The 142319-nt window shown below is 42.1% G+C and overlaps 7 protein-coding genes, 1 long non-coding RNA gene and 1 pseudogene across 21 annotated transcripts in view; 4 read left to right on the top strand and 5 right to left on the bottom strand.

The window, feature by feature from the left end:
- The window catches only part of LOC137590782 (uncharacterized), a 12029-nt gene extending 10738 nt beyond the window's left edge, over positions 1–1291 (bottom strand). Inside the window, exon 1 of the long non-coding RNA XR_011034486.1 lies at positions 1233–1291. This is a non-coding gene — a long non-coding RNA (uncharacterized lncRNA). The remainder of the gene's footprint in view (positions 1–1232) is intronic.
- A 39683-nt stretch (positions 1292–40974) lies between these two features.
- Positions 40975–62005, top strand: kdm6ba (lysine (K)-specific demethylase 6B, a). Of its 5 annotated transcripts, XM_068308566.1 has the most exons (23): positions 40977–41473; positions 48748–48834; positions 50629–50753; positions 51149–51272; positions 51498–51593; positions 51693–51981; positions 52060–52137; positions 52333–52503; positions 52592–52750; positions 52996–53568; positions 53812–57401; positions 57522–57648; positions 57888–57993; positions 58103–58308; positions 58397–58497; positions 58585–58653; positions 58767–58915; positions 59023–59137; positions 59218–59405; positions 59498–59639; positions 59820–59946; positions 60104–60274; positions 60386–62005. In XM_068308566.1, the coding sequence occupies exons 4-23, from the start codon at positions 51154–51156 to the stop codon at positions 60398–60400; spliced, it is 6591 nt and encodes a 2196-aa protein (XP_068164667.1). In that variant the 5' UTR covers positions 40977–41473; positions 48748–48834; positions 50629–50753; positions 51149–51153; the 3' UTR covers positions 60401–62005. The 5 variants fall into 5 exon arrangements, with proteins under 5 accessions (XP_068164666.1, XP_068164664.1, XP_068164665.1 ...); XM_068308565.1 differs by having other exon boundaries at positions 40975–41473; positions 52336–52503; positions 60104–62005; XM_068308563.1 differs by having other exon boundaries at positions 40976–41473; positions 60104–62005.
- Positions 62006–64525: 2520 nt separating this feature from the next.
- On the top strand, positions 64526–69775 carry tmem88b (transmembrane protein 88 b). The gene is made up of 3 exons (XM_068308218.1): positions 64526–65083; positions 66971–67378; positions 69023–69775. Exons 2-3 carry the CDS (start codon positions 66983–66985, stop codon positions 69305–69307), a joined length of 681 nt encoding a protein of 226 aa, XP_068164319.1. The 5' UTR covers positions 64526–65083; positions 66971–66982; the 3' UTR covers positions 69308–69775.
- A 6145-nt stretch (positions 69776–75920) lies between these two features.
- LOC137590699 (calcium-binding protein 2-like) lies at positions 75921–78495 on the top strand. Its single transcript, XM_068308420.1, has 8 exons — positions 75921–76031; positions 76270–76314; positions 76491–76629; positions 77312–77342; positions 77522–77665; positions 77842–77951; positions 78033–78180; positions 78279–78495. Exons 2-8 carry the CDS (start codon positions 76271–76273, stop codon positions 78305–78307), a joined length of 645 nt encoding a protein of 214 aa, XP_068164521.1. The 5' UTR covers positions 75921–76031; position 76270; the 3' UTR covers positions 78308–78495.
- A 158-nt stretch (positions 78496–78653) lies between these two features.
- On the bottom strand, positions 78654–96616 carry tdrd7b (tudor domain containing 7 b). 3 transcript variants are annotated; one of them, XM_068307716.1, is made up of 20 exons: positions 96418–96616; positions 92436–92642; positions 92147–92291; positions 89167–89374; positions 88154–88236; positions 87768–87976; positions 86941–87315; positions 86540–86847; positions 86266–86458; positions 85130–85241; positions 84788–84990; positions 84573–84707; positions 82628–82711; positions 82411–82545; positions 82162–82272; positions 81641–81789; positions 81303–81529; positions 81012–81195; positions 80558–80718; positions 78654–80208 (listed from the first exon to the last, which is right to left on the bottom strand). In XM_068307716.1, exons 2-20 carry the CDS (start codon positions 92640–92642, stop codon positions 79988–79990), a joined length of 3450 nt encoding a protein of 1149 aa, XP_068163817.1. In that variant the 5' UTR covers positions 96418–96616; the 3' UTR covers positions 78654–79987. The 3 variants fall into 3 exon arrangements, with proteins under 3 accessions (XP_068163817.1, XP_068163815.1, XP_068163816.1); XM_068307714.1 differs by lacking the exon at positions 96418–96616 and adding an exon at positions 93914–94313; XM_068307715.1 differs by lacking the exon at positions 96418–96616 and adding an exon at positions 93561–93633.
- Positions 95411–107035, top strand: LOC137590237 (dynactin subunit 1-like). 8 transcript variants are annotated; one of them, XM_068307709.1, is made up of 32 exons: positions 95411–95563; positions 97188–97253; positions 97349–97543; positions 97761–97842; positions 97937–97968; positions 98402–98422; positions 98997–99020; positions 99801–99887; positions 100254–100406; positions 100610–100633; positions 101048–101245; positions 101405–101609; positions 101697–101775; positions 101887–102046; positions 102183–102287; positions 102472–102663; positions 102751–102867; positions 102949–103101; positions 103249–103409; positions 103539–103707; positions 103856–103924; positions 104121–104333; positions 104421–104582; positions 104736–104867; positions 104962–105087; positions 105195–105337; positions 105408–105574; positions 105769–105887; positions 105973–106168; positions 106249–106322; positions 106411–106500; positions 106571–107035. In XM_068307709.1, the coding sequence occupies exons 2-32, from the start codon at positions 97212–97214 to the stop codon at positions 106706–106708; spliced, it is 3828 nt and encodes a 1275-aa protein (XP_068163810.1). In that variant the 5' UTR covers positions 95411–95563; positions 97188–97211; the 3' UTR covers positions 106709–107035. The 8 variants fall into 8 exon arrangements, with proteins under 8 accessions (XP_068163810.1, XP_068163807.1, XP_068163808.1 ...); XM_068307706.1 differs by lacking the exon at positions 95411–95563 and adding an exon at positions 96172–96292; XM_068307707.1 differs by lacking the exons at positions 95411–95563; positions 98997–99020 and adding an exon at positions 96172–96292.
- A 483-nt stretch (positions 107036–107518) lies between these two features.
- fam113 (family with sequence similarity 113) lies at positions 107519–110698 on the bottom strand. The gene is made up of 9 exons (XM_068308829.1): positions 110611–110698; positions 110020–110099; positions 109466–109698; positions 109149–109299; positions 108545–108773; positions 108370–108426; positions 108048–108107; positions 107795–107842; positions 107519–107655 (listed from the first exon to the last, which is right to left on the bottom strand). Exons 1-9 carry the CDS (start codon positions 110696–110698, stop codon positions 107519–107521), a joined length of 1083 nt encoding a protein of 360 aa, XP_068164930.1.
- Positions 110699–111355: 657 nt separating this feature from the next.
- rpgrip1 (RPGR interacting protein 1) lies at positions 111356–119596 on the bottom strand. The gene is made up of 29 exons (XM_068308326.1): positions 119468–119596; positions 119236–119289; positions 119033–119150; positions 118666–118871; positions 118467–118569; positions 118066–118212; positions 117814–117919; positions 117654–117677; positions 117402–117548; positions 117236–117309; positions 116875–117095; positions 116630–116736; positions 116490–116540; positions 116223–116402; positions 115963–116080; positions 115692–115855; positions 115257–115590; positions 115023–115168; positions 114699–114931; positions 114481–114596; positions 114102–114301; positions 113679–113866; positions 113437–113515; positions 113281–113341; positions 113020–113105; positions 112626–112815; positions 112454–112538; positions 112232–112359; positions 111356–112009 (listed from the first exon to the last, which is right to left on the bottom strand). Exons 1-29 carry the CDS (start codon positions 119553–119555, stop codon positions 111774–111776), a joined length of 3990 nt encoding a protein of 1329 aa, XP_068164427.1. The 5' UTR covers positions 119556–119596; the 3' UTR covers positions 111356–111773.
- On the bottom strand, positions 119468–124687 carry LOC137590634 (E3 ubiquitin-protein ligase TRIM39-like; annotated as a pseudogene).
- Between the last annotated feature and the right edge of the window lie 17632 nt (positions 124688–142319).

Below are 142319 nucleotides of genomic sequence, written 5' to 3'. Positions count from 1 at the left end.
TGTGTATAAGAGGAGCCAGATGCCCAATAGCACATGTGTGTGCTTGTATTCCCCAAGCTGGTGTGTCTTCTTTTGTATTGGTAGGTGTTCTTTGTCCCTCTATGTGCTGTAATCCAATACATGCTTATGTACTTGTGTGTTGTGCGTTTCCTGGTTACATTGTTTATCTAAAACTCCAGTCTTTTCTCTGTTTCTGTGCTGACTCAGCTGATCCGAAGCATTTAATAGGGTGTGTGTTGCAGATCCAGCAGTGTTTAATGGGATCTGTGTGCTTTCTGGGCTCAGACTCAGCCCAGTCAGCCAACAAGTCTCTGAACTGTGTGTGTGTGTGTGTGTGTGTGTGTGTCTGTGTGTGTCTGTGTGTGTGTGTGTGTGTGTGTGCGCATGCTGTTGTACCATTTTAACAGGAATCATTACAGTATATATGTTGGCTGAGGGAGACTAGAAAAGTATTTACCGTAGCTGTGGTTGGTTTATAGGTGGTCTGAAGGCATGTGTGCGTGCATGCATGCATGTGTGCAATGATGCATTGACCTTGTCTCTGATTGCTGGTTCCCAGAAGCTTGATGAATAAATAAAGGCGTGACGCCTGCCCACCGAGTCTGTCTGTTGCTAGCAAGTGCAATGACACTGCATGCACTCACATGCAGTGTCATGTGAGTGCACAATGAAAAAATGGCCTTTCCAGTATCTGTTTTGTTTATAGCTGTTAGTATATTTTGTGTGTTCTTGTTTGTTTCCTGAAGACATCATTGTGTCCTAGCATTGATTTTAATCAGTGGATTACACATCCTACGTGACGGCCGCAGAGAAACCCACAATACGATCTGACCTGGAAAGGTCAGATGTAGTTCATTCACAGTTTTCAGTGCAAAGATATCTCAGCAGTTCAACTTTTGAATTAAAACTATTTAAATATAGAGAGACAGACTTTTTTTATATTCATACATGTTCATAAATTCAAGATTAATGAGGATGGAGACCCTGAATGGAATTTGTCATGTACCAGGATCAATGCAAACTAAAGCCATTAGTAGAAATATCAATGCAGATGACTACAAAATACGAAAAATCACATAAATTGCTTCATATTTTTAAAAGTTTCAACTTGCTTCACCTAAAACCTTACCAAACATTGTACACCTGGAGGTTAGCCGGATGCTTTGGAAGTGGAGCTTTGTATTTATTGCACTCATGGTTGATGATGGGAGGAAATGACAAAAATAAATTACCTGCACATGATGCTCAGTAAAGTGAGTAGAGTCTTGTGAAAGTGTAACATCCATCATCCCTCTCCTGCTGACAAAATCTCACATGGTCAGTGTCTCTAATAAGTTCTCTCTCTCTCTCTCTCTCTCTCTCTCTCTCTCTCTCGTTCTCTCTCTCTCTCTCTCTCGTTCTCTCTCTCTCTCTCTCTCGTTCTCTCTCTCTCTCTCTCTCTCTCTCTCTCTCTCGTTCTCTCTCTCTCGTTCTCTCTCTCTCTCTCGTTCTCTCTCTCTCTCTCTCTCTCTTTCTCTCTTTCTCTCTCTCACACACAGAGACAGAAGTGTTGTGGGAGTCATCCTCTGTGGGGTCAAAGGTCAGGCCAGTCCAGGCTCTGCACGTGCCCAGACTAGGTATCCTAGCAACCATGTAGCAGAGAAATGTAACATTTACACTCTCGATATTAAAGCATAAGCACAAAATGAAGCAGTATGGAACAAATACTGCAGTGTATTGACCTCCATTGTGGGATTTTCTGACTCTTGTCATTTAGTACTGTTGCGTCATTTGCTCATCTCCACTCACTGAATTTAAATGCATTCCGTTATAACAAATCCATCATTCATCAATAATCACCACTACATTTTTACAAGGTCACATGACATGCCATGATACTCTTAAGTAATCAATAATGGCATTTTCTCTGAAAGGTTTTAAAAGAAACAGGCCTTTCTATGTCTTAGCAGAGTTGCTGCTTTTCAGATGGACTTAGTGCCGAAAACATTTCTCTTCACCTCCACCAAGGACAAGGACTGTGATTTTCCAGTTACTTTCTTTTGTAATGTCATCAATTTTGGTGCAACATTTAACTCCGAGGATAAATTTTGGTGAGGTGGGGATAGTAGCAAGTATCACATTTTTTATTATTTATACAATCACAGCCTAAATGTCCTTTGGTATTGTTAAGTATTTATCTGTCTATGTGTGAAACAAGAGGTGACACAACAATATAGCAAAACCTACTGAACATTTTTATTGAGTTGCTGGTCTTAGGCCAGAATAAAATCCTTTTAAATTTTGATTGGGACCCAAAGATTCTTCGTCAGTCTTTCTGGCTGATTTTCTGTGCCTTATCAAAGAATAATGCATGAATCTTTATGTAATAAAAATATGTTATGTACGAGATTGTACATAATAAGGTCACAATAAGAATGTGTATCCACAAATCCAGTAACCATGAATTTTGGTTACTGGGCTGTGAGTCTGAGTTTGGATAAGGCTTGATTGGATTAAAGGGAGCCGTTTAGCCCTGGCGAGGGTATGTGCCATTCTACTTTGTAATTTGGGTGATGAAAGTCCGGTCACTGACTGGTCACGTTTTTTGGGGGTTTTTTTGTCTTCTTTCACAACATTATTTCATTGTAAGAACCAAGGCTGTGAGGAAGGACACTGCTCATAAAGAACACTATAACTCATGACTATGACCATCATGAACCCAAATGAGCTGCAGTCTGATTACTGTCAGATACACAAATCACATGGTGGCAGGGCACTCCTGTCTTGTGACACATTTACTAATACTATACATATTCCATATTTAAACAATATACACCTCAACAAGGACAATACTTATTCAACATAGAGTTTTGGCATTCATATCTTTAGCATGTCTATCACATTATTCCTCTAGACATGATGAAATTACTATTAGTCAGATTTATCTTGACATTTATACATCTCTGTGGAACTTACACATGTTTTTTATGAAGGTGTGTGTGTGAGGGGGGGGTTTGTAAGAGAGATCTGCCACATGTTGGAGGCTATGTTGTCAGTGCACAGCTTTGATGTGTGCATAGTGATCAGTATAATCTAAGTAGCCAATAAATAATTGTCAAAACTTGCCCTGACACACACACACATACTCACACATGCACAAAATCACCCAAAAATGTAGTGGAACTATTGTGTTATCGCTGTTCTAACTAGTAAATAGAAATGTGATGGAGAGAAGGGAGCAGATGGATGTGGGAGAGGAAGAGGAGAACTAATTTAAAGTAGAGTTTTAGTTGGGTGTTGATTCCATAAGGAGTAACAGTCCCAGGTGTGTGTGATGAGGGGAAACGGAAGAGATGAGGGAAGGAAATTAGATCCCCACACACCATATGTTCCCCATCTACCCCTCTTTCTTCTCACTCTTTTATTCCCTTTTATTTGAAGCTTAGCACTGGCTTACTGAGAGAAGCCCATCTTGGATTGCTTGTCTTCTTGTTAGACGTCTTCCTTGCCGTTCTGTCAGCCGCTGCAGTGTTACTGCTGGATTGGAAGACAACAGTGGGACATGGAGTGCAGTGGTTTGAAGATTGAGTGATTGCGTGGATGTTTTTTTAAAATATTTTTTTTATGTGAAAGCTTCCACAGTTTATCCTCATAAAACAAGGTGTGTTTTTTAGGGATTTCTATTTGCTGTTCCTTGAGAGTTATGCATTTCAGTGTTTGTCTTTCTTCCTTGTTCTTTGTTTACCTTACTTATAGTAAAGTGGATATCTCTGCTTTGGATAAGATTGCAGCATTGAAGACTTTGACGCTAGCTTTATTGAAGTGCCAATTAACAGATCACACTTTGTCCTACAGACTGTGCACTGCAGGTCCAAGTATACTCATGTTTCACCACAGTGTACAAACAGGCCATGAGTTTATGATGACATGTCATCTAAAAATAGCAGCTAAACTCACTCACCCCTTCCCTCAATGCAGCCCCACTCTGGCCAGATAACCACCGCCCACCTCGTCAGGGATCTCTCCACCCTGTCATGAAATGCAGACTGCTCCCATTGTGCATTCCATTGAGAGGAATGAGCCAACTCCCCTGTAAATTAGAGAGTCGGGGGGCTCGTCTTTGTTTTCTGCCAAACAAAGGCAGTTAAGCAAACAGGAATAGCGCCGCTTCCAATTGTTGGTTCGTTGGGCTTAAAGACCGGAGCCTGGAAGGAAGCTGCTGCTGTTGGGGTGTGATGTCGGAGCACCTCAAGGCTCACACCCGGGGCTTCCCTTTTGGTCTTCCCTTTTTTCCCCACTTAGTTGTTCCTGTGTGCATGTGTGTCGGCCCTCAGGCTGCTGTCGAGCAGATCAGGGGAGCTGTCGGGACTTAGCCTCGCTGTCTGTGTCCACCTACATGTTTCTGTACCACAAATGAGGAGTAGGAAGGAGGGAATGGGGGGGGAGGTTGCAATAGAGGGACAGAGCAACTACATTCCATAATGTACACAGAACATGTCCACAGTGGAAATGCAAGGCTTGCAAGATTCAGACGTCTGACTTCCCCCCCAAAAAACATAAAATCCTCTTTTTACATTTTTTACCCGACCACCTTCCCCTCCTCACCCTCCCCTTGGGCATTGATTGGCTTACGCTAAAGGATTATCTGTAGAGGAATGTCAAATATCAGGAATCCAGGATTCAGACAGAGATGAAACATAGACAATAGAATATTGTAACAGTTCTCCTGAAACGATTTCTTGAAATCCAGGCTTTGAGGATTGAATTTGTGATGGCATGTTAATGTAACTTAGATAAAGGAGGCCTTCAGCCTAAGCAGGATGTGCTGCTGCCTTCTTTTCAACACATTGACCGAATTTAGTGCTGGCCTTTGCTATTGTCCTGATGGAGTAAATGTCAAGCTAAACTAAGTATACAGCTCTCATTCTGATTCATATCCCAATATTTCTGACTGCTTTTGGTAACAGACCCTGAAAGCATTGAACAGTTAAAATGATACTGAAGATGAATCTTTAGTCAGTCTCCAAATATGACTCTAGCTTCAGAATGTCAGTGGTTCTGTGTGGTTGTAAACAAGCATCATCTGTGGAGCTTAGCCCCCCTTGTCCTATTTAGTTGGTCGATAAACATGCTTAAGCTTTAATTATGTTGTCGTCTGATATTACACCTTCTTACATCATGCTGGTATGTTGTTTGTGTGTTTTGTCTGTGTTATTTGTACATGTCCATCCCTATTTCTTTGAGCGTGGGTGCTTGTGTGTGTATATCTGTGTTGTTTTTTTGGATGTATTAGGATATAACCATGGAGAGTGTATATCTTGTCTCGCAGCTGTAATCTGTACGACTGCCACTGTGATTGGTCAGTTCATTTGGTTCTGTTTGTCTTTGTGTCTGTGTGTGTCTGTTTTCACATATTCAAGCAGAATTACATCAGATTCTGTGCTGTCGATGTGACTTCTTCGCTGTCTTTTTACCTTTGTGGTTTGTGATCAGCATCTTTATGAATGTCCACCTGTAACATATGTAAGGTCAAGGTCACTAAATTGACCTCATTTCACTCCATTTGTTTGATTTGGGTGATTAAAAAACCCAGAAAAGGTTCCTATTGAGGTTTTATTAGGATGCTATTGTTTAAGTTTTTGCATTTAAGCGAGTATCTCGACAACCTTTAAAAGGAATTCTCAGCCAGGTCTGTCAATATCCTGTTCTATGCTCTTGTCTGAAAGCAAGGACCATAAATACATTTTCTAGTTATTCTTTTGGATGAGCTGGAACATCAACCAGCCCGGACCTTGTCAGCTGTCAGTGCTTGACCCCGCTGGTTCACTTGTGAATTCTCTACACTCCTTGGAGCCATGTTCCAAAATCATCCTTCCTAGAAGAGTGGTTGGGTGTTCACAAGCAGGTTGATGTCCCTGTAGTTCCCATGTGGGCAGTGGTGGAAATTCATAGATTTTATTTTTATTTGAGATACTTCAGCAGTAAAGAGGTTTTATACTCGTAATATGAAGCATAAGATTAACTTATAAATCACACAATGGCTACATACTGGTTTCTGGCCGTTTACATTAAATATTTGAAAATACAGTAGATGTGACACTGTAATGCTGGGTGTCAGGCTATTTAATGTCTTTTTTTTACAAAAGCAGGATTCAAATCTCTGCAATGTGTTTATCACTGATGAATGTTTTGTATGTTGGTTGCTTCTTATATCTGTGGTGGGCTTCCTTTTCAGGTCCAAGCACAATCGGGCCACACTACCATCAGTTCGCACCCAGAGTGTGTTCACCATGGGGAGGTAAGAGAAACAAGTGTGTGTATGTGTGCACTCTTACCCTAATAGATTATCGATGCACTGCTGGGTTGGTTGGCGGCAGCAGACAGTGGAAATGGGTCTGGACTCCCCTGAGGAAACAAGATATCTCCAGCATACACACAAACACACTCTGCTAACACACATACAGCAGCTACAAAGTCAAGCACATTGTGACTTCATAGAAAGAAGGCGCCTGTGTGCGGGATCGTAACACACATTTTGCACAAACAGACACTCGCGCTTATGTACAATTAGTCGCACCTAACACCTGCTAGGTCTTTAGAGGAAGCTGAGCTCCGTTATGCCTCCCTCTAAAGATGAAAGGAGGAGAGGAGGAGAGCCAGGCAGGAGGGAAAGGAGGGGAGGGATTAGGAGACTAGGAAGAGGAAGTGGATGAGGAGGAGGAGGAGGAGGAGAGATGAGGATCGGAAGAGAGGGAGAGGACAAAGAAATAAAGCACACAAAGAGAGAGAGAAGAGGTGCAGAGATGAAGAGTGCAGGCTCCCACCTCCTCTGTCTTCTACTCTCCCACCCTCCTTTGTGAACAGATGGGTGGAGGTATCAGGTTGTGATGAAAGCCAAAGCGGAAAAGGACAGACACGTACAGTACTCACACACACACCAGCAGTCGCACATAGCTGCACACAATCCACCTGACACATCTAATATTCTCACGCCTTCTTGCTCTGTGTGTCCTCATCCTCCTCTACTGACACATTTACATTTGACATGTGTGCTTTGGGCACCATTTAGTTATTATAATCCAGCCAGGCAGGTTTAAATGTCTTATTCCTGATTACACATGTGCGCACTCGTGCACACACACATGCACGCAGCCATTAATCTGAATTGAAACCAGTGATGTTGATGTTCTGTTTCCCTTGGACAGAGGGGCAGAGGATCCAATCACTCAATAAATCACGTAATCTGTGGGAAGAAAAATATAGAGAGTAAGGAATGGGAAGATCAGAGGGACAGTAAGACAGGGAATCAAACTTTCAGGTCTTTAGGGTCTTTGCTCACATAGGGATGGAGGGCAAATGGAGGCATGGCTTCCAATTCAAATCTCTCGGTGTCATTGGGTTCACTGGCAATCTCTTCAGAATTTATTGCCTGAACTTGGAACTAACAAAATTTATGTCGCGTGATATTAATTTCTTTAAGCTGCAGGAAGAACTTAAGACAAAGGCAAGGTGAGTGTTTGGTAAGAGCTTCACTATGACATATAGTTACTTCATTCTGCAAAAAAACAACTATCACCCACTAACATCTGGCTTTTGTCTTCAGTGGGTACATTCCCAGGTCAAATGACTCTGCAGTAGTCATTTGACTGCAGGCAGTATTAATTGGCCCCAGCTCCAATCTGCAGTGAAACACGACACGTGTGCAAGCACATATTTTCATATTTTTTTCTGGTGCTGTGCTACAATGTGCATTGAAGTTTTAGACATCCGATCATAAATAGTTTCCTGTCCATCTGTATTCAAGCAGTCTTCAAGCATCACTCATTGAGAGTTGAATTTGAAAAAGACTCTGAAGATATAAAAAAGTAAAACTAAGCCTGTTGTCCAGAAAACTTGTGTTGACTGTGACATACCAGAAAAAAACATGCACAAGATCATTTATGCAGTTAGTTAACTTGAGATTAGAAAGGAATCTATTGGTTATTTTAAGTGGTTTTACCCACATTATAAATATTTTTTCTAATTATTCTAATTATACATCATATTCAAGTTTCCAGAAATCTTGGACAGCTGAAGACCCATTCTAGTTGCATGGGGGAATTTTTTGAAGGAAGTTATGGGGGAAGTGATGTTAACAGATGAGCTATTAGAACATTTTGGTATCAGAGGCAAGAGTATCCCAAATCAAAAGTAATAATAAGCCAATAAATGCACTATAAGCAAAAGAATAATGAAGAGGTTCATTCACAAATTCAATGAGATGACTACATATAACAAACGCATGAATTACAAACTCTGCTGACCCCCAACTTAGACACCACCCCAGAGGTCATTACTGTCTACAGTAATTTTGTTGTGTAATTATCAGTGACCAGAAGTTGGAAAACGCCATATGCCAAAGTTTTGGTGGCACAAAACATAACTGTTAAACACAGTGTTTTCATTGAAATGAGAACTTGCTTCCTGCTGCTTCACCTTATATGTGCTACGTATTGCCTCACCTCAGCATAGAGGACGATAGAGTCCAGATAACCTTCATTGGAACAACCTCTAACCACTTGAAGTAACATGGATGACACCTGGATGCAACTTAAAACCAAATGGGTAGAAGTGTTTCAAGAAATAGTATGGATGCAGTCGGGTTTGGAAAGATATGTCAAAAGATAACAAACTCATCTCTCTGGTCTGCAGTACAGACAGGGTTAGATGGAAGCCTTAACATTGAAGGTTTTGGCAGTCATCATAATGTACACCACTCGGCTTAAAATGTCCCTACAAAACCAGAAGAAAAACAAAGGAGCTCAGACATTTAAAGAACATTCAAGAACCATGTGGTTTCCCTATCTGGGATTTATCAAGTCAGCAAAGATTCCTCAAATGAACAGTTGTACATCCAAAACAGAGAGAGGACAAGCACTACATTACCATCATCCATATGTGGCTTGACCAACGAAGGGCAAGGATTTTTGCACAGTAGAACTTCAAGTCCAGTAATACCCATAGGCAAAAACTACTTCAGTCCAAGCATAAATGACTCAAACATAGGTTTAGCAACATGGGGAGGGAACTGATCTAAACACTCCACAAGAGCATGGCACAACACAGGAGTGCCATCTTTTTAGGTCAGGACTCAGCAGTCCATCTGAATCTGAACAAGGGGGACACTCCCTTTTAAAAACATCAGCAGTCATCACTGAACAGGATGTGGTGTGTACCCCACCAGCTAGCAGCCACATGCAATGGAGTCTCAGCATCCCCACACAGACTGACATTCACCCTTTCATTCAGGAGACACTAAGTATTCACGTGATGTCGTGGGTAAACAAGCCTTCTGTCCTCAACAGTCTTTTCAACTGTCTTAATGGCCTCACGGAGGGGGTTAAATACCTGACATGCCCAATCAGGCAGTAGGAACTGTGGCTGGCTTGATCTACAGTTAAAATATCTTCACATTTTAAAAAGAAGTCTGGTTGGTTTTTATTTTTTATGATTAGGAAGCTTTTACTTATTTCATTGAAAATCAGACCAAATAGGAAAAGCACTCAAGGAAATAACAAAATGCCTGCAATATCCCAATTTATTGTGATAAGTATATTTTATTCTACTTTTTTGTTCTGCTTTTGTCATTGATTTCTCTAAATAAAGTTGCCTTTAGAAGACACTTCCTATCGGACTAAAGTAAAATGAGCATTTATTCAATCGTAACGCTAGAAGTAGGATGTCTGATGAAAATTCAGTTCTGAAGAAGTCTCTTGGATGAGACAATAATAACTTCATTGGATGGACAATAAGAAAGTTCTTGAAGACATTTCGTCTTCAAGAACTTTCTTCTTGTCCAGTGGATTGACTTAAAAATCTTTGGATAGTCATGCATATATGGTACACTTGACAATAAAGCTGACTTCTCTATTGTCTAGAAAATCAGTAGTGAGATTATTTTTAACAAATGGAGGGAAAGCATATAATGGCATATAATCCCTGTGAAACCACAAATTGTAATCTGATGATGTCACCACACGGTAGCCTACTACCTCCCAAATTTGAAAGCTGAGTGGTTGGGCCCACTTCCTGTCGGGAAGCAAGTTCAACGTGGGAAAGCAAAAGCAGATTAAGTTACAGAGTAAAACTTGATATAGACGCGGATGAGGCAGGGCGACAGTTTGCACATCATTTATGAACTAAAACAAGCACGTTCCCGCCCTGTGACGCATTAATAATAATAATAATTTTAGCGCTAATGAAAAAGTGCTTCAAGACAGCAGACGAGTTTTAGCAGTAATGAATGTTATATACTGTCTCCTGTTAGCTTCTAAATTTGATCAAGCTCTCTTCCCCGTCAGCCCTCTCGACTCAGACTGAGATGTGATGAAGTGAGAAGAGGGGGCGGGAAGGCGTTTGGAGGGACCGGCGTTAATTGAACACAGCTGTACCTCGTTAAACATTAATTGCCAATTAATCAGCTGACACCTATCAGCCGCCGCCGCCGCTCCAAGTCGAGTGGAACTTGCCTTCAACTTATTCACACAAAGCACAAAGAAGAACTGTTGTACCTCAACCCGCCTCAGTCTGCTTCTTCCTCTCCGGTCGCACTCGTTCTCTCCACTGCTGGAATCAGGCCTTTAATCTGTTGTTCTGCTCTTATCTCCACTTCCTCTCACGCAACTGACGCACAAAAACTGCTAAATATGTTGTCTCCAGTTTTCAAAAAGCTCTCTCCCCCCCACCCCCGACTCCTCAAAGGTTGGATTTTGTTCAAACAAAACTTTTATTTGTCATGGCGGCTGCCCACAACTCACGTTGAAAATACTGTATTATGAGCTGTGTCTGCTCTTGAAGAGGGGGTCGTGCATGCGCGAGACGGACATGATCCCCGATCACATCTGTCTTTGAAGGCACCTGTGGCGTTACGATCAGTTGTCAGTCTGAAAACTTGACCTTTGTGAGCTCAGATTGAGAGAAAGTCTTTTCTATTCTTTTGAAGCGGCCGAAGTTGATATCCAGTTTTGACCACGGGCAGATTGTGTTGCAAACTCAGTCTCTCCTCCAGATCAGGCATGTCAGGGTGTTCCGCTCTGTCCTGCTGGCTATCGTGCAACATTGCTGATTCCAGAAATTTGTATAACCTGCAACACACTTGACACACTTTCTTTCTCACCAGCATTGCCTGTGGCTATCACTGCGTTTCGTCTTCTCTCACTTGTTTAGGCGCCCTCCAATCACAGCTATTTCCATCCATCTCAATTAGATGCTTTCTTTCCTTCTGCCTCTTTTCATTATCTGTCGCTATTTCCTCTGTCTCTGCTATTTTTATCTCTGTCACTTTGGCTGCATCCCAGACATTCCCAGCCTCTCTTTGCTTCTATGCCTTTTTTCTCTCCATTTTCACTGTCCTCTAATAATCACCATCTATCTGCACTCTCCATCGAAGTCTCTCATTCTCTCCCATGTCTCCGTCTGGGCTTCTGCTCGAACGCTACACATGCTATTGCATACTGGCCAGGGGCCAAATCAGTAAGGCGATAAATCAATACAGCGAGATAATTATGTAACACGCCACCAATGTTACCTCATTTTCTCTCCCCCTCATTATACTGACCTTTGGTTACCCTCATTTAACAAAACAAACAAAATCATATTTAGGATGAAGACATTTACTAGTGAAGACCTAGCCTCATACAACTGCTGTCAACAATATCTGACTCGTCATTTGCAGAAAGTGCAACGTCAGCTGTGTTTTGATGACAGGTGAGGTTTTCAAAAAAGGCGTCTTTTTTCTTTTTTTTAAATTTAACAAAACGTATTATGTAATCCTTCTTTGAGGGAGGGGTGATCTCATTCTACCAGGTTACTTCCATGCTCAACCTTTACAAATGTTGCTACGCACATGAATTGGGATTCATTGCACATAATGAGAATCTCCACAGATGGGGCAACGCACATAACAGGATTTCATTAAGATTCTCGTGCCCTGAGGAAACAATGAATGCATTGACTCGTGTGATCAAGAAGCAGCTGTATTGAGAAAAAAACAAATGACTGAGTTATTATACTGCAGTGAGGAAGAACTGTGTGTCTGCTGAAATAGTTCTGGAGACTCAGTCTGTGCTGCAAAGATGGAACAAATGTTGGGGCTTCCAACCATCAGGTTAGCTAATGACTATCTACAACAACACATTTGTGTTTTGTGTAATGCACAGTTCAAAGTACTTCTGCACCCTGTGGTGCAAAGACAAATGCATCCTGATTTGGAGCTGAGGTTCCTGGTGCCCTGGCTTCCTCATGAGAAATGGGAACGGGGCTCTATATGTCTATAGGAGTCAGTGAGTGCAGTACTACAGCCTATATTTCCTCCAGCCTATGCCCTGGTCAGAGAGTGCAGTGGCTCCATGCTGCATTTTCCATACCGTCACCCCCTCCACCCCCCCTCTATCCGACTATACTTTTTCTGTCCACTCTGGAATTTCATCCGTCTACACGTGGCCAGCACTTAACAGGGCACTCTGTGTGTGTGTGTGTGTGTGTGTGTGTGTGTGTGTGTGTGTGTGATTCTCACTACATGTTCCGCCGTCCCAGGCTTCAGTTTCACAAAACTTGAACCTACTGTTGTTTCTGTAGCCGCTGCACATGTTGCACATTTTGTACCTACTCAATGTAAAGAATATTTGTTTGGGGGAAAAAAACTTTCAGCTTTCCCGATTTTTCAGATTCCTACGACACACCAAGGACTATTTATTTGAAAAATGGGATCAAAAGTGATGTGATCAGGAAACAAATGAGAAATCTAACACTGATAAAAATGATCAAAAATTTATCAGAAGTAAGTGGAATTCATCCGCTTCCTTCCTTCTACTTTTAGCTGTTTTATTGATTATAGTGAAACGAGGAAGTAACACGAGGACTCAGACAATCAGATGGTTCTAAATAAAACCTTAGGTCAGCCTAATGCACTTGGAAAAAACGCTAAAAGGACAAATGCTAACAGTATTACCCTAATTGTTTTCTGGAAATGTCCAATTAGCAGATGAACTTTCTGCCTTTCCTACATTGTAGCATACTCAGAATTGTTGTACACAAGAATGTTTTTTCAGTGCAATGAAGAATTGTGAAATATAAATTGTGTGCAATCAATACCAATGAATCAGTGATCTTTCAGCAAAAAATCTATGTTCAAAACAGGGAAAGAAAGTGCAGTACACAATATCAGATGTCACTCAACACACACATCCACCAAGTCAACCGAGTTAGCTCAATATTTGTTGTAACTAATGAAAGTGGTGGTAGCTCCTTGTGGTGTTCTGGGCTCTGCCTGATGACACTTCTTGGGGGGAAAAAAGCCCTGGACATTCTTATTCTGTTTATTATCCACAATCAGAGTTCATTCAGTATCAAGTCTCACACAGAAAGTGTTTCATCTCGTCTAGAACAACGTGACCCCAACATATCTGTATTATTACAGTATGGTATGTATTTTAATATTTAATGTTAATATTTTAATATTGTCATAGGAAATGGCATTAGAAATATTGCAGAAAAACACGTGTACATCAATAGACGTCTGCGTTGGAGCCATGGGGCTCAGATGTAGCGGTACTGAGGCCACTGGCAGGGCGAGGAAGAATATCACTCAGCAGGTACTCATGTACATAAACTGTACACGCAGCACTCATCCCCTACAGCTGAGCACACCAGTGATGATTGTTGGAAGTGGTAAAAAAAAATGTTTTGCAGTCCATAGTGTTAGGGTCGAGGGTGACAGTGAAAACGTGTCTTCAATTGTTTTTGTCAACACTCGAATGGAAAGTTGCCGCAGATGTTGGAATTTTGCAGTTAATCTCGTTGGCTATAAAGTCTGTCCTGCATGAAGAAGAACTCGTTGTCTTTTAAGATACTTAAAAGTCCTCCTCTGTGCTTTGATGGCTTGTAATCTTGGAGCAATGCATGAGAATAACTTTCCGGGATCTCATCTCAACTGTAAAGTAAAACTGACTTAATGTTCCTGTCATGTCATCAGTAGGAGTTATTCTTTGTACCATGATGCTTTATGAATATGGCCTCAGCATATGTAGGCTGGAGGCCATTGTTCTCACCATGCCACATGTTAGCTGTTCTTTATGCTAAAGCGTTATCACACATCTGCTGGGGCAAAGATGTTGGTGCAATAAATCCACATCTGCACTGCAACACACTGCAGTTTTCTGACCTCGATCGAAGGTTATCTGCATCTGCATCTACATCGATTCCTTTTTTTTTTCATTAGTGTGTGTACTTAAGGTCAAAGTATATTTCCACCAGGCTTACATCACACTAATGAAGATGAGAAATAGAGGTACGGAGTGAACACACAGGCTCCTTCTGCTTTCCAATCCCATCTGTTTGACACGCAGAGGTAGGGAGAGAAAGGATGAGAGAGAGGGGGGGGGGTGAGACGAGAGGAGAGGGAGGGGATATAGACGAATGAGAACGAGGCCAGATCAGTCTGAGGCTGGGGTGTGTGTGGGGTGTGGGGGTGGGAGGGAGATGCTGTTTAGAGAAAGGCAAGAGTGAAAAAAAAAATCAGAGAGGCAGGCTGGGGGGTTGGGCTCTGAGCCCATGTGTGTGTGTGTGTGTGTGTGTGTGTGTGTGTGTGTGTGTGTGTGTGCTCGTTCTGTTCCTTTCCTTTCTTTGTTTGACTACTGAATGGGAAAAAAAATGTGAAACAGAATATAGAGAGCTTGGAAAGAGAGAGTCGAAATACAGACACAGGGAAGAGGATCTACTTTTTGTTTTAGAGAAAGAGAAATAGACACAAAGGGTTCATATTCTGGTGTGTATGTGTGTGTGTGTGTGTGTGTTTTCTTTTATTTCCTCAGTGGCAGTAAAATTTAAAAAAATATGTATCATCAACAACAAAAACAACACTTTTGACAACAGTCTCATATTTGTCTGTGTGTGTGTCTGTGTGTGTGTCTGTGTGTGTGTGTGTTTGTGTGTGTGTGTCTGTGTGCGTGCGTGCGTGCGCGTGCTGAGGAGGTGGGGGGAGGCAGTCTGTGCAGTTTAAAGGGAAAATACACGGCGCACACAAAGCTGGGAGCGCAGGCGGGCAGCAGGAAAGGCAAGGAAGGGAAAAGGGAGCAGGAATCTGCTGAGCTGGCTTGACGCTTTAACCTCCTTTTGGATTTTACTCCTCCGACCTGGCTCCGTCTCCCTCGGAGCTCAACCTGAGCCCCGGCGACGGTAAGACAAGCTTTCCCCATCCACATGCCCTCAGCTGTTTCCACCGCTCTGCAGACAAAAGCAGGAGAAAGTTGCTGTGTGTGTGTGTGTGTGTGTGCATACGGAGAGCAGCTAAGATAGAGGCTGAAGCTAAGGCTGAAAAGGCGTGTGGAATGCAGTACAAAGGGAGCTTGTGTGTTCCAGCTGCAGCCGTGTGTGTGTGTGTGTGACTTTGTTGACGGCTTGAATGTTTATGTGAGGGCGCTTTCTAAACTTTTGCATGTTAAGTACACCCCAAAAATAGAAAAGCAGTGGATCGCTGCGCTCATTTTTGGTAAAAGAGTTAGACTGTCCTGTCTGATTGTGTGGTGGAGGTGGAGGGAGTTAAAGCTCCTGTCTGGTTAGTCAGTATAGTTTCTGCTGCTGCTGGACCTGAGAGTAAATGTCCAGAAGTTTGTGTGATTGTCATTGTACTGGGAAACAGAATGTAACCCAGCTAAGGTGTTTTAAAAGTCTCAGCCTGCACAATAGTTCAGAAACCAGTAGCTCATGTCAGCAGGGTGATGTTAAATAGCCCTGAAGGCTCCCGAGCCAGCTGGCCGACCGGCATCAAACACAATAGTTCAGTTTACATCTTCACATTTCTCCTTCATCCCTATTTCATCACGTCTCTTCTTTTTTTTTCTTTTCATCATTTGCTTGTTTCAATTGTAGTTGGTACAAAAGGTGTCTCTCGTTCCCCTTGTCCTCTTTTTTTTTCTGCCAGCATCTTTCCCGTCTCTCCATTGTGGTATAGAGACAGGTGACTCTCCTGAACGCCGCCAGGTCTGGTGGATTTACTGCCCAAACACTGATCAGTCAGCGCCAATCTGCCGTCTCCCATTAGTATCTAAGACACAGCTAAACACACAGAAGTAAACACAATACAATAAAGTGCATTGTTCCATTCTGTGTGTTAAGGTTTGGGGGCTTTCAGCTAGTTCTTATCAGTATCCTGTGGTCGTCCCCTTTAAGCGAATGAGTGTGTGTATGTGTGTTACTGGTGTGTAAAGATCTAATAGGAATCAGACTAGCATGCTCATCCCTGCATGAGTGTGTGAGAAACACAACACTTGTGCTGGCGACTGCCTGGAGCTAATATTTATGTCAGCGTGTGTGTGTGTGTGTATTCATGCATCCGTCCTTGTCCTAATTCAACCCACCCCCCTTACCCCCGTTAACCCGTGCAAACGTTTGTAGAATAAAAGCTTTCCTAGATAGACGTCTCACGCGGACTACTGTAAACTGATCCTTATAGTACTCCTCCAAACACACACGTGAGCACCCGGCCCGCACATGCGCACACACACACACACACACATGCTTCCACGCACAAGGCAAAAAAATAAAAAATTACTTTTACTATTCCATTTGCCGCCCCCACCCTTCCTGCTCCCACTCCCCCCAGGGAATTTCCTCCTTTCTCTATTTTTATTAGTTCATTACCAGCGGAAGTGGAACATCATCTCTTTGCTGGCGTTCCCTTTTTCCTTCTCTTCTTTTTATATGCCTCCACCACTTCCTGTCCAGCTGCGATTATCCAATAGTGGTGTGCAAAGTGCGGTTCAGCCCGGGTCGCCTGCTGTGGGCTGGAATTCAGCATGGCTGCTCGTTCGCTACCTGACATAGCCTTACCATGATTAGGAAATGCCCTATATAAGACTCATCCAGGCTAAAGCTGCACTAATCTGTTTCCGCTGGGTTTACATGATGAACTCAGAGGATGTTGGATGACAGGAGAACACGCTGCGAATTGATAATCAGGACAGATTTCTTTTTTGATAGCTATTTGTTTGATCAAATGTTAATTTTTTTTTTTTTAATGTGTACATTTTTTCTTCCAAAGATGTTTGTTTAATGTGACTGTGGTTGGAGTTGTGTATGAAATCATTCAGTATAACTGCAAAAGCATAATGGGTGAGAGATTCCATAACAGTCCATTACAGCTGGCTTTTTACTCCACATTTTTGCATAGTCATTTTTAAGGGGTAGGGGAGCCAGCCCAGCAGTGTGTGTTTTGCAGATACAGATAAAATATGGTGATGTTGCCCACAATGACAGTTGATTCTGGACCCGTCTGTGTAGCGACAAGCCATTTCCTGCTCCGAGAGCCATTAGGACACCACCCAAGCCTCCCACCCTCGTCTGTCACCCATCATGCTCTTGTGTTCCACTGCAGATGTGCACACACACAAACACACAAAGAGAGGGGGTTGAGGGTGTGTGGGCTGTTTTTGGGATTGAATATGTGTGTGCATGTGTGCTGCTGTCGTCTTACCCCTCCTCAGCACCGGGGGCAGCCACCCCCAACAACTGAAGGGGGGAGATTGTGCATTCATTGGAATGGAGGCTGAGATGGCAGGGGGAAGGAGGAGGAGGAGGGTGATTGAGTGTGCTGCCTGGAGAAGAAAAAGGGAGACAGAAAGAAGAGAGTGAGGAGAGGGGGAGGGGTGTGCAGCCTTGTGTTTAAAAAACCAAGAGAAAGGGGGGAGGAGGAGGAGAGGAGCAGACAGGCAGCATAGAAGGTTCAGGGGTAGAGGTGAGGGAAGGCTGGCTGGCTGGCGCCATGGCTGGGCTGTATCTGTGGAGACGGGCTGGAGCTGCTGGGCTGAAATCAGCTCAGGTTCAAGTTAGACATAGATGCACTTCCACATAAGCAGATGTTCATATGTTACCAAGAGTGTGTGTTTGATAGCAGCCCTGAGCCTCCTCACAAGGTTTGTGTGTGTCTTAGTATTGTGTAGGTCCAGGTTTAATTCAGCAAAGAACTGAAAATTACAAAAATGCTCATCAACAAAGTTATCTCTTCTGCTCTTCAGGTTTAATGTCGATTGTTGTCTCTACCAGTTTATGTCTTTGAAAGGTAGCACTGCTTGTTAGCTCGCCTCGCTTTGACCACAATAGAGCTTTGGTGGTTAAGGAGCTCATATATTTCTTTAGCCGATCAAAGAACTTCAACAGGAGAGGAATAAAACGTAATGCAAATGAGTGTTCACCGGTACATTTTAAATCTTTAGATCAGTGAATTAAGATCTGGATGATTGTAGTGCAGCACTATGTGGGATTTCCGTTTGACAGTATTAGTCTGTTTGCGAGTCCATCACAACTAGGTGAACATGCAGTAAAACAAGCGTCCAGGTCTGCTCTATGATTGCACTAGTTTTATATTCAAAAGCACAGCTAAAGAACACAGAGATACGGCTTAGGTGACTAATTCTGTTATACAGGTTCAAAGGGCACTGGCAGATTAGCTTTAACCTTGAAGCTAGCATCAACAATAGGAACTAGGCTGTGTAGTTAGCTGTATATGATTAGCAGAGAGTGGGACAAAGAGAGCGACAGACACATGAAGAGACAGAGTAGGTGATCTAAAGAGGCCATGGGATCCAATAGAAGGTCAAAAATACAAACTGAACCCCGTTCACATTTTTCAAATCGCAGTCAGCGATACAGAATAGAAAGAATTACATAGTCAAGAAAGTATAAATGCACACAGGGATAAAGTAGTATGCTGAATGTGTACATGGCTTCTTTGTGTGAGGAGATGGATGTGTTCCATTGATTTAATATAATGGTTTCCAGCCGTCTCAGTAAAAAGAGAGCCTTGTTGATATGACTGCAGATAAACGAGGACTGGTCGGTGGACTCAAGCAGTCTCATGAAACTCCTGCAAACCACAGGTTTGGTTCAGGTGCGTTGGAATGTGTTACATTTGGTGTCATACAGGTGTGTGTCTGCAAATCCTTTCTGTGTGACTGCTGTTATCACTCTGTGGCAGAGGTCACTGGGTAACTGTGTGTGCTTAAAGTGTCTCTTATGTAACTGATGTCATGGGTTGCAGATTGTTAAAGTGTGCTAGCTCTGTAATGAGAAAGCTGACTTCTTTCTCGCTCCTGATGAAAGAGGAGTGGATGAGGAAGTGGAGAAGACATTCTGCAAAGGTAAAGCTTTTAAAGGGTGAGTTTTCAACTCATTCATTAGCCACAATCTTTCCTCTTCTTGCTGCAACAAGCATTTGTATTTTCCTGTTACTGATAAATGAGGATGAATGAATGTGATGTGTTGCTAATTCATTGTTAGATGCTTGTAATGTTAGCGATTTCTGCTTTCCAGCTCGTTCTATTGTAACACTGAGTAGGAGCAGCAGCTAAATGTCAGCCACATGAAATAAACGATTAAAGCGTCCAAACACATATTTCAAAAACACGAACACAGTTTCTCCTGCCCTGTGTTTTTATTGCACTCTGTAATTGTGTACGAAACAAATGTGCGGGCGCTTTGAAGGTTCCCTGCTGCCATGCTGTTCTTTCTCATTGTCTCTGTATCTGTTTAATTGTGGTGTTTCTTGTTAAGTCACATAGCCAAACCTAGCTTTTCATTTCGAGTGCGTGGGATGTTGCTCCTGTATTTAAGATTATGTATTTGCGATGACTTTCGAGATGCAAGTCCAGCTTTATACTGGAGCGTGTGTCTGGGAATCTTGAGGAAATGGATTTGTCAGGGAGATCGATTTGCTTGCAAGTACATTTGCTGACAGGGTTAAAATTCCATCTTGCATTACTAGTGTCAATAGTTTAGCTGGTTAACTTTAGCTTTACTGGTTTACTGATTATAAACTGGAACATACTATGCAATTATCTATTCCATTTTCTACTATATAGTAATCTAACCAGTATATTTTTTCTACTGAATTAAATGAAAAGTCTCAATTCTGACAAATTTTTAAATGTATACACAAACACACTCACACACGCGTTCATCCTTCTTCATCAACCAGTTACTTCCTTTTGGTTTCTGACAATTTTTGCTGTAGGGAAATCTTGCTAGCTGAGACCAGTAGTTTGCTCCTGTGTGATCTGTAAATTTGCAACCACTGTATGTGAAGATGCATGTGAAAAATTAAATTTTTTGTGCATAGTTGAAACACAGTGTCGGCTCAGAGTCATCAGCTCTGAAGCTGCATAATTTTCTTGTGAATGCAGATATGTATACAGAGCTGTAGAGGTGGGGGAGGCTTTCATGCACCCAGCAAACACACAAGTGGCTACGGAGTTATGTGTGTCATTAAAGTAACTCTACATCTAACTTAAGTACTCGGGATAATATGTCTGTGGATGTCCATTAAGGACACATGCATGACCAAAACACGACTAGACCATCTGGTCTGGCCTGTTAGTGACCCCATCGTGACCTCAATTGATCCATCTGATTGACTTACAGTAATGCATTAACCTGATTATGTTTCTAAGGAGACGGAGGGTTAATAAACAAAGAGGAGGGAGATGAAGGTGTGTGTCTGGAGGGTCTTACAGCTGTAATTATCTGATCAACTCGGAGGGGGAAGTTTTGCTTTGTTGGTTAATTGGTTAAAGGTCTCTTCTCCTGCTTCAAAAGGCTCACATGTGCTCAACATTAAGAACAAATACGGACACAGCCTGATGTCTGTATTTTATCTCTATTCCTGTTTTTTCAGCCTTCATGGATGTGGACTCAATGAAGCAGTACCAGCAAAAATCATTAGGGGCAGTCTCGCCACCAAGACACAACAAAGGAGAAAGACACGTGCGAAAAGAAAAAAAACCTCCACCCACATGTCATGACTTATTTCATGGCTTCACAAATCACTGCAGAGTGTATGGTTTCCTCTACTGTAGCCATTTTTTATTTTTTTATTTTGAGACTTTCATTATGATGGCATTCTCTACAGTCACCATTTTTGTTCTCGTTAAAACATTTCGCTCTTCACTGCAGTCTTGCGGATGTATCGCTGCCAGGTTATAGTATCCATGGGTGTATGTGGGCTTTGGCAAATATAACATCTGAAAAAGATGTCTGTGTTCATGGGACACGTCATTAATCCTCTTCTTTCCTCATGTTGCTTCCTATTTTCATTCTTTCTACTTTATCTCCTTCTCTTTTCTTCCCAGCTATTGCTCTCTCCTGTGTTTAACATGGAGTGTGTTTTGAACTCAGTTCAACCTTGAACCCTTGCCACTTTTATTTGTGTAACTTTTTGTGCGTATATTTGTTTTTCTGTGTCTGTTGCTTTCTTTTTTCATGTGTGTCAGGGGTCACGGCCGAGCCACACAGGATTTGATTCATTTTGTTAGACTCAATAGATCAAAACTTTCAAATTTGTGTCTTTACATCATTTTCAATTTTGACTTTTGCATTACTGTGCATGTGTGTAATCACAACAAGAAAATGGCAGGTGTTCACTCAGTGTGTGCATGAAAGAGTGTGAAAACTCAAAGCTGTTTCTGTCTCGGAGTGTTTACGAGGCTATCTGTGTCTCTGCGTGAGTGTGTCTGGAGGCCAACGGGTGCACTGTGACCTTTATGGATCTGAGGGTTGTGTTTGTGTATGTGTGTGCCCCCAACCCTGTAACATGATCTGTCTGGAGGAGTCAAGCCCTCCATCCCTCCTCCGTCTGTCTGCACCCGGCCTCTCCTTCCCTCTCTCCAATATAGTCCCCTATTGGTTCACAGCTTTCCTTTCAGTCTGCCCCTCTTCCTGTGTCTCATCCCTCTCTCTTCCTGTCTTTTCCTTCCGTCCTTCCTCCTCCTAACCTTAAACTTGTAAATCTGTCAACCAACACCCATAAATCCATCTGTCCAAGTCTTCAAACCTTTTTTGAATATTCTCCTCTCACCTTGTGTTTGGATTTGTTTGGACGCAACCCCTTTTGCTGTGTGGTATGGTATAGATTTTGTATGTCAGTGGGTGTGTGGGTTGGGCGGGGCAGGAAGATGGACGAGGTCACGAGACAGGCTGACTCCCTCCCACAGGATTTCTATCACCGATGTATAGAATTACAAGCTTCGCAGTCTGTGTATTCGATCTCCCCTCAGTCAAACGATCAACACTGAATACCCCATCGGCTCCTCCTCCTCTTTCATTCGACAGAATTGTAGAAAATTATTATCTAGTTATTATCTAATTATGCTTCTCCTGGTCAATGTATTCAAGTGGTTTTGGGAGTTGAAAAGGCTTTATTAAGGGCAAACTAAGACATTAAAACCTCCCACACTCATCAGCTGATGGCCATAGGCCGACATGTGTAGGTGGTTTTAATATTGGAGCAGCATTGTGGGTCTAATGAGTGTTAAAGTTTCAAGTCCCTTCTGAATGCCCACAGCTAGATATCCTAAATCTTATGTTTTGTTCTCCCTCTAAAGTTTTACACTCGGCGCAGCCATCCGAAGTCTGAAAGTTTCCAGCCTGACTGTAGCTTTAAACTCAGGATGAGCACGTGCTTTGTGCTGCTTGGGTAGTGTGTTTGCAGTTTCCAGGAGCTGTGTGTGTGCATGTGTGTGTCCTGTACTTTGCTGCCATATGGCAGCTGCATTAACCCACAGTGTAAACACAGCTGACTGCCCCCAGTGGCCATGTGGGTGAACAGCAGTTTGCCTGCAGCTACTAAAAGCCCTAATAGGAGGATCACATACACTGCTAGTACATTAATATGGCTATTAGGCTCATTGGGATTCATGGTGTGTTGTTTCTAAGGGACATTAACGTCAATGTTGCAGCCTGATATCCAGACTATTAGTGCTGTTAAGCCGATTATTAAGTCTCTTAACAGCTGCTCGTGTTACTTTGCTGCTGTGGCAAGTTATGATTTTTTTTAGACTGTGATATTGAAATATGATCATAACAATTTCAATGTATTCCCTGTAAAATTAGAACCTCGTCAACCTGTAGGTTTATTTAAAAAATATGTTCTTGCATAAACCATTATCTGTGTGTGTGTGTGTGTGTGTGTGTGTGTGTGTGTGTGTACTATCATTTATCTCTATTCAGATAAAAGGTATTTCTGTAGATCGATGCTTATGGTCAAACCAGAGTCACAAAGAGACAGATAAAGGAGAGGGTAGATACTGAACATTTCACATCATAAATAATGTCAGAAACACTGGAGCATGCTAGCCAGTGCTCAGGATGGCGTGAAATCTGCTGTCGCCCCCTCCTTTCCTATCTTCCCTCTCTATCACACTCCCTCTCTCACTCTTTGTGCTTGTGTGTCTGTGTGTGTGCAGGGTAATTGAGGTGTGTGACCTTGCTGTAGGCCTGGCAGGTGTGAAGGGAGGGGATGAGATGAATTGAAGATTCTACTATTATATGTTAGCAGACTGCATGCATATATTTATGGTAATATTTGGCATTCTGTCATGAAATAAATACAAGCAGTCGTGTGGGAGGAAGCACATTCTTCTATCTACTCTATGCAATAGAAAAAAAGTGTGTGCATGTGGGTGTATGTGTTATCAAGCAGACAGACATTTATCATTTTCTATATGCTACAATGTGGGATTGAATCAGTTTCATGTAAAGGAATAGGAGCAGCATCTTTAAATCTTATAGTCATTTGAAGTGTCTGTATGGACACTTCAAATCATGTTAATGCAGCTCGACCCTTGCACTCTGTCAGACATGCAATCCTCTATGTTAATATGTGGATACTCAAACATGTTTGTGTAAGGAATGAATCGGCAGCCAAGTCACTATTAAATAAGTCACATTTGCCATTTTTACAGAGATCATGCAAAACCATTACAGCAAAAATCCTTCCCTGAGCTGCTTTTGTTTGTCCACACCTGCACGAAACGGTAAAATATTTCATGTAGTGAGATACTTTCATCATATCTCTGAACAATAGAAATGAAAGTATTGTACATCTATTCTGAGACCACAGTAATACATTTAGTTCGTCAGATAGGAGGTCGTTCCTCTATCAAATTATTTTATGATTTTTTTTTTCCCATTGGAACAAGTTTGGTAAATCAGTTTCATTAAATCTCACCTGACACACAATGTGAAGTGTAAAGATTGTTGTTAATAATGATAATGATGATTTCAAAGCTTCTCAGAACTGTAAACAGTACAGTAATTATAAATTAAGTTGGAAAGCAGACAGTAAAGACAACGAGCTGAACTTGTTTTTAACTACAGTGAGAACCTGAACTGTGGATTCTATCTTTTATGGTGACTTACAGTGACGCTCAAAGCCCACTCATGAAAGGACTTAAAATCTAGACTACATTCTCGAAAACTGAGCTAAGACCAGGAAACAACAGGGATATCTTCTTGAATTAGCTTAAGGTCCAGCAGCTGTCTTTGTACCAAGTGTGCAGTAATTCTAATAATGTTCTTAGCTGATGAACCGATGCAACGAGTTCCTTTCACGTCCACAGTTAGCAGAATGAGCTCACACGCCCATCCCCCTCCTCTTCCTCTCCTCTATACCATCGTCTCCTCAGCTCTTCGCACAGTAGCACAGTCCATCTGTGTCATGTCACTGGGTTCTTGCGTCCCAGAGTAACCCCCACCCCCCCACTCTCTCTTTCCGTCTCTATCCCTCTGTCTGTTTTTCTGTGCCTCAGACTGTCAACCCAATCTCTTCCTCTTCTCTTCATCTACACTTAATGTGTGTCATTCTTTTATTATCTCTCCCTCCTCTCCTCCCTCACTCCATCATGCAGCTTAGAATACAGCTTAGAATACTTAGAATACACATAATTTCTCTCTCACCCTGTTACCCACTGACTCTCTCCATCCTTCCCTCTCTTTCATGAAGCGTACACAAATATAAAACTGTCTTGATGCATACATTAATGGATCCCAGCTCCTTAGCTGGCTTCTGCATGCATAATCTATGTGCTCATGCAGAATATGAACAGTGAGCCGCCTCAGTTTGTGTCTGCATGAATGAGGCCTGAGACTCCTCCCTCCAGAGAGACAGACAGGTGTGGACCAGATTGAGTTCTGCCTCATTTCCTCTGTCCTGTGCAGCTGGTCAAGGACGTGCATGGTTATGCACACATGCACTCACAACAAGAACAGAGACGTGCATGCTGCACACACTTCAAATAAATGCACAAATTTCAAGATGTAGAAGGATCAAATGCAGATTTAGCATAAAACTACAGTAGGTGTGTGTGGCGAATATGCTTAAGGCAGTCTGAACTTGAATTCCTATGGAGTTTTACAGCAGTGAATACAATTGCCAGAGTATTGCCATGGCGACGCTGACAGTTTTGTGAATGCTGGTGATCCAGCCACAGTATAAATTAGCTCCGACTGCATGATATGTCCATGCTGTATCTCTCTGTCACTCTCTCTCACACACACACACACACACACACACACACACACACACACACACACACAAGAATTCTCTGATGACAGTCATGAGTTTGACACACACAGCAGCTCTCTTGTTAATATCAAGGCACAGTTTCCAGTCTCAGGTGGAACTGGTCATTGGCCATTAACTACTGTTTTACCACAAAGTCTTTTCTCCGCTGAAATTCTTCACATGAACTCATTTCTTTCAAGCACTACAGCAAAGTGAGATTTATTCTTCTGATTAGCAGCAATCCAAACAGCCAACAGCAGAAATTACTAGCTATGTTTCCACTCATGTCCACTAGTATAGAGTGTAGCTAAAAGAATATTTTCTCTACCAGGAAGGTTATCATTTCACATCTATGATGGTTTGTTTGCACGTTTTGAAGTAGGTTTTTCTAAAACTGCAGGGATTTCCACCGAATGAGGGGAATGACAAAGCATGGGCCAGAAAAGAAACCATTACATTTTGGTAAAGATCCACATAAAGGGCTGGGAACTAGGAGACTAGAAAAATCATTTACCAATTCTTTTAACATAGGGTTTTTTGTTTTTTTTGTTACATTTTCCCTAACAATGCAAAATTACAAAACAAAATTGCAAGAAACTTTGTGGAGGTGGTGGGCATGGGTCAATCAAGGTAAACACACATCTGTAGGATTGTTTGGTCTCGGCAGGGGTATGTTCTGTACTGAGTGCTGTTCTGGTTCATTCTGCAATCATTCCGTTGTAGAACACTATAATCTAAAGCCAGGCAGTATTATCTTCACTCTCCATTTGTTCTTTAGGTTAGGCATGGTTAGATAGAGAATGTGAGATGTTTCTCATTCACACCATAAAATAGATTTCAGCAGAGCTCCTCGCTTGACTTAGTTTCTCATCTCTTTGTTGGGATATTTCGACCTTGGTATGTATCAAGCACCAAAGGAGCCCACACTTCACACAAATATACAGTATAACATACTCAATTATCTATAGGGTATTACAAAAATGTGTTATCTGTTGGGATTATAGATTGATCTGGCTTTTTTTGTTTGTTTTTTTGTTTATGGTTGTCTAACACACCTTTGTTGTTGAAATAGTCTCGCAGGTTGCAAATTGGAAATATCAGTTCTCACCTTCAATTCCAAAATAAATGGGTAGGTCTTAATTAATACCCTCAGAGGAAGTTTATTTCTTGCAGCGGCTCAGAAAGTGATAAATTGCAATGAATAAGTAAATAAGGAAAACACAATTCAAGCTGAGATAATTTGCTAATCCTTTTTTCACATAACATTTCAATTGCAAACAGTACATAAATGATATGTCAAAAGTTGTGCCTCCTTTTCTAATTGTTGTAAATACGCTTCTTCTTGATTTTATGTCAGCAACACATCCCAGAAATATTGGGACAGGGTTAGTAAGAGACTGGAGGTTGTGGAATGATCAAACTCCTGATTGGACAGTTCCACAGGTAAAGAAGTTCCTTGATGAAAGGGGTTAAGGCTCAGTCAATCAAGATGGCAGTAGGGAGAGGGTCATTACTTTGTGAAAGGCAGCATGGAGTTTAGGATTTTAAGATAGTTAACACGATTGAGAGGAATTTGAGGTTTTCATTTACAACCTATAAGATAACCAGAAGGTTCATGCAGGAAGAAAGATGCAAACAAGCACTGCATTCCTATAAACATCAATTCCTGAGATGTTGCTGGTTTAAATACTGTCATGGCTCTATATGAAGCACATTTCTGCATTGGATCAGGAAGCTTTTGGGAAAACTGTTGTCAGTGAACACAATCAAGGATGGACTGATGCAAATTGAACAAGGCAGTCAGAGACTGCAACATCCCACGGCACCCCTGAATCCAAAATTTTACTTTGGTCGCAGTATTGAATTCTATATCGTACTATCGAATATTTGACTTTTCATTTCATATTTGTAAGTTGACCACTACTAGAGGTATACTGTAGCAGACAGACCAAGGACAACCTACAATGGGCATTAAAAAGGAATAAAAGTTAAAATTTGACTTGAACTAGTTTGAACAAGGTTGTGATCTAATTTTCATCCCCTTGCCTCCCTGAATACAACAATTTTTTTGTGTCTTCTATCTTATCCGGTTCCTGAGATATGTGCAAAAAACTTTTCAAAAATTTAAATTTGACCTTTACCTAGTTTTCTCAAGGTCATCTCATTTTCATCACCTTTGCTGCTCGAGTAATGTGCTTTTTCTTTCATCATTCTATCTGCAACGTTTGTGAAGATATTTGGTGGCCAGACGGACAAACAAACACTGACAATTACAATACACCACCGCTTTGCGGGATGTAAAAAGTGTCCCCTGTAGTGGAAAGATGGTCTAGTTTGTCACCAGGGCAAACTTCAGAGGCTGAGGTCTGTGGCATATGAAGCTGTCAGTGTGTTAATTACACTGAGGTGAAAAAGTTCACTTTTTATTGTAATTTTAAATAATTTACCCAATTTTGGAGGAATTTGGGTTGTAATTAAGGATAAGAACATTATAGTCGAGAGTGCAAACACAGCATTGTGATTATTCAGGCCTGATTCAGTCTTTCTGGTATGTGACAGTTAATTTAAATGGCATTGTGCAACTGGATAGTACAGTTTAGCACCTCTATACTGGTATGTGGGCTTGGCAGGGCTTGCCTGACTGTTTTTCAAATTTGTCTCACACACGCAGCCCCGAGACGGAGAATGTGCACCATACCTGCAGTCTCAAACACATTTTCTTTCCCATTCTTGTGCATATAGCACACATTAATAAAACAAATGGAGTTCTTAATGGTGATATAATGCTGTCAAGACTCAACAGTCATAACACTTGTCACCCTCCAAAAAACAAATCTTGGTTTTGTTATGCCTTTATTTACAGTAGAGTATATGAAGATGTATTTGGGAGTAATGAGAGTACAGACATGCCGGTTTCCTGCTCTACAAGCCCCTGCTGCACAAACAAAGTGTTTTCTTAGTTTTTTTTTTCCTCGTCCTTTAAAAAAAAAAGCTTGCATTCATGAGTTTATGAGATATATCTCCTTCCACACAAAATCACAAACACAGTTGAAAGCTGAACAGAACATGTCACACCAGCAAACAGCAATATAATTTCAACTTGCACAGCTCTGAGTGCCAATCAGAAGTCTTGGTAAGACATCATTACTGGGCTGTTCTTATTTGGAAAACTGTGTTGACACTCTAGGCTTACAATGGCGCCCGGAGGACAGACAGCTAAGTGCAGTTACTGTTCAGTGTCACTCTTGAAAAAGCTAAACTCACCTAAATGTGGATTGGGAGTCATGTCAATCTGCATATGCAGACACACTCACTCTTTTCCTCTGAACCCAACAAAGAGTTTCTTCATCACCACAATCACATCCCAAATTTTTTCAGGATCAATAAAAGTGTTCCTCAAAGCACAGAGCAGTACTGAGCATATAGGTTTGCTAATTTTGGTGTGTAATAGTCGTATGACATAGCATGACATGTTTTAATGAGGCCTGCTGTTCATCTTGGGGTTGTTGTTTTTTTTATGGTTAAAAAAGAAAAATAACAGATCTACAAAACATTTAACCACACTCACCCCCGTGTTGTTCTATTTTTCATTTTATTATTTTGTTTTGGTCAGTGTTGACTCTAGGGTGAAAGTGCTCAGATGTGTTGTACCAGATGTTACAATGCTGAAGTTTTGTTGAAGCGCTTCATAGCTGTAAGAGTTACATAAAAGATGGCTTTGTTTTCAATATTCCGATCATTGTTACTATTTTGTTCCTTTTATGTCCAGACATGTTTACATTTTTGTATGTTACAACACATACATAACGTGTGTTATATTGCTGCTAACCAGTAACCGCAAGTGTAGTTGTAAAGGAAAGTGTAGGCTGCTAGTGTTGTGGATTAAACAATACTTGAATTAAACCATACCAGTCTTGTCTTACTGCCAACTGATTCTTATTGTGAACTAGTTTAACTGTGTGTAAAAACATAGACTATATTGCCACAAGTGCTTGTTTAACTATCCAAATCATTGAATTTGGTGTTGCAAGCACTTTCATGGCCACAGTTGGATAACATCAAACACATTCAACATTTATGAAAGCATGGATCACTCTCAGAATCTCAGTGAATTCCAGCATGGTTCAGGGATAGGATGCCACCTGTGCAATAAGTCCAACCGAGAAATTTCCTCACTAATAAACATTCCAAAGTTATACAAAGTGGTAGCCCATGTAAAATCACAGACCGGGCTCAGCAGATGATGAGGTGCATATTGAGTAAAGGTCATCAACTTTCTGCAGTCAATAGCTGCGGATCTTCAAACTGCATCGACTTCATATTACCTCAAAAACAGTGCTGAGAGGGCTTCACCAAGCACAATGCAAAGCAAAGATGCAGTGGTGTAACGCCCCCTGCCACTGGACTCTAAAACTGTGAGGATTTGTTCTCTGGAGTAATCAATCACACTTCTCCATCTGGCAATCTGATGGATGAGTCTGGTTTAGTGTAAAGTTGGGTGGAGGGGAAGATGATGGTGGGGGGGTTGTGTTTGGGAGTTGGGCTTGGCCACTAAGTTCCAATGACTAACTGTTAATGCTTCAGCATACCAATACATTTTGGACAGTTTCATGCTCCCAACTTTGGGGAAGTTTTGGGAACAGATTACCCCTTCCTGTTCCTACATCACTGAGAACCAGTGCACCAAGCTAGGTCCATAAAGAAAGACCGAAACATTTTGGTGTTGAAAAACTTGACTGACCTGTTCAGAGTCCTAACCTAAACTTTATAGAACACCTTTGGGATTAATTAGAGCAGAGATTGTGAGCCAAGACTTCTTTAACATCAGTTTTTGACCTCACAAATGACCTTCTGGAAGAATGATCAAAAATTCCCATAAAGACATTCCTAAACCATGTGGAAAGCTTTCCTAGAATAGTTGAATCTATTAAAGCTACAATAGGAGGATCATCATATTAAATCCTAATGCATATGTGAAAAGGCTATTAGTGAAAGTCTCCACCAAAGAAGCATTTTTAAATATATACATTTTCAAGGGCCAAAAAGGTTGTTTGCTTGTGGGCAATAGGCCCAAATACATAGAAAAAGCTCCATTAAAAAAAAACAACAACCTGTGTTGGTGTAGCAGGGGGCCCCAATCTGATGTTGCTGTTTCTTAAATGTCAGCAGTGTTTCAGCATACACAAACTCTGGCACTTAGAAACGAAAATTGTGTCACTGGTGCCATTGTTGCATAGCAGGATGTGAATGTGGTAATTTTATGTGATCTGCACAACCAGTTTCTCTTCAGATCTGTTTGCCATTTCAATGTGATTATCATTTTGCATTGTCGCAGTCATGTCGTAGCTGCAATTATCTAGGATGAGGAAGTTTTGATCACTCCCGTGTACAAGAGGATAACCGTCGTGTTATTCATGCTGAACTAGAACTTCTACTTAGAGTTCCTGCTTTCACCTCAGGCTCGAGCTTTAACGGCAAAGCCATGTTTAATTTTGGGAGATTGACGTCAAGAGTGTTTTGGTGTGTACAGCTGTTAGGAATGCGCTCAGCTCGACTGCTACAGTGTGGTTTGTTAGTGCATGAGGGTAACAGTGGATGACAAAAGTTAAAAGGGTTATATTCATCAAACGTCACTCATACACACATAATCATACTGTTCACAGGTCTTGATTTTGGCAGCATTTGCATCCAGCCTGTTTTCATTAGTGTCTGTCTAGACATGAGCTGCTACCAACTGCTCGTTGTTGTGTGCTCTCCTTCTGTCCGTCTGTCTCACAGTCTTCCTATTTGTTTGCTGCTGGATTTTCAGGCAGTCCTGGTGGGTGTGAGTCTGTCACACTTCTTGTCTTTACGTAGGTGTCATTTTCTTGTGTCGCTGAAGAAGTCAGTCTGCCACCTCCGCTATCCATGTGTGTACTTGTGTGGTCATCGGAGTGGGCACAGTAGTTTGGTTTAACCCATGACCTTTTATTGGAGCCAAGTGACGGTTCACCAACACAAACGGGCCCAACCATAGTCAACTTTACAGTCGTACTCCCTGTCTGCACTTCTGCCAGCACTGGCCACACAAACATCCATATTTGCTGGCAAATGAGACTCTCTCGTGCATGCACAGTTAAAATAATGCTTTCTCCACCCAGATTGAATCCAGCTTTTTGTGCGTGAGTTGCTTTTTAATTTATTTACTGCTGGCATGTTGATTTAAATAGCACCAGACAAGTCTTGAGACAAGTTAACTTTTACAGATTTAGAAAAGAAATCTAGAGATATGCAAACTCCATCCAAATAGCTGTATCTAACCATTTAGGAGCATTGAACCTATCATCTATGTTTCATAGAGAAAAAGAGAGAGAAGTAACCTCTCTGAGGTTTGAATAACAGAAATCCTTTCTTCAGGCTGCATCCTTAGTGTGTTCATGCTGGCTGTTGTCATATCAGCCCAGAGGTTTGTGACTGAAAACTGCATTTAATGATTTTAGCTGTCGTTATGAGACACAGGGAGACACTAAAGGAGAAAACAGTCATTTACTGCCTTTTCTGCAGCAGCCTGTTATCTTCATGTGTGACTGCAGGTATGAAGCGTGTTGTCCTAACTTGATGAAAACCACTGAATCACCAGTGACTAAGGGCAGGAGCAGCACAAGCATGGCTACTCGACTCATGTCATTCAGGTTCACACCTGTTAAGGAGGTGTGTGTGTGTGTGTGTGTGTGTGTGTGTGTGTGTGTGTGTGTTCCATGAGGTAAATGTGTTAAGCTGATTTTACTGTGTACTAGGTCAGTATGTACAGAACACAGCAAAGCAAGACAAGAATACTAAAAGAACAAACAGGTGTCACATTATCAGTATGACTCCTCCTTATCAGGTGGTCAGAAGTGAGTGCAGTTATTTGCAAATGTACCAAATGTATGGATATGTGATGAGAATGTGGTTTGTGTATGTTTGAGTATATGGACCATATTGAACATATCACATTGGAGCAAAAAGGAGGGTCAAAAGTGTATTGATACGTTGAACTTGTACTGCTCTCTAGTAAACCTGTAACATTTACTGCAGATATAAATTGTCTATTAGACAATAGCAGTGAAACATAACTGGGAACATGGCACTGTTGGACAGTTTGGTCTGAGTATTTCAGAAACTGCTTATCTACTGGGATTTTCAAATGCAACCATATGAAAGTTTTACAGAGAAGGTTCCATAAAAGTGAAAGTATCTAGAAAAAAGCCTCTGAACGAGCAACACATCACACAAAGGTATGTTTCTAGCACTTTGTTGAAGCTACATACACACAAACGTCTGTCATGAACCTTGCGATTATCTAGGATCTAGTTCAAGTATTGTTCCGGCATCTCTGATACTGTCACTGTAGCTGGTTCGTACCTGCTGTGCAAGTCCTACAACCGGTCTATAGCTAAATGCACATGGGATTGGATACTTAGCATCTCAGATGATGCTGATCTCAGGGAGTTGTGTCTGGATGCTGACCACTTTCAGTGGTACAAGCACTTGACTGGAGCTCCAGTTTGATGAGCTCTAGGATTGGAGGCAGGTTAGCGCAGTTTGAAACAAGCTGCATGCGTTCCATCCCACCTGTGGGGGATACCTGGATATTTGTTTCTAGCTATTTCCCCACCCACAACAACAGCCACTTTTGGCATTTTTCATCTCAGGTGGTGAGCTTCTGTCCCTCAGCGATTTGTTGCTTGAGTGATTTTTTGCTCAATCGCTCATTTGCATTGACTTTGTAGGTGAACTTGTTGCTAGCAAAAGAAAAATGGTCCAGTGTGAAGGCAGTTTTAGACAACCCAACTGTACATTACTCAATTTTCTCTCTCCGTCATTTGTCTCTGTCAAATCAGCCCTGCTCTGTTTCCGCTCTCGTTATCTCTCCCTCTGCCTCTCTCGGTTTTTCCTCCTTTTTCATCTTTTGTCTGGTTCGAGCCCTTTACTTCATCTTCCCCATCCCCCATCCCCCTTGCCCTGTGCATTTCCGTCTCCATGTCTGGGCTCTGTCTGCAGCTCTACTATGTCTCTGACATTAACCAGCAGAGAGGCAGACACCCACAGGTTAACCTTTACATAAACACTTCTTTTCTTCTTTTTATCTCTTCCTGTTTAAGCTTTGTATTATCTCTCTTGTGTTCATGCATACTGTCTGTCTTTATTTGTCTCAATGAAATTCAGCTTATATATTTCATGAATCTTGTTTCTGTGATTTTGTTTTCCTTCAATGCATTTGTGAGGCTCAAGGCCTTTCATTATCTTTATCTCTCTCTAACCCTCCCCCTCTGCTTCTTCCCCAGTCCTGATATTGATCAAGGTCAAATGATTATGTCAAAGCTTCTGACATATATTCAATGTCATGAAAGAATATATTCCACTCTTGCAACAACTCACTTTATCCAGCGTGCCTTATTTTTAAGGTGGCCCTTCATATTGTGCCCCACCCACCTAACTACATTCACAGCCAAACCACCTTTACAGTGTGGCCAGCTGTGGCCCTTCAGGGGGTGTGATCTTTGACCTTAAGTTCAAAGGTTTGGGGCCTTAACCACCAGGATGCGAGATCAGTGAAGGCTGAGCCAGCTATATCTGCATGCTATTGACACAACTGTCTGACAAACACACAAGCCCGCGCCCACACACACACACACACACACACACGCACCCCTAGCCTTAAGCTGTGTATACTATGCTGGTTCAATAAAGAAACATATGGAAGCCGCCATGTGCTGCTACGTTTTATGTTCCTACCCTGTAGGTAGAATATCAGAGGGAGACAAAGAAGGAAATAGAGGAATGAGAGAGGCTTACAAAGATTGCTTTTCAGGACACTAATGTTATCCACGTGTCTTAAGTAGATCATTTACTTCTATTTCATGCTGAGACTTGAGCACAGGCTTTGGCCAGCTGCACAGTCCCCCAAAAAGTAAGTGTATTCTGAATGAAAGTAAAACCTTGTGTTGTAGATTGTAAAGTAAGCAGACCTTGAAAACGGCCGAGATGTGTTAATCCCTGTGTAGGACAAAGTTCACATCGTGTTGCTTATGGGTTATATCTAAAGTGTGTGAAAGTCAGACAGATACTGACATTCAAGAAGTTAATGTCAATTTTTGTGGGGAACCATACTCATTTTAGAGAAAATAAGGTTTGGGTTTCTTCCAGTGGGTATGCTTGATCTGGTTGGTTAGTAAAGATCTTTTCTTAACCTACCTATTTATCCATCGACATACAGTACATAGCACCTCCACATGTCTTATGCTTTTTTTCTTTAGGTGATTTCTGCAGCTTCTTTACCTTCAGAAGGTGCTTCCATCCATCTTATAGTCATAGTCAACTTTATTGTCAAATGTACCATATTTGCACAACATACAGTATGTTCTATCTCTCTCAAAATAAGTTTCTGTTTTCCAGTTTCTTTTTCTATTTCTTTCTCAGATTGTTGTTATTGAATACCTCATCTCATTCCCATCATGGTACCACGGCTCAATTCCTTTCTTGTTTGTGGGCCATTCCTGTGTGGTCATTCATTGGACCCACGTCCAGCTGTAGGTGTGAAGGTACCCCTAGTGTTTAAACACCATCACAGATGCTTTGTGTTCTCAGGGTTCAAGTGGAGGTGTGGGTGCTTGCTTTCTTTTATGTGTGTGTGTGTGTGTGTGTGTGTGTGTAGGGGGTGGGGAGGTTTGCCATGGTGCCACCTGTTCTCAGTCATGTGGTCCGGGTCTGACACAGTGAATCATTGAACAGGCGGCGCACTAGGGGCACACACTCATACAGATGGCCACAGCACTAGTCCAGCCCCTGCTGTGCATTTTGACTGACACATAATCCACACCGAATATCAACTGATGACATCGTCACCACAGGACGGCCGGCAGAAATCACGCATGCATGGTAGAAGCAGCGGACAGAATACCAGATGAGCTGTGGTTCTGTTGCACAGGTGTCGATCTTTTAACCCTTGACTTAACGGCTGATGAACTGTTGACCATTTCTTCAACTCTCACTGGAATGTCACAGATGTGTTTGACCTAGTTTTGACAAACGGTGAAAATTGAAAAGGTCTTTTTTTAGTTTCCAGCACACACCTCTGTATCACAAACTCAAAACGCAAATTTGTGGGAAACCAAAATGATTTCATTTTGTTTAAATATGTCACACTTGATTGTTTTGTGTGAGTGTTGATCTCGTATTGCAACAATATGCTTTAGAGGCTGTGTCCTGCTGCTCTTGGCTGCTGCTGTTGACACTGTTTGGCCTTTAGACTGACCTTTGTTCCTCCATGTTGTGGTTTCAGGAGTGTCATGGTGGCCTGCTGAAGAGACGAACTACATTACCCATGATCAACAAGTAAGATGCTTTAAGTTCATATTGCTTACACTGAAATTACCTGTCATTTCCAACACTGTGTCCATGTACACACACACACACACACACACACACACACACACACACACATACACAGTCGTTGTACACTTTTTCTGATATTTCTGAGGTTATCTTGTATCCATGGAGATACTTAATGTTTAATAACGGGTGAGACCAAAGTGGATGAAACACATATGTTTTAGAGTCTGTACACACCACCGCCCTTGTGCAGTCCACGCTTTACACAGGTAGAGTACAATTGATGATATGTCAAAAAGAATGAGTAATACACAAAAAACCTAAACACATACACTCATTAGTTAAGAAGTTAGTGGCTTGTGAAATCTTGGGCGTGAGTTAATCGCTGCTTCAATTTATCATCTCACAAAATCAACTGTTCTTTTGAAGGTTTGTATGTGTTATAAGTTCTCAAAGAGTTGTGTTGGAGTGCTTTGAGTCACACATCAAACTGTTAGCTCACCGCTCCCAAAAGCCACATCAAAGTAAAATGATATGAGAGTTGTTTGCTTTCTGTTAGCAAGAAACTTTCAAGCAACACACCAAGTGTTTGCTAGATTTTCCCATGGAGTTTCCAAACCAATGGATTCCAGATTGATCCATGTTTTACATTACTTTGACTGGCATGTTTGGAACTTATAGCTGTTGCTGTTTTACTGTAGTTGAACATAAAGCAATCTGTTGGTGAGGGTTGTTTTCAGAAAATGTCAGTCGCTCGTCTAGGCTGCTCAAATATTTCCTTTCAAGATTTGGACTGTTTATATGTCCTGTTGAGTTGAATAAATTGTTATGCTGCAAATCACTTTTACTGTATTTTAATTGTATTGTTGTTTGTTGCTGCAATAACTTTAATATGACCCACAAATTCTTAAAAATGAATAATAAAACTTGAACCAGTTTTATTAATCCAGGTTAGATTTTCTAACATTCCTGTTCAGGAGATACTACGTGTGATTGTCACCATCAACAACTACTTGTAGTTACTGGATCAGCAGGGTAGTTTTATGTGGTTCATATCAATTAAAATAAAGAAAAATTTGTGATGTGATGTTGACCAATCACTCAGACACAATTTATAGACTAACTCCATATCACAATTTGCTTCATTTGATCCAGCTTGTTCATCAAATAACACCCTTTTTGAGTAGACCTGATTAAATTAAGAACACAATTGCTAAAGAAGCTTTGCTAACTGCGATACGCACATTGAATTTCAAGAAGTCTGTTCAGAATACAAGCATCCCACCGTAGATAAGTTTAGCAGCCAGAGACACTGCAAAGGGAAGGCTGGGGTAACCTCCAGTGGTCCAGCATAGGCTGGTGCTTTAGCACTAAGGCAACAAATCCAGTAGTTAACAATCACCAGTTAGATGATCTCCTGAAAGCGTGACGTGTTCATTTGGGAGCCATTCAGAGCTCCATTAAGTGGTGTTCATTTTCTCATTGTCTAAAGCTGTGGAACACTGAGAATCCTAAGCAGTGTTGGAAGGCTCGGCTCATCGTGGAGTTCAAGTCGGGTTAGCGTTAGCATTCGAGAAACTGGAGGGAAAGCCATCCTCCTTTTCAGCACCTCTGTGAAAATCTCCAACTGAACAGAGCTGCAGCGTTGTGTTTGTGTGGCGACGTGACTGCTGCACGTGGGTGTGCTAACCCAGCCTGCCTCCCTGTGTGGCTTTTTGTCTCCACATGCTGTGACTGTGTGTGTGGAGGTGATTATTATCGTGTCTTTCAAGATATGTAAAAGGCTGACTCATGGTATGCCACATGTATACTCACACACACACAGTCCCACACACAGTCCTACATATCGGAGGCAAACAAGTGCTATCTGTACAAGGGACACATTCACCTACAACTGCAAAGCACACTCACTCACTTACATTCCGTCAACACACCAAGTGGACAGAAAATAAAGCTTTCTAAACTGAAGCCATAAGGAAATCAAGATGAAAAAAACCTCGACGTAAGCAGCATTACATTTGTGTAAACACTAGTTTTAGTGCAGAAGTAGAATCGACAGCACATACAACAGTGAGTAGAAGATAATATATAGCCTTCATACAGCATGCACTAGTTTACAAGTCTATGATGGCTAATTATGGGCTGCAGCAATTCAGAGAGTAATAGCTTCCAGATGATGTTATAAAAAAAGCCCTGGGCTTCAAATGACTTGATTTAACATAAAACATACATTGTGATTATAACATTAAGGGTGTTTTTTATTACAACTCCCATCCATAAGAGAGTAAATGTAATACATATCAACCTATTAGCAGATTATGAGTGAACAAAAGCAGCCTCTTCATTTTTCGTACTCAGCACTTAGTTTTTCAGACGCACAAAGCTGCTGGAAAAGCTTCCAGCTTCACTGTCACTGCGTGGTACTGTATGAAGTCTATGTGCTGATTTCTCCACGCAGCCTTCAACAAATGGAAACAAAACAGTGATATACAGTACAAACACGTTGTGTCCAAGTGTCATGAACACCCCAACAGTGCTGCATTCCCCCTTTTTTTCTCAAAACAAACACATTATTGAGCATTCATTGTCACTTAACAATGGACTCCAGAGCCACCCTGCTGTTACTTACATCACTTACCATGCACTTACTTCATCGGGGGTTTGATTCCAGCACGCACACGTCTCCTGTTTCTCCTCACTGCAGACTCATAGAAGCAGAAATACCTTCAGCGATACGCTGAGATCAACATGATCAACATGTGACCGAAAAGATGACGGACTGATACTGATATGATTGTAAGGCAGAGCGATTTCATAACATTAAGATGTTGTTTAAAGTTGTTTATTTTAGAATCATTACGTCCTAAAGAAATTGCATGTGTGTTTGTGTGTGTCCTTACGTCATCGTCTCAGCATCATCCCTGACACACTTACAGCCTCAGCGGCCCGACTAATTTTGCCCACGGTCATCTTGCTGAGGCAGAACTTTCTAAATATAACCTCAGCGTGTATGTGTGTGTGACACAAACTTTTGGTCGTGCTTGTGTGGTTCTCTGGCATTATTACAGGTTACAGGATGATTACATTGGCAAGCAGGAGCTCGAACAAGCGTTTCCGGTCTTAGAGCGAGCCGTTTGTGTATCTTCAAGTCTTGTTTGCCTCACATGGGATGTTATCCGTCTCATTCTGAGCACTTGGTATATAATTCTTGTATTGTGTCTGTGTGTGTGTGTGTGTGTGTGTGTGTGTGTGTGTGTGTGTGTGTGTGTGTGTGTGTGTGTGTGTGTGTGTGTGTGTGTGATGTAACATTCTAATGTAACTGGACGGAAAAACAAATTCATCAAGCATATTTAATATAATGTAGTATTTAGCCTATAGTTTACAGGCCCCTGAACACAACACACTAGAGGCCTGCAATCACAGCAAAACAGTATATAGGGGGAGGCAGAGTGGCGGGTTGTGACTTCCAGGTGCGCCCAAAATGAGCAGCTTGTAAGGGGGACGACGCCTTGCTCTAGGGTGCCTTGGCAGTGGCCGGGAGGTGAGCTGACATCTCCTACTGTCAACTCACACCCCGAGGATGGCTTGGCAGGTGCGGTAATCGAACCGCCGATCTCCGATCATAGGGCGGCCGCTCTACCGCTGAGCCACTGCCGCCCCAAATACATAAGCTTCACGTTTTTTAATATAATAATAAAATGTTATGGCAATACTTAATGGAATTGTCATTAGTGTAAAGTCTGTTTTTATGAACAGGGTTGTAGTATGGTCATGTGACTCCTAAGGTCAAACTCATGACTGTCATCAGATAATGTGTGTGTGTGTGTGTATTGAGTATGTGTGGTATTTACAGATGTTCAAATTGTTTCTATGAACACACAAGTCATAAAAGACAGAATCATGGAATACAAGTTGTTTTAAGATGTTAATTATAGGTTTATAGCCAACATGTGTTGAAGACCCACACTTGGGGACATATATCTGACGCATCAGCACATCTTTAATGTAATTATTCTGCTACAGACAATTGATAAACAAGACGAAACCAGCCATCAATTAAATGGATCCGAGACAGGAGCGCGAAGATGATTGAGTTGATTGTTTTCACCTCCACGGATGGGGATAGAGGAGTACTGTAATCCCACTAAACTGATAAATAAAAGAACAGAATACTGCACCAATCCAAAAGAACTGGACTTTATATCCACATGGTTCCTGAAGGTGATCCCACCTGGGAGCTCGGTGGCTGGACAGAAAGGCTCGATTCCCTCTTCCGGCAAAGACTGCCAGGAGATGTACAAGCGCTCCCTTGGAGTGTGTTTTCAGATTCAGCGGTGTCCCTATGATAAAATCTCCCTTTAAACCAGACGAAGTGAACAAGTCGTTTCTTCAGGGAAAAAAAAACACAAAGAAGGAAAAATAAATCACCCTGTCTGTATGGACTCATAAACCCCTTTCACACACAGATGGTGTAAAAGCCCCGCAGTGAAGTCCCATCTCTACAACGTCGAGCCGTTCACACCAAACAATAGGTCTATGCTGCTGCTGCGATAAATTTTAATTTGTGATTTGTTTAACAAGGCACCTGATGACAGTGATCATGACAAGCTGTGAATAAAGGCTTCAGCAGTGGTTACTAATTTATATGTTTAGACAATCAGTGATAAATTCCCTTTGACTACTAGAAGGAATCCCACAGGAAGAGGAGTCTTATGTAATTAAGATTACCAAGCATTTGTTAAAGGACACCTGCAAATTGAAGGTACATAAGTCACAACTCGTCACTTATAAAGAGTTTAGAACAGGGTAGAAATAAAACTAAATTCAAGAGATCAAATAAAAATGCACATCAGATATATTAGCCAATGTCTTCCATTTGGTTAAAGGTCAAATTATAAGCATAGACAACAATTCCGAAGATAGTTTGTCCTGGTGCATATGGACATTGTCAACATGTTAAACCTTAAACAGTTATGGTTGTTTTATGAATCCTACAGCGATACAGGTCTGGGTTTGAATCCCTTCTCAAGTTTGTTTTGGAACATTTATATTTGGACCCATTTTTAGTTCTCTCTAAGCCCAACATTGTGATACCGAATCTCTCCTCTGTGATAATGTGACATCAGCAACATCCACAAACACACTTCACCACAGAAATAAGCGTCCGCCTCAAAATAGCGTCAGCCGGGAGTAAAAATAAAAGAGACCGAAACGAACACGACACGGACCGGAGGAGCTGCTCCGGTACCCGCGGCCGGACGGACTCCGTGCCAGTTTGCGCTGTCAGGGAATTCCGGGGCCGTGGGGTGACGTCACGCGAGTGCACGCCTCTGTGTCGGCGTGCGTGTGTTTGTCAGTGCGTGGCTCTGTCCCTTTAAAACGGAGCGCAGCGCAACACGATCCCCGCCTGCTGCCTCGAAGCGAAGCCGGACCCGGAGAGCAGCTTTTCACGCGGAGTAAGAGAGACCCGAGCGGATCGGAACCACCTCCGACGGATTACCGCGGACAGTACGGAGAAGAACACGCCGATCGCGGCCACCAGAGCCGGGTGTCCAGCCTGTGGTTTCACGGTTGTTTCAAGGAGAAGCGATCGAGTCCGGGGTGGTGTGTGGAGGTGGGGGGGGTTACAGCTGTAGCTGCGCCGGCTGGTCGGGAATTTCTCTGCATACTTGGGAGCTCGGAACTTGCGGATACAAAGACTGGATCAACGTGGATCTACAGGAACGTACTTCTATGTGGAGCTTGGGTTATTTCTGGAGCGCCTCATGAACGGTAAGTGCAGGAGCCACCGAGTGGACCGGGAGCCGCCGAGAGTCCGCCTGGGGTTGACTCGCCGATCGGGAAGAGACGAGTTTTAACGTGAAAGCATTCCGTCCGGCGAGTGGGTCACGTCAGGTGTGATTCAAACAGTTCGGGGGTGTCCTGGTGGTGAATCGGGACATGACTGTAATTACAGCGGAACCCTTCATCGCTGAGGTGGGGGGATTTTTTTTTTTTTGCTGTTCTCTTTAACCACGTGTCTCCGTCCGGGGAACTGTTTACCTTATCGGTTAAACCCCGGCTGGTCGTTTTTTTGATCATCGGTCACCTGCCTGTCATGGAAATACGTGGGTCACTTCTCCCTGACTATGGGCACGTAGGGGTTAAATGTCCTTGAACAACCCAAACATTTAATGATCGGTGCCAGTGGATCCAGATTGTTTGTGTTTGGTGCCGAATTCGAGCCAGTTGAACGCGTGACGTGTGCGTGGACCGGGGGTTCACGGTAATCCCGATTCGTGTTCACGACGCAGTGGAAACGTTCTGTCACCGGTGTCCCTGAAAAGTCCCGGTCGTGTCATGTTGAGGAAAGGGAAGGAGAGCTGGAGGACGGGGTAGGGGGAGAGAGAGAAGTGCCTGTGTAAGGAGATCTCACGCTATTGTGTGTGTGTGTGTGTGTGTGTGTGTGTGTGTGTGTGTGTGTGTGTGTGTGTGTGTGTGTCTGAGTGGGGGTGGGTAGGATCACTGAGGTCGGCAGCCATATAAAGTGAATGGATAGCTGCCGCCCCCATCACCCCAGTCAATCCTTAGGCACACAAAGAGCCGGATTGAAAGGAAGTGATTTGCATCACCTCTCGTTGAGGAGGGGGAGGGTTGTGTTTTGGTGCTGCTGCCCTTTAGGTCTGGTCTTTGGTGTGTGTGTCTGTGGGGGGGGGGTGGATCCGGTAGAACAGTTCGGTCAGCGCGACCTGCGCGCTCTGAGGATCCCTCTGGAGAGAACGACAAACCGCGGTGACTCTTTGACTTTCGGACACGTTTCTGGTGCTCTTATCTCGGTCTACGCTCGTTAATCAATTCTTGGGGGGTGGGGGTGGGGGTCAACTGGGTTGGAATGTAGCAAATCTGCACACGGAACCGGCGCGCAACTGTTTGGAGCGAAATTACGCGCGGCGATTAGTAACAGATCAAATGAAGGGAGGTCTGAGTCGCACCGTGTTGGCTGTTCAGTGACGTGGGGTTGTGATTGATTGGGATCAGTGATGTGTGTAAATCCCAAAGAGGTGACCACAGCATGTGTCGGACCGCGGGGTTTTACCGCCCGTCATAAACGGGTCCAGATCAGGAAGAGCGGGGTGCGCAGGAATGGGGGTGGCAAAAGAAAATCCTTTGTAGGTTCACTTCCGATCAATGGCATTGATTGGCATGGAAACCTGCTTGTTTCGTGTCTGCGTTTGAAGTCGAAGGTAGTTAAAAAAAAGTCGCGATCGCTCCACCCATGCTCTGCTGGCCGGCAGCCTGTCGTCTCAGACCCACCCGTTTGTCCCGTGATCTCAATGGAAGTGTGTGTGTGTGTGTGTGTGTGTGTGTGTCGCCGCCCATTTTACTATAAATTATGACGTACAAGGGGAATATTGAAGTGCGCACGTGCCAGGATAGAATGAGAGATGATGGTGGGAATAAAACTTATAGCTCAGCAAAACTGAGTCACACAACTGGAGTAGTCTAGAGTGTGTGTGAGACACACACCTGCCTTGTGTGGGTGTCATAAAAAGGGTGGAGGATTGTTGTTTTTTTGATCTAATTAACATTTTTCTCTCAAGTTTGGCTGACAAAGGAAACCGGTTCCTGTGCAGGAGAGAAAGAATAGAAAATAGAGCACACCCTGCTCTGTGGTAGAAATACAGCTGCTGGGAACAGATCAATGAAAGTAGAACAAATAATGTGAACTCGTCACTCAAGTAAAAGTGAAATTTTACAATGTACAGGAAATTACTCAGTCTGCCTGTGAGACAAAGCAAATCCACCCACGTGTGTGTGTGTGTGTGTGTGTGTGTGTGTGGGTTTGAAAGTGAAACAGGAGTGTGACTGGGTGTCCACCACCTTGCTGTTGCAGTCTTTCCAGTAAAGGGTGTCGATTGTCCTCAGAGCGACGCAGTACGAGTAACGGGTAACATCTGCCCCGCTGGCATTTTCGTCAATGCTCCTAACACACACACACACACACACACACCAACTGGTCAGGTGTTAAAACTAGTTCTGCACATGGAGGGAAGGAAAGACATTTTGTGTGTGTCAGCAGAAACGGTGAACATTTAAGAGAGCGATGTCAGCAGTGAACTTGGCTTCTTGCAGAGCAGCCAAGCTCCTCAGAGCGTCCACCTGCAGGCGGGAAGAAGTTTAAGTCGCTGCCAAAGGTGTAAAAAGATGCTGTAGGCTCTGTTGTCTGACAGTAGGGCTGGGTCACCCCAAAATGAGGCTGTACTCCAAACTAGAGCCACTATGTAGTATTCATTTTAAACATTTTAGGTCTTAAGTATTCAACAAAGACAGGAACAAACAAAAAAAAACATTTGTTGTTTGGGAATCTTTGGAGCAGAGCGCAAAAATAGTTTTTCTGTAAATATGCACCCAGAAAAAGCTTTTTAGCTTTGAATTATGGAAAACCAGTTTGGATTCCATTATTCACTAACAGTACAGATGAAGTCATGGCAGTTATTATACATTTCTTATTTCTAAGGATCCTGGACTCCTGCCAGCCAACCACGAGCCCTAGACGTCCATAAGGTTCTGTCATGCTGTGTTTTGGACCTGAGCGCGCGAAGGAAAAACAGATCAGCATAATTCAGTCCAGAAGTCGAACAGTGAACTTAGTGAGAGCTTTTATAGGGGTGAGTCAATGGCGGCTGCAAGCCAAGCTAATGCAAGACATGGCAAGATTTTGAACGGAGAACCAACAATGATACTTGACAACAGAACGATCTTGTGATTGAATCCATCCTGTGAGTAGGCTAAGCCGCTGCTTTTTTGCCCTATTTGTGTTGTGTCAGAGAAAGGGAAAGTTTCCCTTGACTTCAGTTCTTTAATCTCTGGCGCTTTGCTGCTGCTGATGTCACAGTAAAAAAGAGGTGTTCAAACCTCCACACTGTATGTGACTCAAACAGCTAGACCAATTGGAAATAATGTTCTTACTCCCATTTTTTTACCTTCCCTCACCTTGTGAATAATTTCCCTCGCCTCAACCTACTAGGCAAAAATATTAAAGGTCAACAACGTGAAGGAATGTGTGAACAGGCCCTAGATTATCTGGTCTAACTGAACATACGTCTCAGCCATAACAAAGGCGGTCAGCCTGCGTCACAGTTGTTCTGATAAAATCAAACAAGCTGCATCGTCCATCTGCACGCATGCTCTCATTAACTCTGGATACAAACACATGTCTGTGTTGTTTATTTCATTATTAACACACAGACACAGACACTGCTGGTGAGACAGAATGTTGTGAGGCCAGGCAGGAAGAGGATGGTGTGTGTGTGAGGTCAGTCTGCTCTCATGTCTCAAACATGTTGATCGTAAAGCGTGTGTGTGTGTGCCTCTCTGGCCTAGTATAATAGCTGTCAATGAAGACTCAACTAATCGAGCATAGCTCGCGAGTGCTTTTTTGAGCTTCCTGGATGTGAAATATAAACACTAGGAGAGACAAAGAAGTGTGAAGGAAGGGGGTTTTACCCTTCTTATTTTTGTGATCTTTCCCTGTGTGATGTTCTAATTTGTCTTAAGTGTTTCATAGTTGTGTAATCAAAAACTTTTAGGGGCTTTTGAAATGTCTTGGGTGTGGAAATCAAGAGTGACGACAATCAAACCTTTGTCGGTTGTCACTAGGACACCCACGTCCTCAGTTTTCCAGTTAGCCAACACAACACTCTAGGTGTTGAGTCATTCTTTAATTTTGTCTCCTACAGACACCAGAAAATGTGTTAATCTGTTGGGAAATCCAACTGAAGGTTCCTTTTTATATCAGCGTTTCTGTGAAAATGAAGTGGAGACCACGAGTGACTGAAGGGAGAAGTGACTGAAATCCTCACATCCTCCCTCTACAATCATTTCTGTCAGTAACTTTGACTTTAAGCCAGAACAAACCCAGTCTTTGGAGCCGAGTGGAGGGGGTTGAGTCTCCTTGTTGTTATTGACGAAGCTTGTGTGAGTCACGAGATGGACACACATGATGACTGTGTGTCTGAGGTGTATTTTAGGTGCCATGACTGAAAGTGAGCAGCCGTTTTTGACTCAACTGTTGCTTCACATCTGGAGAGATCCGCATTAGTCAAACGTGTTCACATCCGTATGCTTTAATGTCACAATCCTTTGCAGACGCTTCACAACACAGAAGACCTTTATATTTGAACAGGAAGCCACAAACCTTCAAGCCTCTCTCCCTCCAATACACACCCCTCAGGGAGGCCTACTTCCTGTCGTTGTGACGGCAGCTTCCTCTCCCCTCCAAGTTGTGTTCCCCTTCTCTTTAACATCATACACACACACATGTATTTAGTCTGTGGTGGTGGGCAGGGACAAAGAGATGTATCACAATAACCCAGTTGTGTTGTCAGTCATGGGCCCAGATGTCAGAGTGTTGAATGTTGGAGAAATAAGGGGCCTCCTGTTTTCCTAGCAGCTGCCCTCCTCCTCGTCGTGTTTCTTTTTCCACAAGCAGATGAGTATGTAGGCTAACTGATTCTCCCTGGCGCGTCACCGGGGGTCCGGAAACCAACATTTTGATCTCTTAAACTGCTTTGCAGCCACAATGTTTGGCATACAGGCTTATCCCCCAACAGCCAGAATGAAACGCTATTTGCGTGATGTTGCCGCCAGCTTCAAGCTCGTCTCTTGCTTTTTCTACATTTATCAAGATGAAAATTTATAACGTTCCTTGTGAACATATGTGAGAGAATGCATATCACAGCAAGACAAAATTATCATCTGGTCTGTTATGGCTGCTGCTGCTGAGATGCTCAGGAGCAACTGTGTCGTGGGAGAGGTCAGAGATTAGTCGCCTGTGTGGTCGAGATAGATGCTAGCAGGAGCTAATCGTGTATAACACGACAGTCCGATGCTTGTGTGTTTGTGTGCAGGGACAGCATTTCCTGGTCGTGTCCTCAGCTGACCCAGGCTACTCAGACTGCAGTGCCTGGTCAAAAAACTTTTATCATTGTTTCTGTACGCAAGGGTTTGGATATGATGAAGTTAGTCTGCATCAACTTCTTTGAACGATATTTGCTGACGTTTGTTCACGCACAAGCAAACACACACACTCACACATGCAGAGCGCCTAGCCAATGAGGTGGGAGAAGACGAATGCAGAGGCTGGCTGTTCCTCTGTGTGTGTGCGCATGAGAGAGAGAGAAATGCATGGTGTTTCCTTCAGAACACGATCTCTATCTGGGTCTGATTATGTAATGGCCAAATAAAGTAGAGAGGGTGAGGGAGGACAGCAAGAGGCGGAGATAGAGGGTTGGAGGGAGGGAGACCGGACTTTGCACAGTTTTTCCGTCATCCAGAACCTGTTCCTCGCTCTGTTTTCTGTTATCTCTCACTCTTCTAACCCTTATCTGGTCATTTGTTATCAGACAGGCTCCACGGTGACTTTAGGAAGACTTAAACACTCTTCAGCTGCCTGACATTATCGCCTCCAGCATTCACTTTTCAGGGTCCCCATTCCATATGCTTGTTTATCAAGGAAAGCTACCTACCTCTTGATCTTTTCTCCATGCTTTAATCCTTTACTAATTGAGAAGATTATATAAGTAGAATACTCTGCAGAAGTAGATTTTGTTTTTCTACTTTCTTGCAGCACATGCTGCTACTGCCACAGTCTGTGTTACTGTGATAGTCTGGCTGGGGACCAGAGTGGGTCAGGCAGGAAAGGGTAAGATTGTTTAAATTAGGGCAACTGCACAGAGACCATAGTATCTGAACATTCTAGTTTCAGACGTTGTCCCTCCACCGGTGTGAGATTACAGTGGATTTGTTTATTTTGTCTGTATCCACATTCAGTTGAGAACATCGGTTGCTGTATATTCCCTCTGTCTTTTTGGTTGGGGCGGTAGGTGTCTGTTGTCTCAGTGGAGTGTTTGTGTTTTCTGTTCGTCCCTGCCTCCCACCTGATAACTGCTGTTGCTTGAAGAAAAAATGGCAAATGGCTCGAACAATGAAGGCGTCGACAGGAACAGGTTTTTGAACAAGTTGTACAAGTTAGTGTTTTTGATGCGACAGAATTGAGTGTGTTTGGTAATAACTGACACAAATATGTTGATTGAGGAGACTAGTAAGCCGGTGGCAACAGTCCTCGAGCACTTTCAGTTTATTTTTACTGACTACTCTGGTGAATTTGAAAGCACCTAAATGCGTGGAGCCACACAAACAGAAAACCTGTCCTATTAGTCAAATGTTTTTGTTTTTTTTTATTTCTTGTGAGATGTACATGCCAGAGGTGAAGGCCAAGTCAAACATTAATAGTAGAAATGAAACTGTCAACCATGAAACCCATGTCACCTGATTGTAAGCGGTGTCATTTAGGGACAGCAGAGAGGTGCGAGCTGTCTTCAGGGACACTGAGTCATCGGTAGTTACCCGAGAAAATAAAAGTATCGTCTGCAGGCTGATGAACACCGGTCGACCCCTTACAGTGAACAGAAGTTATCCGAACTGGAGCCTTTATGTCACACAGGTTGTCGTCAGTCTACAGTTTCTGGTTTCAGCGTCGCTGCTCACACGTTGCTGGTGGAGTGGTTGTGAGTGAGAAACATGATACCCAGGATAGCAGTTGGATCAGACAACCATTTGGTCACAACAGACATAAACACACACCCTCTATAAAAGTAGTAATTACAACCTTGCCACTGTGTCCTCGTTTGCTCTCGGCAGTCACAGCAGGTTTCAGCCTCTGCTTCCCTTCGTATCTCTTTGTACCCTCAACTCTTGTCCTTCCACCTCTCCTTCTCTGGCCATTGTGTCTACGCGAGGAGAGAAAGAGGAAGTCAGCAAACATACCTTCCTCATTCCCATTGTGTCATTCTCCTGAGTTTTCCACGCTGCTCTGAATACAGGCATCGCCTTAGAGATCAGGAAACTAGGAGTTGTCGAGAGTCGTAACTAGAAACAGACCCTCCGACCCCCGAATGGTTTCATCTCCTCTGGCTTTAGACGTGTTTTGATCATAACTCTTGAGTGTGGCTTTGTGTTGTTTTTATGACAGCTTGACATGACTGTTTTTGTCTTCTGTCTTTCAGGGTTGAGGAGACCCCAGAGAGATGATTGGCAGCTGAAGTTGAGACTTAACACAACTGTGAATCAATAACTTGGTGCTTCAATAAAAGGTACATGCTTGTGCGGTTCTGACAGCATATCGTCACATAGCAGCAGCAGCAGCGCCTGGTGGATGATGATCCCTGTGAAGTGTGAGGGGAGGGACACAAAGGGTTACATCTAGCCCCCGATTGAAATATCCCCTTGTGGTCTTTAAATAGAGACAGAAACATCCAGAGTAGGTCGGAAGAAGAAGAGAAGAGCAGAGGAACTGATGGGAGGAAGGACTTATTATGACCATGGCTAATTTTAGAAAACTGGTGGAACATTACTGTGCTGCTGAGCCAGAGGAATGAATCATAACCTTACATGCATGGCTACTCTCCAGCTGGTGCTTTATAAATCACCAGTCGCATAATTCACTTTATTATCATTACGGGAACATTTGGGACTGGCGTGGATTGTCTTGTCAGTTTGAAGTGGTGTCACCAAAATTAGCAGGAGAATGAAGTAGAGATTGAGGCGATGCTTTTGTGGTTTAAACATTTTCCGCTTCAATTTGACGTCTGGCAGAGATGCCAAAAATGATTAGCTTGTGTATGTTTTAGTTCTACACAGCAGGATTGAATGTGTAGATGTTGATTCATCCCTCTCAGGTTTGGTCCTTTGTCGTCTTTTTTGAATTGAGCTTCTTTGAAACAGAATGAGCTCTTTGTGTCTTGACACCTTCAGGGATTTTTTTTTTTTTGTATTTGTGTGTGTGTGTGTGTGTGTATTTTGTTCGTGTCCGGTGTTTCAGAAAGCAGAGAGGGGAGGGAGTCATCTCCCAGCTTCTTTTATGCGGTCCCCCCTCACCCGCTTTCCTTTGTGTCATCTCGGTGTACGTGTAGGAAGATGTGTGGGCGTTTCATGGCACCGTTCCTGCTCTCTCCTCCACTCCACCTCCCTCCATCTCCATCTTTTCTCCTTAATCTATCTCGCCATCCTGCTCAGACCGTCTGTCGCTGCTCCTGCCCCCCCCACCCCCCCTCCTCCTCTCCATCACGCCTGCCGTAATGAGATTAAACCTCCGTGCATCCACTGGGCATGCACACACACTCCCTTTAGAGTGCTGCAGCACACACAAGCGCGCAATCATCCACTTAAGAGAGCACACGGTTCTGTCTCACATGCACTAAATCAGCACAAACCTGGAGTAATCGTGCAGCTTGCACACTTGGCATCGCTTCAAACACCTTACACACAGTTTGGCATGTGACCAGGCCTCTCACTCTGTCTCTTGTTATCAGGAGGCCCATGGTAGGGATTACAGTAACCCCAGGTCTGTCCTGGTAGGTGAGCTCCTACTGGGCCATCTGGGTCTCAGCAGTAATCCTACCTAGTGCTGTCAGGTTTTCTGGCGCCCCCTACAGGCCGACTGGCTCACAGCAGACTGTCACAGACAAAGACATCAGTCATGATCTGGCACTCCCCACATCTTTTAAATGATGCTAATGCCACTGCATAGACAGCCTTAACTGAGGAAGAACCAGAGGAGATTTCTCTGAGAATGAGATGAAATAGGACTGAATAAAGGGTTTGTTTCCGTTTGCCCCTGGAGTCACGGTCAAAGTTTCCTGCTCTGAATTGTACTTTCACCCTACCTCCATTTGGTAGCTTCTTGTACACACACACACACACACAGACACACACACACACACACACACACACACACACACACACACACACACACACACACACACACACACACACACACACACACACCATGTAGCCAATATAATAAAGCTCTACTGACGATGATTGCCTTTTTTATTGTGGCTGTATCTCATATCTGACCGTCCTGTTTTTTCTTGTTCTTTCTGCAGCCATTAGGCTTTGGGGTTCTTGGTGCTAAAGCCAGAGGCCAGGAGTCGGACAGAAAACATTCTCAGTATTGGAGTGAGGCCCTCTCTGTGCTGCAGTGGAGGGCTTCAAAGACACAGCTAGTTTGGTAAGTCTAGAGGTCTGTGCTTTAATTCATATAGTTCATAAGTGTTGGGTTTAATTAGTCCCAGTATTTAATGCAAATCTGTGCAAACATGTTTAAATAATGTTTTCAAATGCTGTCATATTCAAGTCAGGAGGAATAACTTTTCAAAGTAATCACATGTCTGAGTGTCTGATCCCTCACTGTAGCCTGTAATTCAATGTGCTGACTAGTCATCATGGTGCAATAGGCCCTATAGGAAACCCGTTGAACCCTGGTGTGTGTATGTGTGTGTGTGTGAGACAAGTTGATCATTAATCCACCATACTGTGAATAAAAGGCTCCAGTTAATATCTCTAGCTTTCATTCTGTCCGTTCTTTATGTGAGTGAACAAAATGTCTGTTGCTGACAAACACAGGCTGGATGCATCACGCAGTAGAGCAGTTTGGCGGGCGTGTCACACGGGATTCCTCCCCTCTGGACGGACTCAACCGGGGGCCATGGGCTCCTGTGGGGGCCCGCACCTGGCAGCCACCTGCCAGGTCTGTAGTCATGACGACAAATACGCCAGCTCGCACAGAGCTTGTGGTTAACTGAAGTCCAATGGGTTAAACCTGTAATGAGGCTGCAGTACAAACTCTAATTCATTTTATGATCTTGGTCTAAAAGCGGCAATCTCTCTCTTTCTGTCTCTGTGTGTGTGTGTGTGTGTGTGTGTGTGTGTGTGTGTGTGTGTGTGTGTGTGCGCCGCCTCCGCTCCCCATCAGGTGTTCGCCTGGAATGAACCAACACCAACTTCTGTCCCATCTACCTCCTGGTCCTATGGGTGGGCCAAACCATCCCAATAAATTCTTCAGTAATGGGTACGACATGCTTGTTGAGTAGAAATATGATGAATGAAGCCAATTTTTCTTGTAATTCTTTGATTTTTAAAAAAATGTTTTGGTCTATTTTGTGTGCAGACCCATTCGAGGTGGTGAGAAGCTTGACCTCCCACAGCCAATGTTACCAGGTCTGCAGAGGGAGCAGCAGAGACTGCCCCCCCATCTCCATCCTCCACCTCCACACAGAGCATGGGAGCAACTCGGTCAGCTGTATGACTCCCACCTCCCTCATCCTCCTCAAGGACATCCTGTTTTACCCTTATCCAATGAACACTCACTTCGCCTACATAATGGAGGATATGCAAGCGGTGGGGGACCTCCCCCAAGCCCGCATCACCCCCCCAACAGACCAAACCAACTGCTGAAGGTAAACAACAATGCATTAAATGGATTCCCGTCATGTTTATGTGCCAGACAAAACAAATGACGGTCGTCTTTGTTTTAGTTTGGGGGTCATCAGGAGCAGCATGTTCCCCGGGGTCCGCCATTGCTCGGAGATGAGATGTGGGCTCAGGTGCACCAGGTAGGAGTTCTGTAATTGGATACGACCCCATTACATCATCCATGCAGGCACAGGACGATCTGTATTCTAGTAATTTCTGCAGCAACCAGACAGATGAAACATCAAAGCTATTAAGCTTAAAGCTAATAAGTCATCAAAGGATCTACAGCACTGGTCACACTGGCCTTAATAATCCTTTCATTTGTCTGCTCACAGCAGAGGGGCTACCCAGGGAAAATGCTAGGTCAACTGAAAAGGCCTGGCCCTCCATTGGGGGAGCACTCTGTGATCCAGCACACCCCTCCTTTGCTATCAGTGCACCCATCTTCTCGCCCCGTCGTTGAGGACTGTCCCAGCCCCAGCAAGAGGCAAAAGAGTTCAGATCAGGTAAGAGACAACTCACTAAATAAAAAAAATATGAATGCTGGAGTCTGATGGTTGCAAGAAGTATTATAATGTCCGATTCCCTGTGCAGGGGCCCTTCCCTGGGCAGCAGCGTTTCCCTTCTCAGCCCCATTCGTCTGTCCACCCACTTCCTCCAAAACCAGTCTTCTGGAACCCCCTTCACAAGAACAGCAGTCCCTGGCAGCCCCAAACATCTGACCGCAAAAATCCACTGTCACAGGAATTCCAGGTCCGAGCATGAAGAAAACATTCCTTGAATACACTTAGGATAACTGGAACCAGGGATTAATGTTTTTATTGGCAGCGATCAATAGTAAAACTTTTATTGGTTTGAGTGGTGTCATAAACACGTATTGATTCCATTAGCTGTCTGAACCAGAGACGAAGTATCTCTCGCCACGCTGTAAATATATTTTATATTACTCTAATCACCCTCTGTTGCATTGCTGATTGCTGTTTTTTTTAATGGAACAGGAAACCAACAAACAAGGAATGGGCAGCTACACCCAAAAGTCCCCTCCTGCCCCCTCCACCCCATCAAACTTCTCCCCAATACCAAACTCCTCTACGGGCAGCTACAACCAGGGATGTTCCCCCCAGCTTCAATCTCAGGCTGTGAAGCAGCAGTCGCATCATTCCTCCTACCTTAGCCCCGGCTCCAAACTAGGGTTAGCCCCACCCTGCCCAGCCATAGAGCCCCACGGTCCTCACATTTCTAGAGGCCCTCTAATTGGGGGCCAAGTTGGTAGCCAAGCTACCTCTCAGACTGCATCTACCCCAACTAGGGGAGACAGAGAACAGCACCTGCATGCCAAGTTGTCACCAGCAAACCCTCCTGCAACCAGCAACAACAACAACGGCAGCAGTAGTAGTACTACTAGTATTAGTAGTAGTAGTAGTGTGCCTTACAGCCACTTCCAGCCTCATCCAGGGATGGGGCACCAACGGCCCCCTCCTCCTGCCAGCAGCACCTCAGTACCTCAGCATCAGCGAAGTGGGCCCCACGAGGCCTGGAGATACCAGAGCAAGGCGAGCGGTCACTCCCTAGTAAGTAGCAGTTAGCCATTATGGGAGTTCTTCTGCAGGCATTTGTTGATGTAACACAACAGTTGCATTTAGTCTAATTTGTTACAAAACCCACCAGAGATGGATCCATGATATTAAATACTTTTCTTGTCTACAGTTGTTGGAATTTTCATTAGTGGTTAATTTAATGTTGAGGGAATTTTGAGACTTGCAAGAAACATGAAAGAGTTTAAGTGACTAAAAATTGTTTTTATTTCTCTGCAGGAGTCGGGCACCCACAGGCCTCCAGGATTGCTACCTCAGCAACAGCAGAGCCACAATCAGGTCGTGGATAAACGCGTTCCAGGCCCCTCTCAGCATCAGCATCACGTCAGCCGCGGTCTGCCCCCAACCAGTTCCACGCCAACATCTGTCATCACTGCTAATCTTCCCATAACACAAGCGTCCTGCTCCGTTGGCGGCTACGGCAGCAGCCCAGGAAGAGTAATGGCGGCTGGTCAATCCTCATTAACCACATCGCCCCCTAGTGGTTGCGCAGTGAGTAAAGGCAGCGGTGTCAACAGTTGGCAGAGAGGAAGAGTGCCGGTACCTCAAACCTCCATCAGTGGCGTCGCTAGCCCCGCCCCTCAGCTGGATGCTTTGCTGCAGCCAAGATGTCAGGGGGGCCAAGTGGCAACAGCTAACCAATCTCAAAATCAGGGGCTGCCCAGACTGCAACACTCCAGGTCCCAGGCCACGAAGAAAAAGATGTCATACTACGCTCAGGCTGACGTGGTGCCACCCCCTGAATCTTCATCACAATCTTTGTTCTCAGGGCACCAAAGGGCGGGGGACAGCGTGATCACAAGCAGAGTTTCAAATCCTCCGAGCTCTTCTGCTCCATACTGTCCAGCGCCTCGCTCCAATTTCAACTCTGCCGCTCAGCACCCAAATCAAGCCTTGTCCTCCAGATTGGGTCCCCGGCTGGAATCTGTTTCGAAGCAGCCGTATTCCCAGCCTCAGGTCCGACATCCAACTCCGAGCTCGGCCCCGGCGTCCATCGGGGAGGCTCTGGACAAGCTCGATGCAGAGCTACAGGGTCACATGCAGGCTGAAGAAAGGAAAAGGAGAGACAGAGAAGAGCGAGAGAAGAAAATGAGAGAAGAGGAGCGACTGAAGAGAGAATGGGAGATAAGAAAAAAGAAGGATGAGGAGAAGAAAAAGAGAGAGCTGCAAAAGGAGGAGGAGGAGAGGAAAAAACGAGAACTGGATAGGCAGGAAGAGGATAGGAGAAGGCGAGATTGGGAGAGACAGGCAAAGGAGAGGAGGAGGAAGGAAGAAGAGGAAAAGAGGATGGAAGCGGAGAGGCTGGAGGAGGAGAGGAGAAAGAGAGAGTGGGAGAGGCAGGAAGAGGAGAGAAAAAGGAGAGAACTGGAGAGGAAGGAGCAAGAACGAAAGAGGAGAGAATGGGAGAGGCAAGAGGAAGAAAGGAAGAAGCGGGAGGCAGAGAGACGGGAGAGGAAGAGGAGAGAGCAGGAGAGGCAGGAGGAGGAAAAACGAAGAGAGTTGGCGGGGAAAGAAGAGGAGAGAAAGAGGATGGCGCGAATCAGGGAGGAGGAGGCATGCGGTGCAAAATGCAAGGAGCAGACTGCAATGGAGAATCTGGAGAGGCTGCTCTCTGGCAGCTCTTCACCTCCCCCCCCACCTCCTCGCTTGTCTGCTGTTCCTGCAACCACTTCAGGTCCGTCACCCCCCAGCTCTCAGGCGTCACCCCCCTACCCTTGGCTGAGCCGTGGTGGTACGCACCTTTGTCCACAGGGCCAGACACCCACCACCACCACCACCACCACCACTCCAGCAGAAAGGCTGCGGCCCCCTCCCCTCACACCTCAGACTGAGTACGCCAGAGAGAAACAGAGGCAGAGGGAAATGTGGAGCAACAATGGCGGCGTGAACTTCAGCCCCTCATCAACACACAATACCTCAGGGATGAATCAGTCTGTGTACAACAAGCCCCCCCCTGCAATGCAAGCTGCACCCAACCAATCCAAAGATTCAACGAAGGAGGTAGAGAGCAGCCAAAACTCCCTCCCTACCATGGTGCTCAGGGAGCCCCCAAAACTGTATCAGGCTTTCCCCAGAGAAAACCTTCCGCCGCCGCCTCTGTCGTCCACGACCACCAGAGGAATCCTCAACAAGCCGTTGACGGGCAGCGGTTTGGAAAACGCCAGCAGATGCGTCTCCGACTCTGACAGCGCTCAGTTTGAGGAGGAGCCCGCTGAGATGTCCACACTGCTCCCCGACGGTCTGGCTAACATCATGGCCATGCTGGACGAATCCATCGAAAAGGAAGAGGAGATGTTAAACTGTGAAAAGTCCGACTCCCCCGGTCTCCGAGAAAACTTTTCCACCGGGATCCAGCCTATCAAGAACTACTTGTCTGCCCCAGATCTCATCCCAGCAACAAAGCATCAGCCCAACCAGGAAGACTTTGGATCCAATCCCCACGCTAGCCCCCCAGTGCTCAGTCGCCAAGGCTCCCTTGCTTCCCCTTGCAGCCGAACATCGTCGCTCAACGAGGACGAAGAGGACGACCTTAAGCCTTCTTTTAACTCTAAACAGTCACTGGACATGAGGATGGGGGTGTGCAACACCAACTATCGCCACAGCGACCTGGCTAAACTTTATGGCCTCCCCGAGCAGACTAGAAGTGAAGCTGATGAGGATGATGAGGACGAAGATTCAGAGACTCCGTCTTGTTCTCCACCACCCCAAAGACCCCACCTCCACCAGACGGGGGTAAACAGTATGTTCAAGTCTCTAGCAACAGTCCTAGAGAGCCAGAAGTATGCTTACCGTGGTGGGCCTTTTGGGAGACCCCCTCCGTCAGCACTGGGCGGTGTGAAATACTCCTCTTCGCTATCACTGGGCCCTGACATCTGCCGCCAGCAGCAAGGTGGCTCTCCCACGTCAGACTCCACAAATCCACCATTCAGCCCAGCTCTGCCTCCTTTAAAGTGCTCGCCGCTGCTCGAGGACAAAAAGCTGAAGTTAGAGGACGCTGATGTTTGGAGAGATGATGAGGAGACAGTGGAAAGGAAGACATCGATGAAAAGTGAGAATATTTCGAGCATAAATCGGGCTAAGGTTATCAAGGAAGAGCAACTACTGACGACCATCTCAGAGTCGTCTCTGGCAGAGTTGGGCAAGAGTTGTGAGATCATGCTTAGTCGGCAGTCACTCTCCAACAAGAGCTCTCGAGACAAACCTGATGGCCATGGAAACGTGCAAGACAGACACAAATCTGAGAAAATAAAGGAACATAAAGAAAGAGACAGAAACAGAGATAAGGAAAAGGAGAGGAAGAGGAAGCACAGCAGCAGCAGGAAGCACGAGGAAAGGAAAGAAAAGAAAAAGCATAGGGATAAGAGAGAGGCAACAGCCTTCTCCTCATCATCACCTTCCACCCATTCCAGCTCCAGCCACAAGCGACACAAGGATGTCAAGAGCCATAAAGAGAAGAAGGATCGCAGAATTCTTGGTGACCTCAACCTGCAGAGCAAACAGAGTCATTACGACGCAGACAAGAAGAAACGTAAGTCGGCATCCGGCTCCAGCTCCACCAGCGAAGGGGATCACCCAGAATCCTCTTCTAAACACAATCAGGACTCTGAATCTGGTCCATCGTTAGGTTCAGACTTCATGAAATTGAAGGCCCTGTCAGATGGGCCGCCAAAGGAGCTGAAGATTCGCCTGATCAAGGTTGAGAGTGGGGACAGGGAGACATTCATTGCCTCTGAAGTGGAGGAGAAGAGGATCCCACTGGAGGAAATCAGCATCAAGAACACTGCAAGTGAAATCCTCCGGTCCTGCAAGTAAGTAGGGCACCGTTGGGAAAGTCTTCTCTTAAATAGACGACACATCTCGTTTTGGCCCGTTTGTTTCTGTACTTACAATTCCATCACTTCTGCTCATCACCATGTTCTCTTTTCTAGGGGGGCCAGAGTCAAAGGGAAGTTCAGAGAGTCTTATTTGCTCCCAGCCTTTTCTGTCAAGCCCATCATGACCTCAGGGGAACCCATTCCCAGGGAGAAACTCAATCCTCCTACACCCAGCATTTATGTAAGGAATCATGGCAACGACTTTTGATATATATGCTTTGTAGTGATTATTGATCAAACACATTAATATATGATCAGAAATACTTTCAGTACGTTACAACATAAAGCCGATTTGACTTTATTCATTTTTCTGTAGACAGTCTTGCATGCGCTGCCCTCTTCTGGTGATTCAGGGTGCATGAAAACAAATGGTCTGCAACAGCTGCTTCTCATGCACTAACGATATTTTGTTGTCTGTAGTTGGAGAGTAAGAGGGACGCCTTCTCCCCGGTGCTGCTCCAGTTCTGCACAGACCCAAAGAATCCTGTTACTGTCATCAGAGGCCTGGCTGGATCACTGCGCCTGAGTAAGTGACACGTTGGGATCATTAGTAACCAACAGTTGTGTTCATTCTTTAGTTGTTTAGACTACATTACAGCAGCAAACAACACACCTAATGCTGCCTCTGTGTGCAGATCTGGGGCTGTTTTCCACCAAGTCTCTGGTGGAGGCCAACGCGGAGCAGGCGGTGGAGGTCAGGACTCAGGTGCAACAGCCTGCCGATGAGAACTGGGACGCCAGCGGGACGGGACAGACGTGGCCCTGTGAGAGCAGCCGCTCCCACACCACCATCGCCAAGTACGCCCAGTACCAGGCCTCCAGCTTCCAGGAGAGTCTGCAGGTAAGTGTGTTCAGCCACTGCTGCCAGGGTTTCATGTCATGAAGTCCGTATTCCGCTGCAGTCCAGCTCATAAACATGTTGTCATCAGGATGAGAAAGGCAGTGATGAGGAGGAGGATGAAGATGAAAAGGAGAAGCCATCCAACAGTACTGATACTCTCAGCAAAGACGCGTCTAAAGAAAATAGCAGGTAAACAGCATTAAAAGAGCAAAAGATTTCATTAAAGTCTCAGGTTTTATGTTTGTAGCAAGACTGAAATCGTTTATTTTCTTTCAGTCTGGAGCAAAAACCAGTGGGGAAGATCATTAAATTTGGTACCAATATAGACCTCTCAGATCCCAAAAGGTGAGTAAATTCAACATGTCACCCTGATATGTTTCTGACATAGAGTCGTGCGTACTGAAACCAGATCATCTCCCTGCATCACTACTAAGTCCTAACCTGTCGTTGGTGCTCAGGTGGAAGGCTCAGCTCCAGGAGCTGCAGAAGCTGCCTGCATTCATGCGCGTCGCGTCCAGCGGAAACATGCTGAGTCATGTCGGACACACCATCCTCGGCATGAACACCGTTCAGCTGTACATGAAGGTTCCAGGGAGCCGGACACCAGGTAAAACACACGAGAACACCCTCTTGTCTGGACCTTAAATGTACGACACAAATCACTGAGGAACAAATCAGTTCTTAAACATAGTATATTGTGTTCTTATTAAACAGGTCACCAGGAGAATAATAACTTCTGCTCTGTTAACATCAACATTGGCCCCGGAGACTGTGAATGGTTCTCCGTCCACGAGAACTACTGGCATGCCATTAGCGACTTTTGTGAAAAGTGAGTAGCTGTGATTAAGATGGTCAATCCTGCACCCCTCTCTCTCTACCAGCTCTAACTTTTTTAAATTTTCTTCAAAGGCATGGAGTGGACTACTTGACGGGGTCCTGGTGGCCAGTGTTGGAGGACCTCTACAATGCCAACATACCCGTGTACCGATTCATCCAGCGGCCTGGGGACCTGGTGTGGATCAACGCCGGGACCGTCCACTGGGTTCAGGCTGTCGGCTGGTGCAACAACATCGCCTGGAACGTCGGACCCCTCAGTGGTACGGAGATCTCCATCTAGTACCCCCAAAAACACATCATTTGAACCAGAGTGTTTGGATATCAAGTAGTATTGTTCCATGTGTACCTGCAGCTTACCAGTACCAGCTGGCCCTGGAGAGGTTTGAGTGGAACGAAGTCAAGAAGGTCAAATCTATCGTCCCGATGATTCACGTGTCCTGGAACGTGGCCCGCACAGTCAAGATCACCGATCCAGACACCTACAAGATGATTAAGTGAGCGAACAAGTTGAACCCCTTTTCTAGTTTAGCCGTAATGAGGAGAAACACCTTCCATAGACGATGCAAAAGTCATAGCCTTCCTGAATGGAGAACATATAGCAGAGCTTTTCTGTTATTTTTAAACTCAGAACAATCGTTGACATGTAAACATCCGTCCCCTTCGCGTCCTGACAGACACTGCCTGCTGCAGTCCATAAAGCACATCCAGATCCTGCGGGACCAACTGGTGGCTGAAGGCAAGAAGATTTCCTATCAGAGCCGGGTCAAGGACGAGCCTGCCTACTACTGCAACGAATGTGACGTGAGTAAACACATCCCAGATTCTGGAGAGTAGAAGCCATAAACGTAGAAGCAGTGGGTAAGATGATCAAAAAGAAAAGGTTTTGTTAAAGACAGCGGTACGACTCGTGAGGAAAATGATCCCCAACCGTTGACTGATTTGGTTGCTTTCGTCGCAGGTGGAGGTGTTCAATTTGTTGTTTGTGACGAGCGAATCGAGCAGCAGGAAGACGTACGTGGTTCACTGTGAGGACTGTGCCCGTCAGCGTAGCCCCAACCTGACCAACGTGGTGGTGCTGGAGCAGTACCGCACAGAGGAGCTCATGAACGCATACGACTCCTTCAGCCTGGCAAGTCCACACCGTTCCCACTTAATTGTCCTGAAACAAAGTCACGAGTCGCTGAAATCGTCTTTCTTTTCCTGTAACAACCAGTAATCGATGGTGTGTCTTCTCCCCCAGGCGTCCTCCCGGTGACAGAGCTCCCCTCCTGCATCCTGTCAGCCATAACCAAAACTCCTGCCAGCCAGGACTTAGACACAGTTCACTTTGGTTTTCCACCTACTCTTTCATTATTTAAGATCTTCTTTTTTTTTTGCTACTACTGCTAATACTTGCCGAACAGCCAGTTTGATACGTTTACTCATAAGTACTGTTTACAAAAAGAAATACCAAGCCGCCAATAAACATACCAGTTTACTCTCAGATGGTGCTTTCAAATACAAACCCTGGCAACACTGAAGTTGACAACCAGGGGGGCAGTCGGTGCTGCCGTTGAACAAACTGTGGAGGGTTAGTAGATGCTTTCGGTGGTGCGTTCCCGTCAGTACCAGAGAGAACGTTTGTCTGTTATCTTGAATACTGAATTTGTACACGATGTTTGCAATTTTTGTGGGGTGCTGTCTTTTTTAAAAATAATTTATTTAGTTGTTGTTTTTTTTTCTAAACTAGATCAGCCTAGATATATACCACATTGGCCTTGTATTTAGAAAAGAGAGAAAATGACAAATACTAATAATAGAGTTATGAACATTTTTCTAAAGCATTAAGAATTTTAAAATACAAATTTTTTGGAATGCTTCAAAACATACGGGTTTTAATGACTGTTTGTTTTAGGGGGGATTTAATTTTGTCATTCAGCTTCTTGTATGTGTTATAAATCTTTGTATGAATTACACTTTGATTTTCTTTTGATTTTCAAATGAAAAAAAAATTGTCATCAGGTCTTTTTGTTCGATTTAGTTTCAGCTCATTTAAAAAAAAAAAAGTGGAAAAAAAAAATCAGTCGCCTGGTGTTTGCATGTTGTACCTCTGATCTGTTTTGTTCCAATATGCAGACTTTTTTTTTTTGACATTGTACATTTAATTTAAAATGTTTCCTATTTATTGGATAGCAATGTTGTCCCTTTTTCATAGGGCTGTACAAGTTTTCATTTTCTTTTGATGTTTATTTGTTAGAGTGAACGATTGCTCTTTTAAGAATTGAAATGTGGAGGTTGTGTGTTCAGAGGAGTTGGAGGCTGCTGTTTTGTTTTGTTTTTTCTGTTCTGTTTTTTGGTGCTCGCCTCTCACAACTCCTGCCTTTTTCTCCTGATATATATTAAATGATATCTTTATCTTGAATATAACGCCACCTTTCCTGTAGACAATAGGCACACTTCTCACGTAGACAAGATGACTAATGGAATGCTGTGTTTGTATGCTCGTTGAGGGGGGAAAAAAGACTTTTTTCCAAATCTTTTTTGAGAAATGGTAAGTTTTTTTTATTATGTAGGGGGCTTTAGATGAGATTTTAATGATTTTATGATATCTGTTGAATATGATAACGGGATAGATGGTGCTAAATGTTCTCTTTGAACACTTTTGTTTGTCTTCTTAAAATGAGAATTCTATTTTTCCTGTTGCAATATTACCCCCTTCCTTCTCTTTGTGGTCATTTATTATTTATAACTGCACTGTTTAGAGAATTCACACAGACATACTTTCAGACACACACACCCAACTGAGCCAGACATGTCTTAAACACTTGTGAATTTGTGTGACATTACTATGACTATTAATAATAAACGCTTTTTGATAAATCCAAAAGTGCACAGGATGTGTTTTTTTTATTCTCCTTTTTTTTCTCCAACATACTAGAATCAATCAGCCCAGAGAAAGGAAGAGAGAAAGATATTGAAACGTTGTTCCAGTACTGCTGGAAGTATTCTGTATGCAGAACAGCTGCAGAAAGGACTGACGAAACTTACAAGCTTGATTTTTAATTGTTTTACAGTGTAATGTTAATACAAAGCAGTGTATTGACGTTACACTGATAAGAATCAAGTCCCCTGCTTGACCTCCTTGTTGTTAGAACTGCATCACAAAAAAAAATATTTGATTAAAAAAAAGTTTCCATCTAAATATTGGCGTCCAGGATAAACTGAGGAAGTACTTTGTAATAGCAGCAAACCTTCAGATAGCGCAGCAGGAAATGGCAGGAGCTGCAAAAGAATTGGCCACATGGAAAGTCGGGGGAGTCCAACACCGCTGTCAACCTCCAGCCAGATCTGCCAGTGGTATTGAGTATTTGAAATATTTAATACTTTAAGTGCTAAATTATCTGTAGTAGTATTATATTGTCAAGAATAAACCAGCAGGTAGATCAGAGGAACTGGGTCTGGAACCAACAACCTTCCAATGAGCGGACAATATTCTTACAACCTAAAACAGAATCATGATATTCCAGGAAAGAGTTAATGTCATTCCCCACATCATAAAGTTTGTTAGTATCCCTAAATTCAAGCTGTGAAGTAGTTGTTGTTTTTAACTTGGTTACGAATTTATACAAACACACATAAAACATTTGTAAGTTTTTCTTAAAATGCTATATGTAAATGTGTAACATCAATACTACATTTAACCCGTGAAACTCGAAACCCAAAAGCCAACAACTTGTTTCTGTATTTTGAAGAAACAAAAGCTCGTTTTTCTGCATAGAAACAAAATAAATCTTTTTCTTTATCTCTGTTGGAGCCACAAACTGACGTTACCGAGCAGGTCTGGTGGGTCCCCTGGTCCTTGGGTCACATTAGGGGCCACAAGGTCAGCAGAGGGACCGACCATTACAGGAAATCCTGCTTCAAATCATACAGGGAAAAAAAACAACCTTTGTCCCTCCCACCCCTTATGTGGGGATTGATGTGTTTCCTCCTCAAGAAAGAATACTTCAACAGTCCAATCACCAATACATGAATCGGTCATGATTGTGAGTTGATGTTGATCCTGGGAAAAATCTGATCCAAGATAATGATTAAATTCCCCAAAGGAGATCCCACGGGATGGGATTTGATGCAAAGATGCCAACAAATTTGTAATCCTTAACCGTCACGCTGCATCTTTTATCACTTAACTGATTACTGCCTTCCTGAATATCTTTATTTCTCTTACTTTTATCTTCCTTTTCAATCCTGTATTTGAGAGTATCACATCTCCCATCAAAATGACATCTCCTGACTGAATGAACATCTTTCGTCATGCATTGTAAACAGGTTTGACCCCTGCTATGAGGAACCAACACACTCATTCATTACCTGCAAACCTGTCACCCAAGATCAGAATCGTCCTTCAGAGTTTTTGACGCTTGACAACAGGATGTTTTTAATGTAGATATACCAACTGTTCTGATACAATGACCTTCAAAAGGAGGAAACATTTGTACTTCCTGCATTCAACAAGTCATTAGTTGGTAACCTTTTCAGCTCTACAGGCAGTGATTTACAACTCATTTCGCTGCAGATATTAAGAATTATCTTCCTCAAAAACAAAAAAAGTCACCTTAGGATCCGGATCAGTCCAGACCAGGGGCATAATTCCTGGATTACTGTGATGGGAATGTTGCACACATACACAATTCACAGTAACAGGACAGACTCGCAGTCACCGGTGCTCACTACACAAAGTGAGGCTGGGTCTCCTTCAGTTTGCAGCGTGCAACAGAAAGAGGGAGCTGTTCTTCCGAATCCAACCAATGAAGTTGAAAAGTTTCTTAATGGTGAAATCAAGAGTCATTTGTGAGAAAGAGAAGAAACATCGCTCCCACAAACGCCAGTTTCTTGTTATTCTGAGAGGATCCATGGACTATGACCATCAAATACAGCAAGAACCAACAACACAGGCAGGAAAGACCCTGATTCAGCTCATGCTACATGTACCTTATACGACATTCACACCATTTAATAATGATGTGAATAAAAAGCAAACACGATGTAAAGGTGTGTGCAGGTTCTGTTTCATTCCTCTCTTCTCATTTTGTCACAGTGATGGAATCCTCTGAGCTGATCGACGCTCCCTTCCCCCCTCGTTTTCAGCTCTCCTGAACCTCAACTGATCAGACAGGACGTCTCACTCTGACCCCCCCCCACTCCCGACAAACAACACCCAGCCCCCACTGGAACACAGATAGGGTAAAGGGTGGTGGTGGTGGTGGTGGTGGGGGGGTAGAACATGTCCTGGATATGAGAGACGGAATGCATGTGCTAAGAGGAGATGTTGGAGAGAGGCAGGGGCGATAAGGCCAGTAAGTGGGGAGAGAGAGAGAGAGAGGTGGGGGGGTGTGGAAGGAGAGGGGAGAGAAAGAAAGACACACTGTGGACTCAAGCTGGGGGTGGAGGGGTGAGAGAAGGAGGAGAACACACAGACAGAAGCCTGACACACTTTAGACAAAGACCACAGCAGTTGTGAGCAGACCTGTGTTCAGCCATTCAGGACCGAGCATCTCCACGTTGTTTCTGCATCACAGCAGCGCTAGAATTTAATTCTGCATGTGGAAAAGAAAAGATTCCGTAGAACAAAATCAGGTTCAGTGACAACTGTGGAAAAGTGGAGAGAAGCAGCAACAGGAGACCAGCTCTATGGGAAGTCAACATACCACCACATAGATAAAGCTTTAGGAAAGAAGCTGCAAAAGTTCCCCAAAAAGTTGTTTCATTGGACGAAAAAAAGGAGGGTCAGCAACGCTGTTTCAGCATTTCAGGGTGAAAAAGAAAAATCAAAGGAGTTTTAAAAGTAAACAGAGAACGTGTGTGGAGGACTGGAGGACTCAAGTTCTTCAGAAGAAGTGAGAAAAGCAGCAATCTGGAGGAAAAACAGCAAGAGGTCCACTTCATCCCACAGCAAGATGTGAGTAAAACATCACTCGGATCTGTTTAAACCAACAAGAAACATTTAAAGCGTTTGTCTCTTAAGAAAAATCGGATGGTTCTGATTTGTCTCTCGATTACATATTTGAGAAAGATTAAAAAATGAGAAGAGTTCATAAAGTTTGTGGAAAAAATATTAACAGCTTAGAACACCTTGTCTGAGACAAATTCCACTCCCAGAAATAGGTTAAATTCAAACAAACATCAAAAAATGCAAATAGATAAATAAAAAAAAATAAATCCCTTCTATTCTTGGTTACCGCATGCAGAAAGTTTTATCTGAAATTTTGAAAAGTATTTGAGATCTGCTCCAGACACAAAACCAATCACCAGAATGAGCTGAATGCTGACTTGTAACCATGGAAACAAGGGATAAAAAAAAACACATTTTATGAATCAATTGCTTATTCCAGCCCAGACTAACTTATTATTACTTGGTATTTGTTGAACATAAAGCATCAAGAATGAATGATTACAGCCGCTCTGCTCCAGACAATAGAATAATACATGCATGCAGAGCGATAGAATAACTGAAAGAACGATGTCTGCCACACTATAAAAAGTTAAGCATCATGATGTTAAGCGACGGCTACAATGCACAACATTCCCTCAGTTCTTAATCTGGACCATCGACATACAATGTTGTGTCAAGAAATGCCATTCGTCGTTACGTAAAGCGAATTGTGGAGCCAAAACGTATTTTCGGTGCGGGTCACAATGAGTCACCGCAAACGCTTTCCTGTCTGTCCTTCCTGAGTGACCTCCGACCTTTAAACAACACTTGAGACAACAATGGGAGAAAAACTTGCAAAATAAACATAAAAAACTGACAGCAGCCGTGACAACATGGTAGATGAAGTCTGCAACTTTTTTTATTTTTTATTTTGCCATTTCAGAACTTATCCAATCTTTAGTTGCTGTTTTTTGTTTGTTTTTACACACATACTGATGTGAAGTGGAAGTGGATTGTAATTATAATTTTGAAAAGAAATATATAAATTAAAAATAAAAAAAGAGATATCTTATTTTTGGTTTTTGATATGTTGTCTTTGCATTTTTTTTTCCAATTCATGAACTATCTTCTTTAAATGTTTGGTAACTCATCACATTCTGTTTTATTTTTTGGAACCACGTGTATATTTTATATCCAACACCAGTACAGGCTCATCCCTCTGATGGCCCCTAACCTCAGTCATCACGTCCCTCTCATCCGTATTCCAGTATGGCATCGATGATACAACATCTCCAGCCAGCAGTGAGAAAAACATCATGATAAACGTAGACCTCTTGTGTCACCACTGACAAGAAAAACACTGACAGGCTGACCTTGTCGTCCTTCCTGGGATTTGTCCATGTCTGCAGTTATTTTGCAGGAAAGCTGGAGTGTTTTTCACAGATGTCCCCTCTCTGATTCAGGGACCCCTCTCCCCCTGACCTCTTACTAGTGAGGATATCCGGTGCCAGACGCTGCTGTGTACCACATAAAATCCTGTCGTAGCACAAAGCGAATGCAAAGGAAACAAACTTATCTCAAAGAACATCTTATATAGAAGGACCCGCGTCCAAATTAGAAAAGAAGCATTGCATTGATTTTAACACAGAAATGTTTGAATCACAAAACCAGATTAAAGTGGATCAATACTACGATCAATACTGGATTATTTCGGGACAAATAAAAATTAAATTACAATGCATAGGTCATTTTATTTATTCTTTATTCTTTTACTGCTGATCCATGCAATAGTCTGACACATCTGAAATTATTTTTGTATCCGAACCTCCGCCTTTTACTCGTCTGATCTCATCTGACAGTATGACAGTATCTCATCTGATTCCAGCATGAATGTGTTCATTTCTGCACCAACAGTTCACTGTGAGCATGACCGGTACGCTGGAGAAGGGCTCCCACCACCAGGCCTTAGACCTATCCGAGGAGCTGCCCCCTCATCACCAAATCAACCACATGCAGCTCCTCCATCACTCCAACTCTCTGGCATCCACCGCTGCCATGGGTGGAGGCGCAGAAACAGCACCACGTGTGGTCGTACCTCCTCCTTACTCTGCAGCCGGGGGCGCTGGAGGTGGAGGCGGTGGCGGCGGTGAAGGTCCTTTGGAGCTGCGGGGCTCCCTGGACTGCTGGGCCTGCTCGGTGCTGGTAACAGCTCAGAACCTGATTATTGCCACCATCAACGCCTGCCTGGCCGGACTGGTGTTTGGGATCGTCTTAACACCGGCCATCGTCATGGTGGTGTTTGGATTTCTCTGCCACTCCTCAGTAAGAACAGGGTAAGGGGGGGTGGGGTGGGAAACAAAACTGGGTGCACTTTGTTTTTTCATACAACTAAAACTGCTAATCTCTTAACTTTGATCTCCAGGTTTGAAGTGGTTTGGCCCTGGGGTGTTAGGGTGGGGTTTGGCTCCATCAGTGATGAAAGATTTCATGACTCAGATATGAGGTTCTCTAAGATGTTAAGGAAACGTGTGAAGTGGAGCGGGCCGGGGGTCAGGAAGTCTAGGGAACCAGATGTCAAAGAAGCGAAGTTAAAATACAGATTCAAGCTACATGGGGATGTCAAGACACGGCTTTGAACCATTAGTCAGCACACATGACCCTGTGCCACCCCAAAAACTCAAGAGATCTTTGGGCCTACGATGGCGTTGGCCTCCTAAATGACCACAGAGACCAGGATTCTCTGCTCCCCCCATTCCCTCACAGTAAAACCTCATGTGACAGCAGATTAGAGAGGGATTAACCCGGACCTGGCAGGATAGAAAGCTGGGAGAAATTTAAAGAAGAAAATTTTCTAAAATTTCACAGGCAAAGACGTGACAGAATTGTGCTCTCAGCGGTCGTCTAAAAAATTATATACCATAATATTAAGATCAGAAAAAGACTGTTAAAAACAAACATGCTTGTTCTTAGTCTTATCTGGGACGACTCCAACCCCTCCCCCCCCCTGAGCTTCACTTTTCCAAACCATGTCTCTCATTCTCTCCTTCTTAAACGGTATGTGTGTCACTCCACATCTTATCAATGTAATCACAATATTCCTCTTTTATTCTGCTTTTCTACCAACTGGAAATGACAACTTTCATTTGTTCAGGTAAGACTCTACAAAGTCTTGATGAACATTTTCAGGGCCTCTCTGAGAATAAAGACGCCTGTTCTGCACCCCTTCTGCTCCCTCATTCCTGAAAACCTTTTAACTTTCCTGCTGCACTCCTACATCAGCGATAAGGATGATTCAGGCCTGCTGTCTTCCACTTTTCTCCCACACTCACCCCGCCTCCATCTCTCCCTTCTCCACCAGTGTTCTCACCCAACATCTTTCTATCGGATACTAATGCCAGTTTATCGTATTATCTACCATGTCTTCAAAAGATGAACTGTTCCCATTAATGTGACTGTTGCTGTTTCCAAATTCAATTCATGCATGTGTGAAATGACAACTGAGGTCTGTCTTCTCTTTATGTACACATAAATCTGACAGCTTAACATCTATTATACTTACATTGTTATTACAACCCGCTGCAAAGCGGTGATGTATTGTAATGGTCAGTGTTTTGGTCCACCAAATATCTTCGTAACCGTTGCAGATAGAACGATGAAACAAAAAGCACATTTACTCTGGCAGCAAAGGGGATGAAAATAAGATGATGACCTTGACCTTGAGAAAAGTAGATCAAGGTCAGATTTGAACTTTTGTACACTCAAGAACTGGATATGGTGCAAAGACGAGGGAGAAGGCCAGTGTGAGTAAGACCGTAGATCAAAGTTACTGCGTTGATATATCATTTTGTTTTTTCTTTAAAAGAAGTTTTCTGAAGACACTCGGACAAATTACGGTTTTAAAATATGTTGGCAGTTGTTTAAGGACAAACTAACCTGTACTCCATCCTTCCTGCTGTCTTTCTCCAGGTCCGTCCTCATGGGACGATGCCCTACTGCTCAGATCTGCTGACCGATGGAGGGTGCGTGGCTCTGCTGGTTGTGGGCTTCCTTTTGGTCACCCCTCTGCTGGTCCTGGCCCTGGCTGCTTACTGTCGCCTGGCCCGACACCTGCAGCTGGGCTTGTGCTTCATCCCTTACAGCCGGGCCGTGTACAAAAACCTGCCGGCCTCCCGACACCGTGGCCTGGGCACGAGCTGCTGTGGCGGCACTGACGGAGCAGATGGGAGTGGGAAGGGAAAAGTCTGGGTGTGAGATGAACGTCCGAGTCAAGGGTTGTGGAGTGTCTGTATGTTGAAAACAGCTAAGTGTATTCCAGGAAAGGGAGGGTCAACTACAACAACATCTGACCAAAAGATTTGAAGATCCTCATTACTTACTTGATTTTATTGTTAAAGAAATTGTCAGTCGTCCACTAAGAATTTTGCTGGGTGTCACTATTCAACTGGACACACGGGTTCTTCTCGTCTTGTAATTTCCAGTTAAAATATTATCTGTAAAGCATCTAGCCTTACCCAAATACTCTTAACTTTCCCAAATGAACCAAGATAAGTCAAAAAACTTTCAAGACCACATCTCAAAAAAGGTTGTATTCACATTTAACAATTGTATGTCCCTATGAGCAACGTATTTTTCTGCTGTATACACCTGTTTTCCTTTCTTTACTTTAATTCTTTGTTTTTTGTTGGTTTTTTTTGGTTTTTTTACAAATAAAATTCTTCAGCTGGAATCATGTTTGTCGTGTATGAGCATACGGTGGGTTCAGTTGCATCTGTGAGTAGTAAAGAAACAGTATCATTTATGACTGTCAGTGTAAACCGACTGGAACCATTCTGGATCCGATCTGGACCCAGCACCAACAGAAATCAGTATCAACGTACACACAGTAAAAGAAACACATCTATGAAATTTACAAATCTGACCTGAGGGAATAGAGCAGTGGCAGTTAGAGCAGACATGTAAGTAAAGTCAACCAAGCTCCTTCAAGCAGTGAACCAGTGAGAAAATTAATAATTAGTTACACAATTATGAGTCAATACCAGTTTCAGTGATAAGAAAGAAACATCAGACATAAAATGAGTTAGTGATGCTTACCTGTTCAGCATCATAAAAACTGGGAGGTACTATTTGACTTTAAAATAATCACAGACCACAGAAAGTACATTGTAAAAGGGTTATAACATCATTTGTAAAATAATCTGTTTTAGGTGTGTTTAAATTACACTATTATACTAGATGTAGAGTTCAGCCAAGGCGGTTTCGTTAAATTTTCGTACTTTCTATACATTTTTTTAAGGAATGCAGTGATTGGATGGCAGTTTACATCGTCTATAGTTGCTAGCCAATGAGAGTGTAGCTTTTGTGACTTGGCTAATTCAATATAACATCCAAATACTAAACTAATCACAACACAAATATAAAACTTGTTTATTATACATTTCTTTCAACAGCCTCCGATTTTCTTTTATTACGATTAAAAATGTTTGTCATTATTACCTATGAGAACATTATAAAGAACCTTCATGGTGAAGATGGGCATTATTAAGAAAATGAGTAAAAAAACAAAGAACAGTAAAACACAAATACATTCATGCATGTATGTGAAGATAATTTGGTAACCCCTGACACAACTCTGAGCGGCACATGCATATGCATACGGATGATGGGTAAATTAAAAGAATACCGAAAGTACATTTACAAGCATCACATTTAGTGGCTGTAGTTGTGTCCATGATTTCTGTGCTGTGAAAAGTTTGCAGAGAAAAATGTTGTTTACATGTTGTATTTTCCCCAAACCTTGTTGTTGTGGTTGAGTGATGATCCTCCGTAACAGAGAGCAGTTGATGGTTGTAGATTCCCTGATGGAGGGCTGCCCAGACGAGGATGACTCTTCCACTCCCTGATATTCAGTGTAAACAGTTGAGATGAAGGGGTTTTTGGCTCACAGGAGGAATGCTCCAGTCGCTCGTGTGTGTGTGTGTGTAGGCAGATTTGAAAAAGCTATAGCAGGCATTCCACATACATTATGTACCACATTAATTTCACGGTTAAAAACAACAAAACAGACCAGCTGTGTTGGATTCTCATTTGCTGGCAAACACAAAAGGAAATCCTTTGGATTTTTCAGGTCATGAACTGATGTCAGATTCCTCCAGAGAGACAAATGGCGATATAAGACGATTTGTGCCTCAGATGGTTTTCTGCTTGGTGGATTTGATTAAGATGAAGGAATGGGTTTGTAGACGTGTTCCCATCATACACAATTATTCTACTTTACACTGACAGCCCTGAAAAAATACACTGAATAACGATTGGACATAAAATTTAAAAATAATCAGGGAACTTTATACAACTATAGAGAATTAATCCACAAGGATGAAGGATGAAGGTCAACTAATTTCACAGCTTGAATATAAATGCATGATTTCAGAGGGAAGAATAAAGTTATTATGATTATCATGTTATTATTTTATATTACTTTGTCTAAGTGCTTATTTGTTTGCATATTCCAATTTTATTGAAAAAAATAAAATAAAATGTCACTTCTACAGGAAAAGCAGCCAATAGAAAGGTATCATTAAAAAGTTCTGAATTATTAAAATTGTAATTATTTTTTATAATAATGGATATTACGATAGAAATATTATAGTGAATGGCTTCTTTAAAGGACTTAAATCACAGCGCCATCCTGTGTATCGAATTGCATAGTGCAGGAAAATGGCACACATTTCTTTCAGTATCATGACATGTTTGACAGATTGATTTATTGGTGAGGTGATTGTTGATATCAATGACATCATAACTATTTTACCTACTGGCTGAAGAAGCCATATTTCTAGTGGGATAACCAGGGACAATTACTTAAGAAGCAAAACACAACCTGTAACAGGCAGGCACCTCTACCTCCCCATCATTTGCGTGCGCCCCAGTGAACAAATGCTCAAGGGGACGGTGCCTTGCTCAAGAGCACATCAGCAGTGCTCAGGAGGTGAACTTGCACCTCAGGAGGTGAACCTGCACGGAAGAGGACTTCCTGTCTCCATCAAGTGGAGCTATTACCGATCACATGTCTGCAAATGAGAAGTGTGGGGGCTGAACAATTATTATTACAATTCTAATTATAATTATCAATTATAATTATAATTGATAAGGGCACACTTTACAGAACCTTATGGAATAATTAAACCTGTGACAATATAATAAGTATGAGGATTTACAGTGTGTGTTTTTAGCGTATGGGCACAAGATGGTATCCTAGCAACAAAAAGATCAAAGCCACAAAAGCAGTTGTGTCATAAAAAGGCAGAGTTTTTCCTTTAGTTCTTAAGTTAAAAAAAAAGATATGGAGTTTCTCCTTTAGTCCTTTAATCATAAAGAGATGGAGTTTTTTCTTTAAGCCTTTGATCTATATGGTATGAAAACTCACCGAGGTTAGACAAATTGACAAAGAGATTGCAAAATAGGCAGAAGACAATTGAGTCCTTCAAGATATGATGAGCAGCACTCCAATGATGGACACAGTACACATTGACATTGATGAGAAGGAGCTGTTGCTCTTCCTCAATATGCCACAGAGAGAGAACATGGAGATTGTTGAGAAATGCCTCAGACAAAAGTTGCATGACAACTCTGTGAGTCTCACTCAAGGCACAGTTGAGGGACGGGTCAGCCTCCAGCTTGGGGAGAACCTGCTGCTGGTTTTCCTAGAGAAGCTTCAGTCCAAGAAAAACGGCAACTCATGGGGCACAGAGAGGGAGCTCCTGCAGAAAGAGGTCGAGCAGCTCAGTGCGGAGCTGGCTGAGGCCAAACAAAAGCACACTTCGGACAAAGTCCAGTGTCTGGAGGCAAAGGTGACAGACCACCATAATGCGAGGAAGATGCCTCGGTCTTCTGAATACGATGGCCTTCAAAAACAACTGATGGAGCTGCGTGCAGAGAAGGAGCAACTGGAAAGTGCACAGGACCACATCAGGGCAGCACTCAAGAATCTGAGGATGACCAAGATGAAGAAAGAGCAAGAGCATCTGAGGCAAGATCAGGCTCACAAGGCAGCTGTGGAGAGTATGCAAGCTGACCATCAAGCCCGGCTTCAAGCAACCATTTCAAAGATTTTTCACTTGCAGGCTGATCTGATGGCATCTCATCAGCTGTGCCTCCAGCTCCAGCAGACCAACAACTGCCTGGCACAGGACATAGAGACGTCCAAGGTTCAATACGTGAAGCAGATTGTGACGCAGATTCTGACTCTGAAGGAGCTGGAGAATCGCCTGGAGGACCAGGAGAAGGAGTCGTTTCCAGAGGAGACAGACATTCAGCTGGAGAAAAAGCAGGAGTCACAGGAGGAAGAGGAGGCCTCCACACCCCAGCTGAACCACAAGATCTCCTTAGCTTCAAAAGAGGCTCAGCTTCAGGAGGAGAACGAGGAGGGGAAGTCTCTGAAGGAGGAACAGCCGAAGCAGCAACCACTGCAAGATGAAGAGGAGTTGGAGGACGAAGACCAGACCAGCTCCCTGGAAGATCTTCAGAGCCTTGACCCAGAAAACAAGAAAAAGAAGCGACTAAGGAGATGGTCAGCCAGATGGAAAGAGTCAATCTTCAAGCAGCACCCTCTAAAATAACTTGTTTGACGCTGGACTGTTTGAGAAGTCATGAACTCGCACGTCTGAACACTTCACCAACCCTCCACTCACCTCCACCAGAAAACGCGTTCATTTATCTGAATTTTATTTTGGGATTCGAAATATTTACAAACCTATAAATAATCAGTTGAAAGGACAATTCCACAATGCGCTGGCAATGTGTCTGGAGCGTTTCTCTGCCTGATGCCCGTTGGAATAGGCTCCAGCAACCCCCGTGACCCACGAAAGCGGCAGAAACGGTACAGGAATTCATTTGTTTATGTTCACAACTGGCCTATGACAGATGAATGGTCAATCGATCAATCAGTTAATCAACTTTTATTTATGGAGAAACCCAACAGAACCCTCCAGAGCAATCGACAGTGGTGGGGAGAAATTTCATCACTGAGGAATACACCTAAAGTAATTAATGTTATTCCCGTTAACGGGAAAGACAAAAACACCCTCAGCGGTCTGGGCCGATAGCATAAAGGAATCTATGTTGTTCCTAATTATAGGCTTTGCCAAGGATTTGAGTCTACTCTTAAATAAGCTAAGGGTGTCGGCCCCCGAACTGAGGCCTGGAGATCGTTCCAGAGTAAAGGAGACAGATAGCTGAAACTTCTAGTTCCTGTTCTACTCATACAGACCTGATGGGTTACCAAAAGTCCTGCATCCTCAGAGGAAAGAGCCCCGGGAGGGTGATACAATTCAATGTAAGACAGAGCCTCACAGTGAAGAGCTTTATATGTTATCATGAGAAACATAAATTTTATTCTACATTTCAGTCGACACGAGAAAGAATTTACATTGGCAATTTGGGCCTGTGTGAAACATGTGTAACAGTGTTTTAAATTTTTATATATTTTTTGTATAAAGTCGGGTTTCCGTTGTTTCTTGTAACACGTATGAGTTTTGCGGTGTAAAGACACCTACTATCACATTTGCTGTTTTAAAACATTTAATATATGAATTGGCATCGTGATTTAAGTGTCAACTGATGGGTGCTAATTAGCATTCAGTAGGTGTTACAGGGATGCCAGTTATCTCTCCCCCGGCCCTTGTGTGATGTGCTCCATCTTATTTGTTACAAGTATGTTTTCTTGAGTTTATAAAAAAAAAAAAAGAACTGATAAGTGTTTTACTTGGCAAGCCCTGTATTTATTTATTTGTTGTCTTTTAAATTGTCCTGCTGCTGCTGAGTTGCATTGAATAATGTAATGTCATTTATGCATTTATCTTGACATTAAGGAACATATTTTTGTTTTTGAAGGACACTAACTTTTTTGCTGTTTGCCTATTGTAATGGTTTCCAATTGAAGTTACTGACAGAGCCATAAGAAAACATTGCTTCATGTATTTAATCATTAAATTAAGTAAATAAAGCTCTTGGTTCAATAGGCTATATTCATTTCAATATGTTTTAAGAAATATTGAACCAGTCCGGCCCTCCGCTTGTAGCATATTTGTTTTTTTGGTCCCCATGTATTGGACATTGACAGCCCTGTGTTAAATGAAGCCCTTAGTATTTAAAACATCATCAGTCACGTGGTTTTCCCACGCTCCGAACCACTGCTCCGAAGCATCCCCGCCATCTGCCGGGGATTAATGTGAACTGCAGCCACGTTGCACTGCTCCACAGACTGACATGAGTAAACACACACAAAATATTAAAGGGACAGTAAAGTTAATTTTAAGTGACATATATTTTATTCATCATTATGAAAAATAGAAGAAAAAAATAAATTTTATATGTGCATCATCCCTTCCGCATTCAGCGGTCACGTGGGCGTCGTACGTCACTGGTGATTCGGACAGATATCCAACTAGTTATAAAGTCCCCATACTGTGTGTATGGAAAAGTTAATACAGAATATTAAAACGTACCAACCTGCTGAATCATAGGCGTCCACTAAATTTGACATCGCATTTGAAAAAAAACAACAACATTAAGCTACATGAATTCACAAGTGTAATCAAAAAATATACCCCCGCTGTACTAGAAACACTTTCAAACTGTCCAACAAAGACAAACTATAAAGATCCATAGTTAAAATATTACAGAAATCAGTTTGGAGACTCTATAGCAACTGACAGTCCCCCAAGATAAAGACATAAAGCTGAGAGCAGGAGGAATCCCATCCCCACACTGCTGGCCCACGGTTCTGCTTTCTAATCGTTGGCCGTGCGTTGAGCCAGGTATTACCTGTTAAGCCTCTCTGATGGAAGGAGGTCAAGAGAGACAAAACCAGAAGGCAGGATGTCGTGCAGCCGTTCACCACACGAGAGGAAGACTGCTGGAGAAGGACTGAGCTCGTCAACTTCTCATTCATTCTCAACATTTGGAGGAAAACACTGAGGTAAGCACAATGAAATGAAGTCAGTGATTTCAGCTCTGTGTGTGGAGAAGTGGTAATGATACAAATCCTAATATTTATGTTTAAGTCTGTTATCAGGCTTGGTTTTTCCTTTACTACCATTGTTTACATTCAGGAAAATATTCTACGTATGTATTTCATCAAAATGGAGAAAAATATGTTGCCAAGAAGGAGAGTTTTTGTGTTAATATTCTGATGGCAGGTCTCTCTTTATCTACAGCATGGAGAATATTCCCCCCGCCGTCCCTACAGACTCAGCAGGCAGGTAGGTCTGGATTCATCCACATCCCTCCCAGGATCTGACTGAGATAGGCCATCCATTATTTTCTTATCTCCAACATGTTTCGTTAACATGCCATCAAAGACCTTTAACTGCACCATTAAATAAGCAAATACGTAAAGCATGTCTTTTTCCTTTGCTGCGCATTATTTGACTTGCAGCAAAGAGGACTCCCCAAAAGTTTCCACGTCAAGTTCTGTCTCCGAAACACCCAAGAAGTCATCAAAGAAGTCCAAGAAGAAAAACATAGAGAACATGGACAAAGTCTACAACTCTGTGCTCGACAGTGTTTTCGGGGCGGTGAGGAGCTGACGATCATATTTTGTGATTTGAATGCATAGACTATAGAAATAAATGTAGTTATAGTAACACACATTCCTGATTAGACTTTATTTTTATTTAATAAAATGTGTCTTCATTTATTTTGATAATCAATTGGCACAAACACTTTCCTCAATTGCAATGAAGATTTGATAAAAAGTCATAAAGACTTAAATGAATGAATTAAAATTCCATCTTCTATGGAACTATTGAGTTCAAGCCACTGCTTGTGAGACGTTTAATCACCTGAAAGGAGGCAAAAGTCAGCTGGTCCTGATCTTTACTGAGCTGCTACCACTCAACCTACTGTGTGTGCAGCCTTACTGGCTCAATAGCTGAGGCTTACTGCCACATGTAATTATCTTTATCCAAATGAGGAGCGATGCCAAACACTCATTTTGAATGCATTCACCATTTATATGTTGCTTTTGTGTTCTTGTTTTCCACATGACAGTTGGAATTCATTCATAAATATGATCATGCACCAGATATGTTATTTCACCATGTCTTTGTTTGACAATAAAACACATTATTATACAAGCATGCATGAAATGATAATACAGACATTTCACATATATTTATTTGTGGATAGCGAGAATCCGTCTTCCTATTTTTAAACAATAAATCCACGCTGTAATGTGTTTCTTTGCTGTGCCTGCAGGAGAGAGAATTAGCTCAGGCTGAGTTGGATGGTGAGTGTAACTCTCACAGCTCAACATCACTAGTATTATTAGTATTAATGCCTTATTTATTATATCAGTATGCTATTCAGTAAACTGTTAATTTGAGGTTTGTGATGTTGTAGCATTACCCTCATAAATCCCTCCTGCAGCAGTTGCACATCCGTTGTGACCCCTGACTTTTCTTGTAGAGCTGCAAGAGGCCTTCAAGGAGTTTGACTACGATCAAGATGGCTACCTGAACTACAAAGATGTAGCTGAATGCATGAGGACCATGGGATACATGCCCACAGAGATGGAGCTACTGGAGATAGTCCAACAAATCAAGATGAGAAGTGAGTCTACAGGAGGAGTATCTGGAAAGAAGCACAACCTGGATATAATACATTCATTTAACAAATGGAAACGTCTTATTTTAGTGAGCTAGTGAATGCATTTCAAACATTCTATTTCTAAGCAAAAACACATGTTTGTCACTGAAGTCCTTTCCGTTTCTCGGCCCTGCCCACAGTGGGGGGGTTAATGGATTTTGAAGATTTTGTTGAACTGATGGGACCCAGGATGATGGGAGAGACTGCTCACATGCTGGGACTCAAAGAGCTCCAGTCAGCCTTTGTACAGGTCAGAAATATATTCATGCGAGGTAATATTAAAAAAAAGATAGCTTCTTTTCAGTTTTCATCACTTTGTCTGTTTTAAAAGTTTGACCTTGATGGAGATGGAAAGATCAACCAGGATGAGATGAAGGAGGCAGTCAAGACACTATTGGGGGAGAAACTGAAGAAAGGAGAACTGGAGGAGATCTTAAAGGAGCTGGACATTAATGCTGATGGAAGCATTGACTTTGAAGGTGGGAATAAATATATTAAGAACATTACCAGCCACTAACCATCACCCAACATTTACTGATTGGTTGACTGTTTTGTTTTACCCTCTCTTCTTGCTTAGAGTTTGTGATGATGCTTTCCATTCGCTAACTGACTGACAACACAACAGGATGAAGAAAAACCTCGGAGTCACTCAGATCTGTTGTAATTTAATATCTGTCATGTAGGCACAGCTCTCTGTATCACAACATGTGCCTGATAATGATATGAACCATGCATTTGGAAAGCAGCAATGTTGAGAGTTATGTGAACGTTTTGCTGTGACACAACATGTAAATAAGAATGAAACTATTTGGTATTTTAATAAAGGAATAAAGATGAAGTGGCTTCTAAATGTGCTTTCCAGTTCAGCATGACACTATTACAACAAGCTACCTTAAAAAAGAAATGAAGTGACACAGTTGAACCTCTCAAACAGACTTTATTCCAAAAACAGGTTTTTAAGTCTTTCAGTCAAACAAAATGGAAATTATAAGAAAACCATGACCTAGAGCTAATAAGTTAAATATAATTTAATTTAAAAATGTTAATAAGAATGTAGCTCTGAGCTTTGCCAGTCATATTTTCTTCAAAAACTGAGAAGCATTTGCATATCCAAAACTAGTATGTAAAGGGGGAAAAAATGAAACATTTCCCAAATAAAAATCCCCCATTAGGCCAACATCTCATGAAAACATGAGAATTAATAAAGGAGACTTTACCTCTAATTGGAAAATCTAAAATCTCAACACTACTGGTAACTAATCTGCTGACTATCATTCAGTATAACATCAAACAATATGTGTGCATAACACAGAGAGAGATCGGTAACATGTAGCACATGATATACGTATGCTGCAAGTCAGAAAAGAAACATTAAATTAGGAGATTATCTGCAGAATAAGTGTTCCTTAGGAGGAAAGATGGATGATTTATTTCACTCATAGTTGGTTGCAATATAACTTTTTGTCAGCTTTAAATAAATTTTGCCATATAACATAAATTTCCATGCAAAGGCTCCTCTTCGGCATGTCTAGTGGATAAAGCACCACCACCGAAAAACTAATACTAAACACTCAATCTTTGGGATTAAGTACAGCAAACTGAGTCAGCGTAAATGTGCCCACAGGCCCAGCAGCGTCTAGAAAGACACTAACAGCGGATGTCCAAGAAGTAGATATTGCACTCTAAATTTTCTCTCAGAAATAAAAAAAAACCCATTTTGGAACAATTTAACATCGCCTGCCTCTTCTGACCCGCTGACTCAGCTCTTTCTCCTCTCCTTCTCCGGCTCTTTGAGGGAATGTTTTGCTGTTGTAAACTTTGTGACCATCAGAAACAATGTTCAAAAAGCAGCATTTGTAAACACCGGTATCAGGACGTGAGTTGTGGAGTTCATTTGAACATTTTCTGCATGTTGCACGGCGCTCACATTGGCAGGGTTGAGGGTATTCAGGCGTCAGACCGAATGTTATTTACACTGGATGCTGTCGTGCGTAGTGAGATGCTGCGTTGTATTAAAGCCCAAAACAAACAGGATGAGGATACATGTTTCACAGCTTTGTACGCTTAAGTTTGGAGTATCTGTGGCCAGTCTGAACCAGAATCATGCATGGGAGTTTCATTGAAAATCACATCACAATCACCTTCAATGTGCAGCCCACCAAAAAAAGCCACCTTCACCTCTTGTTTTTCAATATCAAACCTCTCATTTGTTCCCTTCTTCTGGTGACTTTATACTTTTGGTGATGGATAAAATACAAGACCATTTCACAGCAAGCGCTAACAACACTACAACTGGTTAGTTTGCTCATCCGCAAATACCGCCATGATGTCATGAACCCAGATGTCTCTTTCTTCCTGGGATGTGTCGACCAGAAACACGGTCAACTTCCTGTCCCAAGGGTTAACGGCTTCCTGTACGGTCTCTAGCTGGGCCACAAGCGGCTTTTTCTCTACGTGGTTCCTAAAAACAATGGAAGCTTCCTCTGACCACTGCCTCGGCTTGGGTCCTAAGAGGGAGACGGAATTAAGCTCAGAATCACCAGCAAGCAGACGAGGCGGGTAGGAAAATGAATGAATACATATGTAAATAAATGGATACATCCACCCTTTTGTCAAGTTATACTCCTGAAACAGAAAAAGGATCTTCCCTGACTTGAGTAGAGTTTGATTTTACAGGTAAACTTTTTTTTATCCAAAGTAAGTAGGCAGGAACTCTTTTGTCACTTGAACATAGAGAAGTGAGATCTTTGAAATAGTACAATAGTATAAAACATTTGCAATAGTATAGAAACAGTAAGAGGAGAGGACATGAGTCTCAGCAGCAGACTGTGATGGTGTTTTTGTACGGAAACTCACCGGCCAGCTGGGCAGTGATTCCCTGGAACGGCAGCTGTCTGAACTCCTTGATCAGCGGTCTGAGCTGAGTGGAGCTGACCAGCTCATGTTTACCGTAGTCCAGCTCATAAACAGACACCAACCCGTTGGTCAGAACTCCCTTCACCAACACACGGTGCCAGCTGAGAAAAGGGACGGAAGGAAAGAAGGGAGATAAATTTAGACAAACTAACACTCAACTCTTTATTCCTTCACCAACTTTCTTCTGTCCATCCCTTCATCCTCTATTCTCTCTTCCCTTCTCTTCCTCTGTTGAATCTTCAGAGCTTATACTTTCTATTTTCTTTCTTTGGGTAACAGCTATCAGTTTTTGAAGGAAATATACAGACTTGAAGACAAATATACAGACTTTGTGACATATCTGGTATATGGAGATCATTTTTACTAAATGCTATGAAATCAATGCTGAACTCACTTGTTCTCCACCTTAGCAGCATAAATCTGATTCTTCTCTACACTGAGTGGTTTCTGCTCCGTTTTATTGTAGTAGAGAATCATCTCTCCCATCAGCACCACCAGTTTGTACATGTCTCTCCAGGGCTGCAGCACAAAGTGACCCGGGTGACACGCCACCGACACATAGACGTCCATGTTGCTTCCTGAGAGGAGACAGACACGTTCTCTGAGGTCACATGTTATACTGGCTCGAACTAACACATACATGTTTGATTTCATGCCTTACTTTAATGTCTGCTACGTTCATTACCTGCTAGAGGAAGCTCCAGTAACGGGGGCAGCTGGAGAGAGGACAGGGGGGATGATGGTGACTCCGGTGGGCTGGTGGTGGATACGTTGCCTTCTCCGCCTTCTCTGAATCCTGACAGAGCCCTCTTGAGTTGAGGCTTGGGTGGAGCTGGAAGTGGTGCTGGACTACCATTAGTGGAATTACTGGTGTTCAAAACTGATGAGGATAAAGTGGAGCTCTTGGCAGCGCTGTGCAATGAAATGAATTAAACACACATGAAGCACAAAATCAAACTTTTTAACTAATCAATTATTGGGTTGTAAGACTATGACCCGAGTGAAGACAGGAGCTGTGACAACCTGTGGCTCGTCAGGAACGCATCCGGCTGCTGCTTGAACAGGTCAGATTGGGCCATCTGATGGTTGAGGCTGCGGGCCGGGTCATGAAAGTTCTTGTCAGTGAACAGGTGAACATGGATGCAGCGATTTGTTTCATCCACCTTGGCAACCTATGAAGGGATTTGAAAATCAGTGACAGGATGTTGAAAGCAAAGAGTCATGGAGTGAAAAAGATCCCAGTCATAATGCTAGTCATGCTAGTAATGCAGTTGGGGTAAACGATTTAAATTTTATGTCTTCAAATCTTAATTGAAACACAAAGATGTCAGCAAAACAAACAGAAAAGACAGAAATGAATTTGTCTCTTCAATCAAAATAAACTGTGAACCGGACCCAAAATCTGGTATTGTTGTACATCCCAAAACCTGTGATAAAGGTCGAGTATTATTCTATCAGATCAAAACCCCTCCGTCCTTACTGAGGTCAGAGGAAGTGAAGCTCGCATGTTTCCATGTCAGGAAGGACAGGCGTCAGTGATTTACCTTCATGCTACAGTCTGTGGTGTTGAGCACTTTCTCTCGCAGCCATTGGACGGCGTCTGGAGTCCAGGATCCAACGCTGACAGCCAGGTCTGCCAGACAGCACTTCACAGCCTAAACACAGTTTGGGTTGCTGAGTGTCATTGTCTAACATCTGTATGGGGAAGCCGCCCTCACTACAACTGCATTGAACAAAAATCCCATGAACCAACAACTTATGCGACTTCATTACGTGAGGACACAGAAGCTGACCTGTGGCGGGATGGCCATGGTGTCACGGAGGAAGAGCGGTGGGATCTCTCTCAGTTCGATCACCTCCACTGACGCCTGAACGCCCACATCAATGAACAGGATGTCCAGCACTCTGCTGCCATGAAGGTTAGTAATCTAAACACAGAAACACAGATCAGGAATCCCGTTTTGTAGACTCATGATCATAGCATGAGTCTACAAAACGGCGCCCTCCTACTTCCACACGGGACCATCGGCCTTTGTAGCGGGCCAGACATCCTTTCCCACAGAACGGTCTGGATACCAGGAACTCTGATGTTACCTGGAACAAAAATTTATTTCATCAAGAAGCCATTGCCAGCATGTGGTGAGGTTACTGCTTTGTGACTGCACTGAAATGAGACGTTAAAATCTCTCAATCATTTCTCAGGTTCCTCAAATCCACTGCAGGTGGAAGCTGCAATGCTATTAGATCTATGTTTGTTTAAAGGGGATCATATGTTGGAACATTTTACCACCAGCTGCCTGGTACTACAGCATATGGCGCAAGTTTAACAAAACCTAGATATTTTTTCTCTATCTGGCTTCACAAAACCAAAGATATGCAATTTAAAAAATAAGTTACACGACAGAGGGTTTCAACTTTATAAGTTAACCACAGCTTTTCCAATAAAAAGGACTGGAATAATCACAAACACAGACAGTTCTACTTCATAGAGGGATATTCTGAAAACACTACAATAACTACTACAACATTATACAAAAGCATGTAAGTTAATCACATAATCCAGGTTTATTAAAACACAACTGCAGCTTCAAAATGGAAAAAAAAAAAAGCTGGAAAACTTGAGTTCTGGGAAAGTGTAAATTAACAGGCTTTTTAAATCACTGTCCCATCATTCGGGCAAACTGAATATAGTAACAAGTGTTTACACTTTGCTTAGATGTAAACTCCAGGGTATTCAAATAAACTTAGGGGCAAAGGATTTAAACATTAACTGTAATTCATTGTGGTACAGTCAAATCTTCTAAGTGAAAGTATAAAGCTTCCATCAGTCCTTCTTGTTGTGAGACTATAATGAAAAAGCACCAAGCTGGTCTGGACTCTTTGCTTTCAATGCATTTGGATCTCTTCATCTCTAGGGGTGCAAAATAAACGACATGGCGATTTACTCCGTAAAGGAGCGAAATGCTAAAATGCCTGAAGTTACCATGGTAACCACAAATCAGTTTCCTTGTGCAGGTGTGAGCAGGGGGAGCTACCCTAACATATTGCTGGTCTATACTAACTGGTGTAACAGGATTTTTTTTAAATTGTGACACCTATTCTCTGAATGTTTCTCACCAGAAAAACAGCCCCAAGCATCACGTGTCTTACGGCTCGCTGAGAATATATTTAATCTACATGAAATGTATAAAACTTTCCTCCCTTCCATATATACTTCATTTTAAACTCGTGCAACTCCTTTGGCAACATTCCTGAACTTCACACTTCTTGAATAACGATGTAAATTAGTACTGAGTTGGAAATATGAACTTTTAAAGACAGCAGAGGCCTTCCTAGACAGAGCACCAGCTACTGTGTGCTGATAACAGATTAAGTGGCTTGGCGATGTCTTAACTGCAGATTATCAACCTAATCACAATCTGTCCACAACTTTCGTCACAGAAGCAACACAGCATAGGCAGATTCGCAAAACACTTGTGCATGAGTGTGTGAATGTGGCTCCAACTCAACCTGATGGAATGAGCCTTAAGAAACATTCTATAACATGGTAAGGAAAGTACGAGCCTCTTTCTGTTGAAGAGTTTCAAAACATTGTTATCGGTCTAATATGTGTTGTTTTCGGAAAGAAATATATTAACATGTGCTGATGAAAATGCATTTAATGCTACTCAGGCGTTTGCAATGAATGTTTGGAGTGAATGTAGAGATCTTAATTCTAGGAGGGAGTTGTCATTTTTCACAACCCTTCTCTGTTGTCCAGTGAGTCAGTCCATGAATTAAAAACAAGAATATCAGCATGAATCTGTTTGTTGCTGCAACTAGAATAATTTTACTGCAATGAATTTCCAGATTTAGTGATGTTAAACAATATAGTTGATGCAATTATATGAATTTGTTTCATCCAATACCTTCTACTGTTTGAAAAAAGTCCAAGACATCAAGTGTGATATTCAACCTGTGAGTGGAAGTACGTTTCTATTTTCTCCAGGATCACGTTCAGCTTGGCGAGGCCTCTGGAGGGCAGCTGGCAGTAGATGGTCCCGTCTGAACAGACGCTGCTGATGGTCACGTTCATGTAAGCGCTGTTCACCTGAGGAGAGCCGGCATTAAGAGTTTAATGTGCTCAGCATGACTTTTCCCAACGGCGCACATGCACGCATTCTCCTGTACCTGCAACGGGCTGGCTAGCATCCTGTCCTGTAAAGCTTTCATACAGGCAGCGTTTATGTTGACGTCATCGTCCTGCGACGTGTCGTACAGGACGACAAGAGGAATCTGCCCCCGCTCTAGAATCTCAGCCAACAAGATCTTTCCACTTGCCATTGACTCAAACTTCTTCAGAACAGCAGGTTCCTGACAGAAAGGTTCCAAGCCTGGACAAATATGGACAGACGAACATCGGTTTTTAGATAAGCAAAGAAAATTATAATGAGAAGAGAGAAGAAAGATAACATAAAGAAAGATAAAAGTGAAAAAATATCTCCTTTCTTGTTCGTTCCTTTTCAGACTAACCTGCCAGTTTACACTTGGTTGCTTGGAAAGGCAGATGGAAAAACTTCTCATGCAGCTCGAGCACTTTGGTTTTGCTGACCACCTCTGAGAAAGCATGATCCACATAGTAAACCTACAAAAAAGAAAGCAACACATTTCTTATCTTCACACAGTTAACCTGCTAACCTTCCTGGTATCTTCAGATACAGTGATACCTCTACTTACGAATGTCTCTACTTACGAAATTTCTCAGCAGCAAAATATTACCTCTACTTACGAAAGAAATTTCGACTTACGTAATGTAAAAACACAGTATCGGTTGATACTCGAATCTCCCACAGGTTCCTGAACGCAACATTGTCAAAGCTGCTCTGCCATTGGCTATTACCTATTACGTATCTTCCTGGCATCCCATTGGCTAAGAGGGATGCCACTCCACCTCTGTGTGGAGCTAGAGGTGCTTATGGAGTGTCTCGGCATTCGGCACTCGACCCGTGAGGTAGTCTGATAGTTTTGCGCAAATATGATAACTTTTTGAGTACGTATTCGCTATGGACCCCAAGAAAGTGACGGAGAAAAGAGGAAAAGAAAAGACGGAGAAAAGAGTTTTTTTGTCCGTACAAACAAAGCCAGAGATCATAGAAAAGCATGAGAAGGGGATTCGTTTGGTTGATCTCCCCAAAGAATATGGCCAAAAATCTACAATCGCCATGTTATTAAAACAAAAGGAAGTTTAAGGAGTTTAAGGCGTCTCGTGGGTGGTTGGAGAAGTTCAAAAGGAGGACTGGAGTTCACTCTGTTGTTCGGCATCGTGAGATAGGAGCGTATGAACCAAAGAGGGCAAAAAACAATGAGGACAGCTGTTAAAAGGTAAATGACCGTCATTATTATTATTTACTCTAGTCTTTGTTTTTACATTATGCACAACTCTCATCTGTTGTGTAATAATCTAATTGTAACATGTATTTGTTACATGTTTTGATGCATTTTTATACTTTATAAAACATTTATGTCTGTATTTTTGCGGGCTTGGAACGGATTAGGGCATTTGCATGGAAAACGCGTCTCTACTTACGTAATTTTCTACTTACGTAATTTCTTCCGGAACCAATTAATTTTGTAAGTAGAGGTACCACTGTAATTTCCTTTCTACTCACCTTGACCTTGTCGGCCATGACCTCACAGATTTGTGCTCTAAGAATCTCCTCCTCCTCCTCAGCCCTGACAGCGACAAGTTGTCCTGAGGATGGAGACGACAAAGGAGGTGGACTTCTTTGGTCTAGACCATAAAACTCCCTCATTTCATCCTCCATGGACTCCTGGGCTTGGGAGTAACCTTCACCAATGTACCTAAGAGACAAGTAGACGAGATATTGGCATTTATGAACTGTAGACGCTTACAGAACATTAGCAGATGCAGTTCAGTCCGACCTGAGTGTGACTCCATTGGTGCTGTTGGCCTCCATCACCAGCACAGAGGGGTACTCCTCTTTAGGGATCTGCAGAGAAGGCACCTCGTGGCTGCTGAGCCTCCTCCCCACCTCCTGCCTCACCATCAGCTCGTCCTCATTGGCTGAGGAGTTCCTCCTGTTAGAGTTTTCGTCCTTCTGTCCTCCATCTCCACAGCTGCTCCTCCTGTACAAGATGGCCTTCTTGGGGTTGTCAGGCATCGGGTAGTCAATGGTGCAGATATCAGAGAGGAGGTGAAGGTTCTCCAGGACATGTCCAGGAAGTTTAGTCTAAATAAATGAGATGTCAACCAATAACATCAGATTAAGAGCAGCTGGATTTAACAATATCATTAATTGATGGATTTTCATTTGGGTACCAACTTTGTAGGTGTCCTGGAACAATTTGGGTAGTGCATGGGTCCACAGACCATTAGAGTACTTCACCAGCAGCTCCTCCAGCTTCAGCTTCAGGTCGGGGTTGAGAGTTTCAGGGGAGGAGGGAGGGCTGGGTGACGAGCAGGACGAAGGTGGAGACTGAGGTGAGTGTGAACCCAAAGCCGAACGAGACAGACGACTTTTGGGAGGTGTCTGCTGAGCAGGGGAGTGTGGGGGTTTGCTGGCGGGGGTGTTTGAAGCTGAGACAGGAAAGGAGGTGGAGTTGATATGAGGAGGAGGGGAGGGGGACGATGTGGCAGTCTGGTCTTTAGCAGGATAGAGCAGCAGCTCTGAAGGGTTGCTGCTGCAGGTTCTCTCTACCTGGAAGATGAAACAGGAGGTCTGATTATCAGCTAATAAATTAAAGATACTTTAATGTTGGTCAAACTATTTTAAAATATCAAAATCAACGCTCTACACCTAATATGAACTGATTACAATATATAATACAAATAAAAGCCATGTACCAGCAAACTGAATTATTTCAAAAAGACTTTCTTTGTCTATAGGTCATATATAACAAATAGATACAGTAAGTGTTTTCCCGATTCAAATCAATACAAATTATACCCGGTGGCAGACTGCGGTGGCAGAAAGCTACTTGCATCCCATATTTTGCAGCATATTCTATCACTGCAAAGTATTCTTTCCATTTACCATCAGCTGATGTCTGGTTGCCTTTCATTGAAACCACATTATTATAATGTGATAATAAAAGTCATAATTTCTGATCAGGTGAATCTAAAACAGGAACTACAGTAGAGAGTACTTACAGTACATATGTGTGTCCAGGTTTCCAGGTCTTTGATGGACTCGGTGGGCAGGTCCTGTTTGTACAGCTCTCTGTAGATCTGAGGCAGCTTTGACACCCAGAAGCCATTGCTGTACTTCCCCAGGATCTCCCTGATGCGACCCTGGACCTGCTGAGGGTTGTAGGACTTCCTTTTATCCAAGCCATGGCAAACATTGAGATTCAAAGGTGCTTGAGGAAAAACAAGAAATAAAAGAGCCTTGTAGACACATATTTAAACCAATATTTCACATTTTTAAGGATCTCAAAATACAGGAACTTCATTTAATAGAATTTAATCATCGATCAGGGTTGTATACACAGATTAAAAGTGTGTTTTTAGGATAACGAACATCATCTTCTACTTACAACTCGTCAATGGAGAGTTTTTGGAAAGGTGAGCATGTACCTCCTTCTGAAAACGTGATGGGAGGGTCATCCTTTTCTCTGACCTGCACAAAAGAGAGCAGAACAAGGAGGAGGTTTTCTCCCTGAAGAAAACTGAACAGAGAGCAGACTTATTTTGAAAACTATGAAAGTCACCATAAGTTGTCTGAAAATCAAACTCTAAAAAATCTCCACCCACTCATAAAGCTGTCTCTTGCTCCACCAGTCCAGAGCTGTGGGGTGTGAGCAAGAAACTCTTTTACATTTAGTTTCCTAAAGGTTCTATTTTCTGAAGGAAGCCAAATTAACACACATGAAATTACTTATCTTTCATTTGTCAAAATGACCGCATCAACTCTTGCCATGCACACACACACACACACACACACACACACACACACACACACACACACACACACACACACTGTATATGTAATTTCATGATAGTTCTGGCATTTTGCCACGTTCAAGGACCGTGAGCCGTCCCGTACTCACACACTTTGCAGTGGGAGATCTAGATGCATACACAGCGATGTGCTGATTCACTCTGTGTCTGTTTAAAAGCGTTAATCTACCAGAGAATAGAGCAGGGATTAGAAAGGACTCGCATCCCCCCCCCTGCTTTGGGCTCGTGTCCCCTGCCAGCACACCGGGCTTCCCACCCTGCCGTCTCACTGAGCCGACAGCACCGGGCTCCCATGATGACTGACTGAAAACTGATGTCAGTTGTTTAAACAGGGGATGAAGTGAATTATTCTTGATTCACTGTTTAAGCAAAGCTTTTCCAGTGACTAGAATGTTGCTCAGTAAAGTGCATACCTCCTCCAAGGCCAAAAGAAATCCTACGAATGACTGTTCAGCTGACCCATGCCCTCTATAATTTTATTTATCAGCATCCATGCATAATTTAATACAAAATAATTCCCATGATTCTGTGAAGAAAATGGTAAATTGGATTCAACTCCTTTTTGCGTGGAACCGATACCCTTACTCACCTTTCTGCAGCTGGGTTCCCCTTCCTGTTGTGCGCGTTCTGATTGGACATCTTGTTTGGATGTGGCCCAGTCTTGCCCTCTGACTGGCCATCCTTCATGTCCTTCGTCTGTCTGAAGTCTCCATGTCCTGACCCTCGGCCGCCGCCTCCTCCTTTACCCCCGCTCCGCCCGCGGTGGTTTGGCTGCCTCAGGGATGTTTGAGGCTTGGCTGTGTGGAGAAAGAAAGAGAAAGGGAAGTAAACCTACAGACTTTAAATACACAAACACTTACACACACACACATCCTGACTCAGCTAAACCTGAGGCTGACACAGGAAAGTGAGGCTGTCTGGAAGTCAAAATGTCAAACAGATCTACAGGCAGATGTAGAAACAGCAGAAATAATGAACGGTGTAGCTCCAAAAGGTGAGCCAATGAGCAGCAATCGCACATCGCATCACAATTTTAAATATTCAGGGACCACAAACGTGACCCATTCCTGGATGGAAAAAATTCTTTAATTTATCAACTTACAGGGGACGAGAGGTTTTAAAGGGAAGGTCAGAGAAAAGTGGGATAATATTTGACACATTCTTGTGATGATGACATCACTCAACCAGCAGACACAATATCCCCAGACGCCTGTGAAAAATGTGCAGCTTTGAGGGCTGTTGAGTCAGGAGAGAATATTCTGAATCATTTGTCCCTTCTTTTCAATTTCGGTTTTTAAAGCAGAGCGTTACAGATTGATTTTTTTGTCGTGGCGTCGCTGTAGTTTGTTCCCTCTGTTTCTGAAATGTGCAAAACATCGAGCATTTTAATATTGCATCATTCAAGCATGAGGTCACATTTTCTTCTCTATGACATCACCAAATAAACCCCAGTCATTTCCACTTCCACACCTTCTTTTCTCCGCTTCTACCTCTCACTGCCTCCTGTTTCTCTAATTATTTATCTGTGTCTTCTTAGGAGGATCTAGAACCCTCCTTCATCAGCCTTTATTTTTAACAGCCATTCATTATGGATTTCTGCATCTCATCAACTTTTTTTTTTCCTGTCTGAGACAATATGCTGCATATAATCATGCATCTGAGTCACTGGTAATCAATACATTAATGAATCCGTACAGTTAGTGAATCGATAAAACTTCCAGACGGATATAGTAAAGAGCGGAGGCACGAGCTTCAATCCACGCACAGATCAGATCAGATCAGATCAGATCAGATCAGATCAGATCAGACATCGCATCGTCTCACCGGCACGGAAACGCGGTTCCTGGGCTGTCTCTGTCCGAATGACGATATCCTGAAGAGACGCCGGGGGAGCGGAGCCGGATGGAGAGGATGGTTTGTGAATCAGCTGTTCCTCGTCTGTGGCTGGGTCTCAAATCTCAGCAGCCCACTCCCTCCCTCCTTCCTACTTTACCCTCCCCTTGCTCTGCCTCTACCACCTCCCACTTCCTCCTCTGACTCTCTGGGAACATTCTGCAGCATCACAGCCCGGTGAAGGTGTGTGTGTGAAATACAAACATGCAAACACGTTTCTGCACGAGTCCCCTGGTGCTGTGGTTCGTCTGATCGCGCATATACATTTTTTTTCTGTGTTCACAGAGGGAATAACGCCGGACGAAACATGATGTATTTTTACATGTGTAAACCTGACTCACTGCTGTGCGCATATGATTGTGACTTCCTTTGTGTGCAAGGAACTGCAGGTCTCCATAGAGCAACGGCTAAAACAGGCCAGCCATTCATCTCCAACCTGCCAGGCTGCACCGCGTGTGCTTGTGTTTCTTTGTCACAGGACTGAAACCGGCACAGACATCTTCTTGTTTTCTGCAGTGCTGTTATAGCCACCAAGTCTGGAAGGGTTTGGAAATTCTAAAGAAAAAGTGTGTTCCTGTTCAGAATGGATCCAATCGATTTTTATTTCCAGGTCACATCAACAGTGTTTACTTTGGGGAGCATAATAAATACAGTTTAACAGCGATCCAGACTTTATTTACTCAAGAGGGCAGGCATAGGCTATAATTGTTCTGTCATCAGAAAACCGACAGGAAGGATTTCATACTGCAATGACATCCAATCAGTGGCCCGCTGACCAAATCCAGACACTTTCTCTTCTCAGGAAGGCCTCCTTTTATTTGTTCCACCTTTTTGAACAAAGTCACAGCTACCAAAAAAGCATTGGCATCATGCCTTGCTGCCTTTTGTGTTTTACTTGGGTAGCGGATGCCAGACTAGTATATCTTCAGTCCCGGCTACACCCCCCCCCCCAATTCTGTGTTAGAAGCCAATGAAAGCTAGCAGACTTCTCTCCCCCTCCTGTTGTTGCCTTTCTGGGTGACATCAGGAGTTTTTGTGTCACACCTTATGCATTTTAGCTCAGTGCTGACATTCATCCATTGAATTTTAGTTTAGCTTTATTATAGAACTGTTCCTTTACAACAATGTCCTTAACAATGTAACAATGCACTGTTGTATTCCAGATATTAGATACAAACAATCACCCAAAACTGATAAGACAGCCATCAGTAGCTCTTCTTGCAGGGTTAAAGTTTAAACCACTGATCGCAGAGCTGCCAAACCAGTCATGATTACAGTCCATGTTTACTTTCACTTTCTTGTTCACTGAAATAGAGTGTTACTAAGATGACTTTCATGTCTTCAAAATAGATACACAAACAAAACATGAAGCAGATTTACAAATTAGCAGAAACTGTGATGAAACTCATGAGCCCGAAACAGTCGATGTGTGTGTTCTTCAGCAGCAGCTGATAAAAGGGACGGACTATAAGATTACCAGCGGTATGTGCAGCCTGTGGAACGGGGTTGTGGTTTCCTGGTGAATACTCGAACGAGATCGTAGCCAATAGCAAATGACTCTTATTCTTTTTAGCTCATGGTACAGTATATAAAAACTGAAACTCTGCATGTAAAATGTATAAAATATCTTTCAAGCCATTGATAAATTGGTTTACTTTGGAATTTCAAAATCTTACCATTGAGGACGAGGGGGGCAGCCGGCTTGACCCTCATCTGGGTGTTGACCAGGTGGGGTCGACCTGTCTTCTTGGAGCTTCGCTGACGAGCCACCACCTTGGCGATATGAGCCGTCTCATTGGACCCTGAGGCAAAACACACCGTCTGGAGAGAAATGATGTATATACAGTATGTGGATAGGGAACTGCAAAGAATAACTTTTTCATATGTAATTTTTAATCGTAGTACCAACTTAATTAGAAAAAATAGAGTAAGAAAAAAGTTGCCTAATAGATTGATAGCACACACCTCTCCAGAGCGACTGTGCTCCATGTGAACTAAAGAGGGCATGCTGGCTAGCAGCGCATCCAGGTGGTTATATCCGAGCTGTTTGTGAGGGATCTGCTCCCCGGTCAGCTCCTTAAACTCCGACTGCAGACGGGACATCGACATTCCTCCTTTGTTGGCCTGGAGGACGACCCGCAGCATTTTCTTCACCAGCTCCACGTCGGCCATCTGAGAAACACAAAGAGAGAAAACATGTCAAAAATAGAGTACAACCAGCTCAACACCTTTTACCTTGACAAATCACATTCTGACATTAGCTTTTGATCAGTGATTTTTACCCTAAATCCTTTTAAGGCAGGAAACAAGCCTGAGAGGTACTGCTGTCACTGCTGCAGAGGATCCAATGCCAAATTTGAGATCGTCTGCAATGAACTGAGTTCATGTCATGTGTCGCTATCTGACTGATTAGACAGGTCTTTTATCAAGTATTGATTACATTTTTAAAGTAACACAGTGTAATTTAATCAAATTAAAACTCTTGAAACACACTGAAACGTGAGCTCCAAGAGTTGACTAACTTTTTTTTTAAAAAAAAACGAGATCCCAGGTCTTTGTTCATCATCATATTAATTATTCATCTACTACTATTCATTCTCTATTAGCCAAAAGTAATGCTGCAGTTTCTGTGAAAATAATTTGGCAAAAAGAGCTTTAGTTATTAAAAATAAATGACTTCCCAAGACTTTGACACATGGCATCATTCCATCTTTCTGCAGAAACACCTTTTCAGCTTGTTGCAGCTGAATGCAGTTATACCGGCACAAGTAAATGCACCGGCTGCAGGAGTCCACCTTGTGAAATTTGCATGAAGATATTTCTGCATTGCAGAAAATATGAGCAATTAATATAATATTAAATATGGTGCGGAACTAGTTACAAGGGCGGCGTTGAGCTTGACACTTGTTGATACGGACGCTTTCTGAGGCGCAAACAGACGGGACAGGGAAACCGGGAATGACGTAACGTGTCATACAACTCCACACCCTCCACAGGGACCAAACTATTTGGATAGACTTTCTATTCACATATTCCGAACAAAAGTATCTGAATATTTTTTTAAGACTTAATAAAGCCAGCAAAATGTACCTGACCCGGCGTACGGCCTGTGTCGGTGAAGGAGCCGCACGTAATATCGAGTTAAAACCTTCAGCCATCTCCGGGAAAGCGGCTCGTCATGTTAGCTACAACATGACAGGAAGTCGATTAATGCTGCCTTCAAAATAAAAGCAGCGAGACTCGTCACCCGTGCTGTAATAGGGGTTTCAGACAAAAACGTTGTAATTCTGAAAGTCAAAACCAGAAGTCACGAAATGCGTCCTAGCTAGCTTGAAAGCTTTCGAACCATCTGAGAATGAACCAAACCTAAATACCGGGCAAAACTTTCCAAATATTGAGTGCTATTTAAAAGAATTAGAATAAAAGCTACAAAGATATTCTACCTTGTTCTTAAAATAAAGGGTTGGTGAAGTCAGGAGCCGGTTCAGTCGCTGCCAGAGCTGTCACCACCACAAGACTGAGCTGCGGCCGGAGATCTGCCCCCGGAGCGTCTGGCAGCCGGTCCGGGCACAGCCTCTCCTCCAACACCTGATTGGTCGGTCGTGCCGGGGCCTCCAGCTAGCCGCACATCAATATTCATCCAGGGGCCGTGACACAAGCCGGGCACATGTCCGCTCTAACCCATGATCAGCACTATTCACATCACTAAATGATCTCTAAATTGTTTTTAATTATATTGTCATTTAGTCAGTGCCAGAAGTGCACATATCCTATTACACAGATGTCTGTTTATTACATAGAGATTGTTCAGTTATATCCCAATCCCAATAATATTTAACGTCATGTAATCTCTGTCATCAACTTATTATTCCTTCTTTATAAACTTTAGGGTTTAGAGTTGGTTTTTTTACTGCCTGTGGGTCTGAGAGGACTGTAATTTCATCTGTGCTGTATGTCATGCATATGGTACATTTGGCTATAAAGTTGACTATGACTATGACTATATGGTATTGTATTATGTTGCCTGTCTTCAACCATCCCACCTTGATAACTGTATATATCCATCCATCTATTTTCTGTAACTACTTTCTTAACTACTTTTGATGGACTGCAAGGAACTGAAGCCTATCACAGCGGACACCGAGGCAGGGAAGCCCTTCCTGTTCATCACAGCGCTGAAATATAAAGAAATAAAGTATTCATTATCACACATAGGAGACATTCACGAGAACATGCAAACCCCTCACACAAAGGTTTTAGGTTTGCATTAACCCTGAAGTATGAGGCAAGAGTATTAAAAATTACTTCACCATGTTTCAATAATTCTCATCCATCGATAAATTTGAATGTAACTAAATAAACAGTTGTTCTATTTATCATTATCTAATTTAGGAATAAAATAAAACTAACCAGAATCTTAAGTACCATTAAAAACTCCATTTGTGGTGATGAAGGTAGATCATGCAGTAGAGAGTAAACAAAGTAAAACTACATTTCACACAATGCAGTAATTATGCCAATTTTAACTTTGACAAAAACGTTTTAAACAAAGTTAAAGTCAGAGCTCCTGTTAGATCTTACTTTTCACTTGGATAGTTTGATCCTTGATTAATTGGGTTATGTGGGTTTCATTTATTAAAAAGACTGATTTTATACAGTAACAGAGCAACAAGTGAAACATATTTTTCCATGCAACAGTAACGTATGTAACTTGAATAAATAAGAAATTCAGAGTTATTTAATATTAAAAGTAGTTAAATTTTTTTTTTTTTTCTGAGTTACATTTAGTTACAGTTATAAATTACATCTGGCCTTTTGAGGACAGCCTGATGGCCCTCGGTAAAATTGAGTTTGACCCCCCTGATAGAAGAACCGATACAGCCGCTAGGGGGCGCTAACTCACCCGTTTCTTCTTTTTTTGGCCTGTCAGACATCCGTAAACACCGGAAGTGACTTGTTATAATAGAAAACAATACCGGATTTTTAAGCTAGGTAGCAAAAATAAGAATAAGAGGATCTATTTTTTTTTTTTTGCATGAACACCCTGAAGAGTCACCATTATATTTAAAGACAGGTATTTCAGTATATGACAGGTAAGCATAAATGCAATATAATACTACTTCATGTTTGCTATCTAAAGATTGACATGGTTTGCTAAACCGATTGACCAGTTTTAATGTTAGCCACAAATCTAGTTTACCGGCCACTAACACAATTCTAGTGTCTATCTAAAAGTACTGGACAGATTAAAACACACGTAAAGTTGTTTTAAATGATGTTACTGAATAACTCGATTCTACTGAAGGTAAGTTAGCTGAAGTTAGCAACGCAACAACGTCAAGCGTAACAGCTAACAGTGTCGCTACCATTAAATTAAATATCTCGAATGTTAGCCACTGTCTTTGTTTGCATTTAGCTACGAATTGACAATGAAATTATCTAATTTATTACATCTTATGTCATAAAGCTGCGAAGATACAATTTGTGAAAGGAAGGGGAAACACAGCAATGTGTTTATAACATGCGTTAAATAAACTCTGTGTAATATATGCAAGTAAATATCACTATTTAAATCCATCAGAAGTGTCAAGCTAACATTAGAAAAACGAGTCCTTCCTTCATTCAAATGATCTGTGACGTGTCATGAAATGTCACAAACGACCCAGCCCTTAAAATCACATCCGAGTTTCTCTCCCTGGAAACGAGAAAGGGATGGAACAGTAGAGGAACAATTAACACATGAGCTTTGCTCTGGAATTGAAGGCGAAACGATTTCACTTGCTATAATGGCTTTGAGCAGACGACATTCGTATACCCCACGGGTGAGTTACACTCATGTTGAGAAAAAGTCTGATTTAGTTCATCTGTGTTGGTTTGTTCGATGCAGTATACATATAAAAAGTAAAGATTGTTCAAACCCACCCTTCAGTGTATATTTAAGACTCACCGGGTTGTATTTTGGGTCCTCATCAGAAGAGCGAGTTAGTCTGATTTGGGTAACTGTAGATGTCCTTCAGAGAACTTGAAGTTTTTGTTCGGTCAGTTAAACTTTTGTTCTCATCACCCTCAAGTTGTTTTTAGATTGGGTATTTTTCCTGAACTCTTGCTCCATTTCTTCTGCAATAACAAAATTCTGTGTTATATCCTCTAACATTATGCATCAGTAAACCTTTTCTATCCAACTTTCTGCCCTTTGCTTCAAAACTGGGAGGTGCTGTGACTTCACAGCCTCTGCCGCTGTATAAAAATGCAGTTCTAGTTTTGCATTGAATGAGCATCTTTGTTCAAGCAAGGCTGTGGTTTTACTTGTTTAATAGGAAGTCTCTTGTATTTCAGGACATATGACTGGGTGGACAAGTGTGTTTCTGTTTTTTTTTTGGTGCTGTAAGAATCTGTTTTCATTAAATTTGTTTTGATTCCTTAGAAGGCTGCTTATTGCAGCAGGGAGAATTCTGGAGAAGTTTTGGAGAATTTTTACATATAAATCAGTTTTTTTGTTTGGTTCTTTTTTATGCCTGATCCATAATATCAGACTTTTTCTGTTTTACATAATATCTCTAACCAATTTTAAGTAACTGAGAAATTCTCAAAACCATACATTTTCTGCTATGTAATGGCCTTGCTCCCTTTTGTAAGCAGTCTTCCTTTACTTTCTTTTTTCCACATGTCCACATCATTCTCTTACATGTCACTATTTACATTTCCCAAATCCTCCAGCTGACCAGTCCACTGATCAGCAAAATGAGCAGCACAGGAACAGTGGAGAGTGGCAAAGCTCCAAAGGTGGGTCACATTTACAATGCAGACAACCACTACAGAAAAAAAGCTAAAACTTCAACCAGTGTATAATTCCTGTCTCATCCTCTTGCCTCTTTTAGATTGGCTCTATAGTGGAAGTGATCGGGAAGGGGCAGCGTGGTACTGTTGCCTTTATTGGCGCCACCTTGTTTGCCACTGGGAAATGGGTGGGCGTCATTCTGAATGAGCCCAAGGGCAAGAATGATGGCACTGTGCAGGGAAGGCGCTACTTCACCTGTGAAGAAAATCATGGGATTTTTGTCAGACAGTCTCAGGTTTGTGATACCAATGTGTTTTGATGTGAAGTTGAACACACACTGTACAAGGCTGTGTGATTTAGCAGTTTTCTGCTATCAGTCTTTATGCTATTCTTCACTGATATGAAGGCATTGAAACTGTGCTAACAACCATGCAAAATAAAAGATTGTCACTGTGTCAACAAACCTATCCTGGGTTATTCATCTACACTGAACAGATGTTCTGTTTGTACAGATTCAGGTGGTGGATGACGGCTCCACTGCTACATCACCTGATACTCCTGAATCCGGCCCTGCAAAGACACTTAAACAAAAAGGTGAGTGTGAAGCACAGCTGTGTCTAAAATGAACGATTTTTAAGTCAAAGTCTATAACAAGAACACACAATATTTCTCAATTAATTTTTTTCAGACATTCATGAGACTCCAAAAACGACCAAGCTGGTAGGTTATCCTTATTTGAGCCTCATTACTTTTTTCCTCTGTCAGTTTCATAGTTTTTTGTTGTTTCCATGACTTGACTTTGAAGATCCTTCGGATCCTGTGGATTGCAAACACTGTGTTTTTGTTGTTGTTTTTTTGTTTTAAAGCATTTCATGAATTTGGTAATGATTAATGCTATCAATTTTACTCAACTTTGGCATGTCCAAATTTTAAATCTGTGAATAATTGAGACAATGTTAATCACTGCTGTTTTAAAATTGATTAGGTCAATTTTTAAGGAGTGGTCAAATGACCATCAAATCTCTCAGACATGTCCTTTGTTGTATCTCCTGACCAGCTGTTCTTTGTTGTTGCTGTTCACCTTTTCTTTATGATTCAGTGGAAATGAGTTTCTCCTTTTCCTCATTTTTGTTTTTGTGAATACCTTTTTCAGCTACCTGCCAACGTTAAGAAGGTAGAAATATTTAAATTCAGCACATTTGCCTGTGGCCCTGGTCGCTACTACTAAAATGGCTTTTCATCCTTTATATTAAAGTTACCCTTCTATGTGTTAACAGTTGCACTTGTCATGAATAAGTGTCATATTTTGCATTTTATTTTTGTTTGCTGTTGCTGAACGTCATATGTTTGTTTGCTCACTTTCTTCCGTTTACTTTATTATCTGGTGAAGGCAGCTATCATATATTTTGGAGATCATTATTTAGCATTTTGCACAGCATAAGGTCATCATAGTATTGTCTTTATCCCGCAACACAACAAAGTTTCGCCACAATGTGAATGCTTTTGCATGAGTCCTATGGCGTAATAGCTATTTCATTAAAATGGTGCATGCACAGGTTAAAAGTTCTGATCAGTGGACTTAAACTAACTGTTTATATGCTTCTTATTTGCTGCTGACATCTTATCCTGCCACTGGACATATGTGTGCGTGCGTGCGTGTGTGTGTGTGTGTGTGTGTGTGTGTGTGCGTGCACGCTTGTATCCATGTTCCTCTCTGCAACCTACCTCCTCCTCCTCCTCTCCTTCAGTCCTCTACTCGCCGCTCTGCCAAGGTGAGCCCTTCTACAGCAGACAGGAGACGTCAAACAGCATCAAATCAATGACTTACAACAGCAGCTCACCCCAAAACACCTCCTCATTTGAATGTTTGTAGCGTGCTGAGCTATTTAAATGAAGGGCACAGCTTCAGATGTTTGAAAAGCTTTCAAATGTCATACATGATTCCAACATTATAAGTACATAATTATCACGACACTACCATAGACTTGTTTGATAAGTATAATATTTAGGTTTATAATTATAGAATACACTTGAGAGGAAGAAAGCAGATTTCTGCAATCTCATGAAAGTTATCTGCTGTAGCTATAAAAGTGTTTTTTGGTGACATGGATGTGATACAAGTTTTTATCTACACATTGGAAAGATTTGGTCAATCTTTCAACATGGCTGACTACAGGTGGTGGTTGCTGGCAATATATTTCTGCTAATGCTTTGAATAAGTATGACGGTGGTGGTTGCTGGTTTAAGAGATGGCATGTTGTGATTAAATTTCATTGTACCTAAAATGAATCTATAGCATTGAAAGTAATTTCTTGTGATTATGATGTGCTTTTTAGTGGACACTAAATCAGGATGGTGAATGTTGATAGCATTTTATTTTTAATTTTCAGAAGATGGTTGTACTACTTTTCACTTATGAAACTGTCATATCCTTTATCTAATCAAAAACACTGTAAAAGTTTTGTTTTGAAACTTCAGACTAACTTTTCAGCTGAGATTCCAAAGTAATTTTTGAAACTACTAATCCAGTCCTTATGATCACACTGTGGCAGTGGAGCACCCAAGGTCGTCTGACGCCTGCCACCTCCCTCCCCTCCCTCTTGCTACGACCCTCCAGCAAAAGCAGCCTGCCACTGAGGGTAGGCTCTGTCACATTGGGGTATCTCACCTGTTACCTCACAGGGAGTGGTGATCTGCTTTATCACTGAACACTGGTGATTTGATGCCTTTCGGTGCACAGGTGCCGGCTCTACCACATATATGATCATAAAGCAGCATCTGTGTTTTCTCCCGGGAGATGTGTTTTATTAAATCACTGGTACAATATGTAGCAAGGCTTTTTTCCGCTTCTGCTGGTTTCACTGTGGGACAAGCTTTTGTTTTTATTATGGGGTTGTTAACAGACATTCAAATATTTAACACCTCACCATCTTAACTGTCTCCCACTTTTTTCCCTCCCTTCTTGATCTCCACATCCTCCAACACATATCGATGCTGGTTGTTAGGCATCCCGTGAGAGTTTGGCATCTTCTCTATCTGGCGATGTAAGCGAGGCTGGCCTGTCTTCCCACCAGGGTGCACTGGGGGCTCCTGTTGTCCCTCAGCCTGGAGGGTCACCTGCAGCAGCAGCAGCCCCTGTCGCAGCTACTCCAACCAAGGCGAGTCACTGACAGCTGGGACAGTAAACTGAAGAAAATATAGTCATAAAGACAATAATCAACATATTTCCAATGTTCCATTTCATATCATGAGGAATTTGTCAGAATATTACCATTGTAAAAGATTTTCAACCATGTCTCCATCTTGTTCATCTTTTTAATGAACTTGTTTCATTTCATCCATGTCGTTATTGTTCAACCAGGAGGAACCTGCCATTTCTAAGCAGGTAGAGTTTTTGTGTAATGGCTGCACGCATATCGATGACATCCGGCATGAGTTTACTAACAAACTCAAAAGGGCAGTACTACCCCAAGCACACTTTCTTAAAAGATAAATATGCTTTGGTAATGTCCTCACGGTGATGATGATGCATGGGTCTACTTTCCGGATGAAACTCTCAATTCTGCAATTATGTCTGGAGGGGCTGCACTGATCTTTCTTTCCCAGGCTAGGTAAATTCAGGTGAATCAATGGAGGAAAATAATTGGAAATTAATTTTGGGGCAGTCAGTTACATCTATAATATGTTTTGGTGTTGGAACCTAATCTCTCTGCCTTGAAAAAAACTATCCAGTTTATTGTCTAGATTAGCGTAACATTTTTCTCTTCTCACAGTACTTCCCTCCATGCATCCATTTCAGGAAGAGGAATCACTGCGTGCTCAGGTCAAGGACCTGGAGGAGAAGCTGGAAACCCTGAAAATGAAGCGAACGGAGGATAAGGCCAAGCTGAAGGAACTGGAGAAACACAAGATCCAGCTGGAACAGCTTCAGGAGTGGAAGACAAAGATGCAGGAGCAGCAGGCCGAGCTGCAGAAGCAACTCAAAGAGGCCAAGAAGGTATACGGAAATACCAAACACTAACAATTCATTAGTTCTTCTTGAGGTTTTTACATTTCAACATGGTTCATTTTCTAAACTTGGAATTAGTGAAACAAGCAGATCCACTATCAGTGTAGATAAAGGTTGTGATCTTCATTTTGTACTTCATCACACCAGGAAGCACGAGAGGCGCATGAGGCCAAAGACCGTTACATGGAAGAGATGTCAGATACTGCCGACGCCATAGAGATGGCTACTCTGGACAAAGAGATGGCTGAAGAGAGGGCAGAATCACTGCAAGTAGAGGTGGAATCACTTAAAGAGAAAGTGGAGGAGCTTTCTATGGACCTTGAGATCCTTAGACATGAGATTTCAGAAAAGGGTCTGTACTTAACTCACACATCCTATTCTCTACCGTTTGTCTTCCTCTGAATTTTCCTCTGTTATGTGTAATCTGTTTCTCCTGCAGGCTCAGATGGAGCCGCCTCAAGTTACCATGTAAAACAGTTGGAAGAGCAGAATGGTAGACTAAAAGAGGCATTGGTTCGGTCAGTCTAGTTTCCTTTAATTAAGTTTAAATAAGACATTATAAGGACTTCCCACAGTCTTTTAGCTGCCGGCAGTAATAAAACAAAACCTTTGTCCTTTTCTTTTCAAAGGATGCGTGACCTTTCTTCTTCGGAGAAGCAGGAACATGTGAAGCTGCAGAAGCAGATGGAGAAGAAGAACTCTGAGCTGGAGAGTCTGAGGACTCAAAAGGAAAAACTGCAGGATGAGGTCAAGCAGGCAGAGGCCACCATTGATGAACTGAAGGAGCAGGTAGAGTCAGCAAGAAACAAGATGAATATTAGTATAGATGCTGCTCAGCAAATTACGTTTCAGTTTACAGTGAGAATTTAACTGTGTGTCTGTGCATGCGTTTGTGTGTGTGTGTGTGTGTGTGTGCTTGTACCAGGTGGATGCTGCTCTGGGGTCAGAGGAGATGGTGGAGACCTTGACAGAGAGGAACCTTGATCTGGAGGAGAAAGTCAGAGAACTCAGAGAGACCGTCACTGATTTGGTTTGTACAGCTGGATTTATGAACCATACCTACCATAGTAGAACCTCTGACTTAAGTGTTTATGCAATGCAAGGATTAATAATTACATTCTCATGAAATGGCAAAATTGTGGATCGATTCTCACATTTGCTTGATGCTAAAGTTAATCAGAAAATGACCTGTGAGATTTTCCTCGCTACAACAGGAGGCTATCAACGAGATGAACGATGAGCTCCAGGAGAACGCCAGGGAGACAGAAATGGAACTGAGGGAGCAACTGGACCTGAGTGGAGCAAAAGTCAGAGAGGCTGATAAAAGGGTGGAGGCTGCCCAGGAGACTGTAGCGGATTACCAGCAGACCATCAGCAAATACAGAGATCTCACAGCCAGGTTACAGGTCTGTGAACAGGAAAAAAATAAAAGATGAGAGGCCATCTGGGCCACTTTTTGTGAGACTACATGTTTCTTTTTTCCTGTGCTCTAGGAGGCCAACAGGGAGCTCACCAGTCAGCAGAACGCAACCACCGAACAAGTTCAGCAACCTCCTGCTGAACTATTCGATTTCAAGATTAAGTTTGCAGAGACCAAGGCTTATGCCAAGGTAGGAACACCTCACCCTAGTGCCAGTAGAAATAACTGATGGAGACTTTGTTCTCGTCTCAAAATCTGAACGTGTCTCCAGGCAATTGAGATGGAGCTGAGGAAAATGGAAGTGGCTCAGTCAAATAGACAAGTTTCCCTCCTCACTTCCTTCATGCCAGACTCCTTCCTCCGTCACGGTGGAGACCATGACTGCATTCTGGTCCTTCTGCTCATCCCCAGGCTCATCTGCAAGGTATTAAAACAATACGTGCGCAGGTGTGTGTAGATGCAAACCTGATAGCTGATAGTTCATTAGTGCTTTGATTTTTCTAATCAGTCCTTGTGTGTGTGTGTGTGTGTGTGTGTGTGTGTGTGTGTGTGTGTGTTCTTGACACGTTAGGCGGATCTCATCAGTAAGCAGGCCCAGGAGAAGTTTGATTTAATTGGAAAGTTGGACGAAGGGCCCGGACTCAGAGGGCCGCGAGGAGAGCAGCGCAGTTTCGCTTCAGGACTGGTGTATTCCCTCAGCCTGCTGCAGGCCACCCTGCACAAATATGAACAGTAAGCACCGCAAATTCATCTCTCAGGCGTCAGAAATAAAGAATCACCAGAAAACCAAGTTGTTTCACAACAAAATGAATCCCTGGATGTTTTTCTGCCCTTTTCCCCTTCTCCCTGCTCTTGCTGTAGGGCTCTGAACTCCTGCGGCGTGGAGGTTTTTAAGCGAATGGGTACCCTCTACTCTGAGATGAGCTTCCATGAGCGCTCTCTGGATTATTTTATTGATCTGCTGCATAAAGATCAGCTAGATGAGACTGTTCAGGTGGAGCCTCTGACGAAGGCCATCAAATACTATCAGGTACCACAAGGCTAGTTTTACGTTGAATGACAGCTGTGTTAAAACACTCCCAGTGACAGAAGGAGACCACTCTATTTTCACAGCTAACATCAAACTCTGACTGAAGATCATATTTTCTTGAACTTCATTTTTCCATTTTTTCTTCCAGCAACTGTACAGCGTTCACCTGGCAGAACAAACTGAAGACTGCACAGTGCAGCTGGCTGACCACATCAAGGTACTTTTGGGGGTTTTTTTCATGCCAGTGTAAAAATCCTGGAGAATCCCAACAATGTAGCTCATAAAAAAGAAGAATATTCTTTAAGTAGAAAAAAATATCCCAATGAAAAAATGTGAGTTTCAAAGTCAAACCTACACAACAATACGGTAATAGGGATTCCAAAACCTAACCCATGCCACCCTATTCTCTCCAGTTTACCCAGACTGCCCTGGACTGCATGGGGGTGGAGGTGGCTCGTCTTCGGGCCTTCCTGGCTCCTGGGCAGGAGACCTCCGGACTCTCTCTCCTTCTAAAAGACCTGGACACTTCCTGTTCTGATATTCGACAATTCTGTAAGAAGATCCGCCGTCGCATGCCTGGAACAGATGTGGTCGGAGTTCCTGCTGCTGTCAGCTTTGGACCAGAGGTGTGGAACACATTTGCCATACCCAAACTATTAATATGTGTCCTTTTCTGTGAGCTACACGCGTTTGACGTATCATTTCATCCTGAGGTGTCGGAGATGCTGATGGAGTGCAGGCGCCAGCAGACCCGTGTGGTGGCTGTGCTTCAGGAGGTGGCTGCAGCTGGAGCTCAGATGGTGGCTCCACTGGCAGAACAGGACGGGCTCAATGCCCTCAAGCTAGAGGACATCGCCTGCAAGGCTGTGGAGCAGGTAGTCTGTCCTAATGCTATATTGTCATTTGTGAAATCCTGGTTGGGGATTATTGTAACCATGTCCTAAAGCAAGTCTTCTGAGAAAGTTGTTGACCTCAGAAAGAGGGAGCCGTTATATTTACTCTTTTAAATCTGCACTTTTTTCTCCTAGATGTATGGATCTCATGGTCAGAGTGGTCCAGAATGTCTGCGTCAGTCCTGTAGCTCCATCATGACCACCATGAACAAGATGGCCACAGCCATGCAGGAAGGAGAGTATGACTCAGAGAAACTTCAGGGCAAGGTGTGTTGATGCGTCAGCATTCACATAAATTAGCAGCAGTCATTTGTCACTTCTTTCTGACTTTAAATGTTTGACTATTTGATCATGAACTCAGGCTCCTCCAGTGGAGCTAAGAGCGTCCACCGTCAGGGCGGAGATGACCGACGCTGAGGGGCTAGGAGTGAAGCTGGAGGACAGAGAGACTGTCATCAAGGAGGTCAAGAAATCACTCAAGATTAAGGTGAAGAACTCATGTAAACCCCTCCCCAAAGTCCCCCTCAACCTTTCTCTGTGAAGCGAAGTGGGAAATCATCAGATTGGTAAGATTGATAAGCCTCTCTTCCACAGGGCGAGGAGCTGAGCGAGGCTAACGTTCGCCTCAGCCTGCTGGAAAAGAAACTTGACACCTCCACCAAAGATGCCGACGAACGGGTGGAGAAGATTCAAACTAAACTGGATGAGAACCTGGCGCTGCTTAAGAAGAAAGAAAAGTAAGACCAATAAAGAAGCTAACAGAGCTTTTCTTTTTCCTGCTCACTCACCTTCTTCGCTCTTCTACAGAGAGTTTGAGGAGACGATGGACGCTCTGCAGGCTGATATCGACCAGCTGGAGGCGGAGAAGGCAGAGCTGAAACTACGTATTAACACTCAATCAAAGATGACCATTGAAGGGCTGGTATCACGAGGCCCACCGGCGTCTGGAATCGCCTCCATTGTTCAGGGCTCTGGTGTGTGGCATCTTCCTAGCATCTCGAGATGTGTTTTACATGTCTTTAATGTCATTGTGCCACTACAGTAGGAGTAAATGTGTATTCCTACCAGGTATCAATCCGGTTTTGAGACCTTGTGATATGAACACTGTCCACAATCTGGGATAGGGAGGGTGAATCTCTCTCACCATCCTTCATTGTGTCTACAACAGGTGTGCCTCCGTCCCTGGCTGGAGCGATCCAGATAGTCGACTCCCCCCTCCTGAGGCAGCAGGTGGACGCTCAGAGAATGGGCATCAAACACCTTAAGAATGAAAATAACAGACTCAAGGTACATGAGTCTTGGTCCCTATACTATGTTGTGGGATTATACTCTTAAAATTAGTAATATTAACCTAGACTGTATTTTCCTCTAGGCTGAGAAGATGAGAGCTCAGTTGGCCTCCCTGCCTCCACTTTGCCCTCCAAAACTTCAACAGGTGACCAAAGATGGGACTCTGCCTCCAGAGGGGTTAAACACAGGCATCTATCGCAGGACTGAACAGCTGCTGGCAACCCTGTTGAAGCTGAGCGCAGACGTTAAAGTGGTTGACGTCACTGGAAAGACTGCAGGTGAGTTGAAGTTTTTAGGTTTTACCGTCAGGAGTGAGCGCTTACTGAGTGAGCCGGTTCTGGTTTTGGCTTTCTTCCAGTCAGCGCCAGCGCCCAGCTGCTCGAGCAGACGGCTCGACTGCAGAGCCTTAGTGATGCGCTCGACAAACTCAAGGTGACGACTTCGGAATCACATTTGATCGCTTTTGCACATCTGTGAGCTGATAGATGGACAAAATCACACGTTTTGGTTTCCGTTTCAGGGGGAGGTCGCTGAACATGTCGTCTCGTATCACCCTGGAGCAAAAGCCTCCTCCGACTTCGCCACCTTCCCGGTCTCCTCCTTCGTTAAGGTAAAATTCATGTGGACGTAATTGTGTAGAGTTCAAAGATTTCAATACTTCCATCTCACATGTTTCACAGGCAAAAGAAGAAAAACAGGGAGGAACCATGTTTGTTGGCCGTGTTGCCATTCCTTGCACACCTGGACAGGAACAAGTCCATCGCCTCGTCCTGTCCCAGCAGCAGCTGCAGCAAGTGCACAACCTCCTCATGGCGTAGTCCGGCACGCCAGCCGCTCACAGCCATGACTGACATCAAGAAAAATGTCTTTTCATTCCTGCCTCCACTTAATTTCTCCACTCTGTATCACTTTTGCTTTTCACTGTTCTCAGGAAATTCTATCCATTATTTATACAAGATATCGAACATCACTAATCAATTAGTGGCACATCATTTTCAAATGAAGTCTAAATGGTTTTGATGTGTCTGTGTCTGAAGTTTTTACGCACCAGTTTTTCAACTCTGGAAAATGGGAATGGGATGAGTCATTTCTACTGCACTTCCTTTGTCTTTTCTAATTGTAGTCAATAAATACGCTTAAGTCTCCATGCTACATTGTGTGTGTCATCTGTTAACAAATGCAGTGCTTCAAAATCTAAGATACCAGTTCAAGTAGTTTCATTGCTATTGATAAGTCTACCTCTGTGTGAGAACACCTTACAATTATATTCTAGCTCAACTGAATGTAATAATACCAAAAAAAACCTTTAGTCTCTTATAGACTCCTTTATTAGCAAAAATCAGCAAGTTAGAAAAGTAATTGTTTTCATTTTCTGAGCATCAATGTTATTGTTACACATTTAAAGGTTAATAGGAAAAACTTTAAATGAAAAATGTAAAATTACATTTTATTGCCAAGTACAGATAAACAAAAATCTTAAGAAATAGCACCAACAGAAAAAGTAAAGGATTACTATGTATTTATGTCAGATATTGACGGAATTCAAAAAACAGTGATCAAAGCCTCCTGGTTTTAGCTTTGCATTTGAAATAATCCTGCAAAAGACTAGCAGATGTAAAACTCCTGCATCAGTAGTTGTGGAGATGGCGGCCATACTGACTGCACATGTATGGAGGGTGGTATCGTCTGGTGTGGTTCCTCCTCACATGGTGATGACGATAGTGCTCGTAGGGCTCCGTGTAGTAGAAAGGGCTGCAGTCGAGATCTGCAAAACAAAAAGAGAATGTAAAGATTATCAGCTCACAGATACTAAAGCACAGCAATGAAATGCCTTTTTGATGGAGAAAAACGAAACAGTGGTTTTGGTTGCTCTGCCACATTGATACCAGTTTGTACACACTTACCATATCTAACTTGTCTGTGCATTAAGTTATGGCCTCGTGGCTGAGGAGCTGTGAGAGATTAGGAAAGACCGACAGTAAAGAACATTAAATTCAGGTGAAATAACCTCAAGAAATGTGACTCCAACAAAATGCTGCTCTGCTATCACACTGAATTAAAAAAATGAACAGGAACATTCTCATATGACATTAGTTTTAACTGCTGATTTGCTAAACTGAGGAGGACAAGAAGCTGGATGGTTGCATGTTTTCTTACCCTTATATAAAAAGTTGTTGTCAGTAGGAAGGCAGTGGTAGTTAGGGAGACGGTTCCTGCCTGTGCAGTATAGTCCCAAAAAAAGCAGACATGCATTAAGAAAGACGTCAATAACTCACGAAAGTGTAAGTCCAAAGTCTACATTGTGTACTGATCTAAAACCCAACAACGGAGTTCATCTCCAAGATTCAACAGCAAAGAAGACAGGGTGTTATTGTGACACAGAAGTCATATTTCTTTGTTCTTTTTGAGCCAAAAACAGAAATATGTCCAACATACAAATCATCATCATCATCATCATCATCATTATCATGAGTCTTACCTGCAGGTTTAGTTTTATTTCTGTAAGATGATTGCTGAGCAGTAACCTCAGAATGCTCTGAGGACGAGAAAAAGTCATAGCAATCTAATTTAATGAATTTACTTTTAAATCCCAATTTACTGTGGTAGTCTATTATTTACTGTGTGTGTATGTTATCTGCAGTCTTGCTCCTCACCGGGCATGAACACACCCCAGGCCTGTGCACTGTGGCGTAACAGCAGCGAGGTTATCCTGCGATGAGCTAGGGCATCCCAGTGGACTCCATCTCTGGTCCGATGGCGCAACAACAACCTGAACTGGAAGTGAAGGTCCAACACATCCATTCCGTAAAAGTCAGCCAGAGTCGCGCTGTAGAAGTTGGCTTCAATTACGTCGTAGCGCAGCTGAGGAGCCTTGTACGCAACCTGAAGAGAACAGAGACAGAAGCTTTAAACGGTGGAGGAGCAGCAGCCTGGAGAAAACGGGGAAAGAAATGATCAAAAGGACTTCAGCATCAAACTACAGTCTTTACAAGCCAAGACAATGATTTGGTTTGATGATACAAACCACATGAAAGTGCTGTTGAAAGTTGATAGGGACTTTCTATGGTAGATTGCATGTCTATTCAACACAAATCACCATGTCTGGATATGATATAAATCGGGAAATTAATTATTATTTTTTAATTAATGTTTACATTAAGTCTTTCATATGTATGCTTTGCTGCCTTTTAAGGGACAACACCTTTTATTTAAATGTTTTGTAATTTGCATTAGCACAAACGAACACTGGAAGTTTACCTCAGGAACCAAGAATCCGCCTCTGATCGTCTCTCCTACAGGCATAGTGAGGTTCCATATGACCAGGCTTTCATCAGGCAGGATTCCATTCAGCTCAGCAAAGAACTTCTGGAGGTTCGCCTTGTAGTCATCCATGGATGTGGACAAGTATCTAGAAAACCCAATATGGATACAGATGCACTGAAGAGCCAATTCCTTATCCAAGTTAGATCAGGACATAGGGGCTTATTTCTTTATTTATTCCATCACCTGTTGGTTAAAAATGTCATGTGTGGCGTAGATGGGAGGATTTAGGTGTTTGAACCAAACCACTTCACCTTGAAATATCCCAAACACAGGAGTTGACAATGATTACATCTGGTTTCAAGCCATGCCGGAACTCTTCTAGGATACTCTGCATGTAGTGTGAGTAGATGCGTGTCACAAAGTAGTAGCGGACAAGGTGGTGGTCGGACTGGAACTGCCGAACTTCTCTGTAATCCGTTCCATTATGCATTTCACTTCGACAACCACCATCCACCAGGCAGTCCTGTTCAAAGCTCAGCTCACCCTGAAGGGAAAGACATGAGAGAGTAAAGAGAACAGGAATAGACAGAGATGGAGGACACAAGCTAACAACTAGGGAAAGACTTGACTGTGGGCCATGGATTGATCGTGGGAGGCAGCCAAGTAATTTTAGGGACAGTAAAATGTTAAAACAAGACACAAACACTGCTGTCCACTTTGTCATAACCGGCTCGTTGGTTTCTACTTAACACTGTGAGGGACGGCATGGAAACACATCCCTATACTCTGTGAAAAGATCAAGTCCACTGTCCAAGAACAAGTCCACCGATTCTAAAGACACCTTGAACTTCTACTCCTCACTTACTTTACTCCTGAGTTGTTCTGAGGAGAGATATTTCTCCTTCTGCAGCAACAGAACAAGATCCTTGTACACCGACCGCTGAACTGAGGACGAGACGTCGACATCATGAAATACGACCCACGCTCACATTTATTAAAACCCAAGGGCTGGTGGAGATTTGACAACTAAAAATTATAAAGGGCACAAAAATAGAAAACTAGTAGAAACACATAGGAACAGGAGTAGATTAGAAACTCACCTGGAAACTGATTTAAAGTGTGATTATTATCACACTCTATGAAGCATTTCTAACAGATATCTTTATAGTTTTACCATTTATATATATGCATTAGCTCATTGCACACACCTCTTTATACATTGTACATTTCTGTTTATTGTGTACAGTATTTTAGTGTTAGTTTTCTGTATTGAGTCTAGTTTTTGCTCATTGCACTCTGCATGTCCTCTTTGTGCACTAATCCTGCTAAATGTGCCTTCAATTGCTCCTTTAGGTTACAAATAAAGTTTTTTTGAATTGAATTGAATTTCCTGGACAGGTAGCTGTAAAGCTGCGTTAGCTGTCAGCTACTAGTGCAGGTGGAGCAGAATACTCACTGGAGTCTCCCAGAACCACAACGAACTTGTTGTGGAGCAGCTGGGCAGCCTGCTGGTGGCTCACACGCTGCATGAGAAATAAACACATGCTTCACGGTGATCACTGAGAATTTAAGATCTATTTATGGATGTTAAGTGAAGACAAGAAGATATAAACTCACCATTGTAGCTTTTAGGGGAAGATCGCAGCTCTAGCTTAACACACAAACTGGTTGGTCACTAATTGGTATCTTGGCGTCAGTAGTTCTCACTCGCTATAATTTTAAAGTTATCTGGATATTTTTGATTTGCACTTTTAAATTAACCGGCAACACAAATAAGCTACGTAAAGGTTACGGCAAATACCGAATTATTTCTAATAAAAATCCACTCCTTCGTCTCACGTCGGACAGACGCCTCCAAATCAAAGATACTTTAAAGACCGTCGTAAATGTCAAATTTCTTCAAATGCATTGTTTTAACCGGGCAGCTGATGTAGTACAAAATAAAGATTTTTTTTTAAATCAATTTACTTTTGTGATGTATTTTTATATTCAGTCAATCACAGTTATTTGATGATTAAACACAAATTAAGATGCTGACTAACAACACTATAAAATGTAGAAGAATGTTTTGGTTGTTGTCAGACCTGACTAGCAGCAGTCTACAACATATTGGTAGAACAGTGTTCTGCCGGTACGACACAAGTGTGTCCGACATTTACAAAAGTCACCCAAACACCCCCAGAAACAATCCCTCAACATAATCAATGTCAAACACCAATTGGCTAAATAAAATCACTACCCCACATTGCACTTTAATCATTTTAATCACATTCAAGACAGTTAAACTTAGTGTCATAAAGAATGCAAATAGTGCTTGGTGTGTTTTATATCAAGATCAAATTTTGATTTAATGTTGATTAACACTGCAGACACTTTTCCACAATTTCAATCATTACATCCAAAAACAAATTCTCAGCTAACCTACATTTTAGTATAAGATTCAGCTTTGAATTTAGTAGAGGGATAAATGACATCCATAAAAATCTTTAGTAAAAATGGAATAAATATTTAAAATCTATATTAAACATATGTTTGCAAAACACATTATGTCTCTTTATTTAATTGCCTTTTAGAAACAGTGAAGATGAATACATGTTTGTTCAAGTCATACTCTAACACTCAGAAATCATCGTCATCGTCAAAATCTGTCATTTGTAACAGATCTTTTTTCTTCACTTTTTGCTCCTCTTCTTTTTCCTTCTCCTCTTCCTCTTCTTCTTCATCAGTTTTTTCGTCATCTTTCTTTGTCTCACTCTTCTCGTGAAATTCCTGGTATATCCCAGCTAGAGCTTTTGCTGCTTCCAGAGAAACTTTTAGATTTCCAATCACTTCTTTGTCTTCATCCACACTCAGAACTCAAGAAAACAGAGACAGAGACATATTAAGAAAAAAAATGTGCAAGTGGTCTTAACTAATAAGATATACACAGAACAGAAACCATTTTTGCATGTGTTTGTTGTTCTCAGATATCACATTTCTGTTTGTTCAAATTATTTCTAAGAATCTTGAATTCAGTGGTCGTCCATTAAGAAAAACAGAGGCAAACTCCACAAAGAGCACACAAACACAAAACCTACTATCAATTTGTTGTTCAGAAACATCATTTCCTGTGAGGAGTAGTTCATGCAGGTCCAGAAAAGCATGTCCAACGTCCACACACTCCTCGTCATCATCCATTGGCTCACTGACAACTGTGAACTTTAACCTGTAGCCAGGACATACAGTCACTCTGTTTAAACCTGTGGTGCTTAAAGTGCAGGGGCAAAAACTGATGTGTCTACTCATGTTAATAACCCTACCTTCCTTTGTTGGGGTCACTGCCCTCCAGCATGGTGTAAAGGTAATGCCTGAGAGGAGCAGAGTGGGATCCATCCACATAAATCACTGAGAGAGACAAATCAAGATATTTAAGGCTCATAAAATGACAGCTTTCTAGAAATTAACATTAAAAAAAAGACGAGCCACTATTACCTCGTGTGAAGTTGTAGTGAATTTCCTCCCCCTTTGTGGGCTTCCGGAGGGACATGGGTGTTTCTGTCGTCTCCATTGGGACGCCCAGCAGCCGATACTCCACATAAACACACTGAAAGGACTTGTCCAATGCCACTCGAGAGGACGGTTCCAACGTCAGAGACAGGATCTCAACTCTCAACTTGTCTCCCTGAAATGTACGAGATTCTGTTGATTTTTTTGTTGTTGTTTTGCAATAGATTGAGAGCACAGACTGTCATATTGATATATTTATGTATCACAGCTCATTTAGAAAGGGCAAAAAGATCCACACATGATTTTATTAGTACAAAATGATAATAGTGTTCTGTTTCTCTTCCATTCATGTATTTTCCCAGTTTTACTGAGTTCATACCTTTCTCACTTTTCTTTTCGGTGGACTGATGATAATGTCGCTTTGTGTGGAGCTCGACTCTGAAGATTCGCTGTCAGTAGCAGCAGCTGTGTTAATTGAAAAAAAAAAGGGATTAATTTTATTTTCTATTTAGCTAGCTGAGCTGAAAATCAATGGGTTTGAGGTCAAACACATAATAATTGTCCGTGAGGCTTCACATTACTGGTAGAATGTTAAGTTGGAACAGGTTTTTAAGCCCATTGTGTGGACATGAATAGTTACCACTCTCACTCCTCTCCTTTTCCTCCCCCTCCTCTTTATCCACCGACATGGAGGGAAGGTCCTGAGAAAAAGAAATCAGATATGAGCTCATTCACAAGCCAGTTGTTATTGTGATTACTGTGCTTGTTTTTTGGGCAAATTTGTGAGAACTCCTACATGAGTCGTAGCATCACTGGAAGAGCCTCTCCTTGACATTGTGGCAGGTGATTGTCTGGAAGACGTCCCCTCAGAACATCTGAAATAAGATTATAGACATTTACTATTTCATCAAAAAACATTTGCAGTAGAAGTCATAACTTCTACCCGGAGAAGAGAGTGCTGGGGGTTCATCTAGCTTCTAATCATAATTTGAAATATCAGAGATCTTTATGAAAAAGATGAGAACATTTCCATCCTACTTCCTTGTTTGATGACGGGCTGGAGTGATTAGTCGGGGCTCATGTGTCAGATGAAGTGTGGGCTGGTGAAGGTCTGACGATCTCTTGGTGGGTCTCTTCCTGTCTGTGGACTTGCGTGGGGCCAAAGAGGACTGTTGCTCTGGTCGTATGTTCTGATAGCTTTTCTGTTTATCTGGCGGCGGGTGAGACTATAAACAGACACATATACCAGTGAAAAAAAGACTTGTCACGCCTGAACTAACACAAGTCTAAAAAAAATTGTTCCTGAATGAAACTATTCACTCTAGATCTGTGTGATACTTGAAGTAAAAGAGTTTTCCAAAAAGAAAAAAAAATATTGCTGCTAAGTTTCACTATATTCGTTCCACTATATCAGAGTAAATATTTCCAAAAGCACTACATGAAACAGATAACTTGCATCACCTTCACTCTGGGCTTGGCAACAGGCCTCTGTGAGGCTTCAACTCTCTCTTTCCTCCTCTCCTCTCTTTCCATCGCACTGTCCTGTCTTCCCTGTTGACCTAGCACAGTGCCCACTGATGGCTGGAAAGGGTACTTCCATTTTATCATGACCCTGACCATGCCCCGTGGAGCGCCAGCCGGATCCCTCAGAACATAGTCACCTGGCAGGATAGAGGTACAGACAGGTGACTAGCTCGTATGGATCCAGTTGTTCTCGAACAATAACACAACATTAAAATGGAGAGGTGTCAGTCTTCTCTCCATTCTTGAAAAAAATAATAAATTGTAAGCTATTTTGAGCAAATGTTAAGCATTTTCACAGTTTTTCTGTCTCCCTCACCTCTGATCTCCCCACCTGTGGCCAGTACTCGCAGTGGGATGGGGGTCTTTGCCAAATAGGTTGGTTGTACCTGGTCATCGCTGTCATCAAACACATACACCCACAGGCTGCTGGACCTGGATAAGAGTAGAGTCCAACATCGAGGTTTTACAGGGACAGGGATTATCTGTAGTCAATTACTGAAATGTGTTAAATACGTTAGATAAATTTAAACTCACCTCAGGTACTGCAACACATCAGCTGTCACTGCTAGTGGGTAACTTTCGGTGTCATTGAACACCGGGTCAGTGGTGCATTGTGCTGTTTGAGATACATGAGGCGGCAGGTCATAGAGCCTATACGTCAGGTAGGCATCAGGAATAAGTCCGGGCCAGCGAGTATTCAGGCCAACGCAACGCTCCATCATAACCACCAATTCATTGGGTATCCCTCCTCCATAGTCATGTAACTGCTGTAAGAACATATATTGTACATGTGTATTTTACACGTACTGTGAATATACAGTATATAAACTGATGGACAGGCAACTCATTCTTTTTCACCTCATAACCAGAGTCTTGCCAACCCAGAGAGATCTCCACAGGGGGTTTCCTCTCAGCTCGTCTCTCCACCGCTTTGTCAGCTGGTTCCACAGGATCGAATAGACACACCCAGAAATCCACAATGCCAACAATTTCACCCTCGGAGCCTTGGAGAGAGGCAGATTTTTAAAAATGGAAGGTGCCTGTACAAAGTGCAGGAAATAAGCACCTAGTTGAGTTACTGATATTATTCACCTGTGATGTTGACATGTCCACTAATGCGCTCCCCTCTCCTTTCCATGGCACCCATGAGGGACATCTGTCCCCTTCCATGTGTCACAAACTGGACACCCCCTAATGCCTGGTGGAGCTCCACTTTCACCTTTGACCCCTGACCTGCCAGCCTGCTCAGATCTCGAGCTGTTAGGGCGTAACGCGAGGTGAAGCTGTAGTTGGGTTGGCTTCCTGACCCCAGAGGAGTGGAATGTACCTCAAAGTCCAAGAGGCTGTAGGTGCAGAAGGTCACAATGTCATCTTCGGGATGGATGCTGTACATAGTACGGAGGCCTGTTGGGGTGAAGTTGGCAGCCTGAAGATACAAACCAGGAACAGCGGATTTGAAGTTCATGGGAAATGCCCCAATGATGAAAAAAATACCACATTCAGGGAAAAGATTGGAGTTTTTGGCACCTTTAGGTGGATCTCCAACAGTGACTCCCCAGCCCTCAACTGAGAAAAAGGCATGTCATCTTCAATTGACTGCATCAGTTCCTGGTCTCCAGACGGCCACGTGTACTGTATTGGTACAGTCCGTTTGTAGTTCCTGGGGCTGTACGCTAACTCCTTTAACTGAGCTTTAGAGTGCAATAGAAAAAAAAAAGTTTCAATATCGTAAAGGTTGCCCCTTTTGCTACCAGCTTCCTTACATTTCATCCACAGCAAGAAGTGTGGATGGTCATACCTTGTAAAGTGCTGATCTGACGAGCTCTTTTAGATAAAAGTTTGTCTTTCTCTGCTATCCTCTTCCTGCCCTCCTCCTTCTCTCTCTCCATCATCTGGTTGATGGTGTTCAACTCTTCCTTGGGAAGAAAGTTTGAATGAAGTTCAGTTTAGAGACACATTTAAAGAGAAGTGGGAAGGCAACTGCATGATCATCACTGCTAGTTGTAATTCTGTGATAGCTTCATGTATTTGACAGATGTTTTGTATGTTTGTGTGTACCTGCAGGTCTTTACTGATTCTGTGTTCCATGAGTAGAAGGTTTCTAGTTTTTTGTAATTCCAACACAGTTTCTGCATGTGATGCTTGGATGTTTGCCAGCTCACGAGGTGAATCCTTTAACTTATCATCAGCCAAGAGGAAAGATAACCCCACCCTGCTCTCCTGCTCCATCCTAAAAGCCTGTTGTCAGAGGCAAAACACACTAAAAATAGTTTTATAGTGATTTATACAGAGATAAAAAACAGAGATAAAAACAACTTTGCCAACCTTGATCTGCAATAGAGTTTCGCTAAGCTCCTCAATACTCATGTCAAACTCCTGGAATAGAGAAAAAAATAGGCGTTCAGGCAAGGGTAAAAGGATTACTGTATGAAATGAACAGAAATATTGATTTCTTCTTCTCTGACCTTGCTGATTGAGTCCAGTCTGCCCTGCAGAATAGAAACCTGCTCTCGGTACTGCAGAACCTCCCGTTCCAGATGCTCCTGTTTGGCTTTCGTCATCACAGAAATCTCTGCATTAAACAACAGACAAATTAATGCCATCAAACACTTGTCAACTGCTTCACCTATGACGAATGTGTCAACTGTCTGTGTTGGACAACCTCAAATCCATCCATCAAACTAAAGCAGCACCATGGTGAGATTCCCACCTCTTTCTCGCTCCCTCTGTTCCTCTAATATCTCTTTCTCTTGTCTCAGCTTCTCCTTTTCCTGCTCCTGCCATCCCATCTCATTCCTCTCCAATTGCAGCCTATCCTTCAGTCTCTGGACTTCCATCTTGTAGGTGTTTTCTCCCAGAATGTCTCTCTTTTGGTCCACCACTTTTTGCTTGTCAACTTGTTCATTATGGCTGCATTGCACAGATAAAGTACTAGGAGGGACATAATGTAAATAAAGAGTATAATACGTAAAACAGGGAGGACTTTCTAACTTATTCATGATTAAATAACTCCTATATAAAGTCAAGTATTGTTGCTCTTGCGTAGATACCTGTTAGTGAACTTTTCTTACCTCTCTAGAAGAGTGTCATAGTTTTCCTTAATTAGATCCCTTTCTCTCTCAACGTCTGATATTCTTTCCTGTAGCTGAACGGAGTCAATAATGATAGAATTAAAGAATGCATCATGTTGTGTGATCTCTTCCTACTTTGGATTACAAGGGAATACTTATGTGATACCTTATCCAGGGTCTGTCGGGACAGGGAGGAGGAGGTAAGTTGTCCCTCCAGTGCCACAGCTCTCTCTCTCTCCTGCTTCAGCTGCCCAGTTAGCTCCTCCACCTTCTCCAGCAGAGCTCCCTGGTTTTCCCTCAGTGACTTATGACTCTGAGGCGATAATCAAGATTAGTACCACCACCAATATATTTATGTTAACTATCTGGCTGTTTGTTTAAAACATTCACAAAGCTTGTTGATTTACAAAGTATTTACCTCTTCCAGCTGATTCTCATATGTCTGGAAAGAAGGAAGAGAGAGATATTTTGAGGAATCAACTTGGATTATGCATCTAAATTAAAAATCTGATGTGATCAAATTAAGAGATAACAGGAAAGAAAATGAAAAAATTTGCTGACAAAGAAAGAAAATTAACCTCTTGCAGGTTGTTAAACTTCTCCTGAATGACTCTGAGGGCGGTGCCTTTTTCTGACAGTTGCTTTTGTAGACTGATCAAATCCACGTTTTCTCTGATGCTTATTCTGACATGGAGAAAATGTAATTATTTTTGATGATGTAATTGTAAAGCAAGTCATTTCAGCTGTAACTAAAATAACGGTGGACAATGATGACTAACTCAGGCACTCTACCAACTGAAGTAGTTGTATTTCTGCAACCTGAGTTCTACCTGAGTTTGTCAGCCTGTTGCTTCCTGATTTCTCTCATGGTTCCATCGATCTCTTTCTCTTTGTCTCTCAGAGTGTCTCTGAGGGCTTGGGCAGTCATCTCCAGCTCTGCAACCCTCACCTGCTCTGCTCCATTGGACCTGCTGAGACTGTGAGATGAGGAAGGGTGGATAAAGATCAGGGTGGAATCATTAAGTCAGATGTATTTGTTGTGTTTTTCCAGTTATTGATTGAAGTAGATAATTCAGACTCTAACTTTGCATGAACACATACTATGAATACTGTATTTTTGATGTAGAACACTGAATATCACAAACTAAGAGTTATCTTGCTCTGCAGAAAGATATTTTCTGAAAGATTTTTCATTTCATTTGTGCTGCCCTGCATTTCATCACACACTTACAGTCTCCCCATCTCCGCTCTGGTGTCGTCCAACATCGGGCCAAAGCGAGGCGGGGCGGTCTGGGCTGACCTCCTGACACCACCCTCTACTTCCACGCTTTTAACTGGGAAGATGAAGGGGAAGAAGGTTAGAACTTGACAAGAGAACAGTGGTGGCCCTGGCCTCACATATACACACACACACACACACACACACACACATTTATTTGTTTTATATGCTGTGCGTCCTCCCAAGTCCAGAATGTGCTGTTTGGCCAGGCTCAGTTTGTTTTGCAGCATCTCTTTCTGGCCCTCCAGCTTGGCCACATGGGTTTCCAGCTCCTGGATGGTATCCTCCATGTCTCTCTCCTTCACACCGCTGGACCCCGGATGGGTCTGACTAAGACGCATCAGTCTGGTGGACATCCTAATGCAAGGAAGTCATGTTGAGGGACTTGTTTTCTATCACATCATATTGGTCATATCATATTGATGGGCTGGATTTTGCCTGAACAGTTGGTTTAGGTACAGTCATTGAGGAACATTGACTCATAAGCTATGGGTCTCATAAGGTATGATTCGTATTACCTGCGTAGCCTCTGCTCCTGTGTGTGGGTGTGTTGTCTCAGCACACTATTTTCCTCTTGCAGCTTGAGACATAGATCCTCCAGATGCTCTCTGGGAAACCGAAACAGGCGTTGAGGATCTGAAAGTAGGATTTTATTAGTAGGAATGTCACATAAGCACGTTTTTGGTTGAAAGTATGATTTGCAGTCTGAGAGTGGTTTTACCCTTTGTCTTCATGAAATGATGCTTCTTCCATGGCTTGACACCTCGGACAGTATCTGAGGAAAAACAGAAGGATTTAGTCAAATGTCATTTTCTTTCTGTCTGTCTGTCTGTCTATCCATCTATCTATCCATCCATCCATCCATCCATCCATCCATACATACATACATACATGCATCCATTTATCGAAATACAAAACATTTCTAATGTAGAATTCAAAATGTACACACAAACCTGTGACAGTTGGCACCAGTCCCCCTCTCATTGGTTCCACATCTCTGACTGGGAGATCCCCAGCTGTCTCATCCACTACTGGTGACATCACACCTCTCTCATCTGAAGTTACAAATGGAAGCAAAACTCTCTGATCTGCTGAAAAAAAAAAGTAAGTAAATAACTAGTTCTGTTCGAGGATTCTACTCATATATTCCTGTCCTAAATTTTGCCAGTATTTTAAATACTTTTAAATACTGATATTACATTTCAAATACTTTTAAATATAAATCTTAGCCTTAAAAGGTCACCATCATCAGTCCTCAGCCTAATTTTTTTTAATGAAGAAAGACAACATTTTAGGGAGGATTCATTTATTTTTTAGCATCACAATAAATAGCAGAAATGATACTGGTCTGGTTGTTATGCTTACATTCCCTTACGCAGACACTGAAAATGATACTGACAAAAGAAATGACTTACCTTTGTCCGCTGGCCTAACAAATACATTTGACTTCAGGGAGACTTCAAACTGTTCTGGTTTAATTCTGTTCTCTACATGTGTAGCTCCACCCCCATCTTGGATGACATCAATTTTAACCCCCAACCCCCACCCACCTAAAGTCCTTGTAGTTCTTTCCCTACAAGTGTGTCCTAGAACTGATTTTTTTGAGGGAACAACAGTAACGAATAAAGACCATGCAATGAATACAAATTTCTGTGCAAGCATTTAGCTCAGGTGACCAATATCAGTTGGGAATCTACAGAATCTGTCTGTTTAAAGTCTATATTTAAGTCTATCCCAGTGCTCCATCTGTCTTCAGGCTAATCTCATGTCTGGGATAATCTTCTTAACATCCTGCCAGGTTGTAAAATCTAAGACATGAGCTGAAGTTTGAGGTTGACTGGCTGAGGACAGTTTTTATTGGGGAAGGCAGATTTAATGACTGGATTTGAGGTGTTACTTTATAATAGAACACAAAAAAAGAGGATGAAAAAGGAGATGAAGGATGTTAGTGTATAAAACAAATAGAACAGTTTGCAATTTTATTGATGCAGTGGCATGACAGAAACAGCACATATATATACAGTATGTGTGTGTGGAAATTTATTAGAAGGCACTAAATGCACAGTTTCACAGAAAACACTGATGATTTTAAATGAGCTCATTTATTTGGATTCAGTTAATTTAGGTAATTATAGTTCATATCCATACTTTTAATACCATGATCACTTCTTTCAGTAAATTAACAGTAGCTGACAAATGGTGCGCTGTTCTGTAGTTCAGTCAGTATTGATGATATTCAAATTAAAATACTCTAACAAATAGGCATTGAATTATTGTTCATACAATATATCATATCGTAATGTCATCTAAATCCCCAAATCCATTGACCTCCCTAACAGGACAGATGATAAGTGGTGATTTATTGTTGCCACTGTCACTCATGTCAGGGTTAAAAAATGGAAGCATGGCCTCATTGAATTGAAAGCAAGTAAAGGAGTAAATGTGTGACTTGGTCTCGGCATTGTAAAAAGATACAACCCCTTCCTCATAATCCAAAAACACACCAACTACCCGTGGCCTCTTGGAGAGACACAGCAGCTCTGCCTGACCGGCACATGCCCGGTACTCACTGCCTTTCCTCAAACAAATAGTCCAATAACCGTCCTCTGGACTCAGGGTGACGACACCCTTCCTGTTGACTGATTGGCGAGCCACTCCCAAGTCCCACGCTGTTTTGTCTCCCACGTCTACCTCCCAGTAGTGCCTCCCGGTAGTGTAACCCTGCATAGCGAGACAGACTCTGGTCACAAGGTTTGTTCTCATACCCATGGGTGTAACCATGAAAGCAACATCTACAGCTACCATGGTGGCAAGGACACATGGTGCAGTGTCAAAACGCTCTGGTAGATCCACCACGTTCTGTTCCTCATCTCCATCCCTGACCTGTTTCCTGTCCTCTGACAGAACCAGCCAAGGGTTGGCTGTCCTGGGGTCTAGATGAACATCAACTGATAAACAGACAGTTTATGGAATTAATCAAAGTTTAATGAATGGATAATGAATGATTTTACATCATTCATGAATTAAATAACTATCATGCACCAACATATACATATCAAACAGTTCAATATCCAAAGTTTACTAAAGATTCCATCTTCGATGGAAGATCTAATGGGGGATTTCTATAATGCGTTCCTTTTTCCCCATTTATTATAGTTCTAATGTTGTTGAGAAACAGGCAGAAAACTATAATTGAGATGATTATTGATTTGTCTTAGTCTAGTTCCAACTGTACCTGCATACTGTTGCATCAGTTCATGCTCTGAAATAACAGAACACGTGATGAGAAATGTAAAAAATGTCAGTTAATATGTGATCATGATGTGATCAAATGAAACAAAGTTGTTCATGTTTGATAAAAATGAATCTTAATCAACCTTGATTGGACAGCTTCCTCAAAGCTGACTGAAGCAACAGGTCAATGTGGGCCACAGCTCTCCTGACAGTCCCCAGACAAGTATTTGAATGGACTTTGATGTCAGAACAGGCTTTTGCAGGTGGAGCGAAGCTCAGAGCTGGAAACCTCTGACATGAAGAAGATGTCAAATAAAAGAAAAAGACGTGTGAGTAAAGATAAAAGACATATGGGAATGCTTTCTCCCTGTAAACTACTGAATGTGTGATGTGAGATGAATCCTGACCTGCAATAGATGGAGGTGATCCTCAGTGTGAGAAAGCTGCTCCATCTCCCTTCTCTTCCTCTCGAGCTCATTGATTTCCAGTTGCAGCTCTGTGATGAGCCTCTCTGCCCTCTGTTCTGCCTCTGACTGCTTCTTCTGGATCATCTCTACCAGCTCAGCCTGACTTCTCTCCATGGAATGTAACAGATTGGAGAAAACCTCCAAGCTTTCCTCAATATCCCTCCTAGAGTTATTCTAATATTTGATAACAACAAAAGAAACAAGTTCTGCTTGTTGTTTAAAGTCCTCCTGTCCAAAACACATTCATTGTTACTTCATTGGAATCATTTGAACCACAAAGATTTTATCATTTTTCTGCTGCTAAGGAAAGATTTGTGTGTGTGAAACTGTTATTTTCGTAAGTAATCACTGTTTGTGCCTCTGTTACCAAACTACAAAAATAATCTAAAACAAGACTGCCGGGATAGGCACCGGCTCCCCCGCGACCTGCGTTAGCGGATTAAGCAGGTTGGAAGATGAATGAATGAAAAAAGGCAGTCAGAGATTGCAACATTCCGCGACTTACCCTTACCTACTTTAAGGGTAGGTCAGGGTCAAAGCTTCAGGGTAGGTCAAAGTTATCCACTAGCTTTGACCACAGATCAAAGTGAGTGCATAGGAAGATCAAAGCACTCACTTTGATCCATGGTCTTACACTGGCTTCCCTCGTCTTTCAATCTTATCCAGTTCCTGAGTGTACAAAAGTTAAAATTTGACCTTGACCTAGTTTTCTCAAGGTCAAGGGCATCATCTAATTTCCATCCGTTTTGTGACCCGAGTAATGTGCTTTTTGTTTCATCTTTCTATTTGCAATGGTTGCAAAGATATTTGGTGGACAAACGAAAAAAATGAATGAATGGACGAACTGACATATGAACACTGACGAGTATAATACAACACGGGTTTGAAGCGTGATGTAATAACAAGATTGATTGATACATAATATTAAATGTTTGGGTTCTGTAATAGTAAAATGTTTTCTGTTGTACCCTCTAACATATGTTTTATTATTTCTATTAATTTGCTTTCTTGTGAAACACGAATGACTTTAATTCCATTCCTATGCAAAAACTGTATGAATGCTGCAATGCCCAGTTTTGTCAACAGGAAACAGTCGATCAAGTTGATCTGTGATCTCATGAACTCACTTTGCTGAGCTCCACACAGTGTTTGATCTTGTCCACTTTCTGGAGTCTATCCTGGATCATCTGCCCAACATCAGCCTCAAGCTTTTTCAGCTGAGCCTGAATGTCCAAATAGGAAACAAACAAACAAACAAACAAACAAACAAACAAACAAACAAACAAACAAACAAACAAACAAACAAACAAAAAAGAATCAGAGTCCAAATGCTTCAGGTGTGTTTGTTTTCACGATATCCCAGTGAAGATGAGAAGTTTTGAACCTCACCTTCCTCTCCTGACTCTCTCTCTGAACTGGAATGAGGTCGTGATCGAGGTGGTCAGTCTCTATGCACAGCACACACACACCTCTGGTCACTCCTGCAAAAGAGCTCCAGCAGCCGTTTGTGTGTTTTGCAGATCTGTGACTCCAACATTGCCATGGGTTCAATCAGTTTGTGTATTTTCAAAGAGGCAAATCTAAGGTGTGACTCCAGGTGACTCTCACAATATGAGGTCAGACAGACCAGGCAGGACTTCACAGCCTTAGTTTGCTTTCCCGCACACACATCACAGTATATGATTCTTCTTTCCCGTGTGTTGTTCTGCTTTCTCGCTCTGATCTGCTCTGCTATCTCCTTGGCAAAGGAGTTTTCACAAAGCTCTGGATGGTGGTCAAAGACAGTCTGACATTTGGGGCAGCTGATAGTCAAGCTGTTGTCCCAGTGTGATGTGATACATGTGAAGCAGAAGCTGTGACCACAGGGGATGGACACAGGCTCCGAGAAAACATCCTGACAGATGCAACACTGAAACTGCACCTCTGACAGTAGAACACTAGTGGAAGCCATTACCTCAAAAATAAAGGCAGATAAGTGTTAACTCATTAGGAAGAAGAAAATAAGTATCCATGTCAACAATCATCTGACAAAAGACAAACATGGTCCCCAGAATGTCACAAATCTTTAAAATGGTCTTCAATGCAGAAACCATGAGCATTGTCATACAGTATGCAAACTTCCTTTACTATTACTACAATTCAAATTTCAAAGCTGCCCACTGGTTAAAGTCCAGTCGCACAGTCACATGACCCATGAGTTTAGCTTGAAGCATGAATCAAATACATTCATTTTAATCTGAAATTTAGCATGCTCTATGCAAGTGATAAAATTGTACCACACTCACTGCATTCCCACCAGGGGATAACTGAAGGCTTCAAATATCAGTTCCTCCACCAGGCTAATTTTACAAAAACACAGACTTTTGTAAAATTACTGTATTTGTGTTGTGAATATGCTGGCACATACCTCTTTGTTATTGTGCGTTGGTCTCACCTTCTTGCTGGATTTGGGATCAACCTCTGGGATAGCAAACACAAATGCTCGCAGTGTAACTATGAAGCCAAAGTCCTCTTCATTTCACTGTTACCACTCCCTCTTGGACTTTTGTTCGTCCAGATTTTTTCACCATTCATGTTGTTCCAGGGAAGGAGGAGTCATGTTTGTCAGGTGCTTTGTAGGGTTTGTGCTAGATTACATAATAGTATATTGCATTTGTCTTGGGAGAGCAGTGGCATATTTGAATAAAGCTCAGTCAGTTCCATCATTTCTAGATGACAAAGTTCTTTAATTGAAATGACTTGTTGACAATATATACACAGATTTTCTTAAAACTGTCACAATAAAATCCAAATCCAATGACAAAAAACACACACACACACACACACACACACACACACACACACACACACACACACACACACACACACACACACACACACACACACACACACACACACACACACAAATCCATTCATTCATAACAATTTTTAAGAAAGCACATAAAGTAGTAAACAAAATTTAAGAAAAATAATTTGCATTGCAAAGGATCTCTGCATAGCTACATATACTTAAAGTAAGGCATTAAAACAAAATAAAGTAACTTGTACTTGACCCCTATTACAGTGAGTCTGACTGCATTCTCACACTTTTAGCATTAAGACTGAAAAGATAAGTAGTTTTTGCAAAATTTTAAAGGTTCATTTGAGATTTTGAACAGAAATATTGCATCAAACATTAATTATATTTAGATGAATTTAATAATCTTATATAGAGAGTCCTTTTGTAAGCTGAATTATTTGTGAATTGTTATTTATCAAATTTCAATCTATAATTACGGGTGACACGGTTGCCCAGTGGGTGGCGCAGTTGACCACAACAAGAAGGTTCTGGGTTTTTCCCACATCTGTGTGGGTTCTCTCCGGGTTGTCCGGCTTCCTCCCACCTCCAAAAAACATGCAGTTTTATTGGATTAGTCATGTCAAAATTGCTCATAGTTGTGAGTGTGTACGTGAATGGTTGTTTTTCACTCATGTGATGGTACTTTCATCTCCACTGTGTTTCATCTGGTTTATTAGCCTAAGGCTAATCCAACCTCTCCTGTTGTTCTGTGTCAGATTGTTTTCTACTCTTGCCCATGCTTTGGGTTTGCTGGACTTTTCAAGATTTTCCTGTGTTTCCTGGTTTTTGCTTTTCTGATGAAACTATGAATGACAATGTCTGTCGTACTGTGTGAGTTGTACTGCCTGTGTTGTGCCTGTGTAGTACTGCTTGTTTACCATGGGTCTGAGAGGACTGCAATTTCATCTGTGCTACTGGTAGTACCATAATGTAACATCTGAGTGAAGGAGGAAGGAGGAGTCATCGGTGAGAGGCAGAGATGTCATTGGAGAGATGAGGAAGCGTATGGACCGCTTCACTTGATTTGTGTGTGTGTGTGTGTGTGTGTGTGTGTGTGTGTGTATGTATATATATATATATATATATATATATATATATATATATGCGTGTGTGTATCCACAATCAGAGTGAGTACTCTACATATGATGTTTGCGTGCTGCTGTGTTTTACATTCCATCCGTATTGTATTTTTGGGTTATAACCATGAGGTCTTCCTGACATTTCACTGCTACTGATGCTACTTTCTTTCCGTGAAACAATCTGCATATATGAAGCCACAGAAAAGTAATTCAGCATGACAAAACATTAATTATGGAATGTTGATCCATTCGCCTCCATTTTGACTTGCCATTGCACAGGTCTCAATTCTCATCAGATTCTCGAGCAGATTCAATTTTCACCGACAGCAACTCATGTGACAATCCATATCGTCTGAAGAGCTAGAAAGTTTAACACACACACACACACACACACACACACACACACACACACACACACACACACACACACACACACACACACACACACACACACACACACACACACACACACACACACACACACACACACACACACACAAACACAAAGACTGTCAAAACTACTGAATACTTACTCATAACACTGAAAAATATAGTGAAGCAAACATTTTCTCACCTCTTCCAAAAGACTTATTATTTCAATCTCTGACAACTGAACAGAAGACTCCGATCTGATTTTTAATCCAACGAGTTTGGCTGTTGATACATAGAAAGAATAAATGATGTGCAATATATTCCAAATGCAATGAGCATAAACACCAGCCGTGAAGGGAGGGGGAGGAGAAGGAGGATAAGCATCAAATGCCTGCTTCTTCCGCTGTCGCGGGTCACGGGTTGCTTGAGCCTATACCAGCTGACTGGGGGCATGGGGCAGGGTACACTCCAGGTGCAATGCCAGTACACTGCGGACCCCCACGTAAACAGACAACCATGTACGTACACACTCACATCTAAGGGCAATTTGGTATAATCAACTCGCCTGACGTGCATATGGGACTTGAACCGAGGGCTGGCTTGATGTGTGGCGACAGTGCTATGCACTGCCACCATCCAACCCCAATAATAACAACAACAACAACAAAAACAAAGCAGTCAGAGAGTGCAATATCCCGCGAAACCCCTGAATTCAACGTTTTACCCTAACCTACAAGTTTTTGTGCCTCTGACTTCCTGAAAATGTTGCATCAGATTTCAGAGGTGTGTACCTAAAAAGGTATACAGTGCGTTCCGGGAACCACACGCGTTTGACGAATTCCAGAGTGGAGCGACAAACTAATTATCTTATTATTTACGGTGATTTAAATGTTTATGAATCCTTCTATCTGTTTTACCTTTTCCCACACTCTTATCGACTGTTTAAAGCACTTTTTGTGTGTCACTGAAGTCCAAGACTCACAGAACGGAGCACACTTCCGGATGCCATCAGCCAATAGAATGAGTTTAAGGTATCAAGTGACTGTCTTCCAAAAATCTGAGATGTTTTCTAAAGTTTTCTAAAGGTCAAGGTCATCATCTCATATTCATTCCCCTTTGCCTTTGACCTTTGTTTCATCTTTCTATCTGCAATGGTTGCGAAGATATTTGGTGGACTAATGGATGAACGGACGGACGGACGGACGAACACACAAACACTGACAATTACAATTACATCCCCTTTGCAGGATAGAATAATAATAATCATGATGATGCTAATAATAATGATGATAATAATAATAATAATGATGATAATAATAATAATAATGATAATAATAATAATAATAATAATAATAATAATAATAATAATAATAATAATAATAACAATAATAATAATAATAACAGGAAACCAAAATTGAAAGCTCAGGCAACATAATGAAATAGAGAAATACTTTTACCAACAAAAATCTTTGGCTGCTGAAGATGGAATCAGATATGTTTACAAAGGGGTGTTGATCAACATGTAAAAAACATAATCAATTCATTGATATTTTCTGACAACTCTGACAAATCCAATATGACCTTATCTTTGTAACATGACTTAAAACTTGCTTATATTAGTAACAAAAAAATATGTTATGAAAAAATATATGAAAAGTACAAAATAAGCCTTGAAAATAAAATAAAATAAAATAAAAACCATGGAAAAGCAAATAGAAATTGAAGAATATGTCTTGATGAAAGAAAACGTTCTAAGATAATTTTTATAGCTGTCACAATATAATTAATAGGTAGTGTCCGAAATATCAGTGAATAATTTTGTAAAACTAAAACCTGTTCATAAGGAAGTATACTCTAAATTGCTACTGCAAATTATAAAAACTGAAACAGTGTTGAACTTCAGTAAATACAATGGATGTAGTAAATAATCTTACCAGTGACTGCAGTGATGTTTATTCCACTGCTTCTGACATTCTCAAACACAGAGAAGAGAGTAAATGTGTACTGAGTTCCAGCAGTGAGATTTGACACTGTGTGAGTTACTGGTCCATCTCCATCTGGTGCAGTGATGTTTATCTCTGAACCATTAAACTGGAGAATAAAGTCAACATTGTCGTTCACTGTATTCCACTGCAGCGTGATACTGGTCTCGTTTTGTCCAGTTGCTTGGAAGTTGTTGGTGTTTGGAGGAGCTAGTGAAAAGAGTGAGAGTATCATCAATTTTTTCAAGCCGGGATGAGTTATAGAGTCATTCTTGCTGTGGTGAATGTTTGTGTTGGTTGTGCAAATCAGCACAGATGTTTTTTTCTGCCACAGCAAAATAAGAATAGAAGTGTCTGTGGTTGTGTTTCATGTTTAATGCCATTGTCCTGGGTACATTTCCTGCAAGTTTGTTTGTGTGTGCCACAACAATGAGAGTCAGAACAAAAGTGGCTTAAATATCTTGGGCTGTGGCCGGACAACAAGCTGGACTGGACAAGCAACACGGGGCAGCTGTACAAGAAAGCACAGAGCAGGATGTACTTTCTAAGGAGGCTGAGGGCATTAAACACTTGCGGAAAGCTCCTGTGGATGTTCTATCAGTCTGTGGTTGCCCTGCCGTACACTGTGGTGAATTGGGGAGGGAGAGTGACTAAGGTGGATCTCTCCAGGCTGGAGAACCTGATCAGGCAGGCCAGCTCAGTGGTCGGGATGGAGCTGGACCCTCTGGCATCAGTGGCAAAGAAGAGAACTTTGGACAAACTGCTTGACATCATGGACAATGTCAGCCACCCTCTGCACACCGTAGCAAACAACCAGAGAAGCCTGAGAAGCCTGACCAGCCAGAGGCTGCACCTCCCAACATGCAGGACCAAAAGACTTAAGAACTCCTTCATCTCCTGAGCCATTAAATTGCTCAACTCCTCTCTGGGGGAGATGATGAAGAAGAGAGTCCACACGAGAGCTGAGATATGATACACATAATACACCAAAAACAATGCAAACACTATAGACACTTCACTCTACCCATGCCTATCTATGCCTGTCTATTTATGCCTTCTTACTCCTATGCCTATTTATGCCTTTCTATTTGCATATATTTGGTGGGTTATTTATTACTCTTTCTATTAGGTGTTGGTACTACTTTCTATGTGCTGGTGTTACTTTCTGTGTGGTTTTTTTTTTAATGCGTACTCACTGCGCTGTGTGTAGTCCAACAGAGAAGTTAATTTCCCTGACGGAACCTCCTTAAGGTATCAATAAAGTTCTACTCTACTCTACTCTCTACTCTACTGGTGTTGGAAATGTACATATGGAGCAGTGGGCCTTGGTATGGACTGTTGCCGAAATGGGAAGTAGTTGGATGTAGTGTGCAGTTCAAAATACAAACTTGTAAACGTAATACAGTATCAAATGAACATTTGGACATCTGTCAGTGGCTGTTCATATTCACGATGTTTATATATTGTTACATCCACGTAGACATTAGTCCATGGTACTGTTAGCTACATCCTCTCCATGAGAGGGGCATGAAGCAAGTGATGACAGACATAGCTCATTAGCTGTTAATAGTCAGGGCAGAAAAACAGACGGCTCTCAGCTGAAATTCAGGACCACAGATTAGTTTTGTGCAGTACATTTTGAATACAGTGTAGTAGGACATCTCTGTGAAATTAATTAATGTCCTCTTTCACTACATCAATTCATAAATGCGATCTAACAAAGGTAAAGGTCAAATATTAACAATATGTACTTCTTATATTACTTGTAATTGGGATGAAGTAAACATCTGTTGAGTATTTTAGCATAAATTTGTTAGATTGTGTTGCAATAAAAACCCATGAACACTGGCTGTACAACAAAAATATGAACACCACACAAGGGTTAAAAAGAGGATAATGTGGGACCAACAAATAACTTACCAGTGACTGCAGTGATGTTTATTCCACTGCTTCTGATGCCCTCAAACACAGTGAAGACAGTGAATGTGTACTGAGTTCTAGCAGTTAGATCTGACACTGTGTGAGTTTCTGTATTGTCTCCTTCAATTGCAGTGATGATTATCTCTGAACCATTAAACTGGAGAATAAAGTTGACATTGCCATTCACTGCATTCCACTGCAGAGTGATACTGGTCTCATTTTGTCCAATTGACTGGAATCTGTCTGTGTTTAGAGGAGCTGGTGAAAATAGTGAAAGAGTATAACCAATTTTTTAAGGCAGGGATGAGCAACAAAGTCATTCTTGCTTCTTTTGGATGTTCGTGTTGAACATGTCAGAAACACTCATTCAACGATTAAAAGCAAAGTAATCAAGTGAGTCATTGAAATCAATACAAAAAACCTGTACAAAAAAGTGTAAATTTTAATTTATAATGAACTGCCTTATGAGTAAATTATATTTTGTTAATGATAAATTTAATGAAAGAGTAGTGAAAGTGAAATTATACTGATAATAATGGTAATATGACAGTGATAACAAAGATGCTCCTCGAATCATAAGTTGACACCTACAGTATTTGTTGTCACACTGTAAAGCGATCAATGAACAATTTCTTAGATAAAAAAAACAAGCTACTTGTGATACAAATCTAGGTATTTCGTTGTTTCTGCATATCATTAGTCACCCTGTGAAAATAACAAAGCATTAAATGAACCTTCAAGGACATTAAAACATAGATAATGTTTACCAGTGATTGCAGTGTGGTGACCCAATATGTAATTGGGCCACCACAGTCTACATGAAATTATCTTACCAGTGACTGCAGTGATGTTTATTCCACTGCTTCTGACATTCTCAAACACAGTGAAGAGAGTGAATGTGTACTGAGTTCCAGCTGTGAGATCTGACACTGTGTGAGTTACTGTTTCGTCTCCTTCAGGTGAAGTGATGTTTGTCTCTGAACCGTTAAACTGAAGAACAAAGCTAACATTGTCGTTCACTGCATTCCACTGCAGAGTGATACTGGTCTCATCTTGTCTAACTGACTGGAAGCCATCTGTGTTTGGAGGATCTGAGAGGCAACAGGGGAGTGATATCATCAACCAATGGTTCTTGTTGAAAGTCTTTTTTTCATGCTGAAAATTGTGAGTCATCTATTTTATTTCACGTGATAATGATGAATGATTATACAATCCAAACACAATGTCATCTGCAAACATTAAAGTCCATGGAGAGTCCTGTCTAACCTCGTCTATCAGCCTGTCCATAACCATAGCAACAAGAAGGGGCTCAGAGCTGATCTCTGATGCAGTCCCACCTATACCTTGAAGTCCTCTGTCACACCTACAGCACACCTCACCACTGTCTTACAGTCCTCATACATGCCCTGCACCACCCTAAAATATTTCTCTTCCACTCCAGACTTCCTCATACAATACCGCAGTTCCTGTCTGGGCACCCTGTTATAAGCTTTCTCCAGATCTACAAAAACACAATGCAGCTCCCTCTGGCCATCTCTGTACTTCTCTATCAACATCCTCAAAGCAAATACTGCATTGAGGATGTTCACAGGAATAAAATGTGTAATTGGGTCACCACAGTGTACATGAAATTAACTTACCAGTGACTGCAGTGATGTTTAGTCCACTGCTTCTGACATTCTCAAACAAAGAGATTAGAGTGAATGTGTACTGAGTTCCAGCAGTGAGATTTGACACTGTGTGAGTTACTTTTTCATCTCCTATGGGTGCAGTGATGTTTATCTCTGAACCGTTAAACTGGAGAACAAAGCTAACATTGTCGTTCACTGCATTCCACTGCAGAGTGATACTGGTCTCATCTTGTCCAATTGACTGGAAGCTGTCTGTGTTTAAAGGAGCTGAGAGGGAACAGGAGAGTGATGTCTTCAACCAACATTTCTCATAATGTCTCTTTTTTTCACATTGAACATTGTGCATCATCTATTTTCTTTCACACAATATAAGATGAATGATTATGCAATACAAACACAATGATTGCTCATGAAGAAGGATTTTCAGACAAAGAAAAATGTTCTGGATAAAAGTTATTTTCCAGTCAAGATTCTTTCACTCGCAGGAATAAAACGTGTGATTGGGTCACCACACTGTACATGAAATTATCTTACCAGTGACTGCAGTGATGTTTATTCCACTGCTTCTGACGTTCTCAAACACGGAGAAGAGAGTGAATGTGTACTGAGTTCCAGCAGTGAGATTTGACACTGTGTGAGTTACTGTTTCATCTCCTTCAGGTGCACTGATGTTTATTTCTGAACCGTTAAACTGGAGAACAAAGCTAACACTGTCGTTAACTGTATTCCACTGCAGAGTGATACTGGTCCTGTCTTGTCCAACTGATCTAAAAGTTTTTGTATACGGAAAAGCTAAGAGACAAAGAAAGGAGGGATATACTCAACCAACATTTCCAATAAAGCTTCTTTTTTCAAGTTTAACATTGTGTTTCAATTATTTTCTTTCATACAATATATGATGAATGATTATACAATCAAAACATCATGTTTTTTCATGAAGAAGGATTTTCAGACAAAGAAAAATGCATCAGATAAAAGTTAATGGCCAGATTAGACTTTTTCACTCACAGGAAGACAAACATATAACTGAGTCACTAGAGTGTGCATGAAACTATCTTACCAGTGACTGCAGAGATGTTTATTCCACTGCTTCTGACATTTTCAAACACAGAGAAGAGAGTGAATGTGTACTGAGTTCCAGCAGTGAGATTTGATACTGTGTGAGTTACTGTATCATCTCCTTCAGGTGCACTGATGTTTATCTCTGAACCGTTGAACTGGAGAATAAAGCTAACATTGCCATTCACAGTATTCCACTGCAGAGTGATACTGGTCCCATCTTCTCCAATTGACTGTATGTTGTCTGTGTTTAGTGGAGCTTGTGAAAAGAGTGAAAGAGTATTAGAAGTCATTTCAAGCTGGCATTAGCAAAAAAATTACCCTTGCTTCTTTTGGATGTTTGCGTTGATCTTCTCAGACACACTCATTCTATAGTCAAAGTAGAAATACTGTATAATGAAGTGAGTGTTAAAATAATGTAAATACGTTATCACATATTTACTCATTAACATCTTTTTATTCTTTGTATGCATACCATGAACATATAAATGTGTGTGTGTGTGTGTGTGTGTTTGTGTGTGCGTGTGCGTGTGCGTGTGCGTGTGCGTGTGTGCGTGTGTGCGTGTGTGTGTGTGTGTGTGTGTGTGTGTGTCTTGCTATACATTATTGAGTAATGTTTCTGGTAGATTACAATAACGATGGAAAGGTCATGGAATGACGGAGACATTGCAGCTGGCATGTAGATCAAGATGTGACCTTTGAACTGCGGAAGGAATGTGTATGCTTCTTGTTTTTAAGGAGAGATGTTACTCTGTTATGACATCATACCATAGATAGATACTTTATTAATCCCGGAGGAAATTATGTGTTGCATTCCTGCTGTTTTCTATCCCCTATCCTTTAGAAATATATTGTAAACAGGGAATGCCCAAATGTAATAAAAGGTGAGGATTCGGCTGAGATATTCTCAGAGCAGGTTGGAGATGTGTAACTGAGCATATCTCTGTCCGTTCTCCTCTTTGAGAATATTATAACATTAAATTAACCCTTTCGGACATTAAAAAAGAGAAAATCCTTTTACCAGTGACTGCAGTGATGTTTTCTCCAGTACTTCTGACATTGTCAAACACAGAGAAGAGAGTGAATGTATACTGCATTCCAGCTGTGAGATTTGAAACTGTGTGAGTTACTATTTCATCTCCATCAGGTGCAGTGATGTTTATCTCTGAACCATTAAACTGGAGAATAAAGCTAACATTGTTGTTCACTGCATTCCACTGCAGAGTGATACTGGTTTCCTCTTGTCCAATTGACTGGAAGCTGTCTGTGTTTGGAGGAGCTGAAAAGAAAAAGGGGAGTGATGCCATCATCCAACAATCTTCACTTAATCAAAAATATGTTTGGCCAAGTTTCCACTGTCTGTGACACTGACTGTGATTGTGATACACACATGTAGATGTGTATTTTCTATCTGCATATTATCGGTCACCCTTTGAGTACAATATAGCAAAAGAGAAAATAATTTTACCAGTGACTGCAGTGATGTTTACTCCCCTACTTCTGACATTGTCAAACACAGAGAAGAGAGTGAATGTGAACGGAGTTCCAGCTGTGAGATCTGAAACTGTTTGAGTTACAGTTTCTTCTCCTTCAGGTGCACTGATGTTTATCTCTGAACCATTGAATTGTAGAATAAAGTTGACATTGTCCTTCACTGTATTCCACTGCAGAGTGATACTGGTCTCATCTTGTCCAATTGACTGGAAGCTGTCTGTGATTGGAGGAGCTGAAAGAAAAAGAAGAGTGATGTCATCATATATTGTCTGTGACACCGTCTGTTATTGTGATACATAAAGGTAGATGTGTATTTTTCTATCTGCATATTATCGGTCACCCTTTGATTTCTATATATCACTAAATTGAATTCTTCGGACATTAAAAAAAGGAAATTTTTTTTACCAGTGACTGCAGTGATGTTTATGCCAGTACTTCTGACATTCTCAAACACAGAGAAGAGAGTGAATGTGAACGGAGTTCCAGCTGTTAGATCTGACACTGTGTGAGTTACAGTGTCTTCTCCTTGAAGTGCACTGATGTTAATCTCTGAACCATTGAACTGTAAAATAAAGTTGACATTGTTGTTCACTGGATTCCACTGCAGAGTGATACTGGTCTCATCTTGTCCAATTGACTGGAAGCCGTCTGTGTTTGGAGGAGCTGAAAGGTAAAAATTGTGTGATGTCATCGTCCATTGTCTGTGAAGCTCTTTGTTATTGTGGTACACAAGTGTAGATGTGTATTTTTCTATCTGCATATTATCGGTCACCCTTTGAGTACAATATAGCAAAAGAGAAAATAATTTTACCAGTGACTGCAGTGATGTTTACGCCAGTACTTCTGACATTCTCAAACACAGAGAAGAGAGTGAATGTGAACGGAGTTCCGGCTGTGAGATCTGACACTGTGTGAGTTACAGTGTCTTCTCCTTCAGGTGCACTGATGTTAATCTCTGAACCATTAAACTGTAGTATGAAATTGACATTGTCATTCACTGCATTCCACTGTAGAGTGATACTGGTCTCATCTTGTCCAATTGACTGGAAGCCGTCTGTGATTGGAGGAGCTGAAAGGAAAAGAAGCGTGATGTCATCATATATTGTCTGTGACACTGTGTTATTGTGATACATGAAGATTGATGTGTATTTTTCTATCTGTATATTATCGGTCACCTTTTGAGTACAATATAGCACTAAATGAATCCTTCGGACATTAAAAAGACAAATAATTTTACCAGTGACTGCAGTGATGTTTATGCCAGTACTTCTGACATTCTCAAACACAGAGAAGAGAGTGAATGTGAACGGAGATCCAGCTGTTAGATCTGACACTGTGTGAGTTACAGTGTCTTCTCCTTGAGGTGCACTGATGTTAATCTCTGAACCATTGAACTGTAAAATAAAGTTGACATTGTTGTTCACTGCATTCCACTGCAGAGTGATACTGGTCTCATCTTGTCCAATTGACTGGAAGCCGTTTGTGTTTGGAGGAGCTGAAAGGTAAAAATTGTGTGATGTAATCATCCATTGTCTGTAAAATTGTTTGTTATTGTGATACATACATGTTAACGTGTGTTTTTCCATCTGCATATTATCGGTCACCCTTTGAGTACAATATATCACTAAATTGATTCTTTGGACATTAAAAATAGAAAATATTTTACCAGTGACTGCAGTGATGTTCACGCCAGTACTTCTGATATTCTCAAACACAGAGAAGAGAGTGAAAGTGAACGGAGTTCCAGCTGTGAGATCTGACACTGTGTGAGTTACAGTGTCTTCTCCTTGAGGTGCACTGATGTTAATCTCTGAACCATTGAACTGTAAAATAAAGTTGACATTGTTCTTCACTGTATTCCACTGCAGAGTGATACTGGTCTCATCTTGTCCAATTGATTGGAAGCTGTCTGTGTTTGGAGGAGCTGAAAGAAAAAAGGGGAGTGATGTAATCATCCAATGATGTTTAATTAATAAAAAATGTGTTTGTCCAACTTTTCCATTGTCTGTGACACAGTCTGTTATTGTGATACATAAAGATAGATGTGTATTTTTCTATCTGTACATTTTCGGTCACCTTTTGAGTACAGTATAGTACTAAATGTATCCTTCGGACATTAAAAAGAGAAATAATTTTACCGGTGACTGCAGTGATGTTTACGCCAGTACTTCTGACATTCTCAAACACAGAGAAGAGAGTGAATGTGAACGGAGTTCCGGCTGTGAGATCTGACACTGTGTGAGTTACAGTGTCTTCTCCTTCAGGTGCACTGATGTTAATCTCTGAACCATTAAACTGTAGTATGAAATTGACATTGTCATTCACTGCATTCCACTGTAGAGTGATACTGGTCTCATCTTGTCCAATTGACTGGAAGCCGTCTGTGATTGGAGGAGCTGAAAGGAAAAGAAGCGTGATGTCATCATATATTGTCTGTGACACTGTGTTATTGTGATACATAAAGATTGATGTGTATTTTTCTATCTGTATATTATCGGTCACCTTTTGAGTACAATATAGCACTAAATGAATCCTTCGGACATTAAAAAGACAAATAATTTTACCAGTGACTGCAGTGATGTTTATGCCAGTACTTCTGACATTCTCAAACACAGAGAAGAGAGTGAATGTGAACGGAGATCCAGCTGTTAGATCTGACACTGTGTGAGTTACAGTGTCTTCTCCTTGAGGTGCACTGATGTTAATCTCTGAACCATTGAACTGTAAAATAAAGTTGACATTGTTGTTCACTGCATTCCACTGCAGAGTGATACTGGTCTCATCTTGTCCAATTGACTGGAAGCCGTTTGTGTTTGGAGGAGCTGAAAGGTAAAAATTGTGTGATGTAATCATCCATTGTCTGTAAAATTGTTTGTTATTGTGATACATACATGTTAACGTGTGTTTTTCCATCTGCATATTATCGGTCACCCTTTGAGTACAATATATCACTAAATTGATTCTTTGGACATTAAAAATAGAAAATATTTTACCAGTGACTGCAGTGATGTTCACGCCAGTACTTCTGATATTCTCAAACACAGAGAAGAGAGTGAAAGTGAACGGAGTTCCAGCTGTGAGATCTGACACTGTGTGAGTTACAGTGTCTTCTCCTTGAGGTGCACTGATGTTAATCTCTGAACCATTGAACTGTAAAATAAAGTTGACATTGTTCTTCACTGTATTCCACTGCAGAGTGATACTGGTCTCATCTTGTCCAATTGATTGGAAGCTGTCTGTGTTTGGAGGAGCTGAAAGAAAAAAGGGGAGTGATGTCATCATCCAATGATCTTTAATTATTAAAAAATGTGTTTGTCCAACTTTTCCATTGTCTGTGACACAGTCTGTTATTGTGATACATAAAGATAGATGTGTATTTTTCTATCTGTACATTTTCGGTCACCTTTTGAGTACAAAATAGTACTAAATGTATCCTTCGGACATTAAAAAGTGAAATAATTTTACCAGTGACTGCAGTGATGTTTATGCCAGTACTTCTGGCATTCTCAAACACAGAGAAGAGAGTGAATGTGAACTGAGTTCCGGGTGTGAGGTCTGACACGGTGTGAGTTACAGTGTCTTCTCCTTCAGGTGCAGTGATGTTAATCTCTGAACCATTAAACTGCAGTATAAAATTGACATTGTCATTCACTGCATTCCACTGCAGAGTGATACTGGTCTCATCTTGTCCAATTGACTGGAAGCTGTCTGTGATTGGAGGAGCTGAAAGGAAAAGAAGAGTGATGTCATCATATATTGTCTGTGACACCGTCTGTTATTGTGATACATAAAGGTAGATGTGTATTTTTCTATCTGCATATTATCGGTCACCCTTTGATTTCTATATATCACTAAATTGAATTCTTTGGACATTAAAAAAAGGAAAATTTTTTTACCAGTGACTGCAGTGATGTTTATGCCAGTACTTCTGACATTCTCAAACACAGAGAAGAGAGTGAATGTGAACGGAGTTCCAGCTGTTAGATCTGACACTGTGTGAGTTACAGTGTCTTCTCCTTGAGGTGCACTGATGTTAATCTCTGAACCATTGAACTGTAAAATAAAGTTGACATTGTTGTTCACTGGATTCCACTGCAGAGTGATACTGGTCTCATCTTGTCCAATTGATTGGAAGCCGTCTGTGTTTGGAGGAGCTGAAAGGTAAAAATTGTGTGATGTCAACGTCCATTGTCTGTGAAGCTCTCTGTTATTGTGGTACACAAGTGTAGATGAGTATTTTTCTATCTGCATATTATCGGTCACCCTTTGAGTACAATATAGCAAAAGAGAAAATAATTTTACCAGTGACTGCAGTGATGTTTACGCCAGTACTTCTGACATTCTCAAACACAGAGAAGAGAGTGAATGTGAACGGAGTTCCGGCTGTGAGATTTGACACTGTGTGAGTTACAGTGTCTTCTCCTTCAGGTGCACTGATGTTAATCTCTGAACCATTAAACTGTAGTATAAAATTGACATTGTCATTCACTGCATTCCACTGCAGAGTGATACTGGTCTCATCTTGTCCAATTGACTGGAAGCCGTCTGTGTTTGGAGGAGCTGAAAGGAAATGAAGAGTGATGTCATCTTCCATTGTCTGTAAAATTGTTTGTTATTGTGATACATACATGTTAATGTGTGTTTTTCCATCTGCATATTATCGGTCACCCTTTGAGTACAATATATCACTAAATTGATTCTTTGGACATGAAAAATAGAAAATAATTTTACCAGTGACTGCAGTGATGTTCACGCCAGTACTTCTGACATTCCCAAACACAGAGAAGAGAGTGAATGTGAACGGAGTTCCAGCTGTGAGATCTGACACTGTGTGAGTTACAGTGTCTTCTCCTTGAGGTGCACTGATGTTAATCTCTGAACCATTGAACTGTAAAATAAAGTTGACATTGTTCTTCACTGTATTCCACTGCAGAGTGATACTGGTCTCATCTTGTCCAATTGACTGGAAGCTGTCTGTGTTTGGAGGAGCTGAAAGAAAAAAGGGGAGTGACGTCATCATCCAATGATCTTTAATTAATAAAAAATGTGTTTGTCCAACTTTTCCATTGTCTGTGACACAGTCTGTTATTGTGATACATAAAGATAGATGTGTATTTTTCTATCTGTACATTTTCGGTCACCTTTTGAGTACAAAATAGTACTAAATGTATCCTTCGGACATTAAAAAGTGAAATAATTTTACCAGTGACTGCAGTGATGTTTATGCCAGTACTTCTGGCATTTTCAAACACAGAGAAGAGAGTGAAAGTGAACGGAGTTCCAGCTGTGAGATCTGACACTGTGTGAGTTACAGTGTCTTCTCCTTGAGGTGCACTGATGTTAATCTCTGAACCATTGAACTGTAAAATAAAGTTGACATTGTTCTTCACTGTATTCCACTGCAGAGTGATACTGGTCTCATCTTGTCCAATTGATTGGAAGCTGTCTGTGTTTGGAGGAGCTGAAAGAAAAAAGGGGAGTGATGTCATCATCCAATGATCTTTAATTATTAAAAAATGTGTTTGTCCAACTTTTCCATTGTCTGTGACACAGTCTGTTATTGTGATACATAAAGATAGATGTGTATTTTTCTATCTGTACATTTTCGGTCACCTTTTGAGTACAAAATAGTACTAAATGTATCCTTCGGACATTAAAAAGTGAAATAATTTTACCAGTGACTGCAGTGATGTTTATGCCAGTACTTCTGGCATTCTCAAACACAGAGAAGAGAGTGAATGTGAACTGAGTTCCGGGTGTGAGGTCTGACACGGTGTGAGTTACAGTGTCTTCTCCTTCAGGTGCAGTGATGTTAATCTCTGAACCATTAAACTGCAGTATAAAATTGACATTGTCATTCACTGCATTCCACTGCAGAGTGATACTGGTCTCATCTTGTCCAATTGACTGGAAGCTGTCTGTGATTGGAGGAGCTGAAAGGAAAAGAAGAGTGATGTCATCATATATTGTCTGTGACACCGTCTGTTATTGTGATACATAAAGGTAGATGTGTATTTTTCTATCTGCATATTATCGGTCACCCTTTGATTTCTATATATCACTAAATTGAATTCTTTGGACATTAAAAAAAGGAAAAATTTTTTACCAGTGACTGCAGTGATGTTTATGCCAGTACTTCTGACATTCTCAAACACAGAGAAGAGAGTGAATGTGAACGGAGTTCCAGCTGTTAGATCTGACACTGTGTGAGTTACAGTGTCTTCTCCTTGAGGTGCACTGATGTTAATCTCTGAACCATTGAACTGTAAAATAAAGTTGACATTGTTGTTCACTGGATTCCACTGCAGAGTGATACTGGTCTCATCTTGTCCAATTGATTGGAAGCCGTCTGTGTTTGGAGGAGCTGAAAGGTAAAAATTGTGTGATGTCAACGTCCATTGTCTGTGAAGCTCTCTGTTATTGTGGTACACAAGTGTAGATGAGTATTTTTCTATCTGCATATTATCGGTCACCCTTTGAGTACAATATAGCAAAAGAGAAAATAATTTTACCAGTGACTGCAGTGATGTTTACGCCAGTACTTCTGACATTCTCAAACACAGAGAAGAGAGTGAATGTGAACGGAGTTCCGGCTGTGAGATTTGACACTGTGTGAGTTACAGTGTCTTCTCCTTCAGGTGCACTGATGTTAATCTCTGAACCATTAAACTGTAGTATAAAATTGACATTGTCATTCACTGCATTCCACTGCAGAGTGATACTGGTCTCATCTTGTCCAATTGACTGGAAGCCGTCTGTGTTTGGAGGAGCTGAAAGGAAATGAAGAGTGATGTCATCTTCCATTGTCTGTAAAATTGTTTGTTATTGTGATACATACATGTTAATGTGTGTTTTTCCATCTGCATATTATCGGTCACCCTTTGAGTACAATATATCACTAAATTGATTCTTTGGACATGAAAAATAGAAAATAATTTTACCAGTGACTGCAGTGATGTTCACGCCAGTACTTCTGACATTCCCAAACACAGAGAAGAGAGTGAATGTGAACGGAGTTCCAGCTGTGAGATCTGACACTGTGTGAGTTACAGTGTCTTCTCCTTGAGGTGCACTGATGTTAATCTCTGAACCATTGAACTGTAAAATAAAGTTGACATTGTTCTTCACTGTATTCCACTGCAGAGTGATACTGGTCTCATCTTGTCCAATTGACTGGAAGCTGTCTGTGTTTGGAGGAGCTGAAAGAAAAAAGGGGAGTGACGTCATCATCCAATGATCTTTAATTAATAAAAAATGTGTTTGTCCAACTTTTCCATTGTCTGTGACACAGTCTGTTATTGTGATACATAAAGATAGATGTGTATTTTTCTATCTGTACATTTTCGGTCACCTTTTGAGTACAAAATAGTACTAAATGTATCCTTCGGACATTAAAAAGTGAAATAATTTTACCAGTGACTGCAGTGATGTTTATGCCAGTACTTCTGGCATTTTCAAACACAGAGAAGAGGGTGAATGTGAACTGAGTTCCGGGTGTGAGGTCTGACACGGTGTGAGTTACAGTGTCTTCTCCTTCAGGTGCACTGATGTTAATATCTGAACCATTAAACTGCAGTATAAAATTGACATTGTCATTCACTGCATTCCACTGCAGAGTGATACTGGTCTCATCTTGTCCAATTGACTGGAAGCTGTCTGTGATTGGAGGAGCTGAAAGGAAAAGAAGAGTGATGTCATCATATATTGTCTGTGACACCGTCTGTTATT

This window comes from Antennarius striatus, chromosome 23 (genome assembly GCF_040054535.1).
Source record: "Antennarius striatus isolate MH-2024 chromosome 23, ASM4005453v1, whole genome shotgun sequence".
Taxonomy (NCBI): Eukaryota; Metazoa; Chordata; class Actinopteri; order Lophiiformes; family Antennariidae; genus Antennarius; species Antennarius striatus.
This window is presented reverse-complemented; position numbering and strand designations above follow the sequence as displayed.

Bases quoted from the DNA above. Each gene is read 5' to 3' on its own strand.
- kdm6ba (XM_068308564.1), top strand. From the start codon at position 51,154: ATGCATCACGCAGTAGAGCAGTTTGGCGGGCGTGTCACACGGGATTCC. The intron at 51,594-51,692 runs GTACGACATGCT...TTTTGTGTGCAG, and splicing joins AATAAATTCTTCAGTAATGG to ACCCATTCGAGGTGGTGAGA. The intron at 53,569-53,811 runs GTAAGTAGCAGT...ATTTCTCTGCAG, and splicing joins AGGCGAGCGGTCACTCCCTA to GAGTCGGGCACCCACAGGCC.
- tmem88b (XM_068308218.1), top strand. From the start codon at position 66,983: ATGACCGGTACGCTGGAGAAGGGCTCCCACCACCAGGCCTTAGACCTA. The intron at 67,379-69,022 runs GTAAGAACAGGG...GTCTTTCTCCAG, and splicing joins GATTTCTCTGCCACTCCTCA to GTCCGTCCTCATGGGACGAT.
- LOC137590699 (XM_068308420.1), top strand. From the start codon at position 76,271: ATGGAGAATATTCCCCCCGCCGTCCCTACAGACTCAGCAGGCAG. The intron at 77,343-77,521 runs GTGAGTGTAACT...CTTTTCTTGTAG, and splicing joins AGCTCAGGCTGAGTTGGATG to AGCTGCAAGAGGCCTTCAAG. The intron at 78,181-78,278 runs GTGGGAATAAAT...CTTCTTGCTTAG, and splicing joins TGGAAGCATTGACTTTGAAG to AGTTTGTGATGATGCTTTCC.
- tdrd7b (XM_068307716.1), bottom strand. From the start codon at position 92,642: ATGGCCGACGTGGAGCTGGTGAAGAAAATGCTGCGGGTCGTCCTCCAG. The intron at 89,375-92,146 runs GTAAGATTTTGA...TTCTCCACACAG, and splicing joins TGCCCCCCTCGTCCTCAATG to CCAAGCCTCAAACATCCCTG. The intron at 81,196-81,302 runs GTAATGAACGTA...GTCTCCTCTCAG, and splicing joins ACTGGAGCTTCCTCTAGCAG to GAAGCAACATGGACGTCTAT.
- LOC137590237 (XM_068307706.1), top strand. From the start codon at position 96,257: ATGGCTTTGAGCAGACGACATTCGTATACCCCACGG. The intron at 101,776-101,886 runs GTCAGTCTAGTT...TTCTTTTCAAAG, and splicing joins CTAAAAGAGGCATTGGTTCG to GATGCGTGACCTTTCTTCTT. The intron at 105,888-105,972 runs GTACATGAGTCT...ATTTTCCTCTAG, and splicing joins ATGAAAATAACAGACTCAAG to GCTGAGAAGATGAGAGCTCA.
- fam113 (XM_068308829.1), bottom strand. From the start codon at position 110,698: ATGTGTTTATTTCTCATGCAGCGTGTGAGCCACCAGCAGGCTGCCCAG. The intron at 108,427-108,544 runs GTGAGGAGCAAG...TCTCGTCCTCAG, and splicing joins CTGGGGTGTGTTCATGCCCG to AGCATTCTGAGGTTACTGCT. The intron at 108,108-108,369 runs GTAAGACTCATG...TATACTGCACAG, and splicing joins AAATAAAACTAAACCTGCAG to GCAGGAACCGTCTCCCTAAC.
- rpgrip1 (XM_068308326.1), bottom strand. From the start codon at position 119,555: ATGTCACCAGTAGTGGATGAGACAGCTGGGGATCTCCCAGTCAGAGAT. The intron at 117,310-117,401 runs GTATCACATAAG...GACTCCGTTCAG, and splicing joins CCCGACAGACCCTGGATAAG to CTACAGGAAAGAATATCAGA. The intron at 115,591-115,691 runs GTGCCAAAAACT...TTGTATCTTCAG, and splicing joins TGTTGGAGATCCACCTAAAG to GCTGCCAACTTCACCCCAAC.